The sequence below is a fragment of the Lates calcarifer genome, linkage group LG8, assembly GCF_001640805.2.
Source record: "Lates calcarifer isolate ASB-BC8 linkage group LG8, TLL_Latcal_v3, whole genome shotgun sequence".
Lineage (NCBI taxonomy): Eukaryota > Metazoa > Chordata > Actinopteri > Centropomidae > Lates > Lates calcarifer.
The window spans coordinates 19,413,939-19,558,117 of record NC_066840.1 but is presented as its reverse complement, the minus strand read 5'-3'; the positions used below and the strand labels follow the sequence as shown (position 1 = coordinate 19,558,117).

The 144,179-nt window shown below is 39.0% G+C and overlaps 3 protein-coding genes across 6 annotated transcripts; 2 read left to right on the top strand and 1 right to left on the bottom strand.

The window, feature by feature from the left end:
• Positions 1–39,148: 39,148 nt before the first annotated feature.
• Positions 39,149–48,905, top strand: cxcl14 (chemokine (C-X-C motif) ligand 14). The gene is made up of 4 exons (XM_018693703.2): positions 39,149–39,559; positions 41,574–41,679; positions 45,555–45,668; positions 46,599–48,905. Exons 1-4 carry the CDS (start codon positions 39,496–39,498, stop codon positions 46,612–46,614), a joined length of 300 nt encoding a protein of 99 aa, XP_018549219.1. The 5' UTR covers positions 39,149–39,495; the 3' UTR covers positions 46,615–48,905.
• A 1,349-nt stretch (positions 48,906–50,254) lies between these two features.
• Positions 50,255–122,102, top strand: fam13b (family with sequence similarity 13 member B). The gene is made up of 25 exons (XM_018693702.2): positions 50,255–50,524; positions 67,981–68,133; positions 70,737–70,949; positions 75,700–75,912; positions 77,272–77,449; positions 78,009–78,153; positions 87,387–87,514; positions 102,131–102,175; positions 105,632–105,727; positions 106,190–106,337; positions 107,131–107,144; positions 107,931–108,029; positions 109,050–109,098; positions 109,315–109,438; positions 110,403–110,474; positions 111,138–111,411; positions 111,548–111,689; positions 112,531–112,612; positions 113,339–113,542; positions 114,310–114,524; positions 114,982–115,065; positions 115,155–115,250; positions 115,450–115,823; positions 116,911–117,012; positions 117,288–122,102. Exons 3-25 carry the CDS (start codon positions 70,784–70,786, stop codon positions 117,409–117,411), a joined length of 3,174 nt encoding a protein of 1,057 aa, XP_018549218.1. The 5' UTR covers positions 50,255–50,524; positions 67,981–68,133; positions 70,737–70,783; the 3' UTR covers positions 117,412–122,102.
• Positions 122,103–126,026: 3,924 nt separating this feature from the next.
• Positions 126,027–141,571, bottom strand: klhl3 (kelch-like family member 3). Of its 4 annotated transcripts, none has more exons than XM_018693714.2 (15): positions 141,444–141,571; positions 139,049–139,186; positions 137,624–137,730; positions 137,416–137,537; positions 133,912–134,074; positions 133,464–133,573; positions 131,263–131,379; positions 130,888–131,037; positions 130,635–130,752; positions 129,992–130,189; positions 129,173–129,274; positions 128,948–129,076; positions 128,243–128,383; positions 127,929–128,072; positions 126,027–127,840 (listed from the first exon to the last, which is right to left on the bottom strand). In XM_018693714.2, exons 1-15 carry the CDS (start codon positions 141,491–141,493, stop codon positions 127,812–127,814), a joined length of 1,818 nt encoding a protein of 605 aa, XP_018549230.1. In that variant the 5' UTR covers positions 141,494–141,571; the 3' UTR covers positions 126,027–127,811. The 4 variants fall into 4 exon arrangements, with proteins under 4 accessions (XP_018549230.1, XP_018549229.1, XP_050928477.1 ...); XM_018693713.2 differs by having other exon boundaries at positions 139,049–139,210; positions 141,444–141,561; XM_051072520.1 differs by lacking the exons at positions 137,624–137,730; positions 139,049–139,186; positions 141,444–141,571 and adding an exon at positions 136,450–136,576 and having other exon boundaries at positions 137,416–137,535.
• Positions 141,572–144,179: the final 2,608 nt, after the last annotated feature.

Genomic DNA, 144,179 nt, shown 5'->3' with positions numbered 1-144,179 from the left:
GAATGGATTGATCATTTTTTGTCTTGTCATAGGCTTATAGGAAAAAAAAATATTGCGAGCTGTAGCCTTTAAAAAAGCTCCTCACAGGTAGTTCACTCATAAAAGTTCTCTCTTACTAAAGTTATGTTGACTTGGAGATTGTCAGACTTATATTCATACAGTTTAGATCTTTAGGATATGAAGCAAGTCATCTTTAAAAGCCATTTTTGCTGTTTGGTTGTAAATATGTGTCATTGAAAGACTATAAAGAGTATTTTAGCCTTTACAGAAAGGGTTATAAAGAATAGTTTTCAGCACTGTTTTGCTTAATGCTACCATCACAAGCAGGGCTCTGCAGATTTTGTAGACCAGAGTGAAGAAAGCATAGATTAGTCTGGTAAAGTTGCCTCTGTATTTTTCCCTGAATGCAGTATCTCTCAGTGACTTAAAATCTGTGCGTCTCAATCTCAAGATTCATTAGGAATGGCTCCTAGTAAACAATGTATATTGGTAACTTCAAACTGCTGCCTGTAAGACCATTGCATAATTCTGTATCTGTGCTTTTGATGTGAGAGAGAGTACAGAGCCGCAGCTGAGCCGCGGGGCTTTGGCTCCAGAAGTGTGGCAATTGATTTGGCCCAATGTACAAGGTCAGACTGTGGAATAACAGACACACAGAGAAAGAGAAACAAGAGAGGCACGCAGTGAGAGGAACAGAAAAAGGGACATGACCCACACCAAAAGGTGTTTTTATGGGGTCACAAGTAGACTGAAAAGAAGGTGACAAAAGGTGTAATACATAAGAATAATAATACAGTCATATTTTCCTTCACTTTATTACACCAAGAAAAAAATAACACTTTTACTGTCTCTCTCAGTACAACAGGGAGTCCTCTAGATTTTTTTTTTTTTTTAAAAACACAGACTTCCTTCCCTTCCTACCAGCTCCAAGGATACTGTTATGCAGTTGACCTTTGACCTCCCCGAAGGAGCGTATGTAAAAACGGTCTTTGTTAAGACATGAAGACTGAATGGCATTACAGTAAGTTGGCAGTGGATAATGGAGGCAGGAAACAAGCTGAAACAGAAAAATAGTGTTATAACATGCAGAAAGGTTCCTGTCTTGAACTGAACTAGAGACACTCATATATGGCATGTGTGTTAACATGGCCACCAGGATGTCCCAGGAGGATTTCTTTATGGCAACACGTGGATTGTTTTGCTCTCTCCACGCTCAGAGTGACACATATGAAGGATCAAGAGTGTATTTAGACAAGCCATTCGAACACCTCATGAAAAAAGACCTTTGAAGTACAGTATGTCTGTCATAACCACAAATGTTTGCAGGCATTGAAATGCATTTTTTAGCTATTTCTTCTGGGCAAGTTAAATTCTACATGTTGACTACATCTGTTCACTCTAAATAAGTCTTTGTTTTCAAATAGCTTTAGTCATTCTGAAAAAGAAACAGGATATGTGGAGCTAAGAAGAGGCCTTGAGAGAGTCATAACTGGAAGCAGGAAACAGGAACAGCCTGCGACTGAAATTAACACATAGTCTTGATTGAAAGTACTTTCTTTGACCTAGATTGAGCTGAATTATACTGTGTTCCCATGACACCTGCGTGTGTGTGTGTGTTTTGAAGCATAGAGGACAAGGACTCATGGGGAGACAGGTTGGTAATTTCAGGCTTTGACGAGTGTGAAGTTGGTTGCAGTGTGGGTTGCATCATGTGTGTTCTTATGTGCCTGTAAAGTTGAAGTACATGTACATACATGCACACAGTACATACGTACAGAATACCCACTTTCACTTACACACGTATTCATCCTCTCACAATTGCAAACAGTGTCACACGCACGCACACACACACACACACTGAGTGGGCTGCCATCTGTTCTCACCAGTCAAGCTGTCTTGGCAGCCCCTCAGGCCTGGGACACCATCAATGACTCTCTCTCCCTTTCTCTCTCTCCAGCTCCCTCACACACAGACACACACCAACCATGAACAGACCAACAGACCGAGAGGTCACAATCACTGGCACTTCACTAATAAACTCACTACTCAACCACTCTCCAAAAAAATGGAAAACATCCCTGAGCATCTTTTAACTATTTCAGATCGTGGACTTCTAAATATTTCATCTGTGATTTTAAAAAGATAGATATTGTGTGATACTGTGTGAGTCAGATAATGTTTGCAAATTTTATTTGTTGTATTTTGACAAAACACCCTCATTACAAGTGACAATGAAGCCGTACTTTGAACACATCTGCCCTCCACTATAAAATTGTAGTTTAACTGTGTTAGAAATTATTTTAAAATGCAAGGTGTTAATGTTTGCACGTTTTGTAGCATCTGTGCAACATGTATATTGTACCATGATATATTAAATGCTGCAACAATTAATTTATGTGATAAGTGATATGTTTAACATATTTTAAATTAATATATAAACTAAGTGTAGAATTATTAACCATGATGATATCCTCAGAACGCAGAAGCCATACTGAATCAGGAAATATGTGTATCATGTCTCTGTGTTCAGATTATTGTTGTGAGTTGTGAGCATGAATTCTGACACAAAGTACTGTACCTAACTTACCACCTCAAGCAGTATCTTCACGTCAGGTGACATCTTTCCCTACGTGCCCCACCTTAAACTTTGCTGCACATCTCCCGATGGCATGTCTCACAGTTTGAAAACCTCTCTGATACATTGGTGACCTGCTATACCCTGATTCTTACCCAGTGCATGCTAGGCTAGGCTTCAGCCCGCCTCCACTTGGCACAGGGTAAGCAGGTTAGGCTTAGCCTCCTGTAATAAAGGGAATAGAACTATTTGCCCACCTGTTGTTTTCCCTTTTGTTTAGTTGCAGTAAAGCATGCTTGAGCTGATTTTCCCACAGGCTTCTCACCATCTAAAAGCTTTTACTCTATTTGCTCTGGAGAAATTTCTCTTCCTGTTTTTTTTTCTATCAGCATCAGACAAGTTCCGTGTTAGATTTACAAGTAGAATTTTGTTCCCCATATTTATTTATCAAACATTTGATTTGTCAGACTGATCAAACCCGATGAGATGCTTAGCTGTACTTGGGGACAAGTTGGCTTGTGTTCAGTGTTTTCAGGTTACCCCGCCTAGGGGCATTCAGATATTGTTGTCAGAACAATACAATTGTAATGATGTAAACAAGAATTGTATAGAGAACCGGGTTGCTCCATTTCTTCTGTTTGTCCTTCACAATGATCATAATCCTTGGAAACACCCAACTCTCATTACAGGAGCAATACATGACCTTTAACTTCTTTTGGCAAACACAGGGAAAGAACTTTTCCCACACATGACTCTGCAACATGCAGACTGACAACTCTAATGCTCTGTATTGTCCTGTAATTGGCATGAACAGCAGCATCAAATTTTAATAAAAGAGATGAGCAAGTAAGCTAATTAAAGGCTGAGAACCAACAAAAAAACTCTAATGTCGAGGTTATATATCATGACATAAAACAGGTTCTCACAGCTCTGTTTTTATTTTTGTTACATGAACATAATGCAGACATAAAAGGGGGCTGGGTATCATTCATCATTTACCAAACAAGTTGCTGTAACAAATTTAAGCACAGAAGATGGCGTTGACAGCCACACATGCAGACAACTCCTTTAAAAAAGAATGAGCAGAAAGAGAGTGAGTGAGTGTGTGAGTGCGCGTCTGTAAGAAAGAGAGCGAGAGAGGGAGAGAAATCAAAGAGAAAGCCTGAGTGTTTTTGATGTTATTGTCATATAGAAGAGAGTCCCACGCTCTGTATGATACTCTGCATGAACCCAGGGCTTAACACACACACACACACACACACTCTTATACCCTCTTAGCAAAGTAATGCACGCACAAGCTCAAACACACACTTAACTGCCAGCAGCACACTGAGTTTCAATGGCTAACAGAGTGTTTTGAAGTGTGTTTTTTTGTATTCATGGCAACTCATGTTGACAATGACAAAAGGCTGCAAAAGTGTGACATATGTGATTGATTAGTTGGGCGGGTTCCCACAGATCAAAAACCACCTCAGTGAAAAGGGATTTAATGGAGTGACTCCTTCGTCCCTTCCTTTTCTGTTGATTTCATCATTGTAATTATATTTGCTCCCTCATAAATGTGTTTCAAATTGGTCCATTAACAGTGTTGTTATCTGTCTAAATAAGATTAGGAGACGGGGGGAGAGAGCGATTAATAGTCTGACCAGAGTAATGTTTGTTTTATGTAAAACCACAGGAATTCCTGCAGAATAACCACATGAAAAATGTTATGCCACAGCAAACAAGCTGTCGCTTGTGTAAAAGGTGTGTGTGGACTTTGGGCGCACAGTGGGAAACTGCAGTGACAGTTTGTTCACTGTTAAGTAGATGACTCCTGCCAAATGCAAGTTTTGTTTGGGCGGAGGCACATGAAGACAGCTGACACACTTTTACTTACTTTCCTCCAATATATTTATTGCAGCCTTGCAGTTTTCAGCTGAATTAGAGTTAGAATATTTTCAGACGTGTTTTAGATGTAACTGCCTGACTGATATCTCTGACTTTGATTTACAACTGAACTAGTGCCATTGCCATCTAATAAACAAAGTAGCTTTATTTAATTAGCTCTGTCCAGTGCAGACCTTTGTACTTGAACAACAACAAATCTCCCAATTCCCACCCTACAAACATTACTAATGCATCCCCACCTAAGCAGGTGGAACAACGTCTAGGAATTTAATCTTGATGGACAGTTTCATGGGTGTCAGGTTCAGTGGTTACAGGAAACCCAGTCGCAATATAGAGCAAGCAGACAAAGACACAGGGTGCACTGAACAAAACTGTTTGCTTTTCCATTTCCAAGGTTTGGTTCAGTTTCCTACAAGAATGAGGCAGAAGCACAGAGAAAAGAGACAGAAAGAGCTACAGACACTAAGGGAGAGAAGATTAACCTTGTACCAAAGGGGAAAAAAACCCTGACCTTGAAGCAGGATATTATGGAGGGCAAATATAATGAGGCTCATTTAATCACTGGTTTATTGTGTGTCATGACTAGGCATGGGTCAATTACCAGTTTCAAGGTATGCCGTGGTTTGAAAAAGTCAAGGTTTCAACCCCCCCCTCCAACACATGTTAAATTGACTTGTCAAAAACAAGTTATTTTTGGTCTGTTTGTTTCCTTTGTGTTTTTTTAACAGAAAAGAATTCAGTTCTTTATGTTCTGAGGTTGTTGGGCTGCAGGTTTAGGCGCACTTGTGGGATTTTACATTATTTTATTATTTTAATTTAACATATGCTTTTACTAATGTTCCAAACATGTTGTGTTGTTTAAAAATAAATTATGTTCTTATCAGGCATGTCAAAATAACTCATTTTAGAGCTGTAATTGCAATACTGTGAAAATGTGATATTTAAGGTTATCATATAATCAGAATCTCATTCCGGCCCAAGCCTCATTGTGATAGATATTTTCTACCTGACAGAATGCGCTACCCTATTGTGATAGCTGACAGAATGTGCTACCCTATAGTGATAGATATTCTCCATCTGACACATGCACTAACCTATTGTGATAGCTGACAGAATGCGCTGCCCTACTGTGACACCTGACAGAATGCGCTACCCCATTTTGAGAGATATTTTCTACCTGACAGAATGCACTAACCTATTGTGATACCTAACAGAATGCACTATCCTATTGTGATAGCTGACAGAATGTGCTACCCTAATGTGACTAGGCATGAGTACTGGTTTCAAGGTAAACCGTGATTTGAAATTTCAAACTAACTAATGTTTTCCATCATACTGTTACTGAGATATTAGATATAAAAACATTATCAGCAAAATTAACCATGAAACATTTATCATAACCCCATGTAGCAAACTGTTATGATGAAATGGACACACCAGGATGTAAAACGGAGAAACTTCATAAGGAAAATCAGTCAATTAGGTTCAGAATTCCCCTTACAGAGATGGAAACTATGAAAGAAAAATATCACACAAAAATTGTAAGATTTAGTGGCTAATGAATTGTTAGCATATGGTATTTTTTTTTTTTAAATATATATATATTTTAGTAATTTATTATTTTTACATTTGTTCTTTAAGATTCATGCAAAAGATTCAAGTACAAAATTACAAAAGTCTAATTTAAGAGAAAGAAACCAGTCTATTTTGAAGGGTAAGTATCACGTGTTGAAGTGAAACCCTGCATGTGAGTCTGAAGGTTCAAATTATAACTGTGACAGCATCCTTCATGCAGTGTTTAAAACTATTTTCCTTGATGGATCCCTTAATTCATTGTCTCCCTGTTTCTCACACCCTCCCTCCATCACCATTGTAATGCACATAATAATGATTCCTATCATATAAATCCTCTCTGCCCTTCATGTTATTCTCCATTCCCTCTGTCTCTCTGGTGCATGTGATGGCTTTTCCTCTCCACCCCTTTCTCATTTTCCTGCTCATTCTCCCTTCTATTTCATTTCAGTTTCTCTCCATCTTGTCTCTCTACCCCTCTGTATCTCTTTCGAGAGTGCTCTTTGTGTTTTATATAATCCTCTTTCTGTGGTTGTTTAATCTCCACTTTTAAGAGGCAAGTAGCTGTAGGCCTTTCGATGGCCCTTGGATAACTCCCTATGTCTGTGAATGACTGGAAGTGTGCCTGTGTCTGAGTGTGAAATTTTGCATAAAGAAATGCTCAGTTTTTATTATTCCTTTTGCTCCATGTTGCAGCTGTGTTTCCAGTAATAAAACTAAAATGCAGTTTGTCAGTTTGCAATGTGAGTGACAAGGTCAGAGCCACATCTCCTGCCCCCAGCCCTACAGTGCTCTTCATTTTGTCTTGTTCCCTCTTTTTTTCTCTTACTCCACTGGACTGTGGACCTCCTCAAGGGCAAGAAATACAGAGTGTGTACTGATGGCATCCAGGATTTTATAGGGATTGTAAACTGCCAGACCTTGACCTGTCTGGTGCTGTGTTGTATATGTTTGTGTTCATTTAAAACATTTGATCCATCAAGTGAGCTATCTGTAACTCCTGTTTCCTGATAAATTAGAAAGAGTCTTAGCCAGTGAGTATAAAAATATATTCCTCCTGGATGATAAAAATTTTCCAAATTGACATTTCTCACTAGTGTCAAATTGATTTATAGAACTGACCAGCAGATAAGCCTTTAAATCATGCACGCACCCACACACCCACACACACACACACACACACACACACACACTGGTTGGCAGTGACAAGACTTGTGACAGCTTCAAATTGGTTATTTAATCAGCCAGGTGCATTGGACTGCCTCTCTTTTGTGTGTGTCTGTCTCTGTTACCCTGAATCTGACTGTGATACTGTGTGCTCAGATTTGATTGTGATAGTCATATATAATAATATGAATCATCACAACAAAGAGTATTGTTCAGTTGCACTTAAGTGTAAAGCATTTCACAAAAATTTGAGCAAAAAACACAAAATTTCTCAAAAGAGTAGGTAAGTAGGTTAATAAGTTCGTAAGTATTTTTTTAAACCTTAAGGGCCTCTTTCTTGACTTGACTTGACTTATGACTGTATGTCAAAGTAGTTGCACTGCACTTTCTTATCACCCTTTTATCCCAAAAAGATACAACTATATGTGTTAAATTGTGATGGCTTTGGAGGACTTATCTTTCAGAGTGTGCTTTTCTGTTTTGTGGGTGAAGCTTTATTTTATGGGTCTCATGTTTTCTAGCTAATCCTCTGAACTCTTCTTATAATTTCCTAAAAATTAGCTGGTATTTTGCTGTACATCACTAGGTTATGTCCAGGAAAGGCCTGCACAATTTGGTCATAGTTATAAGGGAAATGAAAAGACAGATCATGTCTGACATGACAAGATGTTGCTTGACAATACACATAACTATGGGTCATTATAGGCTCCTTACATAGACAATCTGTGGGGTTGTTTTTTTATGTGAGGACAGTCTCAATAGGTTATAACACCTCCCTACCACCATAGGCCATATTAATCAATCTACAATTTCAAAAAGTATACATTTTTCTTAGACATGGTGTTTGTTTGTTTTATGAGCATCTGCTCTTGACAAGGCTGACCTCTCACTCTGTCCTCCTTTCTAGACCTCATTACTCTCTCTGTCTACACACAAGCACAAACACACACACACAGCAGAGTCCAGGCTGGGTTTCTGGACCTCATTAGTTTTCCAATTAGCTGCTGTCATCTGTCAACTGTCCCCTTGGTTACTTGGGGCAACCATGACACCACAGCCAATTCTCTGCCCTGATTCATCTCACTGGGAACAGGTGGACTTCCTGTTTGCTTTCCAGGGGAAAGTCAAGATGATTCCTCGCTATGAAAGTTCAAATGTTTGTTTCTCCTAAAGTTAGAGAACATAACATCTAACAGACCGCAGTGTTGTGCTCAGACTTCTGTAGCAAATAATCTGTATACCTTAAAATATGACTGTTCATTCTGAAAAATAATTACATAAAACAACCTGTAAGCTTGTTTTATGAATTCAGTGCCTAGCTTGCTAAACCTTTGGGACAAGGTATTTTAGGTTTGATATTCATTTACAGGCACAGAGTAGATAATTATGTTAAATTTTGATTTAGAAGAACTGTGTGTCAAATAGTCATTCCTCAATAAAAACATGCCCGTTCTACAAATGACTATTTGGTGAAAATTAGGAATAGAATCATGGTCATGGCTAACCATATCTGAAAAGATTGCCACTATGTTGTGAAAACAGTCTCACATCAAGGGAACATCATTTAGTAGCTCCTCTGAAGCTTTTGATCATACACCTGACATTGAGCGACTATAGGACCTCCCTAATATTGTATAGGTTGCCCTTCTGCCAGCGTAACTGCTCTGACCCATCCGGGCATGGACATAGGACCTTCTGTCCTGTGGCGTCTAGCACTGGAACATTGGCAGCGGATCCTTTGGGTCCTGAGGATTGCGGGTTGGGCCTCCATGGAGCTGGTTTGTTCCAGCACATCCCACAGATGCTTTATCATATTGGGATCTGGGGAGTTTGGAGGCTGGATCAATGCCTTGTCCTCTTTGTTATGTTCCTTGAGCCATTTCTGAGTAGTGTCTGTGGTGGTTTCTCAGCAGAACATTGCATTGTAACAAGATGATAAATGGTGTTTAATGTCTTAAAGCGAACTGTCCAGTATGTGCATGTAATTTGAGTAAGTGATTGAGGGTCTACTGAAGTGCGTAATGTTATTTGTTGCTCCATAATCAAGTGTAAAAACTGAAAATACAAAGTGCTAGTAATTGTGTAACACTAAAAATTAAATTCCAACATGGCATTAATAATAAGTTTAAATTTTATTGTGCCACGATTTCAGGAGGAGAAACTTGAAACACAGTTCAAGTGAATGAGCTAACTGAGACATTGACATTAGCCTGAGCTGGAGATTCTGGGACCTAACTACAAGAAAAATACAGATGGCCAACATCACAACAAAACATGGTTGTTAAGGGTGTGTTTGTAAGTGCTGATGCTCATTTTCACACGCCTATGTGAATGTTTGATGATTAATTGGTGGGAATAACTATATTACTGAGGTGTGGCAAACTGTCACAGGCAGACACACACACATAGACATATAGACACATACTCACTCACACATCAGCCATCAAGTTGTTCTATACATATGGTAAATAAACCACACAAACACGTTTGGCTGGCACTGACGGATTTAAGCTACCACTGAGTCATTTTCAGTTGTATATTATTAATGTAACTGTGATGCTATATCATCATTATATCATTTTATTTTCTCTTTTGTCTGTGTTCTATAAATCGTTCACATTGGTTACACTTGGCTGATGAGCTGCTATTGCAGTGAGAAGTTTATTTGGGTAAAAAGGAAAATAAAGCTTAGTAGTGTCAAAACAACACACACTGATTTTACATTCAGGCTTTCATTATTTTTTCTGCTAAACCATGAATGAGTTCTTACTGTATGAAGAACTGTCTCAGTTGTTACTCATCATAGTTTTTTCTGAATATTTTATGACAACTTTAAATATCACTGCTACCCTTGGTGCAACAGGACAAGTATAGGTAAACAAGCTGTATATTTATTGTTGATTTTTCAGTATTGATTTAATCTAATTAGCCTGTTTGGTGTTTTTGGCCACATGCCCTTCTCTAACCTACATGCATACTCAGTGCAAACACAAATTAAATTGCCATTCAGCTCAGGTTTCCCCCTAATTTCTTTTTTTTTTTTTCTTTTGCTGCTCAGATCAAACATGTCATGTTTCTGTCAGTCCAGACACACAGCTGTCCTCTGCATATTTTAAGGCAGTTAAATGCATATCATTCAGCAAAGACAACCTCAGGGGGCTGTATGTGAGAAACTGAACCCTAACTGCTATTTAGTTTATTTTTCTCTGGATGAGTCTGAATAATCTGCTCTGCACACCTGCTGTATAAGCATACATGCAGTGTGAATTTGTTTAGACGTGTTTTCTTCTTTTTAATGATTTTTATGTTTCATTATCTTGATTTCTGTGTATTTTCTGCTTGATTATTCTCAGTTATATATATATATATATGTGTGTGTGTGTGTGTGTGTGTGTGTGTGTGTATGTATGTTGTGTAAATGCATTTTGACTACTGGCCAAGCTTTCAATCATCCAATCAGGGCAAGATGTTGTGACAAAAGGGAATCCCACAGCTTATAATGACATCAAATAGAGCACACTGGTGCTTTGTCATGCTCACTTGGCTAATGCACTTGCATTAGACCAAAGTGGGCAGAAGCCTTCTTTTCTTCATATCTTAATACTTAATCCTTAAAATATCAGATTTTTTTGTGCCTATGTATCAGTTGCACAGTAATTGGAAGGAATATGAAGAGGAGGCGATCCAAGCAGTGATAATAGAAGTTAAAAGCATGAGATGAAATGATAGTTCTCCTCTCTCTCTCTCTCTCTCTCTCACCCCAGGGCAATGCCATCTGGCCCTGCCGCCACTCTACCACCACACACATTATGGATGTATGCTGATTCTTGCATTTATGTGTTCATATTATACTTTATGAGCTAAATCCATCTTCTTCAACATCTCAAAGATGCTTTTATATTCACATTGCCTCAGGTTAGTTTCATTACTGAAAAATGAGTGTAGGTTCTCCTTTTCTTACATAACCAGACAGTATCAAATATTCTTGGCTTAGTTCTCTTTTTCCTTCCCAAACAATACGCATCAAATACAGCATCAAGTGCAGATTTTTTTTTTTTTTTTTTTGCTTCCCTGTTCCCTTCTTGTCTTCCCCTAGCCTGTCCTCTCTTGCTGCCATCGGCTTTGTCTTTAATCACAGAAGCATGTATGTGTATCGCATTACTGTTTCTCTATCAGCACAAAACAGACCTAATTACGTTGCTGTGAGACCACAGTCCAGGCAAGACCTATTGTAGCATGTGTGTGTGTGTGTGTGTATTTGAGCATGGATCTGAACTGTGAAACCAGAGTACATTATTTTGCTCTGTTCCCGTCAGTGATGGAGGACCATGGTTTGGGAGTGTATGTGTGTATGTGGGTGTATTACTGCCCAGTTGGCCACATTCCCAGTGGAGAGGTTGGATAAAGTTATGGCCTCCTCACTAGACCAGGATTAAATAGCTTTCCAATATAATTTCAATGTAAGAACAAAACACAATGTTGGTTTTGTTGACAGGAGCTGTTTCATTGAGGATGCCAAAAACAATAAGTTTAGGGTTCAAGTGACACAGCTCTCTAGTGGCCATAGTAATTATGATGGGAGCAGAGTTGGAAGTAAGGTGGCATTGTTACAGAGTTTGCAAGAGGTCAGGATGAATGGATGAGTCACCAGTTTATTATTGTAACCATGATGATAAATGTCCACTGACCTTAACAAAGTACTAATTTCAACCAAACCCACAATTTTTCTCTAAACGTAACCAGGTTGTTTTTGTGCCTCAACCTATCTGACCTAAACCATAGCATTGTCACAGCCTAAAAGAGTTTCTTTACTACTCTATCTTCTGCTGCCAGAGGGGCACTAAACCAGGACACACTTGTAAGGGTCATATCAGAGGGCAGGTATAAACAACCTGTGTGATCATTCAGGTTAGAGGACTTGCTGATTGTTTATTGGCCCGTTTATTGAATGTTTACTCTTGAAGGACTTGAAGAGCAACAACAGTTTCATGAAGACCCCCTACCCCCCCAATGGTTTTTCTTTGACATCTAAAGAAGGTTAGTCTTGTTACATTTACTCAGCAGGGGAGAGGGTTAGTGTCACATCAAACCACCACCTTTGAAGTTAGATGATGAATTACATAACTACTGCTCTGCCGCTAATAAGTATTTTTATTCCATTAACAGTCGGGCTGTTGTCACTATCAGGAGGGGGATTTGTGACCAAATGATGACACAAATCCTCACGTTTATCTGCACTGCGTCTTTCACGCTATTACTATGTGTTTATTGGGTCCATGTCTGACTGCTTTTATCTTTTGTCTCGTGTATTTTTGCATCTCGTCATTAGTGACGCCAAATCCACCAGGATTTGTAGATGCAGATGAGGAGCTGGGAAAACCAAAGAAATGCTAAAGTGTCATTGAGCTCCTGCTCTGGCGTCTGGCTGCCTTCTCCAGGTTGTTTTCATCCACTTTGGGGAAAGGTCAGGCTCACAGCTCTCGCCCAGTAGAGGAAAAGGTAAAAGGAGAAGGTTTTTATAAGGACCAGCTTTGAAGTTTGCTGATGGATTGCAAAGCTGCTGTCAAGGCTCTGCTGAGAGGTTTCCATTCATTCCAATCTCACAAGCTGACGAATCCACCTACACCCTCATTTGCAATATTTTTTCTAGATTATTTTGCATGTGTAGTCTATTTACATGTGTTCCCTTTGGACGTTCTGTCATTTGGATGGTTTGACCACACACTGTGCCTCCAAGAAAATGCTGATATTTCAAAATGTCAGAGTTCCTGTAATTTTTAACAAACTACCCACTGGGAAAAAAAGTGAAGCACTGATAGTTTATGTGAAAATGCTGCCACCCTCAATAAAGAATGATACATTTCAGATCCTTTGTTTGGCCCCATCACACAACCTTCTCCTCCTCCTGCCTCTTGCTTATCAGAGCTGCTTTCATTCATTTCACAGCAGTTCAGGGTTATTTTGTAGAAGCCATGACAGAGCAGGAGATACTTGCTTGGAGGCTGTTTTTAAACACACTTATTTACAAGGAAGAATATCTTATTACTGATTGCTGGCATGGTAGAATAGACCTCAGACAAACATCCTCCTAGAGAGCAAAGAATTCATTTTAATCCTACAGGAATGTCATCTTCTTATCTGCAGAAGCTTTGATTATTTCAGCCTGTTTGGCAGGTTTGCACTACAACTTCCTGTCGTCACATTTGCCAATTGCCACCTCCCCTCAGTACAGAGTGAATTTTTGTTCTCAAAAACGTACTTTCCAGTTTACAGACACTTGTAATACTCACAATGTTAAAATGTTTAGTTTACCATGTAGAAAATGCTCTCTTCAGAGGAAGAAAAAGATCTTCAGGTGTTGGAGCTGTGTGGTTTTTACTTGACACTTTACTTCAGCCTTCAGGTAACTGCTTGTCCAGCTTGAGCCCATGGCGGCAGAGTTTGGTAGCAAGGATTTAAATTAAAAAAAAAACAAAACATATAGACAAAAAGGAAAAATCATTCATACTCGCATCTGGCTTCACTGGAGTTTGTATTCTCACTTGTTTCTGTGTGTTTATGTGTGTTACTTATGTTTATGACACACCTGTTCTCTAAAATTGTTCCCTAAATAAATCTGGATTGGCATGACTGTCTAGTGATGGTTTGCTTGCACGATATGTTGTACAACAACAGAATCTCTTCCCTGTCTTTGTTTTCACTCATTTTCCCTTCACCTGTATCTGTTTATTCCTACAGTTTTTGTCTCTAGCTGTCTGTTGATTTGCCTGTGTCTATGTCAGTTCATTGCAGTTGTTTTCAACACTGTTAAATCAAGCATTGCTAAAGCAGCGAGCAGAGTGTCAGGTTTGAAAAATCAGTCAGTGGCAGTTTTTGTGCTCAGCCACAACTCTCAAAGAACTTAAGCTTATATTATAGTTTCAGCATTTGCATATCTGCTAATTTTCCCATCTACCTTGTAGTGATAGTGTAATCATTGGCTGGATGATGCTCCCAGGCAACTTTTTTTGAATGAACGAAGTGCTCTTTGCTATATGAACAGCAGCCGTGGAGGTGGTTGAGGTGAATGGCGACCAGACTAGGGTTTGCATCCAGTGCCCTGTTTGTGGTTAGGTTGAGGCAACAAAAGCACTTTGGTTTTCGTTACTTTGGCTTCACTTACTGTCTTCTAACTATAACTATGCACAACATCATCACCCAATAAGACAACACATGTTCGCCACATGTTCTCTGAGTATCTTTGAAACTCACCTTTATAGACTTATTTTATGAAGTTGTTTTTAATTGCCCTTTTTGTCCATTTTATGATTTAACTTGTTTTTCTTCTTTACTTTTTATTAGTCTTTTTTCTTGGCGTTTGTCTAGAATACTGTCAGTATTGTCAGCAGTACAGGTGATACTGTAATGTGGAAAAATCATCCACGACACATCACAGGTTCTTTACTGGCTGAGTGACTGGGTAGACTGAGACAGTCTTAAAAGACAGATGCTCCACATGAGGTAGCAGGAATATAAGCTGAAGCTTAGTCCAATAAGATCCTAATAGAATTTAGAGAACGAGTTATGCAGGCCTGTAAGTCACTTAGACCCAGATGCTTTGAAGCAGGACACCCAGATTCTTGGATAACTTGTTCAAAGACTTTCTGTGGCTGCTTAAAAAACCAGAACAATTGCTGAATAGTCTCTTCAATTCAGATATCACCTCCATCTGATCTAAAAAGCATAAAAGCAACAAGCCTCAGTGCTTCCATTATTCACCCAAACTGGACTCGACAGGCTCAACTGATTTTCTCTGGTCTCTTGTAATTAGTTCACTCTCTTAATACACTGATATATACAAATAATCACCACAGTAAAGGAAAGCTTCATGTTTTTTAAGGTAGTTTTGTCCACATGACAGACTTCAGACATGCAACATTTTGGCTTTTGTCTAAATCAACCAACCTTGACAGTAATTAAACATCCTGTGTCTGTTAATGTGAATGTAAGGGGAGAGTCTATCAGTGCACATTGCATTGTCTGGCGTGTGGCCTTCATAACCCTAATGAAGGACACAATCCGAAATGCACTTTATATTACCAGTGTTGCTGGAGTTAAGACCTCTTCAGACTTTTTTTCCTTCTCCATGCACCTTGGACGAAGGTGAAGTGCTAGAAATCTCTGCGGTGTGTTACCCCTTTTCTCCTCAATAAAGGCAAAATGGTTTAAAGTGAATCTCCAAATATAAGTATTTTACACCTGAAATTGAACAAAATATCATCAATGTAATGAGAAAGGAGATCGTGTCTTAAAAACGGCCTGAAGTAGTGTTGAATTAACTCTAGGTATGGAAACTCAGTACTTTTTTGGCATGAGATGTGAAATGTGTCTGTAGAAAAATGCTGAAAAATGTCAGAAGTTGGCAATGAAGGCCTGGTCAGCTTCACAGTCCTGTCTATTTATTCTTAGGGGTGGACAATTTGTTTAAGAATCTTATCATGAAAATTTCAGTAGTACCAAATTTCAGTATAGTACCATATCAATAGCGATAATTTATCATAGTAAATGTCAAATCATTATACATTTAAAGTTTAAAGGCTGATTGTTGCAGTATGTAATTAACTTTTTTTCCCCCATGATAGTTCTAGTTTTATGGAAAGGCATGCATATATTCTTTAAAGTAAGGGCTGTTGTATTTCAAATGTATTTCAAACAATACCCAGCCTTTTCTGGAATACATTTTCCTGATGGCTCCCTGAGCTTGCCATAACAACACAAATAATTTTTACCAGGTGTACAAATAACTGGTTCTACAAAAGCCTAAAGACAAAACAAAGAACACAAACAAATGAATACAGGAAATGCCACAAAATGAGAACCAAAAAAAGACACCAAATCCCAGATGATCAATTGCATGCCACAGTAACACCAGCCAGCCTTTGGTGGGCACTTTGGTGATCTGAGATGTCATAGATTTTAACATAAAAGCGGACAAGAGAAATGACTGAAAAAGAAAAAGAACTTGTGGAAAAGACAGTAACAAGAACGAATGTCTGGCCAGAAAGAACAAAAAAATTAATAAATAAACTGAGAAAATGACAACAGTATGAAGTGTTAGAGGAGGAATACTGTGTTGATGCCAAGATTCTCTGAGGGAGATAGAGGGGGATACAGGGTACAGGAGAGGACAGGCTCAGCTGAGTGCACGTGAGACTGCGTGTGGTGCTCTTGGGGATGATGAACATGTTTTCAGGCAATAATCTATAAGCTGTGTGTGCAGGCAGGGAAGAGGACCGCGTGAGCATGTGAGCCTGATGATCGTGCACACAAAGCCAGAGTCCTTCTGGAACAGAAGAGAAGCTGATGAATGTGGATGCACGTGAGGTGGACCTTGTGTGTGTGAAAGAGAGGAAAAGATGGAGAAAGGAGAGGAGGAAATTAGAGTCCTGCTCATGCTGGAAGGAAGTGGGGGAGAATAAAACTCACCATGCTCCAAAGATTTATGTATAATATACTGTAGGCACATTGTTGTGTAATGCAGTAGATTTTAATTGAAGGGTTTTCAATTAATTCATTCTATGAATTCTGTGGAAGTGACAGGCTGATGCTCCTCTCTCTGATGTGACCTGGAAAACTTTGAAAAAAAACTTGGACAACTTGGCAACAACAAAACACAGCATAAAGAACAACCTGCTCATGGAAGATATTTAGTGTTGTAACATACCAGGTAATGATATAGTGAATGAGGAGGTGGAGAAAGTATAACCTTCAATCAGTGGTATATGTGTGTGAGTGTAAGACTCCATGGTCTCTTCAGGAAAACTGCCTTAGGAAACAGCACAGTAGATAATTATCTCTTGAAATGTTTGGAAACTTGTAAATAACCCCTGGCACACAAATACGTGCAGGGCAAGTTGCTAAAGCAGCTGGCAGTTCAGAATCATCCTTTGTCATTTGATAACCCAGTGTAGTTGATTTTGTCAGCTTTTTAACTTTTGAAATGATTCAGGCGAGCACAAGGGTATATGGGTTATATCCTGTCTTTCATCTTCAATTTTTACTTTCCCTCTCAAATGTTCTTACATCTCCACCTGCAAAAATAACAAACAGTGCATTTTTGCAAAGTGAAAATCATGTTAATCACTATCATTAACTTCATAATGTTACATTTCCCCACAGACACACTGACTGCTGGGTGGATAGTTTCCATTGTGACACAAACTTCAAAACAAATGTCTCAGTTTCTGTTTGCAGGGGAGATATAAAAACATTGTCTTAGCTTTTTACAAAACATCAAGCAGTGTCTCTCTCTCATACTCAGTCTGACCTCCCCAACATCAGGTTTACATATTCACCATTACTTTATTTTTTAAATTAATCCTGTTTTCCAGGATATTAATATGTCATGCTTGATGAATCCAAGTTATCTCACCAATTATGTTACTTTAATATGAAGACAGTGGACCATGCCTCGAGTAATGGTCATATTTTTCTTCTGTTTTGAGACTGTTTTTAATTTAATCACAAAGATTTTGTGTGCTAAGGGTCACAGAGCTCAGCCATGTTTTTCCAGCCTTTTTACTGATTTGTTTTGCGTGCAGTGGACCAAGCAAGAAACACACAACTAGTAGAGCAATCGTCAACATTCTGGTCTTGGCACTTTCAGAGGAAAAAAACTTCTGACCTCACTGTGCGTTGTTGATGCAGCAAGCTCACCACAATACCAGTAAAGGTTGAGGTCACCGGTAAACCCCGTCTCCCAGAAATTATGTATTACAATGTCAGGGTTAAGTTCAGAGGAACAAAGTGCTACATTTATCTATGACTCCAGACTCCAGACGTCATGGAGGTGGTCATGGTGGTGAGTGTATAGAGCGCAGGACTGGCACATCAGAGACCAGGGCTTGGATTTGACTCTTGTCTGTTGTTAGGTTAAGGCAACTTAAGTGCTTTGGTTAAGGTTAAGGAAAGATTTTGGTTTTAGATAAAGGTTAGTAAGCATCTTTTGTCTCAAATCACACATGACTTTGGCCTTCTCTGATTGGTTAGAGGGGCAAGGTTCACTCAAAAACTTTAGAGGGGAATATTTCCTTAGATGGCATCTCTCCACCTTAGACTATATTTTGGAACAGTTTTAATTTCTGACTATGATCAAATTACTCAAAAATTTCCAGCTGTAATCTTAAATGCAGCAGTTTCAGTCCCGTTCACATCAAACAGTGAAATGTTCTTAAAAATGTGCCTTTATCTGCAGACATTTCAAAAATTAAATACCATGTTGAATAAGAAAAGTACCATGAACTTCAGACATAGATCCCAGACTGTCAGGTATACAGAATACGTGATAGTGAACCATTTTTTCCCTGATACTCTGTTAGGAAATGAAGCCTCAGATCTCATCACTAAGAGGATTACTTGGGAGAAGACGCTGATATCTGGGAATCACTGCTGGGGAATGCACAGTATGCTCATAAATCCCTCTGTCATTCATCACCACAGGGCACGAGATGACTTCAGAATGTGAATTTCCTTGGATCTTTTTCTTATAAATACTGAAATGAAAATGTGGATTTAATAAGACAGCTTAAGGCATGTAAATGTTGCATATAAACCACATTGTTCTGCAAATCATGAAATGTGACTCGACTAAACTGAGCACATGCAACAAGATTAGATGTAGATTATTCCTCTGTTTTCCATACTTGTTCAAAAACTATTTTAGAACACATCTATGAAGCACACCATTGCACCGGGTGATGTGGTCCTTCATTACCATGAACATGGGCCTTGTCCATGAAAACTCTTAAGTTAGAATAGCTTATTTATTGCAATCCCAGTATGTACTCGACAAAACAATAAAATTACAATTATTTAAGCAGAATAACTAATAATTGGTTCTGTATCCATTAATATAACAACTGTTACTATAGTATAGTTTATTACATTAATAGTGCTAAGGTAATCATCATGTAAAATCCAACATAAACTTTGAATTAATGTCATCACGTTTACAATACAAACAACAGTCATCACAGTCTAAAATCACATGGAAGAATAACGCAAGTGAGAATGTGAAATGAACAGCAAAGTAGTCCTCTCCTCATCACTGAGTCCGTCCATGCTGCAGCTCCCTGAGGCAACTCAAAAAAGCACATCAGGTCCCGTCTGGCTCCAGCAGCAGTCCACGGTGGCCTTTCATGGGACAGCAGCCCAGGATAGATCAAGTTGCCTCCTCACTACCTGCTGTCTCCATTCACCTTGTTTTGTCACCCCAGAGGAAGTTGTGGTGTCAGTGAAATTAGGTAGTGATGCATCTAGTGTACCCTCTGTTAGGTTTTGTGATGCTGTGGTGGAACCCATCATGCAGGCAGTCGAAATGCTACAAAAATGTGATTGCACAGAGAAATATGGTGACTGCTGGTCTCTGTGGTGTGCTAATCAAGAATGAATGATGTATGGCTGTATGTGATGCATCAGATCATCAGACTCACCCTGAGTCTTTTCAGCTGCTTAAAAATGCATTTCTTTAACCATTTTTCTGTAGTAGCATGGAAACACAAACATAAAACCCTCGATGCTAGCTGAAAATGAGAGCAGCATGTGAAGAGAAATTTGGAAGTAATCAGCTGTTTAAAGCAAAATCCCATTATGATACTTCATTTTTTGGGAGCATACCCTCATTTTTGCTCCAGTGTCCAAGACTATCACCCTGATCTCATGGCCTCAGTGGGCTGCAGCTGGCCCATATCTCGTATTTTACAGCCCACCCTGCCACAGAACTCTCAAATATGAGAATTCTCTGCAGGGTTTTGTCTAGTTCAGTCAAAACCACATGCTCATGTGGGTTGACTTCCCTCAACTCTCCCCTCTCAGTCAATTCATTGACTGTCTACATGCAAAATATGCTGCAGAGATGATAATAAAGATTAGACGGTGAATGGCTGTACTGCCACGAATCCCACTCAGACTCGGTAAGCAGATAAAAGTGTGTCATGAAAAACTATGCGTGCTGAGTAGGCGTGGACCGATTCTGGAGTACGTCAATCGCTTTAAACAGTCGTTGGGGGGCAAAGAAAAGGACGCTTTGTTCAACGTCAAATTGTTCCCCATCTAGCCAGAAGCCACATAAAAGCGTCAGAGTGACTCAGATTTAACAGAGATTCACATTCAGTCATCACAACTGAATAAGAAAATAACAGAGCCCTGACTCAACACAGGAGTTGAATCTTTTGTACTTCCTTCCCATTCTTCAGACCTTTTATTCTCTTGGTTGCCCTCTCACGACTCACAAACAAACATGACTATGAACGTAAGCAGTGGCCGAAAGTTTAGCATTGTTGTGCATCTAATGCGCAATTCTGTGTCTCATTGTTAGCATTGCTATCTTCACTGCTGCCTACAGTCCTCTATATTCTGTGTGATTCATTCAGCACATCTGCAGAGTGAACCTACAGAGTTCAGCATCAGCATCACGTCATCTTATCAGTATGTCAAACTTTTGTTTAGTTAATGGGGCACAATGAGGGAAAATATGAAATAAACACACATGAGATATCTTCAAACAGGTCAAAGAGAAAATGCAGAATGTGAATAAATGTTTTCTTTTTATACTTCTTTTTATTTTTTTTAAACAGTCTCTGTGAATATGGAATTATTCTGTCTCAAAATACTAGTCTGAAATTGGTTATGAAAGAGGCTTCAGACAAAATCCGCACTGCTACTGTACAACATCTACAGTCTGAATGTGAAACATTCGATCGAAACATGAGGTTTTAATAATAGTGAAGATTTATGAAAGTAAAATTGATTTCATAGAGCAGACCCTAGTGCGTTTTACTTTATTTCTTCCCAAGTCTCAGTTTTGTGTTGGAGTAGTTCAGTAAAGATGGATTACTGTGCAGATTGATAATGACAGTCATGTCTTTTGTGAACTGTGATGATCCCCTGACTTTCCATCTAACACCATTATATGGTCAAAATTTAACTTTGTCCAACACACTGGTTTATCTAGTTTATCTGTCTCCACTTGGTTTTCTTTACAATGAGCATTATTCACACAGAGCTGCTACCGTGGCTGTAGGCCTTACTTTATTATTCCCAAAGGTAGGTTGTCATTCAAACTGTGCAAATATTAATTCCACGTGTTGGAGTTAGCGGTGGATATTATTACTGCTGCTACCTACCCAGTTCTTTTTTTCTGTTTCAGACAAAAAAGTGTTACTAGGGAATGTATAATCCAACACTTCCTGTGAACCAGAGGATACATGTATTTCCCTGGAAAAACTTACCTGACACCGGATTATAACAATGAGGCCAAATGCTCAGTGTTCAGCAGAGAGAGAGTGTGTGTCTGTACACACATCCATCTGTAGTGTGTGGCTGCCATCAGCACTATTAGACCAGTGGACATCTGCCTGGCCCGTGTTTGCAATCCCAAGTAGCCTGAGCCTAACAGCTACATAATGAGGGTGCAAAGCAGCTGGTCTCTGTGTGGATGTGTGAGTGTGTCCTTGCCTTTAAATGTGGACACAAAGTAGTCATTAGGTGTGTTTGTGTGTGTGTGTGTGTGTGTGTGTGTGTGTGTGTTTAGCAGATAGTCAGGACACAAAGCAGCCTTTATAGACAGAACGAAATTGTGCCATTCCCCACTGAGAGGGCTGTCTGAGGACAGGGGTCTGTGTGTGTGTGTGCATGTTGGTGTGCTTGCATGCACTTAAAACATAATGTTGTCACAAACCGGTCATTTGGATGCTGTGTGTGTTTGTGGTCAGTCTCGGTGTATGTTTGTGAGTGTATCTAACTTTATATTAGTGCATCTGTGGTGCTTGTGCATACATTCCTCCTGGGTGCACATGTGTGAATGCGCATGCATCTATGTGTGTCATAGGACTCCGTGTCTCATTCACAAATAGTTTCCACCGCAGGTCAATAGCAGTTGCTTGGATGCTGGTGGAGTTTGTGTGCACATACCCACACAGACACACAGTGTGAGTCTAGGCTGAACGTGGCTGGGTTTTGATGCCAAAGTAAAAAAATCTCAACACAGCAAGTGCTATTGGGATTGTTACGAAAGAAAAGTTGGAAGCAGGAATCTGACTGTACATTTGTTCTGTCTGTACTGTGTGTATGGATGAAAGAGATAGAGAGAGAGGGAGAATGAGAAAGAGACAGTGTTCAAATTCAGCTCCTTGCTCTGGGTCAGTGGGAGGTGAGTGTATGAGTTTCGTCTCTTTTGTGATGACATCCTTCAGCTCCTGCAACTCAGTACCAGTTGACCAAATATCAGGTTCAAATTTCCTTTAAAACTATGCACAAGCATCATCTAAAAAATATATTTATGTACAAATTTTAGCAATTTCTTATCAATTCAGCTCATCACCTTTTACCAGTATTCACCCAAAATACCCAGATTTTTTGAACATGGCGGAGCAGCTTAGAATGATTTACACCCCGTTATACTCCAGTATAAACAGAAGAAATAATAACAATACAACTACATGCATGTGTCTAGAGCCATTTTCACATATTAACTTGGGACCATGTCTGGACCTGAGTCTCTGGATGCAGCACACAATCGAAGATTGTCCATGTGAGATGCATTCTCACTGACTGGAAAAACCCTCTTTGGTTTAGGCAAGGGATAGCACCTGAGTAGCACACAGACTTTATACTAGGGAGCTGGCAGGGTAAGTCTGTTTCATTTCTGGTTCAACTGATTTGGACATTTGCGTTCACACATACAGCTCCTCTGGGTAATGTTTTGAAAAGTTCAGGATTGCAATGCATGTGTAAGTAAGGCAGCTTAGGACCGCAACGGACTATTAATCGGAGCAAGAAAAGGAGCAAATCCTCAGAACTGAATCCTCGCATTTGGAATATTTGCTTGAAAGAATTATTAAAATGATGAATCAATCATGAAAATAGTTGATGATTAATTTTCTTTTGCTCAACTAATCAATTAATTGACTAATCATTGCAGCTCTATGTGTCAGTGTGTGTATGTTGGCTATGCATGCGCATTAATATTGCAGTGTATCAGGTTGGGGATGTGGTGTGATACAAGAGTGAGACACTACGTCACAAAACGGCCTGTCACCACTAGCTGGCAGAGCAAACAGGATTGGGTAAAGTTACTCTTTTTACTTTTTTAAAATATTAAAAATACCTATTAATCCAAACTGAAAATAATGACCCTATTTACTGACAAGAAATCTGGCTGATAGAAGGAGACGTTACTGGAACGGACTCCTCATAGAGTGAAGTTAGACCAGTCAACATTACTCCCTCCTTTGTGTGTCCTGCTTTCCTGGCCCATGTGAACCAGTTCATTCATGTCAGTGTGTGTTTCTGTGAGCGCAAGCAGGTGAATGACTGTTAGCTCGTGTGTTGATGAAAACAGATCCTCTAGCTGCGTCTTTTATCTGTCAGTGCAGGTTGTAGCTGCAGCTTAGTAGCATCATTTTCCTTTGTAGGCTGTGACGCTCTGTCTCCTGGATTTCAGAGTTGAACTTTTGAGTAGCTGGATGACGGAGTTAATCACTTGTTTCCATGAGAGTGGAGAAGCTATCTTCGGCCTTATCACGAATAATAGGAAGACTCAGGTGTCAGTGTGTGTACTTGCATCTTTCCATGAGCGAGTCTACTTACCTGTATACACATGATTTGTCTGCTGTGTTTGTGTGTGTATGTCACACGTGTGTTTAACAGACCTTGGGTGACATCATTCTGTGGGTGAAGTGTGACTCATATACCTTAAGGTCACTGTGGTCAGAGTTAATTGGCACAAACTGGTAAATAATTAACCAGTCTCATCAATAGCTAATGAACATAATGCAAAACTGCCGGATGTCCCACAGAACTTAAACATCTAGAATGGGCGTTCGGATCAGAGACTTTCTGTGGCACATGTTAGTAAAATAGACATAAAAATGATTTTATATATTTCCTATCTCAAAAATGGACTTTCCTCACTTGTCACCTAAGTATGGAATTTGACTCTTCTGCTTACAGTCAGTTGTAATCGAGAAAGATCATAAAATGCCATTGAAATCCCCAGAGGACCTTGAGTTAAGATTTTCTGTCAAATTTCTGTCTCTAGGGTAAAGAATAAACTCCCATCTTCTATTAAAATCTTATTTCAGTCTTAGCGAAGTTGTTGTAATTTGTCTAAATCAAACCTATAATTCAAGTTGTCCACCTTTTCATTAGTTAACATTTTACTTGTTGAACACACATTGTGTCTGTTTTGTTTTCTCATCCTTTTTTGGTGAAACAAAGTCATCAACATTAACAGTAATGTAATCAGATTCTGTGTCAGAGTTTGTAAACACCTTTATGGTCGTGTATTCTCCAAATAGAGCTCATATATCAAGATATCACATATTTACTTCTGCAGTAGATTACCCAATTACAATGCACCTTCAGTGCATCAGAGTCAGAAAGAGCACACTCTATTCATTCAGTGTCCACGTCCTCATCTGTGCCAACACCACATATATCCTCAAGCGTCACAATGAGTGGCCTTTCTGTGTGTGACATCTCAGAGCTATCCCTTTACATGACACGTGAATTATTCAGGAGTCCGGTCACGTTTCCATGGGTGTGCACCTCGTCTCGTGCCAGCATTAGCTTGGTGACCTATATCATGTTCTCAGCCTTTATGTTTACATGTACAGCCTAGACTGAAAATAAATCTGTCACTGTTGTTCACCGACCACAGATGAGATCATGTTGGATCTTTTGGATATTTTGTCTCTTATTCTTACGTTGTAACATGTATATAATGTGTATTCTCATATTATCTGCGACCTCTTGATTGCCTTGGTTTTCACTGAATGACAGGCAGCTCAGAGCACCTTTGTTCACTTCTTTAAAGTCAGAAAAGTATCAAATAGTTGGAAATTACATTTCCATGATGACACCTGTCTTTTCAGCTTAACTCTGAGCTCTGCGCTCTTGTGAGTTGTGTGCTGGTAAAAGCAGTCAGGAATGCTGAAGTTTTCAGGTGAAGTCAGTGAATGACAGTGGTTAATCCATCCAGAAGCTCCATAATTACTGTACACATACAGACTGTCGAAGGACATCATCTGATCTGTCTGTTTTCTTCGAGAAGTCTTAACTTTGAGAAGTCTAACTGAGAAGTCTAACTTATTTGAACAAAAAAATTGCCAGTTGAGTGAAGTTGTTTAAAATATATGTTGCTCATTCTCATTTAGCAGTTTTCTTGTGGTAGTAACTAAAAACACTCTAAAGCAATGGTTTGATATTTTTGCAAATGCACTGTTTTGCTTTCTGTCTAGAGTTGGATATTTCTTGGCCAGGCCACAGTGACTTTCTGGACAGGCTATTCCTGGCTTACACTAAACCAAGAAGTCCTAAACAAAGCCTGTACTTCATGTGTTAATTTTTGAGCTTGAGGTGTAATTAGGTGCAATTTGTTACCTTCAGGCAGAGACAGACTGGCTGCTCCCCTTGCAAACTTGAACTTTGAAATGTGTAGTGTGGTTTAAGGGATTTAATTTCAGGTTAATTTCTCAACTTAATTTATTAATTAACTTTCTGCTGATTAAAAGTGACCTTGAAAATCATTTTGTAATTGGAAAACATACACATTAAGATCTTGTTTGATTTGTAGATTGAAGTTGTCACTTATTTGCCTTTCTTGGAAACAACTTAAATGCTGACTGGTCAGTCTTCAAATATGTTTAGTCGACTGCAGCGAACATTTGGAGGAACAGTTTGTTAACATACCCTTTTTCTTTTCACACTGCTGCAGTTTTCTCACTGTTTATGTCAAAGCATTCACAGATGCACTGTGATGTTTCACTGAGAGCATTTTTTTGCAGCTTATGACATTCAAGCCCCTCTAACAAAAGCAAGAAGATACTCCAGGTCATTTTAAATATCCTAAGTACCTAACGTTGATGTCCACCAATGCTGAGCCAAATACTTTTGAGGCCCTGAAGATAATACAACCAATGTCACTGAAAAAGGTATTTTAAAAGCTGTTCATACATATTAAGTATTTTATCACACCAAAAGACAAAATATTGTTTGGCAGTTAGTCACCACTGATGAATGGTAATGTAATGTTTGTAAAATACATTACCCAGCGTTGAAAGAAATCAATCTACGTTTTTTCCCTTGAAGAAATGTTTATGGAAACACCTAGTTGCTCAGGGATGATACATGACCTTTTTATTAAGTGTCATCAAGGAAGCTGACACAGCTGCTGTTCTGACATTTCACCGTGTGACAAGCACCTCCTGGTTATTACTCAGTGACTCACAGAGAAAACATAAAATAATTTTGTTTAATTTTATATGGTTGGAATTACCTCATGAAAATGACTCTAATCAGCAATAATCAGTGTGTTTTGGTGAATCAGAGAACAAGCTTTGGCCAAAGTTGGATACGAACATTGCAAGCAGTTGTTACTAGAAAGGGAAAAAAACCTGACAATGAAAACAGCACAGATAGAAGTATGTTTGAACTGGCCACAAGACCGTACTGATTTAGGTCATTTTGATGATTGGAAAAACAAGAAGGTAATAATGAACTGTGGTGATGAGGGCAGCTGAATATTGTTAGTGATAGTTCACAGTGTTCAACTTGGGCCAAACTGAAGCTACACCTTCTCTGTTGAAACTGAAGGTGGATATAGAAGTTGGTAGAGCCAGTATTCTGAAGGAAGGAGAAAAGAGAAGAAGTATTTCTGTTTTATTATCAATATCAGGGTATGCTTGTAGTGAAGTTTGTACATGTAATAAACTAGTGTCTTTTTATGCACTAAGAAGAGAAGACAGAACAAACCAATTGGAAAATGACACTCGAGGTCAGATGTATGTCTCTTCTATGACAGATACACACAGACATACATGGACCCAAATTAATTCTTAAGACACTCCATTGTTCATCTTGGAAAATGCTGTAAAGGATATTTCTGAATGTTCTTCATTATGATTATACCTATGTTTTAGTTTTAGTTTTTCACCTTTATTGTGAAAATCTAGAGGCAGGTCTTTATACTGTTGTAATACCTACTGGGCACCAGTAGAGGTTAATAAAAGCCATCAATCACTAAACCCCCCTTTACAGTGTTCTTATATGACAAACAGGCATGATGAACCAAACAAGGCAGATAAAAAAGAGAAAAGCAGCTGAAAGGGGGAACATTTCCAGTGTGGCAGCTCTGTAGCTTCATTAGCATCAGCTGCTGTTTATTCAGAGAAGAGTTGGACAGTATAGTGAGCATTGTTAATCTCATGACACATGCAATCTGGATTACCGCTGTTTTCCACTCTGGTTTCAGCCATTGAAATTTTTAGGTCATGTTCTCCCTGCCTCTATTTCTTATCTGTGTCTTTGGCCATTTACCTCAATGTAGATCTCCCATTTTCTCCCTTTCACTATGCATATCTTTTCCTCAGCTTAGTAAAGATAGTCCAGTTTGAAAAACATGCCTTTTTTTTCATCCAAAATCAGATGAGAAGATTTTATTGTGCATCAAGTAAGAACATATTTTCTACAAAGAAAACAGCAGCTCTTCTTTAAAAGGGAAACAAATAAATGTATAAACGTCTGTTTTGTATGGTCTTTTATTCTGGAAATCCAACGTTTTTTGTGTATTTATATATAGTAGTGTTCAAAAAGTTAGGATCTTAGGTTGTTTATCAAGAAATGCATGCAACACCTGATGTTTATAGTTGGTAGACAAGAAAGAAAAAAGGGAAACTGGTGTCATAACTGTCACTGTATCTAGGTTTTAGAGATATCATAAACTAGAATCTCTCAAAGCCTACAATCAAAGTCAAACATATTTTCACACGTAGCAACACATCTTACTTACAAAAGATAGTAAAAACACAAAACACTTTTTTCCCCACATTTTTGACATGAAATGTCTTGTCCATGTGTTTTGTTGAGCAACAAGGCTCATGTTGGCACAGCACAGGTTTCTGAATCTCACTGAGCTTTTTTTTTTATTGCACAGGGAACAAATGGAGAACATCTTTTATACATCTGTTCACTGAAATCCTCCATCTGACTTGGCAACAACAAGAGATGATCTGGAGGGGGAGAGATGAGGAGAAGGAACACACAGGGAGGCAGAGGAAATAAGAGGTAAAGAAAAAGTAAGTGTGGATACTGAAAAGACAGATAAACATAGACTGATATATACTAGATTTGAAGTGTTTCAAGTGGATTTTTATGCAGAGCTTTATCTATGTCATTTATATGGTATTCATGTCTTTAACTGTGTGGTTACTCTCAGGCTGACAATCAGCCATTATCCTCTCAATTGCTAAAAGATCTGTTATAAACTACTAAAACTTGTTTTAATATTATTGGAGTAGTGTTTTACATGTTATGGCTAAAACTGTTGTCTTGAGACTGTTGTATATAATATATATAAAACTGAATTTACTGGACAACAGACAGACATCCTCCACCCCCCTACAGCTCTTTTTTTTTTCTTGCTTTTCATTTAAAATAGAATTGCACAAAGTAATGCACTCTGTCTCTTCTTTGGTCAACACTGAGGACACATTAATGAAATTGTCACCTGACAAATCAGACCAGGGAGCTTTGTATTGGCGTTCAGTGTGAGCTCCACATTGTGGCCTGTCAGTTGACCCATACAGTATGAGCAGAGAAATTATGGGTTCTGGTCGTGCAGAAAAACATGTAGTCTGAGTTCACACAACGTTCAAGATCAGTAGAATTGCACAGTGTGTGCGTAGCTTCAATTACTTTGATCTTGTCACTGAGCAACCAGAACAGCAGAGAAGTTGCTGTCGTAGACACTTTTGCTTTTAGCTCTTCAGATCCCAAACATCATTGTTTCTCAAAGCAGGCGAGTAGACAGTGAGGCAGCACTATCAACTAAAACAATCATGGCAGGTACTGAGTCAGGAAACACAACACTGTGTAGTTTGTATTCTCTATTTTTTTGAGGCAGAAAGGGTCATCTTCTGCAACTCTTGAGTAACAGGCAGTATAAATAAAAACAACATTTCAGCTGTAGTTGTGTTTACAGCTCAATATAATCAAAACTCCTGGGCAAGTTATGACAGTTCTTGTGGGCTGTACTTTCTCACAAACACAGACTGTGTTTCCACCTGCGATCAGATCACATTCATATACCATATTATATCATATCAATACAGGTTGTCTGTTTATACTTGTTTTACCTTTTCCAAATACCTTTGAGATAATTATAATACCAGAGCTGGTTGCACTAAGATACACTTTGATTAAGGTGTAGGGTTAATAAGGAAGTGCGCTGATTTAACACATTGCAGTGTGTAAAACTGACAGGAATAACACTCATGGGGAGTGCTAATCAGCTTGTGAAAACAGCTGTCTAATCTGTTGCTCGGCAGGAGGTTTGTCAAGTCTGAGAAAACAACCCCAGTCATGTCATCAGGGTTATCTCAGCTGTTTAGTACATGCCATACTGTGTCCAGTGAAAGAAGTCCAGTTGCCTCCAACTCTAGCACTTGATGTTATACAGGGGGTTAGGTGTTGGAGAGTGCCTCTGCATAATGTGAAAAACAGTTGTCTAAAGCCTTTGTAGCTCCAGAGGGAAGCTGTGCGAAATTTGAAAAATTGCCTCAGGTGATGTCACAACACGCCAAAATCTCTTACCAAACTGTCACTGGTCAAGTTTCACTGTAGGTACCAGGTTTTGACAAGGAAGAAAATGTTTGGAGTTAGAGTGAAGTTCTGCTGCCTTAATGGCTGTTGTCTCTTAACCAATTCAATAGACCATACTGAACTTGAGCTCCATGATCAGATGACTTGGATACAGGCCACAATTGTACAGTTCTTTTAAGTTCATGAACTATCACTCTTCTGCTACATCACAGCTCAGGATAAATCATTTTTCTGTTTTGATCTAGGGTCTAAGACTTGTTGCATGTATTCATTTGTCTTGTTTGTTGGAAGTCCCTCTGGAAATTTTGCGAGTCCTGACAGAAACCTGGAAAACATCAAGCCTGACTAGAGTCCAAACCAGCTACAAGCCAAGAGATGAAATATGACTGTTTGGGGTTTATTAAATAATGACTGGGATAGTAACACCAAATCATTCTGAATATTGCTGAGGTTCACTCCTCTATATGCTATGTTTGTCTGGGCTACACACAAACTCATCACCTTTGCACACAATTACAGTTTGCTGAAACACATATGCAGACTGTGGGTCAAATAGAAACATGATGACATATTTCCTGTTCTCCTTCTCTTGTCATGTGTGACAATGCCTTTTGTTTGATTGTGTTGTCAGACTCTTTGTCTGGTGGTCAAGATGGCCATACTGCCATGACATGGAGATCCCCTGACTTTTAATGCGGTGTTGCTGTGAGGTGAAAACAGGGGTCTAACACCTTGGAATTTGCTGTGGATATTCAGGGTTTCCAGGGGATCAATCCCAATGTGAACCCCTGACCTTTTCACTACAACAAAATACACGCTTTGAATTTTTAGCTTGCTACTGACAAGGTAGCCTGGATCCTGACTTTTGAATCATACCCCACATCAGATTTGTTCAGTGATTCAGTTATCTTTGGTATTGTCACCAAACCCTACCAGTCACAGCTGGGTAGGTAGGATAAAGAATGGGGATGTCCTCTTCCTTTTCCAGAGCAAGAAATAAGACACATACACATCCAAGAAAAATAGTGACAAAAATGGATTAAATCATCTCACTTATTTTTTTGTGAGTGGCCTGACAGAAATATGAACTCTTAAATCAGAATATTTCAGCAGGGAGAATATGTCACCATATCGGTTAGGGCAAAACAAATTAAAATAACCCCCCAAACCCAGACAGAAATCGACATAGTGTCAGGGTTATTTAATAAAGTGGAATGAAATGGCATTTCAGGCGACTGGTAAGGATCTATACATGTATACATAACAAAATCAATCCCCCTCTCTCACCAAACATTCGGGTTGTGATAAACATTTAGAGCCTCTTGATGCCACTAGGAAGAACTTTATACTGTGTTTTGCAATTTAATATACAAATTTAATTTAAAGGTCATCTTAAAAAAGAATCTTTAAAAACCATTTATATTTATTAATGATGCTATGCAAACTTTTTTTCCTCCCTCTTCTCGGTTTTTATATACTGTTCTTATATTATTATGTGAATTTCCATGCCCTGCTATCTGTGTGCCATGTAACCTAGATTTGAGTGGAATGAACTGTCAGTTTTTAGAATCAGCCTTAATGTGGTGTAAAAAAAATTACATAACATCAACATAAGCCAGGATCACTGTCATGAAATACCTCAAAATAGGACGTGGTCTGGGAATGAACATATGCTGCTTTCATGGTGGATTTAATTGCAGTCAGAGTCAGAGTGTGATGGTTTGGTTGGTTTTTTCCTGTTGACCTAACATCCCTGTCATGAGGGACCTCTAAACATATTTACACACTTGCAGAAATGTGAGTGTGTAAAGGTGTCTCTGAGAATTGTTGCGTAACAGGATTTGCCATCATCTACTGTATACAGTTAGGAAGAGATTTAGAGATAGTTCAACATTTTGCAAAAATACACCTTGTCACTTCCTTGCTTAACGTCAGGTGACAGTTTTTGTATGGATTGAACTGTATACTGTAATGTGTCCATTAGTGAGATTCAAATCTTACCCTCCCTCCAGTCTGTATGTTAAGCTAAGCTAACTGCTTGCTGGCTGTAGCTTCATGTTTAAATGACAGACATGAGAGCAGTCCTCTTGTCTAACTCTTAGCAACGAAGTGAATAAGCGCTTTCCCCAAAATGTCAAACAAGTCCTTTAACTGACTGATGATTGATTACACATTCAATTCATTTTACATTTCTGTGCTTTATTTTCTTTTGCACTCTCACATTCTCATCTTTTCATTCTCACATTTTCTTTTCATTCTTACTGTTACCCAATTTTACTCCTTACTTTCATTCCACTCTGTTGAGTTTTATGCAGACTACAGACTTTACACCTGAACTGTGTTCACGGAATATAATTAACCAGTTTTATACATTTTTGGTGTTCAACTCAGTTGAGTATCACTGAGCTTACAATCCCCTCAGCATTTCATACTATTTTTATTTTTTCTTTGTTTCTGCTAAGTCTCACCATGGTGAGCTCTCATGTACTTTCTGTTCTGTGGATATAATGTGCACTCACATACTTTTCTACAGAGATATATGTCAAAACAGATCGACACTGCATCTCTCTGCTAAGCACTAATGGCATGTCTGTTTATGTGCTAACTGACATGGATATAAGGGATTTCAAGTAGGAATCTCTACACACACACACACACACACACAAGCTGTCTCTGTCTTTCTATCTCCAGCTATGCAAATCCAAACAAGCTACAACTGATGGTGTGTTTGTCTTCTCTGTTCTTAGGTCATTTTATGTCACTGCACAAGAATAACCTGTGTATAACATTCACTCAGACTCAGGGCTGTATAAGGAATGATAGTCTCTCTCAGTTTGGAGTCTACGTGAACATTACTTCAACAAAAGAATTTTATTTTGAGAGTATCTATGGTGTGATCTGTGTATTTGTTAAATAAATAAACCAGGCCTCACAGAGGACTGATCTGGATTTAGTTTAGATTTCCACATTATTTTGAATGCTAATCTTTTATTATTTGAAAGTCTAGATCCATGTAGGTCTAAAGTATTTCATTAATGTAGTAGTGTGCTGAAAAACAGTATGCAACGTGAACTATAGAGGCTGCACAATTGCATATCATGTCAGTGCAAACACATGTATATTCAACAGATGGGAATTCACCCTAGCTGGGGTAAATTTAGCAGAAGATGCAGTTGCGCAAGTTTAAAGTAGTTCAACATTTGAGGAAGAGCATGAAAATAACAAAAAGTGGCATTTCTGGGAAGTTCTGAGATCAGACTGAGGCTGAACTGTCAAACGCTGCACAGACACGTACTGCACACATGTAGGAGTGGAGGAGGAGAAAAGTTCCTTCAGTCTAAACATACTGTTTTATGCCCATATAACAGCAATTATGAAATAAACTATATGTATTATAGTTTTTACAATTTTAAAGAAAATCAAGGGGCAAAAACAAAAACATGACCTAAATTGTTTATGTGAAATAAAAACAAAAGGAGGGAAAATCGCACCCTGCAGAAAAAAAACAACCTCCCATCCTGCCACTGCTATTTAGCCTGATGGCTGTAAACTTATGAAAACGTGATGTGAACATGACAGTTAAAACAGCAATTACATCTCTGCCCAGGGCAGTCAGCCTCACCCTCCACCCCAACTCATTCACCTGAGAGGAATTACCCTCACACACCTGCCTGTCTCTTTGCTTGTCTGCACCTTTTTTGCATGCCTCTTTGTCTGTCTGTCCATTTATCTGTCTCTCTGCGTTCTGCTAAGCAGCTCAAAATCGATCTCACACAGAACGTTAGCCACATTTTAATATCTATGGAATTAATGGTGGCAAGTTGCATTTACACTTCTTTGTCCACTGGTTTATTCATGGCTTCTGGAATAATCTGTTGCAGGGAAGCAAAATAACAGCAACTGCTTAGCCTCCCATTATCACCAGTAGTTACTTCCCAGCACCCAAACACCTGTCTATGTGTCTGTATGCAGTGTCCCTACATGCCTGCATTACCAAAGACACAGACACCATCATAATTTCATGCAATTACCTTGACCACCTGCCTACCTGTCTGTCTACATGTTTGTCTACCAGGCTAACCTGTGTGCATGCAAATCTCCCATGTTGTCTTTCTCTCACAACTTTTATGTCTTTGGACTGTGGCAGGAAACAAGAGCACCTGAGGAAAACCTAGTCAAACTCAGGGAGAGCAGGCAAATGAGAAGAATGCAAAGTATAATCTAAAGATGTAAAGCTTCCAGCTGACAACAACAGCACTTTTCCAAAGGCTGATACACAGATTGACATTTTATTCTTAGAGCTTTGTATCAATATATTAAAAGACTGTTTGATTTAAAAACATTTCATAATAATTTAGCTGACTGGAGAAATTGACACTCCTAACCACACAGAGGACAGACAATAGAAACATATTAATAACAGGTGTCCACACCCTGAGCTTCAGATCTCAATGTCCTCAGACAGGAAATCCAACTTTAATGAAAACAGAATAATTATTTTATGAGAGCTATTCTTCTGACTTAACCAACAAAACAAAGACAATATTTGATGCCGGTAACTGTTCAATTTAAAACTCTTCAGCTACTATCCTCAAATATTTAATTATTTAATGTCCGTGAGAAAGAGTTCTTAGATATTCAGAGATTTTTAGAAGTCTTAGTTCAATTTTGCTACATTGTCTTAACATATGCAAAGTCCAGCTGTTTGTCTTAGTAGCTGTATTGACCAGTCTGGGATTTTCTACACAGTTTATGTTTATTCCTTTAATCATGTTACTTTGATATAAAAAGCAAATTATGTGATTTATTTTAATCTGTTGTGGAATACAGATCAGTACCTAATGAAAACATCATCATTAATATGACTGAAATTCTGACCACAGATTCCAGTTCATTTTTACATCAGAAAGTTTTACATCATTTTTACATCAGAAAGTATCAAAGTTTTCAAGTGATGCATGTCTGTTTCAGAACACTGTGTGCTACCAGGTCAGATTTTTTTAAAAATTAGAGGAAATCTGTTGGATTGTTTTCTGGCACAGGGAGCAGGCGCTGCTCCTCCAGTGAAAGAGACCATGGTTTTCATGTTTCTGTCAGTTACAGAAAAATCACATCTATCATCTTCAGCAAACCTTTGGCTAAAGTCCTCACAGTACACTGATATGTACAAGCTGACTGTTATCTCAGCTATAATCTTATATATTCACACTAATTATAACACCTGGTTTCAAATGCATTTTCTGACCCCCAAGCAATTATAGTTGCAAGCAGTGACCGTTTACCCACTGATGGGTGTAATCAACCCTGAAAAGTTTTCATGTATTTTAGTTGCAGACTGCAGTCTGTATTTAAATATCGACCCACTCAGTCTGGCTCCCAACACACAGCATTCACAAACCTATGTTCTGTCTCTCTGCCTCTCTCTCCTTTTCTCTCTGTCTCCTCTCACACTCTTACCACATATCATCCCAAACTAAACAGCCCCAGCACACTTCAGACAGCCTCTGCCATGTTTGCCTTTGGGGTAAACTGTACAATTTCCATGTGAATTTGGTCTACACTTTCACTGTTGCCAAGTCCACTAAAAGCCATTAGGCACCGTGCAGGTTAGCTCACCAGGACAAATGGAGTTTACAGTCTGGCAAGCAGTCGAGTTTTGTGTAACTAGATGTAGTAATTTTTATGATGAGGTCAGGTTGGAAGAATTGGAGAGTGTGTCCAAAACAGCTGTCTTATTTGATCAGTTAAAGGAAAAATCTTTTCATTAGGCCAATTGTCAGAGTATGAGGTTTGTTTTTCTTTTTAAAAATGACTGTGATCTTTTCAAATTCACAGTGGTGCCTCAGGCTGACAAAAGTACACAGTATGTCTTTGTTATATTGATCAGTTAACCAGCATGCTCAAAGCACAGCTTCATAGTGCAACAATACATCCAACTGTTGTAAAGATATTTCACTAAAAGACATAAATATCAACTTTATGGTAGCACTAGAGGTTAAATCAGTGGATCACCAAGTGGATAGATTTCACCATATTGGGACCATTAATGTCTGTACAAAATGATATGGCAATCCATCCAGCAACTGTTGAGCTACTCTGGACTAAATACTGAAAAACAAAATCCACTTTTCTATAGCTTAGAGTGTTAAATAAAATCTAGTTTAATGTCAGTTCAAAGGAACACATTTGGAACATGGACTGGTGTAGAAGATGAAGTTCAAAAACAAACAGAACAGCTGCTTCAGGACTTCCTAGATTTCATTACCTTTGTTTGAGAAATTGGCACCAATTTCTTGGTAGCACCTGTTTATCATTTTGGTGCAAGTCAGCTAATTATATTGTCTGTCGTCATGTCCTCAGTTTAGTTCTGGTTAGTGGTCATAAAATAGAAATATAATCTTTGACTGATAAAGACTGACAAATTATGTCATTTTCATCATTTCAAGTCAGATTCCTTTTGGCTAAAATCATCTGTTCTCCTATCACTGCCTTCAATTTCTTTCTTTCCTTTGGTATTCACTGAAGCTAAAGTGATCTAATGGATAAAGACAACAGATGTCCGACTGATTATCAGTCACTACAGCTGAAGACTGGAACAGGCAGCTCACCCATGTCTTTTATCCTGAGATCAAAAAGACTTGAGATGGGTTCACACAGCATCAGTGTCCTGCAGGGGTCATGTACATCTTAATCCGTCACAGTTCCCTGTAAACGATAACTGGCATTATGTCTTACTGTTGTTCATGACAACAGGGACCAAAGGAGGGATTGCCAAAAGATTTATATGTCTCTCTGTATATGGCCCAGACTTAAGGGTTTTCTAGGTTCAGGCAGAAACCAAGATTTGTGGCTTCATGGGGCTAAATCTCAGATCTCTTGTTCCTGTTTAAAGCCAGCAGCTGAATTCAGAATCATCTCTGCCCTGAGGTGACATTAAGGTAGATTCATGGTTGATTTGCTCACTGTTCAGGCTGCACATACTGTACATGTAAACTGTGAAGTCACACATTTTTCAGGTGAATGCTTGCACTCCTATAGATACAAACACACAAATATGGACTCACATGAACAAACTGCGTACACACACACACACACACACACACAAACCCAGGTCCATGAGACAGACATTTCAAGGCCGCTGGTTTGAGTGATGACAGAAGCTGATTGCATCAGTGTTCAGGGCAAGGAGGTGAACACAAACGCACATGCACACACAAATCCCTCTTGATGCAGGATGGTGATGAAGGCTGTTCAATCCTGTGGTCAGAGCGTCCCAGGTGGGAGGGGGTAGACCTTCTTCTCAGGGCTATCTCTTACAGGCCAAAGGTTCAGGTTGATGGCATCCCCAGATACAATGGCTGCATTTATTCATATGCAGAGGACAGAATAGAAGAGCTTAAACCTCTGCATACACAGAAATAATGTCATGGCTGAATTCTAATGATTTGAAATGAACTGATGTACAAAAATGATGGAGTGTGACACAAACCAGTTCACCAAAACTACAGCATAATTAAAACAAGGTGAACTGAATTAACATAAAACGCAAAGTAAAAATGTTGTATTATGTGACACAAACCTTTCTCATGCTCTTGATAGCTCATTAAAAGGGGTTTATATGCATCAATCAATAAGTTTGACTGACTTTTATAATAATGTGTCAGTGACAGTTTGAAAACAATGTGTCCGTGTGAAATGGGTCACAGCATGTTTCAGCTCATCGTCTAACTGTCCAGTCTGAAACTTAACTGTTCATTCATTCACTGCATAGTGTCATTTTCATGCCAAATCAGGCATCTGTTTTCAGCTAAAAAGCTCTAAAGGCCCGCTGTGCACCACATGCTCAGATGTTTGTCTAGATTTTTATTGCAGTTGTAACAATATGTCCCACTAGTGACACAATTGCATGCCATTTTGTTGGAGGTGCAAATAAATATAATAGGAGGTGCTTTTTTACTTCTTAGAGGGATAAGTGGTGTTAAGCTACATGAGCTGACCAATAACAAGTCTGTAATGCCCTTAGATACCTGGGGCTGCACATATTCCACAGTGAGTGAATCTAAGTGTCTATTCTTCACTGAAAGGCGGTGGGTAACTCCCTGAACCCCACTTGCGATTGGGATTGGGGATTGCAGTTATTTTCCCTGACTGAGGATTTCTCAGTAAACACAGGTCGTAAGTTCCTGTTGATTAAGTCCCTGGCCTTTGTACACACTGCCCATGGCTACTACCTATTAGATAGTTTAGTGAGGCCTTTGGAATGGCCCCAAAGTTTGATGCTGCCTGTACAAGGCCACACAACTAGTTAGCTTGCTGGAGCCTTTGTTATTGGACTCAACTAGACAATTTGCCCCACCAACTAAGAACAGCCATGCACTACCACCACCACCCCACCCCCCACTGAATCATGAAAGAGCAATCAGTCTGTCAGTCTTTTCCATACTTTCCTAATAATAATAATTGAAGCTCCCAGCCTCATGTCTCATGTGCTGGTGGTTCTACACGACTTCACCACGGTTATGCACAGGCATGGCAATATTCCAGAGTGATGACCAATCCATCTGGCATTCTCATCGCCCATAAATGCGGACGGGTCCATCGACCATCGACCATCATATTCTCTGACCGCCAGAGGGAAACCAATCAAACTTTCTAACTTTTACATTTCTGTATAAAACCCCGTCGACTCACGCAACCGCACACACAGAAGTTACTGTCCAGAAACTCATAGAGATGCCTCTCTGTTGTTGAAACTTTCAACCGTTCTACGCTTAACCCTGTTTGGCGTTGCCTTTTCAACCCTGGGACGTGTTAGGTAATGGAGTGTGTGTAAATTACGGTTTTCATCAACAGAGATTTACAAGGTCCTGAAAGCCAGAGAAACTTTTGTTTTTCTTTTTTTTTTTTTTTTTTTGTAAGCAAATACGTGGACTCACTTGAAACAGCACGTACAAAACTACAATACAGAATCTCATAGAAATACTTGGATTCCGTTGTTGCAACGTTGAAATGTCTTCCACTTTAATTCTGCCTTTCCTCTGACGCTTATCTACACCCTCAAAGTTTTCTGTCAGATTTTGATCAGGTCAGAAGCCTGACATGAAGTAGTCACCAGAGTCTATCACAGCAGACGTCATTCCACCCTCATTTTCCTGGACAATATGTGTATTTTGTGTTTTTCCATCCCTCCCTCCCTTCCCCACGTTCTCCACTTTTCCCTCGCAGGCCACAAGTGTTTGATTCGTTGTCTGGCCGTGCATATTAATGAGAGGGGGACAGCGGGCTGCTTTTTAAAAGAGCTGCCTGCCTGCCTCTACACAGCAAGCGAGAGAGAGAGAGAGAAACCCACACGAGTGATTGGAGATTCATCCAAGCGCTCAGGACGCACTGACGGAGTTGCACAATCAGCGCTCCAAAGGGACTCCAAAAAGCAGAAAACCCTCAGCGCTCCTTTAGTTCTGCCATCCAACACTCACTGCAAGTGGATATTATTTGCACTTCGAAGATTTTTTTTTCGAGACTTTTTTGTTCTTTCTATTTTTGTGCGTTTACTCTAAGAAACCGTTTGGAGAGCTCGGATTTTGAGAAGCTAGATTTAAAAAAAAAAAATCCATTCTATCCATTCTAATCCAATCTATTTTATTTGTGAAGACATGCATCGGTGCACAGCGGTGTTACTCCTTTTAGTGGTGGCCTTGTACTTCCTGAACGCAGAAGGTAAATTGAAATACGTTTGTTCATCTTTTGTTGAATTAGTCGTTAGTTTGTTGTTTTGCTTTGCACTGAGGCCATGTAAGCAGATCTGGAGAGGATGTAACTGAAAAACAAACAATAGGTGGAGACATATATGTTTTTGACTCCTCATTTGATTTCTTATGTGTAAAAGGAGGGAAGTGTAGGGAACAGTTAAGCGCAAAATCAGTCTTGCCTATCCAAAAGTGTGTGTGAACCATGCGTGAAGTTGCTGTCAAAGGTCCGCAAATGTCCAGCACAAGTTAGGTAAACAACTCAGCTCTAAGTGTTTCAGTAATGCCTTTGCGTGCTCACAAAATTACTTTATATTGACATCACCAGTGTGACACCTGCTGCATGCACTTTGTTCATTACCTAATTTTATCCACGAACACGGAGAATTTCCTAAAGCTAGATTTCGCTGATGAATACAGCTATGGGGTGTGAAAATCTGATCTCATCGCGAGTCTTAATTTGGCATTCTCAAGCGTTTTCGCTCCCCGAACACCACTCTGGGATTCTGTGTGGCTGGCAAGACAACTGAAGCTCACCATATGTAGCTGAAATAATTTAAAGCCAATATTCATGGAGCCATGTGGCAAGGGGGTGGGGAACTGGTGAGAACTGATGGGAATAAATGCCTTTTTTCCCCCCTAATATCTGCAGTGGATGGCCTTGTTTCTGCAACTGTCAAGTTTTGGGGGAAAAGTAGATGTCTGTTTTAATGAGGAGCATTAGTGATATTTGTCAACTTTCTGAGAAATGTCTCAGTTATATTTGCTGGCATACCATCATTTGTTTTGGCCAGAATGAGGGGAAACCAGCACTCATCAACTTACACTCAAAACATTGGAAAGTTTTCTTTTTCATCATATGAAACCAAAATGATTGATTATCATCAGATAGATGGAAGAAAATGGAAGTAAACAAGTACTTAAATTTAGAAAGTAGATCCCATCTCCCTCTCTCTAAACTGTGTGGAATGTTGGAGTTGTTTTCCCCCATTAAACAGTTCCGATGATATACATGGATATACTAACCTCAGTGTTTCCCTAGTTTTATTGGCCTTTGTTGTCCAGTGTGTCTGTGCTGAGTGCTGGCACCACTGTGGGGCTTGTGACAGATTTAGAGGCAGGCGGTCAGGACAGATAGCACGTGATGGATGAAGGAAACCTTGTACTATCCAGGTCATCACCTCCCAATACAGATATACAACCCAGAAAAAATAATTTCCTCTGCCTTTATTCAGCAGCACACAATAACAACACTGAACCTAGAGAAGATGTTTGATAGAAACAAGTAAATGTAGACAGATACTTAAGAAGTGAGATTGTGTGTAACTGCAGTTGAACACTTGCTTGCTTGCCTCCCTGTGCTCATAATGCAATAATTTTTAAAACAACAAGTATTACATGAAAGCAGCAAGTGCATAAAAAGTGGATTTCCCACTGGCTGCAGGACAGTTGAAGCCACAGGTTCTCCTTGACTGACTTGAATTCCTTTGATTTTTTTTAAATTCACAAATCATCAGAGCTGCTTTGGATTTACCAGCAAGTCAAATAATTTCATTGTGCAGCTGTGCAGTGAACAATAGCTTTAGAAGATGCAAAAGCTGAACATGTTTATATGTGATGCATGAATCCAGTAACACTGTTTGTTAGATGTGAAGCTGTAGCAGTGAGGTACCAGACTGAAATCCTGGCACAAGTAATCCTCCTCGTCAGTGTGTAATTTAAAGATAAACCGGGGATTTAATGATGATTGAGAGCCAATTTGTTGTCAAATCACAAAGGATTAACTTTCCTATCAGTCTGCTGGAAGAAATTATGACACTAACTTTAATAACCCGTCACATAATTTAGTTTCCAGATGGTCAGTTTCCATTATATCACTGCTCCTTTTAAATCTCCCAAGCTACAACTTCATTATGGTACTGCTATATGAAAATACAATGACTAACGACAGTTTGATTACACCCATGTGTTTCATTTCTCCACAGCCTACAAGTGCAGGTGCACCAGAAAAGGACCAAAGATCAGATACAAGGATGTACAGAAGCTGGAGATCAAACCCAAACACCCATACTGCCAAGAGAAGATGATATTGTGAGTCAGACTTTTTTAGTTTCTCTCAGTCTCTCTCATTTTTCTCCATCTATCATGCTTCCTTGTATCTCTCCTCATCAGCTTGTTTTCTCCACCTTATCTTCCTCATCCTTTGTATTCTTTTTTTAAACTTTTCACGTTCCTGCTTTTCTTCTTCTTCTTCTCCTTCTTCTTTTTGTCCCCCAGTTCTTTTCTCCGTCTATCTCCCTGCATGCACTACAAATAAGTTGTATTCGTGCTTGCTCGACACCCAGATATACAGTTGTAACTGTGCTACGACTGTACTCCAAAATACCATAAAAATATCTGGCAGCTTTACAGGCATTATCAAAACATTCAGTCGTCCGTGCTTAAAGCACTTAGGAGGATTTACAGTGTGATGATGAAGTGATGATTTAATTACACCCCACAGCCAGGAGGTAAGGATGATTTATCAGTTGGAACGGTTGGGAGGTAAAAAGGCACAGCTTTCCAGAACTTTCAAGTACTTTCTACTTGACAGTCTGATGGGAGATTAAGCTTTATTTCCACACGTTTGACAATAAATTAAAGCATTATTGCTGCATTATCATACATTCAAATATTCTATGTGTAACACCTTAGATAATATACAGTGCATCTTTGTATGTAAACAGTGTATGTTCACCTGTCATCCCAAAAATGAATCTCTGTTTTTTGGACAGGTTGTTACACCCCTGCCTAAAGCTTTAGGTCTGCAACTGAGTATTTGATCCTCCCACTCTGCCATCTGACCTTTGGCCCATTAAATCACAGCCTGAGCAGACACACAGTTATTATGTTCAATCTAAGCTATCATGGAATGCAGCATGAATCTCTCTGATGATAACTAGGCCTCCTCTACTAAAGAGATCCAAACAGACTTGAAGTAACCTGTGGCGCTCAGACAGACACTCCAGTCCTAAATAAATAAACTGGTGTATACATTATGTACTATGTGTTTTATGTATGAGTTCAAGTGTTGGGGTTCACTTCTCCCGCAGAGCTCGAAATGTGAGATGTTATTTCTGTGTGGAATTTATTTGAAGTTTCATGTCAGAGATACATGAAGGGACAACAGATGGGAATGTTATGTCAGCCCTCCCTAGTGCCAGTTTTTAAGTCATAAACTCTGCTGCCACCTGCTGGCAAAGTACAATATGACACAGGGAACACAACCTGGAACAGCAGCAAGCAACTAAGAAAACAGATTGTGTGGATGTGACATGAATAAATCTGTTTACACAGCCTCAGTCCTTTTTGGGGACAAATAATTCCATAATGTAAATCATTAATCGTATTCTTTATGATTAGTTATTAATCAGATTGAGATTTTTTTGGCAGTACAGTGGTGAAATTTCCTGTCCATTTATTTTTAGATGTTTATTCTAGTCTTTACAAAATGTCTCAACATATGAATTGGTAATGAAAAGAAACCATTAGTTGCAGCTCTAATATTGATACAGATGCCATTTTAAAAGTCATTAAAAGAATAACAATACATGTCTTTGTGTGTGTGTGTGTTGATCAGTGGGTGTAGTGTGTAGTGTGTGTGTGTGTGTGTGTGTGTGTGTGTGTGTGTGTGTGTGTGTGTGTGTGTGTGTGTGTGTGCCCCCCTCAAAAAAAAAAACTGAAAAGCCCTGAGAAGTACTAGATTTGATTTGGTCTTTGTTGACCCACAGGTCTATGGTGTGTGTTACTTGCCTCGTAGCTATTATTTAAGGCTGCTCTATTAGCATGAGATGGGGGCCACCAGCTGCTAGTGCCCAATGAAAAATGAGTCTCAGTGGGCTCCGGAAAGCCACAGAAAGAAAGAGAGCAGGAGAGAAATGAGTGAGAGAGTCCCCCCTCTGGCCTTTGTTGTGGCCGTTTGGCTTATGGCGCTCAGTTTGGCATTCTGGGCGACCACTCCTAACCACAAACACACACAAACTCAGAGTCCCCGAAACGTCCCTTTTCTTTCTTTATTTCCTTCTGTTTTCTCCATATCCTCTATATTTCATTTTTAAATTTACACATTTTATCTTACTCTTTCTCTTTTATGATATTTCTCCTCTTCTTATTCTTGTCACTCATTATGTTTGTTATTGGTGCTCTTTATCTTCATCATTCTTTCTGTCTTTTTCTCACATGTCTTTTGAGGGCATATTCAGATCTTATACTTAAGTAGGAGTAGTAATACCACATTATAAAAACGCTGTAGCTAAAGGTACTTCAGACTGTATTATGCAGGAAACCTAATTTTGAGTATTAAATTATCATCACTGATATGTTAACATGTAAGAAGCATTTAATGTTGTAGAGGGTATAACTCATTTTTAGCTGCATTCTATACTTTTTGCCAGTTTAATATAATAATCATAACAATCATCATAATATTTCGTGCTTTAAATCTGCAAAGCAACTAGTAGTCGCAGGTGACAAATAAATGTAGTAGTGGAGAAGCAAAAGTAGAAAAACGTGGATAAACTTAGGTGAAGTACATTTGACTTCTATCGCTTCTTCCTTTTTTCTTTTATCCTTTTGCCCTTCCATTCTTCTTTCAGCTCTCTCATAGTGTCTCTCCTCCTGCTGAGCTCATGAAACATTTTGTGAACCATATGAGCTTTTAGAGCCAGTGGCAGCACTTCAGCTGCCCAGGTGAATGATAATGAGGAGGAACTAAAGCCCAGATTAACACAGTAATTAGGTAAAATTTCACCCCTGCTAAGCAACCATGAATAAGCATTACGGGTGCGTTTATTACAGCCTTGCTGATATGAGACTGTTGGCATGCATGCATACAAAAGCGCTTTCATGTTCTATCTATCAAACACACACTCAGAGCTCAGTTCTTCCATGACAAAGCATGTAGAGCTACCCAACTAAACCTCAATAGCCAAACAAAGTGACAACTGAATGGGCAGTAAAACGGATGCAAAAGCCTTTAATCTAATCCACACAACTACTGAATGCAACATTTTTATCGAGAATCAAGCCTTTTCTCTTCCAGTCAACTCATTGAACATTCATGGTTTGTTGAGCCTTTGAGTGTGTCACTGGATGGAGAGGCCCCATGGCACGGTGGGTGTTTTTTCCCACATTTCTCTTGTTTGGCCTGAATATGCCACATGCAGGCAGACTGTCTCTACCGTTGCCTTAAGCAGAGGGTTACAGACAGAGCAACTGATTCAATGAGCTTAGATGTCACATTTTTAAGTGGCACCTCCATAATATTGCCTCATTGCCAAGAAGCTGGGCGCCCAGTGGAAGCTGATCTTTTGAATCATGAGGGCATTTAACTGTGGAAATGTTATTGAGGGCAGCAAAGAATAGCAGCTAAAATTTGGGGCAAAAACATGTCAACCATGTGACAACTTGACCAGTTTCTATTCAGATGACTCAGACTGGCTGTCAGATGGTTTGAAATAGTCCAAATCTGCATTTTTCCTCTATTCAGCTCCACTGAATTTAAAAATAACCCACTGTTGAAGTTAGCATGGCTGTCTAAATCTCCAAACATCTTGTTGGCATGTGATTGCACAAGGAGTCTATTTTTTCCTGACAAAACACTGCTTCAAAAATTACAATATAATGTAATATGCAGATTCTGGAATATTTTAGCTGCCCTTTCTGTTGTCTGGGAGAAAACTCGTACACATTTTTCTGTCTAACTGATTTATTCCCCTACAATCTTAAATTAAACTCACATGGAGGTGCAAAATATTACATTATTTGCACAACTCTTCTCCAATATACTATGCTTTTCTTGCCAAATGTTTTCAACTACCATGCCAACATCAGGCTGCTGAAGGCAGAATATTTTGGTGATTACATTAGACGTTCTGGGTTTATTAACAACTTTCTTTTTCTTGTTTCTTCTCTGCTCCCCTCTTCAGCGTGACGATGGAGAACGTGTCCCGGTTCAAAGGCCAGGAGTACTGTCTTCACCCCAAACTTCAGAGCACCAAGAACCTGGTTAAATGGTTCCGCATCTGGAAGGACAAGCACAGGTGATGATCTCAGATCATAATCTTTTCCAATTTTATCACAGCAATAAGCCACAGCACAAAGACTGGAAATAAGAGGAAATAGCTAGCCTGGCTGTCCAAAGGTAACAAAATCTGCCTGCCAGCAACTCTTAACCCTCACGTTGTCCTCTGGGTCAAAGTGACCCGGTGGCCGACAATGTGCCTTTGTGTGTGTGTGTGTGTGTGTGTGTGTGTGTAGTAGTAGTAGAATTTGTTGTTGTGCATGACATTCGTGATTCTGAAGAATTTTTTTGAATAATAGTAAGAAGAAAAAAGTATACGGAATACGAAGGGCAACAGGAGGGTTAAGATCAATAATCAACATATTATTGATATATTTGTTCAATCTGTTGAAAAAAGTGAAGTGTAAAAATGACATTTTGCCATATTAAGAACCAAACCTAAAATGCTCATAACTGATGATTGCATACATCCGCGCACACATCCACACATACCCTTTCATGTACCAACCTCTGTTATCACTGGCTCTAACTTGTAAATCGTGTCCAGTGGCTTTTCTGTGATGCTTTATTGATTCGTATTGTTGAAACCCATCCTCCCACCTTCTCTTTGCCACAAGGAGGTCAGAGGTCATGGTTAATCACAGACAAAAGCCCTGTGGAGAAAGCAGGGATGCAGTATTTTGCTTAGTACACAGGCAAATTTCCACAGGAACTCTGTGGGTTACAGAGTGGTTAAACCTGCACCCTTCCACTTACATCCACAAGGTCAACAAATTCAATACAAGAAACATTTGATCTCTATTTGCTCAGGGACTAAAGGAAAACACACGGTGGAGGTAGTAAATGATCCTGGAAGAAAAATCTAATGTGAAGGCAGCTGAAGGAGTGAGTCTGAACAAATGTTTGAAATCACAGCAAAATTAACTCTTATTTCTTCTTTCTTCCTCAGGGTGTATGAAGCTTAAAACATTGGCTACCCAGCACACATGGATCAAGTGAGATTTAAAAAAAAAAAAAAAAAAGACAACACCATCACAAGGACTGTTTTTATGAAGTACAAGATGTAATCTACAGTCAAATAGTACTTCTCCCTCCTCTGCCTGAGATCTGTCAAACGCATTAAGAGATATCTTTAGTTCGTATATAAGCTGGTGGGCTCATTTTAGTTGGCCATCAATGTAGTTACAGTCACTCACCACTCCAGTCTTTACAACTGTAGTTATACTTGTCAAATAGTGGATGAGACACCACCATTTTTGTTCAAACAGTTGTAGGTTTGTACAGATATGATTTAAAGGGACTTCTCTTTTGCTTTGGGTTTTAGGCTTCTTTCAAAATGAAGAATGTGTCATTCTCAAGAAATGAGCAAACCTTCCTTTGACAAATACAGTGTAGGTGTTTCTGTTGTTAAGATTTTCACTGCTCTGTATTCAATATGACAGGTAGGATATTTGTACAATGCCAACCTTTAGGATCTGGTTACCTGTGTTTAAGAGGTCGTAGTGCAAATGCAACAGAAAAGGTTCTCAAGAATCTGATTCTCTGAATGTGTATAGGAGAGGCAGTGGTTACATATAATCCAGAAGTTTCTATTGTTCTGTCAGATAGAGGAGATCTACCACTGTGTGTGTGTTTATCAGGTCCATGACTAGTCATATGTGTCAAACAAACACACCACTCTGCAGCATACATTTTGTAAAATACTATCTCACTAAACCTGCAGGGTGCAGTTTCAATAGATATTAAAGAATACAAATAGTTGATATGTGCCATTGCTACATATATTACAGTCTGTGCATTAGAGTTTGTGACGAAACTTGATTATTAAAAACACTAAGAAAGCAAGACTGTCTGCAGTTTACATAAAAAAGGTCTGTTAAGGTCTCTTTAAACAAACGTGCAATGGAGCAATATCTCATAAAAACTCCCTACACAACCAATATAATGAATTATGGTAGCATCCTTAAATGATAACACTGGTGATATTTTATTTTCATTAATGTGAACCAATATCCCACAAAAATATCCAAATCAACAATGTTTTACACCATCTCGTCTCTTTACGCTATCAGTCCCAAACTCAATCATTCCCACTGAAGATGTAAACCTTTAAAAACAGATCAGAAATAAATACTTTAACACTTAAAAAAGGTTAAATAACAGCTTGGCACTGTTATTTTCAGCTAGCATAGCTCAAACAGGAGTAAAGTATTTGCTTGGGATTTTCAGCTGTGGATTTATACACATTTGGTTCTTTAGTGTTGACGGTAGCACAGTGATAACTCCAAATGAGCTACAATGTCCATTTTCATAATAATAAAGAACCATATCAGCTAGTGCAACAGTGATATCACTGATATGTTTTTTATACTGGTTTCTGGACAACAATTGTGATCTGTAGCACAAAGGAATGAACTATATCAGCTATTTGGATACACAGACAATACTTGCTAGTAGGATCAATTCATTGGTGGTTTGGTTTTTTTCATGGGATTTGTTTACAGTAAGAAAAATACAGGATACTATCAAACTCATCCTTTAAACCAGGCTATAGACTGTGTTATTATGTTATTAAAATAAGCAATGGACCAGTGCACGTGGTTCCAAAATTTGGCCTTTTTTTATCCCTGAAAAATAATAATTTGGCGGAAAACTTAATCCATTGTTCACATATAAAACAACACTTAATGATTATATACAGCATATATTTGAATATATGACAGGCTTTTCATTTGTACTGCTAATGATCATTTCACTGTCTCCTACAGACCTATGTGGGTGATGATTGCTCTTTTATGATCTCTCCTCTTGTAGATCTCCTGAACAATACTGTCAGTTGTGTTATTATTTTGTATGCTGTGGATACACTTTGTAATAATGACTGTTGGGTGTTGTTTTGTTGCCACCAAACAGAATACACACACAAATATATCTGCATATATACAAAAACACCACATTTTATTTACCTTTTGAAGAATGTGCATTACTCTTGTTTTATATCTTATATATAAATATATATAAAGAAAAGTTTTGTAAATGGACCAGCATAGCCTATATGTTAGTGAGAATGAATTCACCTTAAGACTTTATAGTGTCATGTTTATTGTATTACTGCATTATAGTTGTTTTCGCTTTTGTTTATTTAAATCTTGGTTTGGTAACAGATATTTGGAGGGTGAGTGTTTGGACTGGCCCACCAAACACACAGTTAGATGTTCCACTGAGTATAAAACAATAAACACAGCAATAAAGTGTCTATAGAGCAGCTCATGTTTGCTTTCAATTCAGTGAAATAATTGTTGTAAACTGAAACAAAGGGCAAAACTGTGTTGTAGCAGATGAGTAAATGGGAAGGAAGACAAAGAGAGCCCCCTAAAACTAAAGTGCTGTGAGGCAAGCAGTCCACCAGGTGGTGGTATGTACCAGCTGACTCATATCAGGCCAACCGTATGAGACAGTAATACAATGGACATATACATACATCCGCTCATATATTGAAATAATATAGATGAAATTAGTCACTCTTAACACATAAACATTTCTATGGAATTGTATGAGAGGTTAACATCTGTGCTGCAACATACAAATTTATTAAATCCGAATTACAAACTGGTACACACCTGATATTGGTGTCACAAATAATATTAAAACTCATATGAAGGGAGAAAGAAAATGGGATAGGATAAGAACACAGAAGAAAATGAATCTCAGTGCTGATGCTTGTACTACATACAAATATACAAATGTACATAAGGCTCAAGGGTAAAACGCCCCTGTGAAGAATAGTCAGATTGTTAGATTGTTTAAATAGAAAACACAGGTTAGTGGACTCTTTGTATATAGTCATACTGTGACAAGGGCCATTAAAGTCAGTCAATTAATGAATTACATTTAAATAAGCAAACTACCTACAGTTAATTAGTTTGTTATTCTGTCATGCAGATATATGTGGCCAGCCTGCCCACTTGAATATAACAAACTTTGCCCTCTTTCCCACTGTTTCATGATTGTAATCAAATAAAAGACATAACTTAAGGGGATATAAGTACTTTTGTAGAGGCATAGAATATCTGAATAAAATCATAATACACACACACAAGAGAATTTCACAGAGAACAAATAAAAAGCAGCTGAAGTAGCGAGTTCCTTATAATAATTAATCTAGAAGAATTAATCAGAAATTAAGGACATTTTATTAAATGGTGTAGCCCTTAAATCATCATATAATGAATGAAACATGAAAAGGAAATGAAAATGATGAAAATCCCCAGTTTCACCTTAATCACATAGCAATCAAGGTCTTTTCTTTCAGTGGAGACCAGTAAACTAATTCCTGCTCTGCTTCACATGCGACAAACAGACAGTAAAACTGAAACAGATACTGATAATGAGATATAATGTGGGTATAAAAAGTGTGATGGGAGCAAATAAACTCTTGTGACAGCGAAAGTCAGTTGGTTAAACCGTTATCAATGGAGATCAACGCCATCAACAATTATCTGTCTGCATATTTTGAGTTTCGTGTCCCTGTCTGTCTGCTGTCTGCAAGGCGGGGTCAGTATTTGGCAGCTGTCCTCCGCTGTGTTCACAGTGAAAGAGGCGGGGTCAGTATTTGGCAGGTTCGTCCCTGGAGGGTGTGTGTGTATGTGTGTGTTAGACTCGCTAAGCAACGACCTGCGAACGGGCATCCGAGCAAAAAAAAAAGGAGAAAATCAGGAACCACATTATTTTCGAGTGTCTTTGCAATGTTCCCGACGATATCGCTACACCGCCTGCTTTGATCTCGTCGAAGTTGCCGTCTCTCCAGACGTCGGCTACACAGCAGAAATAAGAAATTAATGCATCTTGCTCCGCGTTCCTGTTTGTTTTGACCTGGTAAGGTAACTGCTTCCCCGGAGCGACTGATTAGCTTCTCCTGCTAACAGCGCTTCCTCTGGTTCACTCAGCATCTTTTAGTAGCTAATGCTAGCTAGCTAAGCTAACTGTGCCAGACGCTTTGTGTTGTCTGTTTAATTATTTTTTGCCCACAGGTGGTTTATGAGTTTATCCGCCGTGTTCGTATCGTTATTTAGAGGGTAATATTCAAGTGCACAGCGGGTGTTAAAGAGCCGTTTGTGCCATTTTTTGTGTTCAATTGGGAGCTAACGGCTAACGGCTAGCTCCATCACATCTGTGGCTCTTCCGCAGGCGCAGCAAGCTAACTCGGAGACAGAAAAAGAAAGCTGCCATAAATAATTAAATATTTGTGATGGGGTTTTTTTTTGGGATGTCCTAAGCAAACTGAACAATGCCTCCTGCTTTGAGTCATGCACACATTTGATAGCTGTTTGTTTTATTGTTTTTACTAAGTAGGTGTGTGTGTCTTATTGCTTCTTCTTGAAGAATGTGAGAGATGCGATGGACAATTCAGAACCACCTGGATTTGACGGTAATTGTCCACAACAGTGTTGAGAAACGTACATCCTGTTCTACTGGTATCTGGAGTTTTCTGTTGAACTGTAGCCGGTAGTTTCGTTTTCTGGTATGACTGTTGCTGGAAAGCTTCATCGTCTACACTGATTCTCTGTGCTCGGTTATAGTGAAGTGTATGTGCTGGAATGTTCTGGTGTTTTGTGGCACAGCGATCACTGTCATGAAACTACTTTGGCTGCGGCTGATGAATAGAATTTTTTTTATGTGTATGTAATAATAGATTCAGCTACATCGTTTTGAGGATGTGAAGGCTGACTCTATCTCTGGGCTCTCTGAAATCCTTTGCCATATTGCATAATCATATACAGCCATTGCCCTGAATTAGAACGGATTGCTCAGTTGAGTTTTATTAGTCATGTGTAGGTTAACACAGGTCTCTCCATATGGTGTGCTGTAGGCATATGTGAAGGAACTGATGTGTGTTACAAATGCATGCTGCAGGACATTGCTGTGTACACTCAAACACTGAGTTAGTATGAATAAAAATAAATCCTTATGTAAATTTCTGGTAAGTTGCATGCAAAGTTAGTGTTTGTAGAGCTCAAATGATTAACTGTTAACAGAACATTAATCAGCATCTATCCTGATAATGGTTAATCATTCTCTGCATAAATACCAAACAGATGTCACTGGTAGAGCTGCAACTAACTTTTATTTCTAGAGTATGAGGATTTGCTATATTTGTTTGTTTTTTTTTGGTTCTGGACTGTTTTCAGACATTACTTTGGTTTTTCAGTACTTTTTGACACTACACAGACTTAACATTTAATTGGTTTATCAGGAAATTAGGTGGGAGATTAATCTTATGAAAATAATTTGTTAGTTGGAGTTCTAATCAACTCAGATTTAGCATGACAGAAACAGTTTTAAAAGCAATATGAACTTGCTAGAACTGCTAGACATAAAATAAAAAACAGGAACACAAAACCTGTGTTATGTATTTGAGCATATGTCAGAGCATCCCTTAGATAAGTGTATTCAAGACTGACATAAATAAAGTTGTGTATTTACGGTACACAAAACTAGTCCAGCTAGTTACTTGGAGCCACACAAGGCTCCGTTGCTTCTGTGCTATGTGCTGACTTGATGAGTTTTGAGTTTTGAGTTTGTGAAATACAACAGTATGCTAATATACAGGTGGAAAGTAAGATTCAAAGGTATACCGCTTATTGTGAAGAATGGTTTCTTTTGCTCAGTATTGCAGTGTGTTTAAGTTTCTTCATTATCTTGACAACAACAACAAATTTAATCTGCAGAATACACATGATCTATGATCTTATCTGCAGGGGCTTGTGCAAAATATGTCCTATAGCTCAGTAAAGTTTAACCTGTTTGTAAAACAGCCAGGTTATTGAGTAAGAGACAGCAGATATGTCTATAGACAGACTAGAGTAAAGGTTAACTTTGCTGTGGTGCTGATGTTAGAAAACCGTAAAACTGTTGTCGAGTCAGCTGCTGTAATACACTTTAGATTGATACTGTCAACTTTACACTCCACAGCCAGTATTGATGCCCTGTGCTTGAACAAATGCAGTCTAACGCAACAGTCCTACCATAAATCCATAAAAAAAGATAATGAGGATTATAATGTAAAATTTAGGTTGGAATGGTTTCAGTGAGGTGTTGATTGAACTTCATGGTCATTGGCTGCAGGCCATATAATACAGAAGTTTGGAGAAGGCTACAGTTTGTGGTGGTGTGTTGCATATTTCTGAGATGCATTTCTAATATTTTTTCATTAAGGGGTAGTCAACAACCGCAGTTTCTGAAATGACCATACTCATGAATGCAGGGCTTTTGTATTACAATGCATTAGTTCTAGCTAGGTGTAGTGCTGAAATTTTGAATGAGTTTAATATTTTCTTGAATAGTCAATCATTTTACCTATCAAATGTCAGAAAATAGTGAAAAATAAATATCACATTATCACATACACCATACACCACATGATGAAACCGGCAGTAAGGAAAATGATCCCAGTGAGAGTGAGTAGGCAACAGAGACAAATGACATTGTTGCATCAGCTTACACACCAAAAGCACACAGAAAAATATTAGTTTAAAGTATAAAGAAGAGAATTGGGACTATTTGGCAGTTTTGCTTATAGAGTTAATTTCACACCTCTGGCTAGTTTAGTTATTACAGATTAACTGGCTCACCTGAGTCCCCAAACCAGGTCTTAGAAGACTGTTACAACTCTAAAATATCATGTTAATGTCATTCATCTAAGAAAATCTTATTGTGAATGTTGAGACCACCCAGTATTAACGAAATGTGTAGGCATACATTGGGCCATTTTAAGTGGTTATTCTCATTAAGTTCACCTAAGCTGAACCTACAGCCCTTTATGTGAAGAATCTCACGTAAGCACATACCAACAGTATCAAAACTCTCTAGCCTCCTGTGGTGTGAGATAAGACTGCGTATGTAAGATGACCCATAGTTTTTATATGGAAGGAAAACATGGGCGCACACAGCAGTCACAGCTGTGTTATAACCGCACAGCTGCCTGCAGTGTGGGATTGTTGTAGCCCGGTCAGTGAGTGGTTGTTTGAGACACTGTGGACTGGGGCCAAGCTAAACCGAATGTGGTCCAAATCTCCCTAAAGCTGGACCCACACTGCCAAAAATTCACCAGATTTAATGTGACTAATCCCAGTCTGCTTAATATGTTCACACCTGTATGAAAAATATGTTCTACTTGCTTTTTTAAATCAATATTTAGCTATTGTGTCTTTCTGGAGTAAGATAGAGTAATCACCAGAATCAAAAGATGGCATTTATAGCCTGCAGCGATTTCAAGGAGTAATCAAAGCAGTGCAATAGATATCTCTGTATTTAATAAGAAGCTGTGGAGAGCTTTGTCTCCTGGCGTACATTAAGCCAAAAAGGTCTGAAGGCAGTTTCACACAGAGTGACACTGACCTGGCCCAAAGACTGTGTAAATAGAGACAGTCCATTAGGTGGCTGAAGTAACAAAAGGCTTCTACAGAAAAAAAAATCTTATATTCATGTATTTTTTCATCTTTTCCAGGAACATCAAAGAAAAAACACACAATGGCAGTTTTTCTTATCCTGGTGTAAAAAATATTGTCATCCAACATTTGGATATCCATTAAAAAAACAGAAAATCAAAGCTGAAGATGGCTTTGAACACTTCACTGTGGTAGTTCTAAATGCTCATAAATCATACCATTGTCAGCTCTATGAAAGAGAATTTCACAAATGGCTACCCAAGCTCAAAACCTTTTAGTTGAAACCAAAACTTGCAGAGGTGAAGACATTTCAGTATTTACCACTGAAAGTATTGTGTTTACCAAAACATCTTCTAGGTTCCCAAAAGGTATCTATTCAGCAATTTGTTCTAATGACAGTTCTGTGTTTTGGCTACATTTTGCTCAGTTGACTATGTTTTTGTGGTTAATCCAGACCATGGTATAGTAATGATGGTGATGATGTATACAGTGTGATTTTTAGAGACCTGCCAAGCCAGTAAAGCTGTCACTATATAATTTCTGTCAAGAAATTGTCATTTGTTATTAGCTAGGTATTTGGAAAGACATGCTCTTAATTTTGCTGTAGGTACCACATAGAATTATGTAGTGTTTATTAAACCTATATGTTGCTGAATACATTTTTTGTACCATACCCTATTAAACAGTGACTGAAGAAGAAGGCCACAACTTGAGTATGGAGAAGGGGCACTTGGAGGAATCCTGTGCAGAGCAGCTGGTTGGGTTGAAGTAATCTGGGGGTGACAGCATGTTCTCAGCAGGTCTAAAACCAGTGCTCTAACTGTCCAGCATCTGCTCAAAGTGTCAAGCCACAAGAGAGACTGCTCAGTCATGAAAGCCACATAACATTAAATACAGGATGACAAACTACCATAGCCTGCATTTGTAACCTGTGGTACCATTTTTTACACCAGTTTACACCAGAGCACCTTTGCCTTACATTAAGTCAGTAGTTTTCTACCTGACACTATTTTAAAACTAATGTGTGATCGGAAAGCCCTATGAGCAAAGGTTTATTTATAGTGATACATGGAAGAAAACATAAAACAAGTTCTGACATTTACAAACCTGTAACCGAATGCATGTTTTGTACATTTAACTTACAAATGAAAAAACATTTTTTTTACAAATCCCTTTTCGATTCAGCTATATTTAAATTCTGTTTCATAGATTTCAGAGGCGAAATTCAGGTCAGTCTTGCTCACCTGGTTTTAGGTAGACCAATGTTCTGCATCAATTAATTTGACTCTGTCCTTTGAGTTGAGAGTTCTTGGCTTGAGCTTGGCAGTAATGTTGCGTGGCTTGGATCGGAAGGTAAAGTAATAAAGTCTGTTACCTGGCATCAGACCCAGTGTCCAAAACCAGTCAATATTGCTCTGGAGCCATTTGGGTCACATTAGACAGAGAGTCATTGCTTACCTAGATGAATTACAATAAGATAGTGCCTTCCTGGAGCTATGCTCAATTGGTCATCTCTGGCTACTGGGTAGAACTGAATTTTAATAGAATACAAGGGCATTTAAATTTCTTTTCATATTGACACATTTGGGGCAAATGATCTGGGGTAAATGTTACAGCTTACATAGGTTTAATCTGATCACAATTTTATTTGCAGCATGAAAAACAACTGTTTTGATAATTGGTTAATAGTTTTGTCATTTTTCATATCATTAGGCTTTAAAGACACCATTTTTTAAACATTTTATAGAATAAAGTTGCAGCCCTAGTGTCCAATACAGTCATGTCTTTAGTAGGATTGGTTTAAGGATATTTTTCTGATATTGATATGTTATCATATTTTTACAATATGACTCTGCTTGAAGTTCACAAATGATAGTATTTGATTATTGCCAAGCTCAAGTATTTAGTCAGCATTACACTTACAACCTACAATGTTTGTGAATTCAGCATCCTATTTCTATTGGTCTCTCATTAAACTTGGAAAAATGTATTTCCTCTTTCACCATGTGATTTCCACTGGCGTACATGGACAACCACATGCCACTAAAAACACCAGGAATAGCTTCAGCTTAGTGGCTACCATAAACATGGACTTTTACTGACATATTTTGCTGCTTCTGTCCTCAGTTGAGACATGGTGAAAGAGAGAAGGAAATTTAACAAAGGCACCTTAAACAGAAAACCTACTCTGGTGCGTGTTCCTCACATGACGCTGACTCCGATAGATCTAGAGCTGTTGTTTAAGGTGCATGTGGAAAAGACACATTTGACTCTTGGCCACAGCTGCAACTGAACAGCGTAAATGTTGTAATGCATAGATTTGTAGGCTTAAAACACATTCATGCACTGTACAGCCTAAAGACTTTCCATGAATTTCCATGAATACATTTCTACATTTTAAAATATTTAACAAAAACTTCAAAAGGGGTAAATGTAAGTAAAGGAAGGCAACAAAAAGCTGTCACTTCCTGTACGCTTAGTGAGACAGTCCTTCGAACTGCACCGTCAATGTGCTTGGTCACTGTTTGCATGCTCTTCTGCCTGCTCATTTGTCAATGTACTCTCACAGCTGGTGTTTTGATCTATTGTTTACACACAGGCGTGCACACACAGATGGAAATGACAAGACTCGTACTATCCTGTGTAAGCTATTTGTTCTGTGTTAGCCGAATCTCATTCAGCCCTTGTATAATAGAGCAAAGACTGTTTATTCAATGATATTTAACAACAGGCTTGGGAGTTCCTCATTGATTCACTGAAGTCTCACTTCCTCATTGCACTGCCACTGCTTTCATAGAGCTGTCAGGCATGTGCTGTGAAGATTATGAAGGCAACAGATGGAGAGGGATCTCTTTTTTAATGCAGCAAAGACAGAAGGCATTCTGGCTGGTATTTTAGTGTGCAGTGGTCTGGAAATTTCAGTATAAGACACAACAAGAGGGAGAGGTGATACAGATCAATATTAAATCAATAAAGCTCAATGTCATTGTCTCAGACTAGGCCCTGCTAAGGTTGGGATCACACTCAAACCATGATGCTCTGATGCTACTGCGAATTAGAGTTCTGTGTACTGTTAATCACAGTGAAAATGATTTTATGCTCAGCAAGGAATAAAGAGACATTTAATGTCACAGTCAAACCTTGTTAGAATATTGTTACTTCTTTACTATGTCAAATCAAGTCTGCCTGACACAGGGGGTGTAACAATTCTGAAACCAAGACCCAAACCATGATACAAATGTCCACAATCTTGTATTGCCATGTGCCACAACAAAATAGTGACACACCCCCTCTCCCATGCCCTCACCTATGGTAAAAGTCAGGCTAGTTTGACTGGCTTAAGATGAATAAAAACTCTGAGCCTGCAAACTTCCCAGGCAAATGATTTTATTTATTTCTTCCACCACAAATTTATGTGTAATACATCAGTGTCATCCCAAACTGAGTCTTAAAAATGATGATAACACAGTCTTTATGCAACACATGGATGGAACAAAATGTTATGGAATGAAGCCCTGACTTACTGTTTAATGTTCATGTTCACTCTTAATTGACTAGTTGTCATTTGTCAAAAAGATTATAGAGGGATACTCATGATAGCAGAGCTGCACTGGGTGTAAATTCCCTTATACTGTGTTGCATATCAACATTGGTAATGAAGTGGTATTCACACTTTGAAATTGGTTTGGTTAGTTCAAGGCCAAACACTGTTAGAAAGTGTTGTTGTTGTGAAGGCCTCATGAAAATAAAGTGTTTAGCCAGAGTTTTCGTAAAGGATTTTATGTGAAGAGTTGTGATCAAAAGCGTTTTTTGTTTTTTTGTTTGTTTGTTTGTTTTTTTTAGTATTCAGAAAATATTTGGAAAGTTGAATTGTTTGAAGAATCAATAGGAAGATTAGGAAGATTAAAATAAAACTCGACAGAAAGAAGAAGAACCTGTATGACTCTTCACCCAGATGGCAACCAAGCAAACTTTATGCAAATGTCCTGAACAAACTGCTGCTTTTCCCCCACTCCCACAGTTGCCAACACAGAGCTGCACTTGTGTTTCCACTGTAGGCGTTCAAGCTTTCTGCAGTGTCACAGTCCCTCAGGCTGGCAAAGAATGGATCTTATTGTACCCTTAACAGCACTTGTATGTCATGTCAGCCCTTATATTAAATGTAGTGGAGAGTTACACAAAGGTTGGAGCAGACTGTGATAACCTGGAGTATAGTGAAGCAGGCTTAAGACCAGAAGATCAGTGGTTCAGGGGAAACTCCCTCCTCCTTCAGCAGATGCTATTAAGGAGGTCACTTAACCCTGGCAGTGCATAGTAGCAGTTAACCATTAGCTGCAGAAGGCTTTGGTTTTACTGGAGTGGAACCGTAGAGTATGCATATGAAATGTGATGTTGCCGGATAGAGTGTAGGTAGCCTGGCAGTTTGTTTCATAGAAGAATATACAGTAAGAGAGACTACAACAACAGATTAATTTCATTATGGACTAATACACTGATTACTTTCTTGAATAATTGTTCGGTCAGTTAATAATTGTAATGATTGTCAATTAATTGTGGATCGACTAATTGTTTTGCAGCTCTCCAACAAATATGGAAGTCTGGACTGGTCTCAGTTTCAAAGAAAATCCTGTTGAAAGGATGACGCAATAGATAGACAACTTTTCTCAATCCTTTATTGTTTTTGCCTTTGAACTTACACCTTTTTGTGTAAAGATGAATCTTTCTAAAAATAAATATTATTTTTGTTGCACAGTCTCTACACCCGTAACATTAATATAGGGAAGATTCTGCTAGTTTGGTCAGGGTAAAAGATAACAAGGCCTGAAAAAGCCCATGTCCCCTGAAGACATGTGCTTATTAATTTATCACTGACAGGGCTCAGGCTGGGAGGAGCAGCTAAACTAGGCTAGGACAGAGAGATGCTGTTACTGATTCAAGGGCAAACACTGGCTTCACTGCCTCTTTTTTACCTCACTACTCTTTTTTTCCCTGTCAGTTCCTTTCTCCCCGCTGCTTTTTCTCTTATAATCTTCCTCTGCCATTCTCTTTCTGATGCTCTTTTATTCTCCATAACGCTGCCCCTACTCCTTTATTCCTCCATCCACCTGCATCCTTGCCTCCCAGCCCGACTTGACCTGCTGATGCCTGCGCGAAACAAAACCATAATTTCAAAAAACAAATACCGCCAGAGAAAGGCTGGCAGGTATCAAAAACCTTTGGATAATGGATAATTTGATGCACTAAAATTAAGACTTTGTAACATTAAATTAAACATTTGTTGAGCAGTAATTCATAGTTTTATTCTGCATACTTACTCCTGACCTGCAGTTACTTCATTTTCTGTTACTGACTGATAGAATTAATACTAATCGTGCCTGAATATTACAGAATTACTTCCTTGAAGTAATTAGCATAAAGATAGAAATAGCTGTTGTAACTGAGTAGAAGAGCAGTAGTAGTAGATACCTTGTAAATTTCCCCATTGTGGGACTAATAAAAAAAAAAAATATCTTATGTGGACATATTTCAAATTTAGACTGTTGAACACCATGTTGTTTTATCTCTGGCAATGACTTGTTTGCATCTTTTTCTCTCAAATTATGTATTTTAGGGGGAAAAAGGTAATTCAAGATTACAAATTCATAAATTGATTGATCAGATTATTAATGCAAGCTGACAAAATACGTTTTAGTGTATGAATTATTACATTCCTGCCCAGCTCACCAATATCTCTCTCTGTCTGCTTACCCCCTCATCAGAAATGAGTTTTTTAGATAGTAAATGCAACTGACAATAAGCAAATGAGACAGCACTGATGACATAACATGTATCTGAGTGCTTTTTGGAAACAGAACAGATAGACAGGCAAATGAACAGATTACATGGAAAGTAGAAGTCATGCTAAATAAACAATAATGTGTATATCCAACCCCAGTTGTGTACAGGTGCAGGGCAAAACCTTTATGTCTTACTGTCCTCTCTTCAGGACATGTTGTGTTTCCTCTGTGCATAGCATATTGACATGGGTAAGATTTTGTATCATGGGAGCGTGTCATTTTTTCAGCCTGTCTTTGGGAGCATGTTTTAGGTCAACTTTTGCAACACCTAACCTTGGGGTTTGTAAGGTGTGTGTATCTGCCTATGTGTTTGTGGGTTTTAATAAGAGGTAGACTACATTTCCTTCCTGTGTAATGGCATGCTGTAGACCACAGACCTTCACTTGCAAGCATTTTATTCTTAGAAATCCCATCCCCCATCTGTCAGTGTTTTGTAAACACACAGAGTGATACACTAGTGTATAGTGTAGGTGTGCTGCTATAAACACTCAGGGCAACATAAAACATTAGCTTCATTTCAAACGGCTTATTCAGACTTCCTGTTATACAGGTTATTGCAAAACGGTTAAACATCATGGAAGCCTAACAGGCCTAATCTAAGAAAATTAACACAATTTCCACCAGGTGACATATTATGAGTAGAATAAATGAATAAATAGGTCTCAACATAAAAGCCTCAAGCTAATCAGTGACATACTTGCTCTCTCCTATCAAGACTCCTGGAAGCTTTCAAAATTTTTCTCCAGGAGCATTTTAAAGTCAGTATTTTTGAGTTCCTCATCATGTGTCACAGTGGCTTGGCTGCCTGTCAGAGGAGATGATACAGGCCACGGTCCGTTTCTGCTGTAAAGATGTCGGGAGAGGCTTTGAACTGCTTTTTGTTCGTCATGAATTTATTTCTTTCTTGGCAGCAAAATACGTCACACGAGCTTTTCAGAACTCCTGCAGTTTTAAGTGGGCCAGCAAAACATTTTTTGGGATGATTGACTCTAAAAGACAGTATAATGGTCTTGAGGATACTCACTAGCCTACCAACAATAACTCATAATCTAACATATATTCACTGTAGGAGTTGGTGTTACACATTCAAAATGATTATCCGATGTATCATATTGTCATTGTCTGGTCCTTGAATATATTATGACCCTTGCTTTTTAAATTGTAATTAGAGAAAAAAAATGGTCTTATGGTTGGGGTCAGTAAAGTAGCCTGTATATATTTGCCATGTATAAAGCTGCAGCAGGTGTTTAATTGATTAATCTGCAGGTTTTTGAAACCCGACTAATGGTTTCAGTTCCATTCTCTGGTTTCAGATAAATGTGATGATTTGCTGTTTTTCTTTGTCGTATATGATTGGATATCTCAAGGTTTTAGACAGCAGGTTGGACAAAACCAGGGAAGTGAAGATACCGGTATGGGCTTGGAGAAATCGAAGTGTTTTTCACTATTTTTTTTAGTAAGGTGCAGTCCTTATCTGGCACTTTTTCTCTTGGTAGGCACATTTGTATTTGTTTGTTGGTTATTTAACCAGGTGAGCCATGAAAAGTATGTATCTGACAGGATGTCTCTAAAACCCATGACAGGAACTGCTGCGTTAAAAAGGACGTGTGTGATATGTCGTTTTTCATCCACTTGTGACACAGCAGATAAGGATTTAAGTCACATGTTCAGTGATTGATGGGAGAGATTTGTATGTTTCCCTCTGTGCTCAAGCCACTTACACATCTACACACCTTGTCATTATGTGTGTGGGTTTTTTTTTTTATGGGTGTGTGCATATTTGAATGTGACAAGTCATGCTCACAACACAGAGTACCAGGAAGTTACATGTTGCGTCAGGGTCACGAGATCTGTGTGAAGAATGGTTCTGATAATTCGAAATAGTACACATATGCAGAAAATGCCAGCTATTCAGTCACTCCCTGATGGTTTTATGGAGATGTAGGTCAGAGGGCAGAGTTCACCAGGTTCCTGTATTACTCAGAGGTATTTTTCTGCTTGTTTTACCTTTTAAGACTTTAAATAAACAGACTCATCAGCCGAAAGACCAGAGTTTCCTTTGTGACCAAACAATTTTTTTTTTGGGGTGTAAACTTGTGCAGCTGATATAATCAAACTGGCTTCATTCTCTTTTGTCATTGTTTTTTTTTTTTTAAACCCCTGTGGTTTGTAGGCTTTGACAAAGGAATCTGATCAATTTTAACATCTGAAGAGGATTCCTGCTGCCTGACCTTTCTGCCTCACTTTCTACTTCACTGATTTTGGCTGACCATGACGGTTTGGCCAGTGATGATATACTATGCAGAATTTAACTGCTTTGATCTCTTTTATTTTTGGAATTTAACAACATGATGCAAGTTGGAGGAAATTTGCTGATTTATTTATAACCTCTTTCATATTTCATCTTCTTTTTGGTCATGCACTTTGTGTTGATGGAACTGAGGCTCTCGGCAGATCACAGATTAATCGTAACAGGGTTTTTATTCTCGTATGTGTTACATATAAAATTGTCCTTATGAAATATGAACATCCTCTTCTATTTGTTGCTGCTTTTTGCTTACAATGGTCATTTCAATTATTAATATTTAATATATCAAGAAAAGAGATCTTTCAAGTGGAACTTGTATTCAGGACATCAGAGCTTGTTGTTTCATTTCATTGTCTTTCCTAAACATTTTCAGGTTGGTATTGACTGTTTATTCTGTTGCTGTGTGTTGGGCTAAAAGTCTCCTTAAAGCATACTTTATAAGGTCAAACAGTATTGTAGATCTAAAACCTGTGGCCTTTCTGTTAAAGGCCATCTCCTTTAACTGCTGCCACCCTGTAGACTGCTGGTCAGGCTAAATGTGTGCAGGTGCTTTTAAAAACTAACTGAAATCTGATATACAGTTGGCTTATTTAAATTTACTGCTGCCACTATGGTAGAGCCAACATTTAAAATTTATTGTGAATCAAGATAGGTACAGATTTCTGAATAGGCCTGTTAATGTTCCCTTTCATCCACATTTTTAACTGTATCTTTGTCCCCTATGTCTCTTAAAGGTCGAAGAACTTTATTTTTGAAAAGTAAAAGTACAACTTGTTTTGGAGTCCAAGAGATGATGAAATAGGATCACAATACTAATTTGTAACTTTGAAGGCACTATGCCACCAGGTGGATTACAAAGTAATCTTTCGAAAATATGCACTTGTATGTAATTGGCTAACAAAGTGCCTTCTCATTGTAATTAGTCTGAACGTAGCTTTATGCTGTCTTATTCTTTAACTATGTCTCCCTTTGTGTACTATTGTACTCTGTGTTGTTCTCATATTCCCTGCTGTCCCTTTTCCTTCTGGTCCTCGAGTTTTCATTCATGTTTTCTTTACTTTTCTCGTTCCCCGTCTTAACTTTCTCTGTTTTCCCTCCCAACAATGCTCCTCATTGTTGAGCAGGACATTGTCGGGCATGATATCTGGGATTAAGACGCACAGACAGACAGAAGGAAACACAGACACAGCCATTCTAGACTGTTCCATTACCGACCAAATCCTCACTACAGAGGCCTTTAAGGGTCAGTTTTCGTGTCAGACGAGGCACTGGTTTGGGAACATTAGGTTCACTAATCTCCGGGTGTCATTGTCCTCATCTGTCTGATAAAGCTCAGATGTGTTGAGCCGTACAGCAGCAGGGACACCCTTGCTTAAAAGGTGTATGCGCTGTGGTACTTGTGCCACTTAAGAACTCAAATTGTTGAGAGTAATAATCATTATGCAGTCTGGTTTGTTTTACCTTGTTTGTTCCAATCATCAGGGCCCTGACCTAATACAAGAATTTTGGCTCCAATAGCAGGATTTTCTCTAGCTTTTAAAGAGGCTTACACCCTAGCAGCGCCAGTTCAGTTGGTTTTGGAAAGAATAGAGGCTAAAGAATGCCTTTTACAGGACTCTGCAATCTTTGTGAGCAAACATAACACTCCTAAATCCCAGGTTTACTGATATTAAGTAAAGGAAAAAACCTGAAAATTAAGTTGGATTTTTCTAGCCAGCAGCAAATACAAAGCACTGGAGCTGAATTAGAGTTCAGTAAGAGTGAAAAACAATATCATAATGATAAAAATGAAGCTATAAGTTACATTCATTATTTTCTAGTCCAGTTGAAGGTGAATCATCCCCCCAAAAAAGCTCTGGTCATTACCATGCTGATTAAATACTGTGATGCTGTGACTCGGTTTAAGTGAAAGCTTCCTCCATGTTGGCAGAACGGGGACTTTCCTGCCTACTCCTGCCATATTGTGTGTTGCAATGAGTCACACAGCGTTATAGGTTGAATTTGAACAAACCTAAACTTTATGGAAGGAAAACCTCACAAAGTAGCTTGTAGCAGGTGTAAGCAAAGACAAGCTTACTCTGACTCTTACTTTTGATTTGGCCAAAATAATGAGGAGGAGAGCCGGCCAGGGCCATTTAAGGCAGTTCACCTTGATTCTGCCTGAGCTTTAGAAAGATTAAATGACTTTCTCTCTGTCTTTCTCTCTCTGTTTTTTGTTCCTTGTAGCTCTGGCTGCAGCGTTACACTAACACTGATGGGGCTTCAGTCCTCTACGGAGCTATCCATTATAAAGATGTATGAATTTAGAAGCCTTGGATGCATGAAGCTGCATGGAACATGTAACACATTACATAACCATTATACCAATGTAATGTAATCTAAAAAACAGTTGGCTATAAATGTCTGACTGCCCCTTTATGATTTTCCTGATAAAATAACCTGTTTTAAAGAGCATTTGGAACAGAATGAGATCTGCTGACAGCTAGAGGAACATAGCTTCCACTAAAGTTGTAACTCTGAATCAGCACTGTCCCACAAAACCAGTAATAACATTTAGTGTACTTAAAAGGTCATGGCAAGGATTTAGGTTTAATATTAACCAAAAAAAGTTAAAAGCTGAAGTTAATTTTAGTGTAAGGGCTTAGTCAGTCCATCTGTCACGAGTGTGGATTTCACTCTCGTTCATTTTCATTAAAACGAATAGTTAATGATTCAGCTTCTTGCTTTTCCTTCGTACCTAAAATGGTTAAAATGTTTGAGGCATTGCATAGACTGCAGGTTTGGGTGTTTACAGCTTTCATACTATGGCACCGTGTTTTATTTCCATGTAGTAGTTACCAGAACAGTTTTAAAAAGTGCTTGTTATTGGCTAGAATTTAATCTGATCCATTACTTACTCCAAATTAGCTGATTGAACATTGTTTGAGGAGCCTTGGGTACTGGTATGACTCAGTGATCTAATTCTCTCTATAAAGTTAGATTCTTCTAACAGGTTAGAGCAAAGTTTCCTTTGAAAATACTGAGCAGGGGAAGTTAAGGAACAAATCATTTCTTAGCTCAATGTGTTTCCTAAGTGTTGAGTCTGCTCATCTCTACTCCTCTGCTCCTCTTGACGTAGAGGTGATGCAGACAGCCTAAGTAGGTCGGATGGCTTGTGTAACATGCAACAGAATGAATGAAAGGGTAAAGGAAAAAGAGGGAGTAACAGGGACAGAGTGTATTCTGGCAGAAAAGCAAAAATGAGAGAATGTTCAGGAAATAGACCAAATTAATAATTGATTAATAATTTGTGTTGCAGAAATGGCCTAAAAAGGCTAAAACATTATGTCATTATTGTTAACATGGATGAAATGGACATTTTTAAATTAAAACAGTAATTTAGACAAGTCACTCTTGGAAAAAATGTGCTCAGATTTGCATTGAACAGTACAAACTGATGTGTCATTGAGCATTATTAAGCACTGTGTTTTTGGACAAATGTGAAATCAAAATACTGTAGATGGAATAGGAAATGGATAGCATTTCTGACTATCCCCCTATTGAAACCAAATCTGTTTGAATCCCTTATCATATGTATAAATGATATATTAAAAAAGGAAAAGGAAATTGGAGTTGACAGTGATGTAACACAAAAAAACACATTTAATTTTTAGCACTCTACATTTTTAAATTACTTAAGATAAAAATGACCTGATATTTAGGAATTAAACTGAACTAATTTCATGTCTCTAGCAAATTTATTTTTCTATCTTCCTCCGTCGCCTTCAGTTTCTGTTGCATTGTCCATCTCTTGTATTTTTCAGTGTCCTCCTGGCTCCTCTCAAAAGTAGAACTGTGTTGTTAATATTTTACCACATATTCCCACATAGACCTGCAAAGTCGACAGGGACAGCCTCAAAGGACAGTTTCTCTCTTCATGCACACTTGGACACACAAACTAACACAAATCCACCCTTTGTATCTCACATACACTATTATCACACACACAGACATATTCACAAACACACATGAGTGCTCATACTGGTTAGTTAAGTTGTTTTTGTCTCAGATGTCTTGTCTGCTTTGAGCATCAGCCTCATTTTCACTCTTGACAGCTTCATTAACCACACACACACATTCACATGTATAGCAACGTTAAGACATGTATGCACACACTCTCATGCAATGAAGTGGTAGAAATTAACAAGCACACACGCCTACATACTCAGTGACAGTTTACCTCACATGGACATGCACAGACAAGTAGGGAACACACGCACGCACACACACACACACACACACACACACACACACACTAACACACAGCTTTCTAGCCTATCCTGTGTTAGTTTAATTACTGTGTTCAGTCCTCCAGCTGACTCTTGGACAACCTGACTTCTCAAGCCTTGAAGTAAGAAGATGGGATTAGAGAGGAAGCAAGGGATAGAAATAAAAGGGGAAAGAAGAAGGATGCAAAATGAAGGTGAAAAGAGGCATAGAAATGAGACAGAAAGATGGGAGGGGGAGTGCAGAAAAAAACAGGAGAAATTTAGTTCTTTAGCACCTAAAATGCTAAATTAGAAGATAAGAGCCAATGTTTGTGAATGTAACTGGCTTTAGCTTTTCTGAACTTCCCAAAGGAGACACTTAAACATGAAAAGGCAACACATTTGGTTTGATTCTTATACAAATTTTAGGCTGACGTAATGTTGTGTGTCCCTGTCAGGTTGTTTTCCTGTGGTCAGTCACTGTTGGACCAGCTACTGAATCATGTTTTACTATAACTATGTGATGTCAGAATAAAAAGGTTGAATTCACATGATTTTCTTTGTAGTTACATCATTTGCCCATGTTTTGTGTTACACTGGGCGCCTGCATCCGATTTGTGAAAAAAGTTTTTTGCATGTGGTTTAGTAAGCATTTGTTCAGTTCATTGCATTAATTCCTTGTGTTGCAGTTGCTTCTAATTAACCACTTTGACTATGGGTTAGCTGAATGTTGTCCTTGTGTCTGTAACTGTTATAAGAAAGAGGCAAAAGCAGTCTTTTTGCATTAATGTTTTAACATTATTAATTTTAATTCTATTAGATTAATGTGAATCCCATTTGTGTAATTGTATATTTAAAAGCATTCACTGCAGTGGTATGTAAGAAGTTTAGTTTCCTGAGATCTGGCATTCAAACAGCATGGCCTGTACTGTAGCGTCTTCTTTCCTGGACGTTCTATTGACATTTGATTTTCTGTAAGTAGCTGCTCAAATAGCCTGTCAGCTATTCTGTTGTCCAAGCTGGAGGAAAGTTTCTGAGTGACTTTTGTGTGAAAGAAGTGAACTTGCTGGTATGCCCAGATGGTGTGGAAGTAATTATCTGTGGTGCCCACATTATACTGCAGCTAATGTTTGCGTTGGCATGACCCATTTCATATATTTTATGTTGATGTAAGTTGTAAAGTTTGTATCACTGCTCAATGCAAAGGTAACATGCAACTCGTCTTGTGCATAATATTTGTCCTAGCAAACATTTGACAACAGGTTATGAGAACAGCAAATTTAAAAGCTCTACACAGTGTGTAGCTTTAGACACTTTTGCATTATATTATAATAGAAAGTTGCAAATTAGATATTTATCAACATACATTGTTACCTAACACATTCTTTCTTTTTCTCTCTCTTCAACTCTGTCTCCGCCCTCACCCATTTCTTTTCTCTGACTTTTTCTTTATTCCTCCCTCCTCTTTACTTTCCTCTCTGTCTTTCCTCAGTGTAGCTACAAGGGAATCCTGCAAGAGGGATTAGCGGTCCGTCAATGAGGAACTACCGGCTCATCTTCTGCCACAACCTGAAGCAGCCATAGATGGTTCAGTGGTTCACTGGCCAGGGGAGGAGAGGATAGGACACACTTTCACTGCTACACGGTGAGTACACACACACTGCTGTTAATGTAATCTGGGTTAATCTATTCTATGACACATGCTAGGTCATTTATCTTAAGATGTCACCACCACACTGTTGGCCTTTATGAACAGCAAAACATCGCAGTTGATGTTGATCAGATGGCATCTGATCATCTTGTGTGCTTAAATAGTACAGACTAAGGCATACAGAGAGCACATGATCTTGACAACAAAACAGCCTAGAATTTCATTTTGTCCTTTGGCTAACTCAGATAATTAACATTAATAAGCTACAAGTTACCTTAGGAGCCACTGTTATTGCAGCCACTAAAATCAAGAGACACTGGCTAAAAAAAAATCTCTTCTTAAAACCTGAAATGAGAATCGCCACCAGCAACACACTCAGTACATCCATGGCCTCTTAACACTAAACTCAGCACATTAGTTCTCCCATGGTTGTGCAAAACACTCCACAAGCTGATCAACTGAACATAAACACATCTCCAAAATAAACCATACCTGCACGCTGATGTAGACAACTATCCTACTAAAATCTAATGTGAAAAAAAATCCTTACTATCTGACATGTCTTGTCATGACATGTTCTGTAACAAGCTGACCATAAATATGACAACAAACTGGTTTTAAACTGGTTATTAGAGATTGAGAGGAGGAGTAAACAACTGACTACTGCAAACAAGTAAAGCTTGGTTTTTAGCAGAAAAATCCAGTCCAATAGCCTTTTATTACACTGTGTGTGTTTGTCTGTCTGTCTCTGTGTGTGTTTTTGTGTCTGTTATTATAATCTTACTTTTGAAAAAAAAAAGTAATGTTTTGACTTTGAAACTGAAATTAGGAAAAAAAAACATTTATAAGATATCACAGGTCAGTGTACCTAAAATGCATTCCTGTTGTTATTATGGTAACAATTGAATATCTTTGTAGATCAGTGCCTTTTAAAATATACTGTAGGGCGAATTGAATTGAAACAAACTCAGACGAAATTTTCTGATAAACATTTGGTGATGTTCCTCCTCCCTCGATGAGTGGACTGGACACCATCTGCCACTGTTTGCATTCAGATTACTCACCAACCGACCATCGTCAAAGTCAAACTTGGAAAAGACATGTTTGTTTCTTGCTTCCCTTTGCTTGTTTTGCATAGATTGTCATTCCATTTTTAGACTCAGCCACTGACAGCCTCTCCTTTGCATGGGAACTAAGAAGTGATGATAACACAGGCCATGACAAATGCTGGAGGAATGGGGAATAAATTTAATGATAATGACCTTTAAATCATGATTATGTAACAGACAACTGGACAAGTGTAAAAAAAAAAGACATTCGCCCACACTGAATCATGTTTATGTAATTCAAAACAATCCCCCATGGGAACAAGTAGTTATAAGTCTTTGATGCTACACTCCTTTATAGAGGGGGGGGAGCCAGGTGTGCTACTTTAGCATAGACTGGACACCTGCTTCACACTCTCTGTCTGACAGCCGCACCACCTTTATCTAAACCTTAAACATGTCCCTCTCTTCATCTTCCTCTCCTCCAATTTCTTAATCATTTTTTCTTAAAACCTGAGGCCATATTTTGCAAAATAACTTTGACCACCTAGGATCCCTAGGATACATACATGTATGTTTTTGGTCCAGACTCACAATTTTTTAACTGGGGAGGCCACTGAAGTATAGTGAACTCGTTGTCATGTTCATGAAACCATTTTGAGACCGATTTTACTTTGTGACATGGTGCATTATCATGCTGGACATTGTGGACATCATTGTGGACACAAAAGGATGCACATGCAACAATACTTGGCAACAAAACAATACTTATCAGCTGTGGTAAATTCTGACCCTGCCAGCTGAGTGCATCAGCAGAAATCCAGATTGAACAAACCAGGCTACATTTTTCTGGTCTTCTAGTCCTGTCCAGTGTTGGTGAACATGTTCCCACTGCAGCTTTAGTGATGTGGTCCTCTGTTGTTTAGCTCATCTGCCTCAGGGTTGTGCATTCTGAGATGCTTTTCTGCTTGCGTAATTTGTAAAGACTAAAGAGTTACCATAACTGTTCTGTCAGCTCGAACCAGTCTGGCCATTCTTCTCTGACCTCTCAACAACAAGGAATTTCCATCTGCAGAACTGGATGTTTTATTTACTCACGCTCTCTTCCTCCTCCTCCACTTGTTCTTCTTTCTCCTAAAGTAAAAAAGTGTAAATGCATCTGCAGGTCACTGTCCTATTGTTGCTGCCTTTTCTTCCCTTTCCCCTCCCACTCCTCCTCCTCCTCCCCCTCTTCTATCTCAGCTAGATGACAGAAGGGGAGGTTCACAAACTTGTAACAATGAGTAAAACCAACCACTCCTATACATTAGAGGGTTTTATTTGTTTGTGAACAGCAGAGGTAGAGAGTTGGCTGGTGCACCTTAATCTTTGTTTTTGTCATCTCCTTGGATGTCGCTATCCATCTTGATGATTGTGTTTTCTCTGCTTTTTGGATTGCAGCGTGAGTGAAGCTGAAAATTCATGTTTTATGCTTGACTGCATTCTTCACAAGCGCTCTTATTTTGTAAATCCTCCAATCTCACTCTTTTTTCTGCTTTTCTTTCTCCGAAGACGTGAGGTCTTGGCGGGTTTGTGGTGAGGAGGAGGAGGAGGAGGCCATGAGGAAGAGCGTGTCTCTGTTGCCAGGCAATGAGGGCGGGAGCTCAGCCAGCACCACACGGGTATTTGGCGTTCCATTGGAGGAGGTGTCACGCACACACACAATCAGTGGCCACGAGGTTCCTGCACTGGTGAAACACATTGTCGACTACATTGAGGAGCACGGTGAGTGATGGACACACACACATACAGTGCATACACACAGTACAAAATATATATAACCATTCATTAATATGCTTTTTTCTCTCACTTGTGCAAACAATCTTTGTTTTAATCTGTCACGACCATAACATCAGGATTCACAAATCTAAAATATCTGGGTATCAGTCATTGTTGATGAGGCTAATGCAACAATTTCAGTACATTTAAATGTCTTACAAATCAATAAAATGGGTGCTTTAATGCAGCATATTCATGACTCATACACACCCACATATTTATGGTGATGCATTTGTTTGTAGTTATTTGGCTAAATGTGTTTGAGTCTATTGAGTTTTATAATCGTCCTCTTTGCTGCATTTTAAACATAACCGATGAATCATTAATAAAGGAAGTATCGTGTTCTAATGGAAAATGGTAACTGAATAACATACTTTACTGTAGCAGAAAATATACATTAATTCATGGTGATTGAAACACCATTTTTGTTTGATTTACTTATTCACATTCATGGTTTAACAAGGCATCTGTATATTGACTAGTTTCTTTTCTCTCAAGAGGCTAACAGTAACCTGTATTTACCCTTAGTTTAACTTACTGAATAATATTAACACAGATTGTGTTTCATGAAATTAGAGCTATAGTGGCATTTCACAAGACTTAAAATTGAAAATTGAAATTACAAAACAGGAATAAAAGTGCTGCTCCTGATTTCAACCTACTGCTGTTGCACCTTTGTGCATTTATAGTTTCAATTCCACTATTTGTGGCCCACTCATCATTTTCGAGTGCATACTCAGTTACATCTGATTGCCCTCTATGATGTTTCAGTCTCCCAAATTCACACTGCTGCTGTTGACCTGCCATGACTGCTCTTGCATCACGATAAACTAAAATATGTTGTTAGTGGAGATCCTGTTTATGTGATAAGATGAACTCTGAATGCCCCAGCAGACAGCTCTATGGTCCACTTCCACCTTCATTACATAACCCTTCTGTCAACTGCAGATCCACTTGTGAAAACAAAAGAGCTTAACAGTGGAGCAAGGAACCTACCAAAGCATTGGCCCTGGACCTTTCCTAGCCACCCACCCCCACCCTGAAATATTTCTCTTCACGCCTCACAGAGTGGGAATGTCAGTCTTATGTCATTTTCTTTATAAGTGCAGGTTAGTGGTTTCAGACGTCTTGCTCTGAGGGATGAGAGGGATAAAAATGGTGATTTGACTAGATCACCAGCCAAATTTGAGCTTTAGAAACTAGCAAACCAGATCCAGAGTTTATCTGCATTTGGCTGGTAATGGTACTGACAACATAACACTGTGAGTTTTGTAGTGTTGCATAGCTTATATAGCTCTTACCCAGACACTGACCCAGTCAATCCTCTTTGTGCAAAAAATTTGAGTCATTTATATTAGTTTAACTTGTTTCACCAAATGTCATTATCTCTGGTCTGAATTACTGTAGATCTCATATTAGAAAAAAATGCATAGCACATAGAGATCCATTTGTAAAACTGATTTACTTTCTGTCTCACAGTGGAAGCAATAGCTATAAAAATGCCCCCCATAAAATACAGGAAAATTATGAAAAGTCAATAAATGATTTGCAGGAATTACTAAATAAAGGGAGGCATGCTAAAGATCAATATGTAATTAATGTTCAGATTTAAAGCTTACAAGGTAGGTCAACTGGACCCTGGACAAACGGGACATTATTGTATTGTTTAGAAAGTAATACAAGTGCGTTGTATATGCATTTGGTCCCAAGGTTGTGAAAACTAATCAATGCATCAAGAAAGGACTTCGAACACTTATCTACAGTGACAAGTTAACAAAAGAAAAAGCTTCCCTTTCTAATTTACTCTTTGAGTCTGCCATTGTGCAGTGAGCGCTGTCAGTCACAAAAAAAGACATTTTCTTGTAAAACCTGTCAAGTCACTGGAGGGTTTTTTTTAACTTGGAAGGTGGCTTTGCCTCAAGTCCCCTCAAGTGACCAGTGAAGCAGGTTGGTGGTTTGTTTGACCTGGAGGCTGCTCAACCATGAGGTTATGTAATAAGTCTTTAATCCTCCTAGGCTCTGCTGGTGCATTAATTAGAGCGGTGCTGCCAGTCCAGAAGTTATTCAGCCAGTGAAAAGGCCTTAATCTCTCTTAGTTAATTTGTGTGTGATGCTTGAGGTTTTTAGTAGAAAATATGAGGGAAAAAGTAATTTGAAGTATTACAGACATGGAAAATTGAAAGTTGTGTCAGACCAAAGCCGTGGCATCTGTGACAGATTAAATTCCCTACACTGTTTGAACAGGGACCGAATGCTTTGGCAGGTATTTCGTTGTGTTACATCACTGATCACACACTGCATGACATTGTGATGTGAAAAGGTATTCTATTTGTCACTGATTGACTGCAGTTATGTCGTTATAGTCACAAGTGTAATCCTGGTGTCACTATTTGCTGTTCCGCATGTAGGCTAGTCCCACAGGACTCCTGGGGAACAGTTGGACTAAAACATTGTGTTATCTGTTGTGTTAACGGATGAGAAATTAGGGAGTGAACAGGATTTAGGAGGTGTCACCAGGCAGTCACAACATTACCACATCTTGAAGCATTGCTTATTGTGTTTATACCACCCAGATTGCTTATTGTGTTTATACCACCCAGATTCTTTAGGTAGTCATTGTGACAAGTAATTACTGACAGTGTGACAGGATTAGCAACAAGTGACAGCACTGGGTTGGAATGGAGAGAAAACAACCTAAAACAAATCAACCTAGTCCTGTTTAAAGTGTCAGTATGCTTCAAACAAAGAGCTTGTCAGCATAGGAAAAAATTCTTTAAACTTTCCAAAAACAAGAATTTGACAAGCACACTACCCTCACACAGTAATTTTATGCAGACCATTAATTCTCAAGCTGTTTTTTTCTTTCTTCACGCAACTGCCTCCATTATTTTTTGTTTTTTTGAACAACCAAGTGCAACACTGTGAAAGCCTTTGAGGAGAACTTTGAAATTGTGTTTTGTTGTGCCCTTTTGTACAGTTCATTGCATCTCACTCTTTCTATTACAGCGGGGTTTTGCTCAACCTTTGAGTGTGGCCTTTTGGAACAGGTGTAATATTTTTTCTTTTAGGCACTCAAGGGACAAACTTGTTTGTTTGTTGAAACATACCAAACCCTTTAGGCTCTACTGGTCATCTGTTTTACTCTACAACTCAAAATATAACCAAACAGGCCAATCTGCATTTTTACAGCCACTGTTTTTACTTTGCAGCCTAGCAGATTTTGCCCTTGCTACAGAAAACATTTCCTACCAATGCAGAAGAAGCATTAATGTGACAACACATTATTCAATATAAACCTAACTTTATTCAAGGCAAACGGCTTGTTATGCAAAGGAGGATAAAGGTGATAATTAAAAAATGTTATAGAACTGGTTCAAGCCCTGGCATGACTTACTGATGCCATTGGTTTATCCTATTCATCACAAACACTCAGTGATGTTGTCACATTTGGGAATAATGGGAATCATGTGGTCATGCTTCTATTTTTTCATACAGATAACGGAGGAGCCCGCATACGCATATGCATCTGTTGTCTGCATCTGTGTACACACACTGACACACAGCTCCTTGTACTTCTGTTCTCACACTGACCTTATGTAAGCAGTGCACAAGTGCAGAGTCTGGATCGTTCTGCATCTGCATTTCTAGATCAAAAACGTTATAACAACAAAAGTAATAAGATCCATTACTGTTTCAGAGATTCTTCTAAACGTTACAAGGAAATGCAGCTGCCTGTTGCCCAAAGTTGGAGAACTCAGCTGGTTTATCCTCTGCAGCCTTCATTTTCCCACAATCTCTTACATGTCAGAGTCGTTTATTTCCCTGAGTCCAAGTAATTTTTACTCCCAAGTTTAGAAATATCATATGGCTCTGTTGTATTCACCATGTTAATATTTACCATTAATTTGTGTATATTTGCCAGGTGTTCATCATAATCCAAAATGAAATGTCAGAGTTCCTGCTGTATCTGATATCATAATAAAACACTCCATGGCCATAGGAGGGCAAATTCCTGGTGATAGACCTGGTGACAAACAAAATGATGATGAGCGACTGAATGCATCATTAGTTTTTCACTCTAATTGGTAAAGGCATTTGGGAGGAAAGCTCAGGTCCGGCCAGGCCAGCAGGTTTTATGAGGCAGCATCAATCAGAGGATCCAGTCCCTGTATTTTCACTCAGCTAATGACTACATTTATATATGCACAAATGTGTCCAGGACAAGCACAGAAAAATGTTGCAAAGTGCCTTTAATTTTCTTGTTTCTCAAGGCATTTTCTTAGCAGCGAGCAGTTGCCTGGTATTAATGTTAAACCCCAGCTACAACCAAACCTTCTACTTAGAGATTAAAAGATAAATGCAGGTGGCTTGTTAACAAAGCAGGGCTTTGATGAGGTTATCTTCCCAGTGATGATGTGAATCACTTTGGTACATTAATGTCAGTTTACAGAAAACATTCAGATGCAGACTCCAGTTCTGTGCTCATCAGATGTTATAAAAATTTCAAAAACCATACTCATTCACAGCTTTGGTAGTTAACATACAAAGATGCTGACTCAATGACCAAACCAAGCACAGAATATATTAAAATATAGACAATATATAATAACCAGTACATCTTTATTTAGGGTAACTAAGTCAGTAGTCCAAATATTAATAAATGACCAACAGTAATTATTCCTCTATGTGTCATCAGGTCATCTGGACCTGGAGGGGCTCTTCCTGGTTAATGGCAACGCAGAGCGTGTGGATTGGCTGCGTCAGCGCTACGACAGCGGTGAGGAGGTGGAGCTAGAGAAGGAGGCTGACCTGGCATCAGCAGTCAGTTTGCTCCGACTCTTCCTGCAGGAGCTTCCTGAGCCCGTTATACCAACAGAGATACAGGGGCACATACTACAGCTACACCAAGGTGTGTGACAGGGACTTCTTATACACTTTTCTTCACTCACTCACCCCACCATCTTTCTCTTTTTTCTTTTCTCTTTTTATCCATTCTCTCTCTCTCTTTTTGGAGGTTATTTTGTACATTTATCTTTATCAACCCTTTTGTACTTTTTTCTCTTCCTCCTGAAACCGAGTGTGGAGCTTGATGGTTTTGGTGGTCAAATGTACTGTAAGTGCCTAAGCTTGTGTAATATCAAGGCACAAAAAGAGAGGCGACCATAGTTATGAAACACACACTATTGTCAGCCATTTCTGGATTTCTTCCAAGTTGATTTTACATTTTGTTAACCTGTTATGACTGTGGCCATGGAGGCAGATGTTGGTTATCTTAGCTGTGAATACAAAGTGCAGTGGTCAGATTACTAAATGAAGCATAAACTGGCTAAAACAAACTCTTTTCAAGTATCTGAATAGCGTGTGTGTTTGTATGTCTGCGATTTTGAAGTTCAGTTACTGTCCTTGACCCTGTCCTTGTCTTTGCTTTATACTATCCATCTCTTTTACTCTGCTGTCTCAGGTTGCGTTAATTCTATCTCCCTGTTGCTCAGACCGGCCTTTTTGCAAATTTTGGAAAAGCAAGGAAAACATAATTATATTAATTGCTGGTTATTGGAATATATCATTAATATATCATTAATTGTACTGACCACAATCAGAGAATTGTCAAAAAAGGAGCTGTATAGCAACATTAAGTGCAGCATGTATAAAGTGCACCAGTTCTAAATTAAGAGATGGAATTATATAGTTTTAATGGACAATGTCATATTATGCCTACCAATCTCCCACTTTCACATTGGTGCTGTTCCCTTTTTGGGTCTCCTTTTTGCCCTGTCCTCTTTTGCATCTGTCTCTATCAGAGATAATCTACTCTAATCCCCTTGTCATGATGATGGCTGTCATGCAGATTACAGCAGTAGGGATGTTTTTACAGGCTCTCCATGTCATGTCATTCATCGCTCATTCTATTACATTCTGCACTACATAAAGGATTACAAAATCCATTTCCTCTTTCAGTTCATTTCACCTTTCTCTGAGTCTTAACTGTGTCTGCATACTTTCTCTAAATAACAGTTGTAAAGGTCATGAAGGAACACAAAGAACTTGATAACCCACAATTCACTCCAGAGTATCTCCAAGTACTTTAATGAAAAGGAGCTGTATAGCAACATTGAGTGCAGCATGTATAAAGTGCACCAGTTCTATTGGCGATTATAAACTAGTAAAAAATGCAGTAAAAAATAATTACAGTAATAACTGTGAGTAAGAGATGTTGACTGCAGTCACACGTGATCATAACCAGAGGTCTATTTTTAAACATCCCCAGATTACAGCAATGAAGAGGAACTGTGCAGAAACTTGAAGTACCTGCTGCAGCAGCTTCCTCAGCTGAACTACGGCCTGCTGCGTTTCCTGTGCCGCTTCCTGGCAAGTGTGGCATCACTTCAGCAGGAGAGCTGGAACGTTGGGGCGCTGGCCGCCGTCTTCGGACCAGACATCTTCCAGTAAGATACCTGTGCAGGGCCGTCTGATGATTGATATTAACATGGTCATTGTACTAATATAATAATTTATCTGAAGTGTCAGGTCATGTGAGCTAAGGGTAAGATCCAGACAGGTTGTTATGTTTTTTGTATTGTTTGCATCCATATTTTTGCATGTAAAGTTGTCACATACAGGATTAAAACAAGGGTATACGTTTGAAATAAACCACTCTAGTGCAAATTGGTCTATATCCTCGAATCTCATCAGAAAGGGGGAACAGGAGAATAGCGTTACATGTGACACTGCGACTAATGAAAGCACAGATTGAAGTGACAGCTGCACAGCCATGCTCTCTTTATTTTATTCTGATCATTGAGGAGCCATGTGTTGGGAAAATATAGAATTTGACACATTTTTGCCATGATCCAGATTGACAAGATTTACATGTGTTTGGACATACGCATAAACATACACACTGAAGCACTTTCTCATAAATTTATTCAGCTACTGGAATTATTTAACATCCCCTGGGAAGCATTGCACAGCCAACACAACTCTTCTCTCATCTTCCATCTGCAGTCTATCAACAGAAGGAGAGGACCTTCGGGACCAGGAGTCTGTGAGCAGAGTCCTGGCAGAGCTGTTAGACAACCAGGAGGGCCTGTTTGACTCAGAGGACGATGATGTCTCCACTACCAACGACTACAGCTCCATTAATGAACAGGTACTGTTTATCTCCTCTTTCAAACTGCTACATCCTCTCTCTCCATCTGTTTTATCCTGTAAATTACTATGTGGTTGTATATCTGGTAAAATAGTGCACACTTACACAATTTAAGCTTATGTTTTTGTCTTTTAACTGAATTAAACATAGAGGTTGGCCTTTTTTAAACTTACACCTTATTTTAGTATTTGGTCTCTCTGACCTACAAATCCACTTTTCCCTCCTGCTGTAATGGTTCAGTTTCTCCTTTGGGATTAAAAAAGTTTATTTGTTTACCCCTCCATCCACCCAAGGAGGACTTTGTAGTTATACCCCCCCCCAAGCAAACCATAATCTAGACATTGTTGGAAGGCTTTTTGCTCAATATTAGAAAAAAACAGTTATGAATACATTAATACACTGTCAACATTCCTAACAGAGAAGTAATTCATGAAAATCCTCTTTGTCTTCTTCTCTTGGTCTTTTTTTCTTCCTCAAATAGTAGAATGTGGCATTTAACTCTGCCAGGATCAGGGATGAAATTCCTTCTGGGCTGACATGCAGGGAAAACAGACAAATCCTTCTACAAAAAGTGAAAGATGAAAATTTTGGCCTTTAGACTGTTAACAATACACAGCAAACTCACAACTGCTTTGTGGTAAAAGACCGGTTTAAGAGTTTTACCAGAGAGAGATGTATGATAAAGCTCTGCAATGTGGTGTAAAAAGTTCTTAGATCTCTTCGAATTGACAGATGAATCAGTAGTGTTACTGAACTGATCATTTGGTCTGTGAATTTGTTAAACTTCAGATTTTTTAGACCACCATTAAAGGATCAGTCTTTTTTAGTGTACATATTGACAGAGACTATCCTACCTTGAAACAAAAATCTGTTTCAGTAAAACAAAACACAGTGACTTCATCCAGATTGAGAATTATCGGTTAGCTACAGAGGGTCAGACAGAACTTTTGTTGTATAGGAAGGTAAGTAATGTTGTTGAGTTGTACTCAGGTCCCCTAGCTATTGTTGTACAGTACATAGTTTTACTGAACAGAAATGTCTTCTGTCAGCAAAATATTTTTTAAGAAGAATCTAGCCAAACCCCACCCAAACACACAGAGCACTGAATAAACTCTTTGTCTTTGTCCACCTACTCATTCCAGTTGTTGTCTTACACCTACGTGGTACACACAGATCATGACTGGCAGACTAAAGAAACTCAAAGGCATTTCCCCCGTCACCCAGCAGCACCTCGCCATCAGGCCAACAGAACAAAGAGTGGCATAGTTAACATTTAACTTTACCATGGCCTGATTACATTGTATTATTATATGATAACATATGCACAAACATAACAATTACAAGATAACTCTTGATCCGGTATCTCATGTTGCCTTTCTACTGTAATTCCTGTCACATTTAAGATTGTCTTAACATTGTTCAACACAGCAGGGACGCTGTAATGATAACATGTAAATGTTGAAGTAAAAGGGTATAGTCATTGTGAAAGTGTGGTCAGAAAAAGAGAAACTGTAGTATCTACAAATGGTCAACTATTCCAAAACTTATTACTGTCTGCTTTATTCCTTCTACACTAATTCCCCCCTTTTTATACCTTTTTATACAATTTTGATCTATTTAATCTATTTCGGTTTGTTCTTTACTGCACTACTGCTTTAATTTTGCTTTCTTTGTCATTATGAATCCTTAGTGTCATTATCTATCATATCCTTCCTTTATTTGTGAAAAAATCTTAGCCCTTACAAAAGCTCTGGCTTGTAAAAGAAAGCTAAATAGATTGAAATTGAGCTCAGTACAACAATAAGCTGAAGTAGAAATTTCTTCCATGCAACTCATTGAATTTCATTTTTTATTTTCCAAATTGAATTTCCTGATGTTTCTCGGTTTTTCCCCTCTGTCTCACATTGTAAATTTTATTGGCTGGCCTGTCAGATGAATGAAAATATAACATTACCCAGAGACAGAATGAGGGAAGGAGAAGAAGAAGAAGAAGAAGAAGCAGACAGAGCGGGTGATAAAAATCTGTAAAGACAAATCATCTGTGCAGCAATCTCAGTGTCTTATGTAAGAGAGAGGGCAAAAAAAGTGGGTGGTTTAGAGAGGCTAGAGAGAGAGAAAGCAGATAGTAAGATGGGGCAGAAATGGTGAGAGTGCAGAGAGGAGAGGAAGACAAAAATGAAGGCAGAGATGGCGAGGGAGGGAAGGGATAAGAAAAGAAGCTGCCGATGATGTAACCGTGCAACTCACACCTGCAGCCCCTGCGCTTCACTGGGGATGGCTCTCTGTGTGAACAAATGTGTATGAAGGGGATTATCTCCCACACACACACATGCTTCATGCTTCGAGTTAAATCTCAAATCAGGCTTAAGAGTAAGTTAAAAAAAATGCCTTACAGAGGTCAGAACAATTCAAATAAACTCCAGAGAAAATTGACAAATATAATAAGAAGTGACAATGTAAAGGATGGGAACGTAGCTTAACAGAGAGTCCCATGAAGGATGGAGGAAGTGAGAAATAAGAAGACAGTTGCTGTTTTGTGGCATGTTTGGGCATAACTTTGAAACCTAATGAGACTAGCATGGATCAGTGAACAATGTGAAGTGCCAAGCTGGATTTTGGCTTGTTTGTTCGCAAAAGGAGAGTCAGTGGAATTATTGTTTAGGTGAGAGCGGAGCTGTGCTGCGGCTTGTTGTTGTTGCTATGATGATACCAGTGGGTGTGTTTGTTCTGATTCAGAGCCTGAAAAAGCTTTTCACTGCTGGGGTATCTGGACAGAGCAGAGAAAAATACCTAAAATTTGAAAAATCATGTACTTATTTGTTTTAGATAAGAATATAATCTCTGCACATTCAGTGCTGAGATAGCCCATGATGTTTTTGGACAAGCTTGGCACAGGGGCTGGACTGTCAGAGAGGAAGTCTTGAGTCCTCAGCACTCATTTTCTTTGTTTGCACTCCAGGCAGAAAACACATCACAGTTATCATCACCCACATCCTGTAGCATTATGAAGCAACATGTTCTCTTTTGAATTATACCTCTTACAAAATGTAGCTACAGTACAAGTGTGTAGTGAACATGAAAAATGAGCAGACTGTCCTGTCTTAAAAAGGTATTATCATTATGTTTTGGGGCTGCTGTTGGCTTGGCTGGAGAGAAAACAAAACATTGGCTTGTAGGCTTGATTTGATTTGGCCACTGAATCTGTGCTTCTTAAGCCCCTCTCAGACGTGCACCTCGTTACATAAATGTGATGACAATTTTACATGTCAGTCTCATATCTGACTCAGAACCTAGCAGTCATTTTTACGTAAAAGTAACAACTGTAATATTAGTTTGGAAGTTTTCTGTGGAACTTCCAGGATGCATTAATCTGAGGTCTGAAAGCCATTGTATTAATGTATAGACACAGAAGCGCAAGGTGAAATATGAAATTAAATGCATGCTGAATGTCGAGCATGACACTGTACACATAGCATGTCAGCAATTAGGAATTAACAGAAATAAACTGGATTTATTGCGAGAATAGGATTAGTGTCCCTTGTGCTCACAGTGGTCATTAATTAAGGGTTCAACTGCAAGAAAAGTGCAAAAAAGGCTTTAAAACGCATCGTTTTTCTTAATTCAGTTCATTGCTTTTCAACTCACCCCTGTTTATTGTTCCTCTCATACACCAGGTGCCAAGTTTCGCACAGGCATGTGGCTCTTTCTGTAAATGTCCTGTCATGTCTGAATAAAGCCATAAGAAACGTTTATGTACTCGCCACCTGCGTCTGAATGACCAAAAGCCATCACTTTAATAGAGACAAAGCCAACAATGTTATTTACTTCATGTCTGAAAATGGCTTTAGTGACAGCTTCACTAGCCTGCTGACGTAGTGTTGTCTGCTTTCTGTGGTCTGTCTGATTAATTCATTAATTAATCTCTTAATGAAAGCCTTATTTTTCCAGGGCTGTTAGTTTAACCTTAGCAGATAAATGAATCAGGATGTGCCCCATTACCATTGGCCTGTGCCAACTTAGTCAAGTGCTTCTGGAGCTGAGCCATGTTACAGGAGCCACAGCAAATGTATAACTGCACTCTGGACTATGGACATTAATTAAAACTGGGTGAATGGACTAATGTTACAAATACCAGAGGATGTCACAGTGTTCAGCAGCAGAACATATAGGTTGGAGTATATAGATTTACATAATCCGGTGTCACAGTGAGAAGCTGTTGAGCAATAACCTATTTAAATTGGATTTATCCAAGAAGAGATGAATTGAGGGCCGCTGGACCTGGTTATAGGTAGTTCAAGTATCTACAACCAGGTCTTCTTGGATAACCATGACCTAGAACATTGAGAAACTTCATTGACATGGAGCTATTTAAGGAGGAGGTTATAGCCTAGTTTGACAGCTGGGGGGATGTATGATATCTCTATAAGGGGACATATGAACACACCCTAGCACACACGTTTTTTCTTCAGCAAATACACAGTTAGACTGTTGATGTGTTTACTTTGATTGCATGTTATGAGTAGTCAGAGAGAATATGTATGTTTGTAAATCAGCTGCTAACACATTTGGAGCTTAGGATGAAAGCTACATCACACAGCCCACTCACTGCAGGAACGTTAGGCCAGAGGACTTATTTCCAGTGGTACTGCTGCAAGTAAACAGTACACAGTCACACAGACAAGGATGAGCAAGAAAACACTGAGAGGAGAAGGAATTGAGCAATTTGGAACTTTACACAAGAGCTTTTTTTAGTCCTCAAATTATACCACTTGAATACTAAAACGCTCATTTTGATGACAGAATATTCCTCAAGTAACACTCATGTAGATGCCTTGCTGTTTTTGCAAGTACCCTGTAGTTTAAAACATGATGTCTCCTCAAGCTCAAAAACAAGACATGTGAACAGGATCAGATTGTTCTCTCTCATCGATGAACAGCCTGGTATTTTTATTCAGTCCTCATGTTTGTTATTTAAGCAGGCTTTTTCAATGACATCGCTCCATCAGCCAGACACAGTATGTCTGGATAATTGACATCTTAATTAGCAGATGTGATTGTCAGTAAGTGGTTGATGGCAGGCTGATTGACTGATAACTAAAAGGTTTTGCTCTGAAACATAGATTTAATATAATATTGACACAGGCTTATGATGCATAAACTACAGCAGGTCAACTTATCTGCATCAGCCTGTACTTCCATAGTCCTTTCTGTCAGTGAAAAACATTTTTTATCACAGGTGATTAGATTGTAAAACTGGCAATGCTTTTCCTGTTTTTTCCATTTTGCACAGAATTGGGCCACAAGACCTCAGCCAAGGAAATACAAAATTGAATCCACCAACTATACATACAAAACTCTTGAATAGTCATTCGTCAACATTCAGATGATTCTCAAACATAGTAGCAGTCAAAAGATGAATGAAAAAAAATCCATTTTGAAATATTCAACATTAGCTTCCTCTCTACAATTAGAGAAATCTACAAGTCCTCACTGAAAATGTTTAAAGTGAGAACAAACAGTTTGTCTTATTCTTGTTTTTCCCTTATTCAGTTGTGGTCAAACCTGTATAAACCAGTAACTTGTATTGTTGTGAAGTGGTACACTATATTGATGTTGCTTGAACTCATAGCAGAATGAATGCGGTCTACAAAAGAGCCTTGAAAACCGCAGATTTAGGTCACAGTAATGTCAGTCCCAGTCAGTTGTCATTGTTCTGTGTTCTTGGCCCACTAACAGTTCAGCAGCCAAACAAATGATGCCACTGAAGCTTGTTGTTTTCTCCGTTTTCCATCCCTAGACTCTGGACTAGACCCTTAAACCAGAGCCAAGGTCGCAACCTTTTGTTCCAGGGCATTTTCTGTCCTGTCTTTTTCACCCACTCTGGCACACACATACACACATACCATGCAGAGATGTGTCAAACATGTACAAGCACACTGGCACTTGATAACTAAAATGCCTGCATAATACACAGAAACACAGAGCAACTTCTTTTTTAAAAAACTCACTGATTTGTGACTTAATGTGATTAACATTTTCCACAGTCTTAAGTAAGGGGATAATATTTCCAGTCTCATGAATGACCATTCCAGGTCATCCTGACAGGAGATTTAACAAACTCTTATCCTTAATATTCTTACGTCACCTCAAAGGCTTTCTGATAACTTACCCAGCAGAGCCTTGATCATATTCCCGGCTCTGTTCATGCAATTTGAATGAATGCCTGTAGTTCAGGGGGCAGTTATACATTCATGTTTCATTGTTCATTATGTCGGACAGAATATGCTCTTTATATAGTTCAAGGTTATATTCATGGTATCGTTCATTCATATTACAGGTGAATAGCGATGAATGGATTTAAATGATGATAATGTAGATCAGATCCTGCAGATTTTTATTTTGGCTATTTAATCTAGAACAGTTTTACACACAAAGAACACTGAAAGTTAGAAACTGTTGATTAAATGTTTGTATGCCTATTATAAATGCTAAATGTGGGGCTTAAAATGTTACTAGGGAGCTGTTTAAATATATAAATATAAAACACTAGGATGAGTTAATAAAGCAGAACTGGAGTGCAGTTTTGTTTTTTTTTGTTCATGTACACTAAATGAAAAAGGACTGTGTGAGGTGGGTAACGAGGTTGTGGTGATTAATCATTGTCATCTTTTCCATATCATTTATGAATTTCGTTAACATTTTACAGACACCTACGCTCAAAGATTTGTTTTGCTCAGCAGCACACCAACACAAAGAACATTTTCTCTGCTAAGTCGAACATTGAGAAGCTTTTTAATGTTCTGGTCAAATAGAAAAAGATACGAAATAGGACACACACACACACACAAACACACACATGGAGGAGTCCTGTGAGTCATCCTCCCTGATCTGCACATGTGACGATGCAAGAATTCCCTGACAGCCAATCATAGCTCTTGGAAAAGGGATGTTTCCATAGCGACGACTCAGTGACAGCAGCAGATGGGGCTGCTGTGGAGGAAAGTGGAGAAGAAAGGCAAATGAAAAAGGGGTAGAATAGGGTAGAGGGGAGGAGAGGATAAACAGAGTGACATGGAAAGGGGAAAAAAAGAGTCTCTTGTTAACAAATCTGGTGCATGACCTTTTCACCCATGCAGGGTTTTTCCCAGTTAACTTTAAACTGGTACTCAGTGCATGAGGCAGCACATGACAAAGCTTTTGTCATGAGTTTATGGTATGGTAAGGTAGTTTCTGCTGGTGATACTACAAAACAAATAACACAAACATTTGAAAAAGTCTCATAGGAGCTATTTATCATTGGTAAACTACAGCTCAAGGATTTCTGTTTGTGAGACTTGTTCACTTGCTGTCAGCTATCTGTATTATGATGAGTTATTTCCGTCTACATATTTCCTCTCCTCCCTTCCTCTCTCCTGCATTTACCTCTCATTCCCTTCTCTCCGTCCCTTCTTCCCATGCTCTTTTACGGTCAGAAATAAATAACAAATCACATCAAATCAAATAACAATGCACTATGGGTCTCTTGTATTATTTATCATGATTTATGTTAATATTAGATATTTAATATATATAATAATATATAAAAAAAAAAAATATATAATATAATATAATATATAATTCAGTCATGTTCCCATTTGTAAAGAAAAAGAAACTATATCAGCTCCTACTAATGTTGTCTTTATGTCATCAATAATTCTTTTCTGATGGTTTATTTCATCATCTTTTTACAAAGTTTTTACTGTCAATGCAGAAATTCATTTTAGACATTTGCTAGCTGTCTTTTCTCAATATGCTAAATGTTTTTCACAAAAACATTTTATATTATTATATCATAGGGGAAAATGTCTGTTAAGATTCTCAGTCAAACAGGTCACGGTTATCCAAAAAGGGTTGAATTGAGTCAAGTCAATTTATTATATAGGCATTCACAGAATTATCGAGCTGTAGGCAGCTGTACCTGGTTGTAGCTACTTGGAGACGGTTTATAGGACAAGGCTGCCTTGAATATTAGTCATGGCATAATTGTAATATCTGTAATATCAATTTTTAATTTTACATCCAGCAGTAAAATGGTTTTGTCAGTGTATCATGGTTGGTCTACCTTGCCTATTACGTAATTTGTAATATGATTTTCATGTACGGGGACATTGCTAAGTCAACATGAAAATGATACAGTATATCACTAAGCCCTACTCTGACCCTTCCATTGCTCCCTCTTCTCTTTCTCACCCACTCTTCACCCTCACCCCTTCATCTCTCCTTTCAAGAAAGTGTTATTTTGTAATTCCTCCTGCTCTCTCCTTTCCACTGTATCTGTGGTGCTAATGTGTTACTCATTAGCTACATCTATATTTAAATGTCTTGTGGAACAAACTGTAATGTCTTGTTCCTATCTTGCACACACGTGTGCACATGATAGGATATTTGTATGTGCAATAACAGAGTATCAACAAATTTCTCTGAATCTATTTAGCCAGAAATATTTTCTAATCATTTCTTCTCAAGACACTAAAAATTCTCAACTAAACTAAATAGATTTTTTTTTATTATGATGATATTGATGTAGCATAGTAATGTTACATAATCCCTGCAAATGTAAAAGGTCAGCATCAATTGCCAAAGGCTTTCTAGATGGACCCTTATCTCAGAAATCTCCTCAGTAAAGGAATTTTGGTACCAAATTAGTAAAGTAAATCTTTATAATAACCATGACCTTTTGGGTGTGTGATCACCTTACTCTTGTTAATTCTTGGAATAAAAACCTGGAATAAAAACTATTGTTCCCTCCTCTGAAGTTTCTTCTGAGACTGTTAAATGTCATTATGAATGAGGGGCTCATAAATTTCTAAAATATGCTTCTAATCCTGTGCTTATCAGACATTCTCTTCACCTAAAGCATTAAAAAGTCCTCCTTGTAGTTTTTCTAACCAGTGAAATGAATTTTTACAGTCAGAATGTAAGTGATTACAGAGAATATATTCAAGGATGTTTATTTTATTGCAGTGTTTAAAGTTGGATAAAGTGACATGAAAGTCATTTTACATTGTTTCTCCAAATTCATATTGCAAAATTCTGGCAGCAATCCCCCAAAAATGCCCCTAAAGAAATCCATGTGTAGTAACTGTGGCCATGACATTCGGTCCTATAAGGGTTGGACGGTTTTTGGTTTTTCATCTCAACAAAGACATTTTCAGTTCTAACCTTTTGTGTCCTTTTTATGTTTCTGTCTTCAGATCACAGAGCTGTTGGATGATGACAAGTGTGAGGCAGAATGTGAAGAGCTGCCTCAGGACGGGGAGGAGGGTCCTGCCTCCTCCGACTCACCACAACACACCCACGCTGATGACAGCCCTGCAGCCAGGTGAGATATAACTACTGTGTTTTATATTTTTAATTAGATAATCGTTTTAAAAAATCTTGAGTGATTTCAAAATGGGACTGAGAGGGAGGTATGACATGGGACAAAGGTCCCAGACTGGATTTAGAAACCAGGACATTTCAATTATACAGTATTTACCGACCTTTCAAGCCCATCATTTATTTGGTTGCTTAGTTATCAGCTGCTCTGCATAGAGTGTTTTACTAAGCTTTTCTTTGTTGTATAATAGACTTGCAATTTAGGATAACAACCCAACACTGTCTTATGCCATTCATCTCTAACACTTTCAGTTGCTAAACTCAGGGCTCTGACCACAAAGTATATTTTTCCATAATGTTTCCTACCATATCTAATGATGCACAGGAACTAAATAACTGAAAGATGATGGTTGTTTTCAGACATTCATCACAGTTACACCATATCATTACATCATGATAAAAACAGTTTCCAGTTGGTTACACTTAAAGATGCAGGAGGTTGTGTGATGGCCTGTTGATGATCATTAGCTGGAAAACCAACCAGAAGACAAATACCTGACACACACATGCAGACACTCACGTACACAGGATGAAGCGTCTCCATCCAGATTGAAAGACCAGAGTTCAATCCCCCTGCAGGAACATGGTGATCTTCTCTAGTTCTTCTGATCTGCTGATCTCCTTTAAGTTAATTACAGAGTGCTACACCCAGACTACTGTATATAGACACTTACACCATGCACTCTTAGTCTCTCTTAATCTTTTTTCAAGGTTTTTTTAGGTTAGTCCTGTTTTAATCAAACTATTATATTATGTCTTCAGTTCAGAGTACAGAACAACACAGTATTTTGACTATGTCTTCAATCAGAGGTGTGCTGTGCAGATAAACTCATGTCAGCACAGAACACAAAGTAAGCAAGTAAAGGTTTACTCTCTAAAAAGTTTAAAAAGTTCTTCATAATTAACTCCTTTAGTACAGATAATAGGCAGGACAGTAACAAACACAAGTAAGTAACAACTGATTAACAAAACATTCAACTCTAACAAAAGATCACAACATCAGCTAAGGAATGCAAGTGAATATAAGTTTGAATAGAAAGTTTTTATGGAATAATAGTGAAAGGTAAAATATTTCATAATTTAGGGGCAAAAGCAGACAACCAGAAATCACTTAAGGCAGAGTTATCATTTATATAGCAAATGGCTTTGTTATTTCCCAAATGAACAATTCATTTTATGTGATAATAATCTCAGCTTAGTGTGGTAGATTTACTGTTTAACATTTGAATGCAGAATGTTCTTTTCATCATTTGAATTAGCAGGGATAGCTGTCTCCAGATTCCACAGTCATTTATGTCCTATTTTACAGCTTTACAACACTACTATTGTGACATTATTGCCCTTTTTATCTTACCAGAGACTATTTTATGTGTTCAATTTGTTTTAATTACTCTCCAGTGTCAGTTGTGTTTGAAGCACACAGTATGAGTCAAACTGCAGTTTTTCTATCTCAACATTGACCTAAGCTGCATGGGTTTCTATGCTTTATCCAGAAAAACAAATTTCATCTGTAGAGGAATATTGTCTTGATGTGGAGACTTCAGTCAGTCTTAATGTGCTCAGATAGAAAATGAAACAAATTTTCTCAAATTTTACCTCAGGGACCATTTGTGCAGTCTGTGTTGTTTCCCCCAAATAGCCAAAATGTGCCAACTATGCAAAAATTAGAAATAAGCTAGCTAGACACATTGACTGATCTCAGAACTCAACAGGATCTCCAATTATTTCTGTTTATTTCCCTTCACTCTCTCTCATTTTCCTCTCTTCTCTCCTTATGTTCATAAAGCAGATTCAAGTTGAAACATTTTCAACTCACACAGACGTGTTTTTGCACCGCTTCTGAAATTTGCCACATGTTCTGTCACATGCTTAGATCTTGAGTCACAGTTGTGTAAACCAGGACATTAGTGTGCAGTGTGTGTGCTGCATTGCACCATTTGCTCAGTAGCCCGCTACCTGTTAGATAAAGACAGAGTTGTAAAGTGGTGTATGATAATAAATCAGGCCGCTCTGATTCCTTACAACACACACTGGGCTCTGCCTTCCTGTGTGTGTGTATCAGGGCCATGCTGCCCACTAGTCTTGTCCTACTGGCCTTTAAGATGATTACAGAGAGTAATCCATAATCCACATACACACTCTATACAGTTGCTTACACTACACACACCCATGCTCACTTTACTTAAACTATACAATGCACACACTGTGACACTCAGTGTAACACAAAGGTATATGCAAAAGTTGGCCTCGTTGTTGACTCAAGACAACATTTTAACATTTGCATGTGTCATCTGTGTATGGATTTTGCATCTTTGGTATCTAAGTGGTTTGTTTGTGGAACAACACCAAAGGATACCTCTTTGTGTGTCTCTATTTGTGTGTGTTTGTGGTACTGAACAAGGGTTTTAGGTGGCAGCTGTTGTACCATGGTGCTCAGACCACACGCAAAGCTTTAATCATTATAAATGAAGATAGAGGAGGGCTACATTCAACAAATTATTTAAAATAAATTATGCTGGCCAGACAGTTTTGATCTTTAAGTCCTACGTGATTGTTTTAGTTGGTATTAATTCTCTTTTAGCCCTAGGCTAGCTTGCAGCCCTCATCCCTGTGACCCAGTCTAACCTCAGTGTCTGGTCGGGGGGGATTATTGCTGTATTTGTAGGCTCTGGTGTTGAAAGACTACACCATAAAGCCATTTATGTTGACCTAGAACTTTCCAGAATACATCTGTTTAAATTGCAAAAAATATCAGCATTTTTCAAGCCACCCATGCATATAGTGAGAGTCTTGTTGCTTCCTGACACAAAATTAAAGAAAATGTATCAATTCTCTATTTTATGTGAAAGTCTCTGAGGCCTACACAAACTACCATGACAATCAATTGTTTTACAATTGCATTTGTAGAACATTTGTGCCAGTAATGGATTACTGTTAAGATCACCTGACCAAGCAAAACAGGACTGGATTTAAGTTTATTATTTGTTCCAGATTATGACCAAGATTTTGGGGAGTTTTATTAAACAAAACTCATTACTGACTGTACTTATGACTGATAATATTCCTTTCTTGTTGTCATGTTTTTTAATTTATATTTTGATTCTTGGAAATCAGAATGATTATTGCCAGGCACCGTGGCATCTATATCACAGACCTGTATTATGGGCACTAAGCCTTCATGTAGCTAACTATCCATAACTGGTAACATGTGTATCAAATAGAGAAAGGTTAATGAAATTTAAAGGAGATAAACCAGCAGACAACTTCACTGTTTCAGCAAATATATGCATTAGTAACAGTAACTAGTTTCCGGAGGTGTCTGTCATTTCCTTATGGCTGGCTTCCTTATTCCTTATGGCAGGTCCCCCAAGTAGAATGACATGCATGTCAAATTGGACCTGCAGCCCAAAAATAAGACATTTTGGTCTCTTAGCATAAGGAAATGTCACATCTGTTCATTTTATGAAACATTTTCCAGACCTGCTGTTTTAAAATACCATTTCGCTACATGCATCTCAGTTTGCTATCACTTTCATTTATTCTCCTATTGTATTGCTGACCTTCACTGTCTCACAATGTTGCTTTTTAGATCATAGCCTTAAGTATGTCTTGAGGGTTCTGGTGAGTCAGAATACATATGTATTTCTAAGGTGAGCTCACTGTTCTATGTGTTTATCAGCCATTCTTTGACACATAATTGGTTTGTGACAGCTCAGAAATAGAGAGAAAGTTCCCGTCTAGTGACTCAACATTAACTGTGGCTGAGTTGTTTGTCTAGCACTTGACAGACAGGGAAGTCTGTCCTCCGTGGCTGTTGCAGTGTTCCCTTAATAGACTCTGACAGCCAACAAACACACACACATACACATACACCTTACATGCTGACAGCCTCTGCTCATTTCAAAACTATAAATAATCACTGGTATTTCTCTTCTGATCTCTCTTCTTCCTTCGTCACTACTTCCCTCCCTCTCCAACTCTGCTTATATTCTCTCTGTGTATGGAAAGTATTTTTGATGAGGCTGCTGAATAATCCTGGCAGACTGGGGAAGAGGGCTCTTGGGATGCACTTCTGGCCCCAGTGAGGAGGAGAAGGGCAGGACGGGAGGGACGGATTAATGGAAGGAACTGAGAATCAGAGGGCAGAGAAGGCCGTGAGGGAGCATGGAGAGGGTGGGAGAACTGGAAAGTGTCCTTACTTGTGAGCGATTTATTGATTTTTGTCAGTCTGAGTGAGATGCAATGTCAGACTTCAAGATGGAAAAGGTCAAGCCAGAAGATAATGTTTAAACACATTATAAAACACTTGTTCTCAATTTGCCTCCATTCCTGTTTGTCATTCTTCTAACCGTAGCAACTATCCCACCATCCTGGCGTGACTGTCATACGTTCAGTCTCATGTTGCAAATAACCAGCTTTGTACCTCTTAAAGGTCCTCTCAGTGCATTGACAATGGTCTCCTCTAGGTCAGGTACATTTGCTTTATTCATGGTGGACACATAAACTCAGTATACTGCAAAGGTGCCTTCAGGCTGTGTAACAAAAACAATCATGTAAGTTTATGGCATGTCACACTGTGACGAGCTGAGTGATGTGATGAGTCTAACAAAATCCTGGTCGCAGTCCGCATCAGACTGTACAATATCAGTTTAAAGCATGTGAGACTGTGACGAATGTGTGATGAATTGTAGCACTAAATGTAAATAGAAAATATTAGAGCAGAGGAATGTCATCAGCAATAGTGCTGACACTTGTCATGTCAATAAACCCCAAAAGAAGAAGGGTGTATGCATGCTTGTTTTTGTTTTTTGTTTTTTCTCCCACTAAACTAAGTGCCACAGCAGACACAGCATCAATGCATGTCATATTGGTTGCTAAAGCTCCAAATCAGTTACTGGTGAACATATCTCAAAGTGCAATCTGTGTCCACTTGGTCACTGAAGCGGGGGTGATTATCAGTAGCACTTCTTTTGTGTTGAAATGAAACACAACTCTCGCAACAGTCTTTGCTAGGCTTTCCAGCACTGTCCTGCTACTGTTTGTGGGGCATGTTGGTGATATAAGCCTGTGCTACACTTTGCCTCTGCACTATACTCTCTTGTGGTGACACAGTTAATGTCGCTGATGTCCTGTACCGTATGTGTCTCAGTGTTGACCCTCTATTTTTGGTGTTCCTGTAGTGTTGTAGGCGAGTGCAGCAGGGCCCTGCCCTGTTCTATACTATGCATATCCATGACAAGTGCATGTTGAACGTCATATGTCTGCTTGACCTATACATAGATATAGGTCAGTACAGGAGTATCAGCGGTGTGCTTTTGGTGTTTCGACCTAGTTCATAGATGGATCACAAACAACTATTTCCTCTCAGACTGACACCAAAGGAAACAAGATTTGCACACAATCTGCTTCACCAAGTTTTTAGTTTTTCTACTTTCTATTCTGTTCTGTAGTCTAAGTAGGAAGTGATTAATCAAAATTTATAATCACAATGTGAAATATTTTCTGAACTCTATGCAAAAGAGTACAGTCTTGTGAAATATCCCAAAGCTTGCAGCAGTGGTTTTAAATATAATGGGATTTTGGTTGATTCTTGGTTGTCCTTTGGTGGCTATCCTTGAATACACCTACAGGAAGAGGTTTGTAAACAGTCCTTGCTGATATTATAGCATATATGTATGTCTTCACTGTACTGTACATTACTACAATGGAATGCATTTTATACAAACAAACCATTTAACTTGATACATAACCTCTCAAGCGAGCTACGTGTATCACTGTATGGCCCAAAAAAAACATTCATTCTTATGTATTCATATGTGACATATACATTTTTCTAACCCTTGGACTCAGAAGTTAATGTTTAAGTAGAACTCCTCCCTCTTTGTCCCTCAGTTTGTCTTACTTTATGCCCTGCTTTTCCTCCTACCCTCACCCCTCTCTTCCTGATTGTGATGAGGTCTGGGTCCAAGCACTGGGCACACTGTGTAATATGATATACTAAGTGACCTAGATAGCACCACTTTCCTGTGTGTGCTATAAACTCTCACCCTCAGTTCTGGTACAGCTGCCTGCTCTGGCTTTCTAAGGAGCACTCACGTTAGTAAATCATCACGGAAAAATATTTCCTTTGATTATCGCACCACATGCTGTGGCTGAAGTCTTTTTGTCTCAGCACCCTGCCACTGTATTTGCTTTGTGTTGATTGTAGAAGATAAAGTTCAAGTTTTAGATTAGAGTTTGGCAGAACCAACAGGCAGGGTGAATTAACACCAAACTGTAGCCAGAGCAGTGTTAATGATTTGTGACCAAAGTTTCATAACATTTATTCTTTCTTACCTTGAGGAATTTCTGGAATGTCAGAGCTTAGACAGGAAACATAATATGGTTTAAAATTAAACTCTTTCAGGAAATCTGGGACTGTTGAGATATTTTACAAATCAGTCACTTTCAAACGTACAATGTTCAGAGCCACTTCTGAGAACTGTGTCTCACTATAGACATAATACATTGTCTGGATGTACCTTACAGTTCTGTACCCTACAGATCTTTCAAAGACAAAAGAACAGCATGTTATCCTGCTCTCGCTGTGGCCCCTGATCAGAGAAGTGCTTCCAAGAATCTAAAATACAAATTTTGTAAGTGTAGTGATTTGTCTTGGTATGTGTTGTTTAAACAAGAGCCACATTGTCCTGAATCGAAGAATCGCTAAATCTTGCTGAGGGCAAGAGCCATTGTGTGGTTATTGTCCTTGTGTATAATATTGACTTTAGCTCAGCATTTCTTTCCATTTCTGATGTATGTTCTTAATTTCTTTTCCTCAGCATGATGATCTATGATTCTTGAATTTAGGTTGTAGCTACAGACGCTGTTTTAGTGGGCGCCATGCCACCAAGCCTCTCAGGCTGAGATGCTTTAACTGCAAGAACTATACAAATCTTGTCTATTGTTCTCTGTGCTGAGATGCCAAACTCCTCTACAAGCCATTATGTGCATCTAAAAATGACTTTCTGTCATCAAATTGGTTTGAGTAGATGCTTTGACTTTAGCTTATAGCTGCAGTGAAAAGGTTCATTTATTTTTGATTGGAACTAAAGCAGTCAGTCATTCTTAGTGTCTTTGTCAATAGACTTTGTCCAATTGCTTCTCTTGGAACCTCAGATATTGTATAATAATAAAGTATAATTTATTTTTGAAGCATTTTTCTTTGAAGCAACATTCAGTTTTCAATCAAAGATAAGATAAAAACCCATTTTTGTTAGTCTTCCCTTTTTTAGTGCTTGGTAATAGCTTGTGTACTCTCCAGTAGGACAATTTTTCCTGAATTTGATTTCAAAGAAGTTGATCTGATGTCTGGTCCTATCGGAAATGCACTGGTTGATACATAGAAGCATTTTGAGGACAAAGAGGAACAACTCAGTTTCCTTGTGAGTGATGTGTGAGTGTTACCCTCATACCCCGCTCCTTCACTTTTATTCTCTCTACAGTTAGCTTGTTATGACTCATTCTCACCCCTTTTCGGTCAGTAATGTATTACATATCTTTTATGCTTTTGATAGGCTCCTGTTACAAAAGACTCATGGGGGTGATATAAAAGACACAGGTGTGTGTGTGTGTGTGTGTGTGTGTGTGTCTGTGTTTTGCTGTACTAATATGCACCTTGTGTGTGTGTGTGTACACACCATTACACAGCCCACTGGGTCGGCTGTAATAACTGCTGAGTTTATAGTCACCACTGAGTGGACCACAGAAATCAAACTGCCCTCCCACTTTCTGCCTCAGGATTGGCTCACAGAACTCATTCCCTCTTTGTGATTGGCTCCCAACTTCAGCCCCTCCTCTCCCATTGGTCCTCCTGGGGTTGTTGCCTGGTTACATCAGAAGCTCATATATTTTAGCAGGGCTCTGGATGTTTACTGCAGCACTTTTACAGACAGAGTGCAGAGTGAGACAACCTCACTCACACACACACACACGCACGCACCCACACACACATTTCACAGACTCACACACACTCATTCAAGAACACACACACACACACACATTTAGAGGACACCACAGAATGCACCCAGGCGATACCCTGGCTCTGCTGCTAGATCTGCTGGTGCTGACGCTGACTCCTCAAAGTGCTCAACTGGGATAACCTACACCCTGGATCCAAGGCTGACCTGCCGACCTAACAGATACAGAAACGAGACGAAATCTGAACAGGAGAGACTGAGAGTTCAGACAGAACAAGCTAAACAGCTGGATAGTGCTCCGACAGGAGATGTGTCAAGTTGTTAACAGGAAAAAAGAAGAAAGAGGCAGAAATCGTGCAGAGTTCGGCTAAAAGTCAGGCTGACTTCTCTGCTGGATGTTCGAAAAATAAAAAACAGACTGGACTTGAGTAACCTGCGTGTTAGCTTGCTGACTGCACAGTGCAAAAAAGGAAGAAGATACACAAGAGAAAAACTGACAGAAACATCCTACCAGACATAAAGAGACAGCCTTCACGCTGACAGCACCTACAGGCTGGATCCACTGACATAAAAAAAAAAACAAACAAGAAGGACAGATCACAGTGAGAGAAAACACAGCTGGAAAAATGAGAATGGCCTGTGACATTCTGCTGCAGAGGTAAACATCAGGGGTTATGTAACTACTTTAGTCTGACTGGAATAAATGATTGGATGGATGAATGAATGGTTGGAGATGAAAGCAATATTTGGTTGGATGATAGATGAATGAATGAACGTAGGGAGAAAGAAGTGCATGGAAAAAAGGGCAACAAATCGGATGAATGACGTAGGGTGATCAGAATTAAAAAAAAAAGGAAAGCTAGAAGAATGGATTAATTTGTGAATGGTGGAATGAATTAGGGAAAACCTTAATGCTGAGAGATTTAAAGCCTTGAGGTTGGATTATGTGTCTTGCTCTTGCTTTGTTGCCCGGGCAAGATGAAAGAAAGGAGAGAGACAAGAGAAGGTCTGTTTTTTTTTTCTTTCACAGAAACAGAAATGAAGCAGGAGTAGATGAAGAGAAAGGGGTCATGGAATTAACTTAACGGCTGATATTATGCAATCTAAGTATAAAGGAAGCAAGGGGGAGAATGTGTCAACATTTTGATGCACAGAGGGGAAGAAAAAAAACAGTCACCCCCTTTAGATAAGCATTTTCTCAAAGTAAAGGCTTCATTAATCAAACCCACCTTTTTAATATATCTTACAAATGCACCATCTGGCAAGTTGGTGCATTCATAATTGGAAAAAATCACTTATTTCACAGTTTCTGTCTATTCTTGACATTACTGAGCATCAAAGTACCTCTTAGAAGCTCTTAGAAATGAATTTAAAAACTATTAAAATATGTGTCAGTTAGAGAAGTGGTGAGAGAAAAGATGTATGATTTCCATTTTTGTTTCTGCCATGGTGAATCTGGAATGGTGCTGTAACAGCTGGCCAATTAATGGATTAGTTGTCTAACAGAAAAGTAATCAGCAACAATTTTAGTCACGTGCTTTATGAAGAAAAAATGTCATCAATTTGCAGTTTATCATATGTAATGATATTCTTGTTTTCTGTGTTTTATATGATGGCTGTTGACAACTGACAGAAAATGAATTGGCAGCTATTTTGATAGTTAATTGTTAAATACAAAACCTTCTGTGGTTCCCCCTTTGGCTGCTCAAATGAGAGGATTTTCTCATGGTTAAGTATTATATATGATAGTAGGTCAAGTATTGTATTGTTGGTCGGACAAAACAAGACATTTGAAAGTGCCACTTAGCCGCTTTGGCACTTTCAAATTTCTGGGAAATGATAATGAGTGTTCTTTTACTTTATTCTGACATTATACAGACAAAACAATTAATCCATCACTTGAAAAAACAATCAGATTAACCAATTACGGCTGAGCATTTAACAAATAAAATAATGATTCACTGATTAATTGTTAATGAAAATAACTCTAGTTGCAGCTCTAATCTGGACTTTGTTGTGGGAATGTTTGTAACTTTTATCACTCTGACAGGAACTTAATGTGATGCCAGAGAGTAATATCTTCTGCACGCACATTGTTTGTTGGTATAGCTCATCCAATGATGCACATACTCATCCCATGCTGGAAAATAAAAGACTTTTAGTGCAAGCTATCAGCAGTCTTGCATCATCTCCTCATGACTCTGCAAGAGGAATGACGAATTATAGAGGGCTAGAGGAGGTAGAGAAGGGGCTGAAGGGCCGCAAGATTTGTTGAGTCACCTAAACAAAACAGATCATTAATCTCTGAAGACCAAATGTCTGTGGGATAATTAAGAGAGAACAAATTAACTATTGCTGCATCGGTCATTTATAGTTCTAAGTGCAAAGCAGCTGAAACAAACAAATGAGCAGTAACTAGGCAGAAACCTAAACATGGATCTTAAATGCTTGTGGATGGTTTGAATGCAAACATCTGCTCTAAGAGTCTGTGAGAGTGTCTTGGCCCTGACATGAAAGACTATAAATGTTTACTGTTTCAGAAGCAGCCAGAAGAGCTGTTTATGACTGTAAGATGATGCTTATGCTTTTGTGTGTGTGTGTTAGTGTGTGTGTGTTTCTGTGAACTGCAGTGGTTTTCTTTGTGTGGTAGGTGTGTGTTGTGTGTGTGTGTGTGTGTGTGTGTGTGTGTGTGTGTGTGTGTGTGTGTGTGCGCTTACAGAAACAAAGTGTGTGTATGTTTGATGTAGTTGCAAGCCAGAGCAGTGAAATATCTTCTTGTGCAGGCTGGTGTATATGTGTGGTAGGATTGTGTGTGTGTGTGTGTGTGTGTGTGTGTGTGTGAGTGGTGTGTGGTGTGAGAGAGAGAGAGAGAGAGAGGAGAGAGAGAGAGAGAGAGCAGATGCATAGACTGCAGTGGTCTATGCCTCCCATCTAGAACAGAGCAGAGTCAGGTTTGCTGACAACAGCACCTCTGTCGAATCACAACTAACCTCAAACTCACCTTACACACACTCTCATGAACACACTCCTTAATGCATACACTTTGTGTTTCTGTGTCCTTTATATCAAGCCATCAGAATAATGGTTGTATGTAACGTAAGGACACCCTTGATTAGTCTTTTTTCTCTTTACTGTCAGCAGCGAGAACACAAAGTTTCTCTGCTGTCTTTTTATTTTGTGCCTTTAGTGCAGCAGACAAAACCAGAGTCACTCTGAGTGACTCTGTTTAGTCATTTGGTCAGCTGAGACAAGGCCACTGAAACACAGCATAGCATTTACTCTTAGCTGTGTCAAACTGATACTCTTGCCCTATATTTGTGGTTTCCAAACAGTAAAACCATCTGTTTAGGTCAGTTGTTGTCATGTATTAACAGAGAGATCACAGCCAATGTAGTTTCTAAGAAACCAGTGTTTCTAAGTTCTTTTGTCTGATAATACACAAAGGTCATCTGGACAGACAAATGTTAGATTATAGGATAAAACAAAATATGGTATTCATTATGTGTGCAGTAAAACAGTTCCATTTAGGTATTCAGTAGTCGCTGATGGTTTTATTATATTCATATAGTTATTAAGCAGTTTTCAAAACAGGATCATAAAAATTATTGTATTGTATTCAATGAATGAGCAGATGACGTTTTTTTATGTTATCAGTTATTTTATTTACATTTTTTCTATTGAAAGTCACAAGTGCATTATTCAGCCCTCAGGTGACGCTCAGAGATTTTTACTGTTGTGATCATGCTGAGAGATCTGGTTAGGAGACAGCAGATTAGCCTGGAGTGATCTGAGCAAATCTGGCAAGCATTTTACTCTGCCACTCACCTTAGATGCCTTTTGGACATAGCTGATAAAGAAGTTAGTGAAGTCAAAATAGCAAATTAATAATGACTAATGTGTTTTTATCTTATTTTATATAAAAAGTAAATCAAGTTAGAAGGTAGTCATAGCAGTTTGATAGTATGGGAGCAGGTTAAATGTGGCATCTATCATCAGCCAGTCATTGCTGGCTGAATGAAACTTTGACCATTTGTTAGCAGCTGTGACACTATCAAAAACTAAGTAGCTGTCTACTTTGGTCACTATTAAAGGTCTCACAGAACTTCTGCCAACACACTGCTAGCTAAAGGTGTGACTCCCTAAGACGTTATCAAGGTCTTATATCTGTCTTTGGCTACCACTGCCGCTGTGCCTGTGGGGCAGGAACTGATCTAATCTGACCTACTTGGACAACCAAAGCCTCTATTTACCAACTAGTGCTTCTGTGGCACTCATGTACATGTGGCAGCCTCAGGCCAGAAACTACAGCAGAAATAAATCAATTCTTAACCTTAAAGTGTCCTAAAATCGCTTGGAGAGACACCCTTTTTTTATATTGTAGCTACTGTTAGCTACGATATAATGGCATAATGGGCCTTATTAAAATTACCAGTCTTTATTGATCTTAAGTTTATGTGTTAATATATTTCACAGTTTTTAGAAGGAAAAAAAAAACAGAATGTTAAAAGCTAATTAATGTTGACCTCTTCAAAAGCTCTCTCTAATACATCAGGGACCCAGAGTTCTTCATGATCTTGTTTGCACTTCGTGGTGTTCTAGCCAGGGAAGAAATACCCTGAAGTGCTCTATAAAGGGTGTTATGTATGCTTCCTTTAGGGCTCAATTGGAGCTGATAGAAATGTTATCTTTGCTGCTTAGGGAGCTTGAGGAAGGCAGAAACACCCCAAAGGGCCCAACTACGGCTTCAGTCCTGAGGGGCAAAATGGTGTAAGATCAGATATTATCTTTGCTACTTAAGGCCCATTGAGGTTATGTAACGTCCTTGAGGGTCCTATCAAGGATCTATTGTTAGTGATGCAGCCACCCAGCATGGTCCCTCAGGGTACAACTCAGCAGAAGAGCCTGCTGTCAGATGTTATCTGTGCTTTCGAAGGGACAGTCTCTGCGGTAGAGAGCCTGCAGGGTGTGTTGTTGTGCAAAGGGCAGTTTTCCATGTTGATGAACAGTAAAAGAAAGGAGAGGAGAACCTCAGATGATAAAGGATCTAATAGACAGACAAAATACTGTAGATGCTACAGCAACTAACTATAGCAACGTGTTTATAAGTTACTGTATCTGTTTTCACATTTCATAACTCCTCTTAGATCCACTGTTTTTTGGCAACATTTTGGCAGACCCACTGTTTGATCCCTGTAACATCAGCAAATCTGTTTCTCTTTATGTCTGTCTTCCCCTCACACAAACATGGATGATCAAGGTAACAGTGTCAGAAAGGGAATGTGAGATGTTTGCTACATTCAAAGTCAGTAGGAAGAGAGGGAAGGCAGAGGAGAGGAGATGGCAGAGGAAAGAAACATGAGGGAGGAATATAGAGAAGGGAGACCTTTAGAAAAAGATGATGATATGAATATGAAAAAAAGATTTTAGTGCAAAGGGTGATGGTGTTGAATGAAAGATGGCATAAAGGAGGAAGATTGGTCAAAGAAGTAGATAAATAATCAATAAGGTGATAAGTAAATGGAGAAAAAAAGCTGAAAATAACAGGAGAGTGTTTATGTAGTGATCAAACTGCATTGAAATAAATAAAAAATTATGTGAGGAGGACAAAAAGTTGAAAAACAAGAAACAGAAAGATGGTAAGAAAAGCAAGAAATAAGAAGGAATTAGGAAAAAAGATGGATAAAGATGGAGAGCATTATCATTTCCTATCTGCCATTAATAATTCAGTCTCTATCGATCTACCTGAAGACATCTTGCTGCATTAGGAGTGTGTGTGTGTCTGTATGTGTCGTTGTGTTAAAGAGCCAGGACACATATATACACATAAAGCTTGCATAACCTCAGCTGCTGTTTTTCAAATGAGATGAGTTTGACCACACACACACACACAAGCTCACAGCATATATGCACTTGGGCATAATCTGAATGACCTTGTGGGGTGTTATATAAATCTGCAGTCCTGGCGTGCCTGTCACTGTTTGTGAGGCCAGCGGCAGTCTGCTGAATAAAGGGGCACATTTTTGCCACCTTTTTTCATACACACAAACTCTCTGTCTCTCTCTCTCACTCACACACACACACACACACACAAATATACACACCACCACTTCCTTGCTTACAGAGGAACATCGAAGAACAAATATGACATGACACACACCCTTCTATCTGATCAGCGGGGTTTAGTAGAGCTCTGTAGCCTAAATAACAATCTGCCCACCCAGAGTGGCGCCACTGACTGAAACTGTGTGTGTGTACATGTGTGTGTGTGTTGCATTTCTTGAGATTGTCATTTGGCACAAGATGTCTTAGATTGGGAGACAACTGCAGCAAGAACATAAACTCATGACTGTAAATGTTTATTTCACTCTTTTTCACCTCTGCTACTCAGTGCTTGATCTGTGCTTTGTCTCTCTAACACATAAGATACACTGATGAATTCATGGTTAACATCGTTATTGTCATTCTCCTTCCCTGTTTTGGCTCTCGCTGCCTAACACCCACACCCTCCAAGGTCGTTTCATGTCAGTATGGGAAGGGAGTCGAGGAGTACATGATGTTCTAACCATGTTGTTCTTTCCCCCTCTCTCTCTCTTTCTCTACAGCTCCCACCTCTCCCCTATATCCATCCTGCCTGCTGACTCTGCTGAGTAAGTCCACACACACACACACACACACACACACACACACACACACACACTCCAGTAATTTTATCCACTCATGGTAACATATATAGACATCTCTTTATGTACACACACTCATACACACACAGAAAATTCTAGCTACCCCAGAAACCCATGTCTGACAAATAATTTTTGTGCAACTAATGGGAAAAAATCTCAACACAAGCAGTTATATACTGAGATTTTTATTAAGAGAATAACAGAAAAACTGAGACTTAGGTTAGCTTAAGTGTGAAGAGAGGGAGATAAAATAACGGGAAGTGCAGGCAGCAGTGAGAAAAGTTGAGTTAAGAGAAAGGTAAGGGAGGAGGTAATAAGGAGGAAAGCTGACCTTGTGTTTTGATTATTTGACTTTTAAAGCGTTTTGCATGGCTTTGTGCTTTCACAGCCCCAAGGACATGAACTCAGCAATCACATGACTTTCAGGCCTCCATTGCATGGCATGCAAACAGATTAAAATCATTTTCCATGGGTGCTGTACATTGATATGAGTTAACTGACCTGAAGGCCCAAGAGAGTATTTCAGTGCTGAGAAATAACACAAAAACTGTTAGTCAGTAGTCTAATGCATCAGTAACAAAAAAGAACAAAATGGCTGCAAATGGTCTTAACAAAATACACACATATCCATTTTCACCATTTGCTTGACTGATTATTTTACCAATGGTTTCAGCCTACTGGCATATCATATCTCCTTCAAGGTGGCTTTCTACATATTTTTCAATATGCTAGGAATAGTCTGTTTGGGTTATCTTTGCATGTTTACAGAATGAATATTTATTGATCAGACTTCATCTAGATAAACAAACAAGCAGCATGAAATTCCAAGCAGACAATTAGATAAACAGTGTAGAGCTAAAATAATTAGTCAGTCAGCTGACAAGAAAATAATTTTTAACTATTTTGAGATTCAGTTATTTTTTTCAAGCAAAATTGAAAATATGTTAAACATTGTCTGGTTTTAACTCTTAAAATCAAAGGATTTGCAGCTTTTCTTTGTCATATATAATCATAAACTCAATATCTTTGGGTTTAATACTAATCTTCCTAGTATTCCTAGTATTGAAAAACATGTTGCTTGAGTTTCATTCACCAGATGGTTGACTGTCATCTAGGTGTCATGTAAGTACATTAACTGTTTGCAGAAGTGCATTAGATAGCTGCAAAGACCATGGTTGCCTAGGCAGTCTTGTGTTCCTGAGTGTAATTAATGTCCTCACTTTCCTCTGGCTACTAGGATGTGTTCAAAAGGACTGTCCTCTGCTGGGAGACATGGAAGGAAATTTAGACGTTAGCAAAACACACGGTGCTTCTCTGGGCAATGTGTGAGCGTTTTGTATGAGTAAGTGTGTGTGAGTGTGTGTGATGGATAGTTATTGTTAGAGCAGCTTCTTGCAGAGAGAGGCAGAGTTGCTGCTGCAAGTGAAAGTGGCCATGTGGCCCAGGGAATTTTGTGCACAAAGGTGTGTGTTTGGCTGATATACCCACAACTCACACACATTTATTTGACCTGAGCCCAGCACCTTTATGAGTTTTCACCTTAAATGGACATAGCTGTGAAACCCAAACACAGTTATTTTCCAGCTCCAAGTCTTCCATTTAAAATTATGACCTTTGTTGGTGACTATATGACTATATAGTGGCATAGAGCCAATTTAATTTAAGAGTAGAGGTGTTATGTAATATAAATGTACAGGGGGAAAAAAGTTTAGGGTACATACTGTAGATTAAACCAGAGGAAGAGATGAAGTACTTTCCATAAGGAGAGCAGTTGGTGTAGAGGAGTTGGAGAGAGCTGGGAGTTTTCCCAGTCAATGTTTTTTCTTTGTCCTCAGCCTCTACTGCTGTCTAAGCTGGAGGAGAGACAAAGCTATCAGCCTGCAAGAAGCCAGAGTAACTGATGAAGAAATACACGATGATCACACACACACACACACACGATCCAGTAAATAAAGCAAGCTAAATAAAATCTTACTGGAGCCTGTGGCACAACCGTTGCATGTCATTGTAGCAGAGGTCAGTGTGGTGAGTGTGACTGCTGCTGTTACCTTTTATAGGCTGTAACGTCCTGTCCTCTCTCTTCCCCAGCTTTAGTTTAAGCATTATTAATCTTTTTAGAAAAGGGCCAGGTTATTGACTTAATAAGGACTGGTTAAAAAGGCCTGACTGGAAAAGAAACCATTTCAGAGATTACTTTGGTTGATACATTATTAACCTTTACTAAATGTCTCACGCTGTATAAACCTCAATGCCGGATATATTCCTGTATATGGAAACGGAGCTAAACACATCAGTTTGTCATTTATAGCTACAGCCATTTGTCTGTTAATTAGTAAGCAGGAGTGTTTCTATCCATTAATAGAGGTTGATGACAGCTAGGATTATGTGAGGAAGATTACATGTGCTTACAGAGATGAAGGTTTTAGCCTGCACATCATTACTGTGTGTGGCCAAACCTCACTCTGAAATTATAGATCTTAATTAAATGAGTGAATGATCCACTAAGCTTATCACTAAGCACTATAACTGAAAAGGAGAGCACATAAACTTATCTCATGTATAGACAATTCACCACACAGTGAATGCAAGGTTGTATCATAGGTTGTACACTCTACATCACTGGTGCTTGAATCATGGTTCTAGTTGTTACTTAACAGAAGAAGTAGTTTTACCATTTGAAACTGCAGTGGTTTTTATCAACCAGCCTCATGGATGCAGGCACCCAAAATGAGTCCAAAACAAAAGTTGACTTTGTAGGTTGTAAGGTTATGTGGATTTACTGGGATATTTTTACTGGCACTGCAATTGAGTCCCACCACTACTGAACAAACACACAGAACATGGTCACAGGATCTCATCCAAAGCAGTAAAGGTAAATCTTTAGTTTTTGGTCCTGTGTAGACAAAATCATTGGTAAACTGAGCTGTGACACTTTATCCTCATTACAGCTGAACTAAACTCATTCCAGTGGGGCAAACATGGACTCCATTGCTACTCATTATGAAACATGGTTTTAACTACAGTTGAACAGTAACTAAAGCTAAAATGAGTGGGGGTCATTGGACAGTATACAACAGACTTTATTTATGTATTTCTTTTTAAAAGGGGTATATACTATAATAATCATAAATGTTACCATTTAATCTATTATTCCAGAGTTTCCTTAAATACACACAGTAATGGAACATGACTTAACAAACTAAGCCAACAGGACACATAATCCAAAGTTGCACAAGGTGTGTTTAAGTTTTCAAAAAAACCTGTTAGCCTCCATGTTTGTTTGTACAGAAACTAGAAAACATCACAAACATGTGATACCTAATATGCTTTTTAGTCAAAACATAACTCATCTTCAAACACCACACATATAAAAAGAATGTAAATGCACATAGCAATCTCTGTGTATTTTTGTGTTTTTCCCAGGATAATTCAGCGAACCATCAGGGCTGCAGTGGAGCAGCACTTCTTTGAGCTGAAAACCTCCATCGACCAAGACCTCAGCAACTACGACAGCGAGGGGTGAGAGTGCAAGCACACACACAAATTTCTTTCATACCTTTGGCAAAACTTTGTAGTTGCACCTGCTGGTAGAAACATGCGTTACACAGATTCCTTAGCGGCTGAAAGTGGCATCAAATGACTTTAAAGTAACATATTTGACATAGTGAACATTGTGCACAGGAGCACAAAGCCAACCGGACAGCTCAGGTTGCCAGTAAACATGTTGGCACCAGTGATGTTAATAAGCAAACTGTACAGGCTGTGGAGAGCAGCTGTTCAGTGGTCAGTCACCTCCAAGACAAAACAAGATGTCGAAGAGTGTTTGTTGGCTTCCAAGATCGAGGAGATATGATACCATAAAGGTTTTACACCATTAACTAAAATAGCCTTCTCCTAGCCCACATAGCAGAGTTATTAGTTTGTATTTTAAATTTAAGTGCTTTCATTATTTCATTAACTTCTCTTAATGTTGTTTTCCAGGGTGAGTCCCAGTGAGCCTGCAGATGAGGGTTGCCAAGGAGACGATGAACAACAAACAGACCCTGAGGACAGTCCCTGTGACACAGAAGGGGAGACCCCACTCACGCAGACTGAGCAACACATACAACAAAGCCAGACGGACACACAGGTTTGTGGAGGACACAGAAACACACACATGCACTTAAATTGATCCACCTGCATATACACAAACATAGCTTGCATCCTGCTACACATCAGGCATGCACACACCCAACAAAACAGCACACAGTCACCCATGTTTCACACACATACTAAATGTAACAATGGCAAAAGCATAAATGTATTCCCTATGTACAGTAATTGAAAGCAAAAACATTTGAAAACACACACACACACCATGGAGAGTTCCCCCGAAAGACACACACAATGCACAGACCCAGGCCAGTTGCTGTGTGGGCTGGCAGCATATTTCCCATAACTAACCTCCTTCCTGTCTCAGTGTGTCGGTTCATTCCAAGGCCGAATGTTTGATACTATCAGCACAGTCCATCTTTGTTCTGCTCTGATTGCTACAATAGCTACAATTCTACCAGGGCAGCAAACAGAGACAGCAACAGGCCTGTCGTACAAATACACGCACTCAGATACACACAGATCATCAGTGAATACTTCTAACATATAGTCATGAGAGAATGGCAAAAGGTTCAGTATGAAAGAGGTGTAAAGTGGGTCTGCCATATCCACTTTTTGTAACTTTATGAAATCAGTCTTTTTGTTTTGTATTGTCTTGTCATGGAGATCCTGGAGGAACATTAGGGCAATTGTACTGCCTCTTGTCTTTTTCAGTGAGCATCACATGCATTTTTAGTAAGTCTTATAACAGTAGAAATCAAAATGTCTCTATTCTACTACACCCCCTGAGCCTTAGTGTCTCTTCTCCCATGAACCATTTTGGCATCCAGACAGCAGGAGAGAGGTGAGGGGCAGCAGTCAACATGGCTGTCAGAGTGAAATGTGTCCTGGGACTGATGAGAAACCTGTCAGTAATCTGGGTCCAGTTCCTTAAATAAATCAGTGAAAATGACAGCAGCACATGAACACCAAACTACAAAACACACACCATTTACTTTCTTTCCACAACCATGTAAAGACATGTGCTATGTGTACACTAGCTCATACATTCACACTGACATGTATATTACTTCCACAGCATCATGTGATAACTGCCTCTTCATTAAGACTGCTGATGTTTAGGACCTTAAATCTTACACCAATCATTCTGAAACTGTCCAGTTTTGGGGAACGTTATAGGTTGGGTAGATGATAAATGGTAAAACCCCTTCACCATGACTTCAGGATGTTTTTCTCTCATTGGAGCCTTGCACTGCAAAAAGGGAGAGATTAGCCAGTTAATAGTGAGACTAACGCGCAGTATGCATTTTTGTAGAAATGACCTTGACATTGCTTCCTGTGTAATTTATGGCTTTAAGTGTCATCTTGTGGGGCAATTTATTTGTACTCACAACAAAACACAAAAACCCTGTGTTGCTAATACTCAGAGGAAGTGAAACGTAATGGTGTGTGTGTGTAATTTCTAAGAATAGGAATGCACCTGTTTATGTTAAGAGTCCCAGTTTATCATAGTTTCTATTTTTGCCCAGTCACGTCTGTTGCTCTGCTCTGCCAGTTTTGTTTAACTCTTCATTTTCATTCATAAGAACAAGAAAATTTCTATTAATTTCTTGCTGCTGCTTTCTCCCAGGATTCACTTGACTCTGGCGCCACCCTGGAGGAGAGCCTTGGGAATGGACCTGGATGCAGAGGCTGTCAGAGATGCTGAGAACAACATCAACACTGCCAGGTGAGCTACCAGATCTTCTAGTTTGCTCTATGAATTTGGTTTTACCTCAAATCAACAAATAACAAGCAAATTTATCAGAATTAATTTAGAAGATCAAGGGAAGATTTGGACAAAGTTAGATGGACTTTCTTCTTTCCCAGAGAGTGAAAATCTTTGTCTTTAACATGTTCAAACAAGAGGCAGCGATGTTGTCATGCACTGATCACTTGACACCTCACGTTTGTAAATCACTTCAACACGCCGTCTTGGCCAGAGCTCGTTTTTTACGCTGCATCTGAATGTAACACATCACACTCACACTGCATGCTTGTGTAGTTAACACCTCATGCGTCATACTGTGTCAGGCCTCGGGCTTGTGATTAGCATAGATAATGCTACTGCGTTTGATTTTAAGATGCAGTGTTTAAACTGGTTCCGGCAGCTAGTGCTTTAAAACTGTTTCACACCTATTTAGGGAGAATGGCCTAAAGTTAATAAGCAGGATAAAATGATTGATCAATCATTGACACAGCAGCTTTGTGAGTTTTCCCACGAGAATTCATTCATAATGCGGAAAAGCTTTTATTTGTGTGACTTCAGTGTGACTTTTCCTCAGCTCTTGTTAAGATCTTCCACAGATGCACTTTCAGGAAGACTCCTAATAACACTGAAAGATTTTGACTGAAACACTTTAGGATCTCCAAATTATCATTGTTTAATTGTTCTGGGGAGAGTTGGATCAAAAATGGTTTTGATTTGTACACAAAGCCAAAGTTGTTCAGGCGACTGAGGTGACCTCTCTTGCTTTTAACAAGTGTGTGCGCTGGGAAGACTCTTATCTTGATTCATTTACAGAGAAATAAACAACTCAGTTTTAGATATCTGAGCAAAAATATTGAGAAAAAAAGGAATGTCCCAATAGAAAAAAACACAATCTGGGAAAATACAAAGCTCCAGATTAATTAATGTGTAAATATTTTTGGTAGAATTTGGGAGTATTTCATTCACTACTTTTAGTCATGATTATTGTCTTGATTTCAGGCAGGACAATCAACTCTGTGACACTATGGAGCAAACTGACATTAGCTGTGTAAGTATCAATACATGGAAATGTATAACAATGTCTATGTCTATGATGTAAAAACATTTAGCAAAATATTACCTCAAATTTATGCTGTACCATCTGTCTACTTACTGCACTTTCCTCCATTTTTCCTTCTTTTGTTCCTTTCTAATTAATTTCTGTCCATTCCATCCCTGATTTGTGTATTTAATCCCCCCCCCCCCTCTCTATCTCCCCCTTCAGGACTCGGGTTCATGCCGCTGTGATCAGAACGCCAACACCAGCGAGACCAACAGGAACCACCTGTCTCCATGCCAACCAAACTCTGGCCATAACCTCCAGCTCTTCCCTGACAACCAGTGGGAAGGTAGTAATCTCCTCATCTCTCCATTCTCCAGAAAAACAAAGAAATACAAAGTACAAATTATTTTAAGACATTTTGAGATAAAATGTCAAGTAATTGAAATTGTATTAGAGAAAGCACAGGTCCTTCTCATGGTTTCACATAGCCCTAAAACTTTTGGTCAGCCCAAGAGGCTTAAATACCCTCAGTATATTTAGGAGAATTTTTCTAATAACAGACTATTAGTTGATTAATCTGTTGTTCAGCTATTCTAATAATTGCAAAATTGTGTAGAGATTTTTAAGCAGAAATGGTAAATGTTCCCCAGCTCAAACTTCTCATATGTGAGAATTTGATGCTATTCTTTGTCATAGACAATATTAAAATGAATATTTCTGTATTTTTGACCATTGGTTGGAAAAAAAATTCTCACATTTTAGAAACTAAATGATTCAGTTTCAATTAATCAAGAAAATAATCAGCACATGACACAGTAATGAAAATATGTAGTTGCAGCCTTATTTACAAAATTTACTTTTAGGCTTTTTTTAATTAGAAAATGAATGAACTAAAAAATAAAATTAATATCTGCGCCTTGAAGCTGCATTTAACAATTATTTTCTCAATTCAATAGTTGAAGTGTTTGCTTCATAAAATGTCTGAACAAAGTATTTAAAAAAAAGAAATGACGTCACAATTTTCCAGAGCCCAATGTGACATCTTCAAATTGCTTTTTTTTTGTATTAGATTGTGACATTTTTGACAAATAATTTTGTTGACATTGACAAAAATTTCTCCATATGTTTGTTGAATATCTAGTGTGACTGAGCACACATGCAGTCATGCTGAATGAATGTTGGTGAGTGAAGTTTGTTAGGAATGATTGACCTCACTGGTCCTCTTCTCTGCTGCCTCTCTCCCTGTCCCTCCTTTCCTCTTCCTCCTCATTCCCTTCTTCCTCCTTCCTGTCCTCCTTCCATCCAAACAGCGTCCCCCCCCTCCCATCTCCACCTCCCTCCCATAGACTTCTCATGTATGCATCTCCAAAAAGAAGGCCAAGGTGAGTAATTTCATGTCTACCCAACCACCTACCAGTCTACCCATCCTTCCTCTCATCCTCTTTCACTGATTTTTTTTTCTTTTTAAATAATGGCAGCTGCTTGCTGGTTTGAACACAGTATGGGAAACTTAATTAACACATTCCCACAGTTTTAAATTTGCTTGTGTGATACTAATGATGAATAAATCTCCTGCATGTAAAACACTCTTGCTTCCATCAGATTTGATAAGACGGCTGGTTTTACTTTGTCTCTTTGCTCTTCCCTCTGGCTGCAGGGTCACTGGGCAGACTGATCAGGACACATGTCCTCCCTGACTACACTTTTTCCTCTGACTCTGCTTATCACCTCTGTCTTGTTATCTTTCTGACACCCCCCCCCCTCCTCTCCTCCTTTTTTTTCCCCTCGACTCAGCTCATTAGCATAGCGCTGACAATCTATGAGTGACTCAGCAGGGCACTGAAGAAGAAAATTAATTTGTTGTTGAATGTATCAGCTCAAAAGCCCCCTTCCAGGCAGCTTTTGTGTGTGTCTTGATATGTACACCACCTACTACACTCTCGATAGTCAGGCATTTCATTAGACTTTTCTCTCCCTCCTTCCCTCACCTCTGTTGACTTGCTCTGACTCCCTCTTCTCTCTCATTTCTCTTCTCCTCGCTCCAGACCCCGTCCCAGCTTACAAATCCTGGCAGGATGACAACGAGAGCGGAGAGGCGCAGCTCTCCCCGCTGGCTGGTCGCATGGTTCCTCTCCCCCTGCTGCCCTTAGAGGAGGATGGTGACGATGAAGAGGGGGAGAGGGCTCAGGATGTCTCCCCCTCCTCCTCCCGCTCCCACCCTCACCTTCTGGCTCGACGCTTCCTTGACTTTGGAGCGCACAGTGCCCAACGCTTCCTCCAGCAGGACCCAGACGCCACCTCACCCACCAAAGCACAGAGGTACGATGAAGCAGGGACATCCAGCAGTGCTACCACAGTCTGTTCATGGACTTAAAGTATATAATCAAACCTACATTGACTTTTTTTTGCTGGTCTACTGTGGATAGTTTATTCATACCTGTGTATCACTATTCAGGCCGCGGCGAGCGTCGTTTGGCTCCAAGGAGGCGATGAGAGGAGGAGATTCAGTGACCCACCAACTCACCAAGAAACTACAACATCTGAAGAAGAAAATCAAACAGTTTGAGGAGCAGTTTGAAAAGGAGAGGAACTATAAGGTAAAAACATTAATTGAAGTAACTGTAGAAAAGGAGAATCAGCAAAATGGTTAAAAAATTTGATGGTAAGTATTATTTTGAATAAGGAAAAGCCTGACTGAAACAACCAAAAAATCCTGCATACTGTCAATCATTTGTACTTTATTTAGGGCATTTCAGTCCCTTACCATTGATCCTTCTCCTCCTGCTCCTCCTTCATCCTCATAGTTGACTCCTCTCTTTCTTTCTCTCCCCTTCCCTGTCCTCCTCCCTTCATATATGATGGTCTGAGGACCTGAATGTGGGGGACACAGTCAGAGTTTGTGCTCAGCCGCACCTGTGTGTTTTGAATTTCAGGAACTATGTATTAATAATAAATATAACTTACATTGGTTTATTGTAAACAGTGCCCGGGGACTAGAGACCCTGAGTGACTACTACGAGCTGATGGAAAAATAGAAACCGCAACTTATGAGGCCAGCAATATAGATTTATTCACTTTGTCTTTAAATTAATTGGCTGACATGAGGTATTTTCAAATACTGGCAGTGTCAGTGTTCAGGTTTGGAGCCATTTGTTTTAAATTAGTGACAGACGTTAACAAGCTTAATACATTATTTTCTGCTTGTACACACAAACAATCAGCCTTTGAAGTAGCTGGAAACCTCTGAGGTTGATCTATATCGAATTTCCTACACAGTGCGAAATGTCTGATAAATTAAGATTTTGGGTTGTGAAGTCTTTCTGTGTAAAAATGTCAGCTGCCTAAATTACTTTTGTAAATCCTCCAGTACTGCCCTGACCTTTTCGACTAAATACCAATTCTTGCACTGTGCTCTGTCTCCTCCTCCTCTCCCCTCAGCCCTCTCATGGAGACAAGGCAGCTAACCCCAAAGTCCTCAAATGGATGACCGACCTCACCAAGATCCGCAGGCAGATTAAAGGTAGAACCATTTGCTCTTTGTCCTTTAAACGTGTGTATGTGTATATGTGTGTCTGTGTGTGTGTGTCAGGTTTAGAGTGTCTGTGTGCCATCCTGTTCCATGCTGGACAGCTTGACCCTCCCCACTCCTAACCTTTGTAACACCGCATGTATGCTGGTTTAACGCACATAAGCAGACACGCACATGTCAGGGATTGACATGGCTCTCACATGCGTGGCTCCCACCCTCCAATGTGCTGGTGCGTCCTTGTGAACCCACATTCATTACCTGCTGGGTGAATTCAGTAAGGTGAAACTGTGGCAAATGAATTGGAAACATTTTCAAATAACCTTCTATTTGATCAGTAAAAGTCAAAAATTTCACCCTTTGGTAAACTGCTGCTCATTCTTATTAACTGATCCTAAATACAGCTACTAAAAGAGAGTAAATTGGTGGAATGTAATGTATTAAATCTGATAAATATGAATCCATTTCTACTCTGCAGTTTCTCTCCATTGTTTCACCGTACAGAACAAACCCCATGACACTCGTCCACACCTCCTCTCTGTGAGGTGACGGCTCTCCTTTTTGGAGAACGCAGTGGCCGAAACATTTCTCTCTCTGTTTCAAATCAAAATTGAAAAACAACAATAACGCGATCACCCGCTCTCCACTTTCCTCCCTCCTCCTCCTCCTCTTTTCGCCCAACGACCGATTGATTGATTGATTGACTGATCGGCCAACCAGGACGCCAGCACCACCTTTTACCCAGAAGCACGCTGAGGCACCAGGCTTTGCTCCATTCACACAGACGCCACCATGCTCCCTCCTCCCCTTCCTCCTCATCCTCCTCCTCCTCCTCCTCCTCCTCTATCTGCTCACCTCCCCATCACACACTCACCCCCCCACTCCACCCCTACTCAGGCCTGAGCTCTAGACCGTTTCACCTCAGTAAGTACCAACCCCTTCAGTAAGTAGACATTACATACACTACAGACAGTCACAATGAGGCGGCATTGTGAGAGCATCTTGCTTCTTTGTTTTGGTGTATTTCCTGTTGAAACAGCATGTTGGCACGGGATATTTAACCAGAGGTATCTGTCTAAAATGTGATGGAAAGTGAGGAAGATCAAGGTTTTAATTTGAGAATAAAAACAATATATTTTATGTGTTAAACAGACATGTTCAGATACTGACTATTTTTTGACAAAATGTAGAAAATACAGTTTTTTAACTTAGTTGTGACATAAAACTTATCCTAGTAAATCCTAGCTGCCTATGATTTTGCTAACTGCAAGTAATTGCATTAGTTTGTAATCAACAGCACTATGTCTCTGTCTGTAACCATCAGATTGTCCCAGGGTCTTCATTTTTTTAAACAATTTTACAGTCAGACAAAGTTTTAAAAAAGAAGCACAGTTAAAGGGTTTTTGCTTGCTGTATTTGGGCTTTTACTTGGTGTGGTGGTGTGTGTTTTTGTTCAGGGGATATGTGTGTTGCCTATGCATGCTTGTCTTTCTCCTCATATTGTGATTAGCTCACTTTAACCACCACAGCTGTCTGTTAAACTCCTGCATGTCTGATTGTCCAGTCAGTGATGTTTTATTTATATGTATTTTATTTAAGACTTATGGTTTTCTCCCCTCTTTACCCTCTCTATGCCCTCCCCTTTCTTTTCCTTCATCTCCCTCCTCATCACCTTATCCCTCCATCCTCAGATGCCAAACACCGCGCAGAGAGTGAGCTCGGCCCCCAGACTCGTCCTCGGAGCAACACCTTGCCCAAGAGCTTTGGCTCCACCCTGGATCAAGGCGCCTACGATGCAGCAGCGGAGGTCAAAGGTCCACGTCCCACCAGGGAGGAAACGCTGGAGCTCATCCAGCGCAGGGTCAAAGGGAAGAGGCAGGAGGATGGCTGGCCTGATGACATCAAGGTGAGTGGCAGATACTTTTACCAGGGACTGGATCAGGACTCATGCTTAAGGCCCTTGCACACCCACTGGTGTTTTCAGATACTCCAGTTAGACCTTTGCTCAGGATAGAGCCACTACACAGCAGAAATTAATGGAAAAAATACATGTATTTTTCTTATGCTATTGTAACACAAAGCAAAATTCTAAGTTAGATGATCCCACACAATATTACACTTGAATTTTTTGGCAGGCAACATTTAGACACAGTGGAATAGTGGAAATTGCTGTTTTTAACACTTTGACTTGTTTGTATTACATAATTTCTCATTTCAATGAGGCACACGGCAGATCACAGCTGTGCAGTATTACATTAACATCTGCCACTTGCACAAGGCACTGAAATAGAAAGTCAATTTACTGACTAAATGTCTTATATGTCATGTTACATGATTAACTGGGTATCTTTCTGTCTCTGTAGAAGATGACAAAGGAGCAGTTGTCCTGCGAGAAGACAGTCCTGCAGAAGAACCTGCTGCACTATGAAGGCCTGCATGGTCGACCGGTTAGTTACCAACATCACAAGTCCTGATCAGATTTCACTTCATCAAAACATAATTTCAATTTTTTTTAAACCAGTTCCTTCATCCTCAGGTGACCAGAGAGGAGCGTCTGGTGGTGAAGCCTCTCTATGATCGCTACAGACTGGTCAAACAGATGCTCACCAGAGTCAGCATCACACCTATCACAGTAAGTACAAATAAAAGTAACAATTTGGGAAGTCGTTCTTCCGATTCCGGTGTGTAGAGTTAAGAAAAACATGACTGAATGTAAGAAAAACATGGACAGTACAAAGACTCTGTGTTGTATTTTAAACAAGTTGATGGCTGTTTCCAGTATTACAGTGGGATATCCCCACCACCACCACCACCCTCTCTCTCTTCCCCAGGTGTCCCCCTCCAGTAAGAGGCGGAGTCAGACCCTCCAGCCAATCATAGAGGGTGAAACTGCCCATTTCTGGGAGGAGATCAAAGAGGAGGACGAGGACGAGCGGAAAACCGGCGGAGAAGAGGAAGACGAGAGGGATGAGGAGAGGGACGAGGAGGAAGAAGAGGAGGAGGAGGAGGGAGAGAGCAGCGGTGGGGAGATGCAGAGCTCCGAGGTCATCATGGCCGTCGACCTTGTGACCCAGACCGACAGGCAAGTGAGGAGCCAGAACCAGCCCGACAGGCAGAGCGACTGTCCAATGAGAGCCAAGCTGGAGGAGGGATCGGGGAGGCTAGCGCTGGACCTGCGACTCTCCAGCTCCAACGCCTCGTCCATGTAAGAAAAAAAACAACCAAAAACACACACACACACACACGCACTTGTTAGTCTCAGTCACTTTACGTAGACTTAAATTCATTTTCTGGAGACTTACTGGAACCACTACTTGCCCAACTCCAAACCTAATCCTAACCTTAACTACCACAGCTTGTTTGGTTGGATACCAGCAAATTCCCCCTTAAGTATCAGTCCCTATGCTAATCCAGAAAGCTAATTTTGTGTTTACTTTCATTCACTCAGAGACAAGCATTTGAAATGATGTTACAATCAGCAGCCTTGTGCTTCTTGCGCTAATACACATTGTTTTGAGTCATGGTCCCCAAATCTTGCTGGAATTAACAGAAATGTGAGTGAAAAATTGAAAGATTGTTTTTAAGGCAAAAATGCCAGCGAGTAATCTTTAAAAAAATGCCCAAATAACAGATGTGGATATGGTAAAGTTACCATGGTGACTGCTATTTAAGAGATTATTTCTGGCAGAGATGTCTGTTTATTCCTGTGGGCGTTAGGTGATTGACAGCAAGCAGAGCCTAACACAATGCACACAGTATGCAGCCGAGGCACAACTTTAAAAAAGGATAAAAGGGATAAAAAGCCTTTGTGTTAACTGTGATTAATTATCTAGTTTGGACAGTTCTGTGTGCCTTTTTTTCCACAATAATTAATCAGCTTTTCTAATCGTGGGAGTTCAAAACGCTCTGATTTGCTTCAACTTTGCAGACACCAGCAGGACTAATGTGAGACAAGAGGAAAGCACAGGTTTTATCTGCCAAGTGTGTAAATCTGTATAACGTGTCACTGAGCTCACAGCTGAAGTTAACACAGACACACATCTTTAATCTCCTCCATCAGCTCAGCAGTTTGTACATCCAGGTCTATTACCTGGACTAGATCACGATGGCTGATCCCTCACACCAGCACAGTTCACTTCCTGTTCTCCTTTCTTCTCTGGACTCAATTCTTTATTTATGGGTCAAGATCCAAGTGCTTCCTGTAGGGGGGAATTAATCTCATGTCTCCCAGCCCTAAAACTCCATTCTTACGTTACAATATGGATTAAAGTGTGCATCTCATCATCTTCTAGGCCAGAGCTGCTGGAACAGCTGTGGAAGGCCAGAGCAGAGAAGAAGAAACTGAGGAAGACCATCAAAGAGTTTGAGGAAGATTTCTATCAGCATAATGGAAGGTAGGTGGGAGGGAGATGCTCATCACACCATAGCCTCTTTTATTTAGCCTGTTCAAGGCCATTATTGTTCTGTTCTAGGATCAGGGCGTCCAAAGCAAGATGTTGAAGACTTGGAAAGATAAATTCAAAATTCATGCCTGATGATAATTTGTGTTCCTGATGCCTCATCTGCCTCTGTGAAAATACTGCTTCCTCTGAGTGGCTCCTCAGGGACCATTAGAGAGCTTCAGCAGGACATGAAAGCTAACTCTCCTTTTTTATCTCCTCTGTTGTAGAAATGTTCAGAAGGAGGACCGGGTGCCGATGCTAGAGGAGTACAGAGAGTACAAGAGGATCAAGGCCAAACTCCGCCTCCTGGAAGTTCTCATCAGTAAACAGGATTCCTCCAAATCCATCTAGACCCGCCCTCCTCTGCTATCAGCGCACACATCAGCCGTCATCACTGCTGCGAGGCCCCGCCCAGGATGTCCATCAGTCTGTCAGACATCACCACACCTGGGGAGGGTTTAACAAACACTCCAGCCAACAACAGTAACCACATCAGGACAAGTCGAGATTCTCAGTCAGAAATCATCATCACTGCTGCAGTCATGTCATGGAGAAAACAAAATTTAGAATGACTAGCTGGTTCAGAGTTACAGTAAACTTTGGAAAATTGAACTTTGACAATCTCAAAATGCCATCATACTACTTTTGTGGTCACACTGGTCTTAGTTACAGGCCTTCCTGAAAGCAGGAAACTTTCCAGTAACATACTGAGGGACTGATCTGTACTTTGGCTGCAGGAACCAAGGTAAAGTTTTGGTTCTTGGGTCACTGTTTCTGCTTACAGAAAGTCCCTGAGTTTGTAGTTTCTGATCACTATTCAACCCTCACACATTGCAACTGTTTCTTTATGGCGTCCATTCAGACTGCAACCAAACACTGGTTGTTGGTAGTATCAGTATTAGAACGAGGGAGGAAACTTTCTTCCTGACCAGTCAATAAAAAGTAATTAGTAAACAAAACATTGAAAAACAAACTTTCAAATGCTTTTTAATACTTTGTCAGTCTAATTCGCCAAATCTTTCCGAGTCTTGTGGCAAAAAAGTAAAGACGAATGTGCTATAATCACTTTTAACTGCTTAACTGAGTTACTTTGTGGTGCTCATTTGGCCGAGCACTATTAGAGAGCACTATGTTTGATTCATAACACATAACACATAACAGCAAACAAGCACTGAAAAGTTTGTATTTTTAACATTTTGATCACAAAGTCACTCCAGACTGTCAACTTTGGTTGATTTAAATGAATATATCATTCTCTACATGCAACTATGGCTGTATAAATCTGTCTTTTGCCAAATTTCAGTTTAACTTTTAATCTTAAATGTGACAGAAAGACGAGCATATTTACAGGAATTTTCACGTGACATGACTGCAGCAGCAGCAGCAGTCAAACTTCAGTCCTGTCAGCCACAGCCGATCTCTGCTGCCTCATCTGACATCATATCATCTAAAACATGGCCGCAGTTTAAAAACACGGAGAAAAATGAATCGTCACTGTGTTCGTCTTCATCATCATCATTATCATCACACTGACTTGACATAAGACTTTGCACTTCTTGTCTTCTCATGTCTCATTTCCTCATCTTCTGAGGAAAGGAAACATTCAGACTTTTTTTTTTAATTTCAGGAACTTTTCTGTTATCAATCTTTGTTCTTCATATTTTTTTTCCTTCATGTTGAGGAATCTTATCGGACAGCTCGAGGACTGGCATTTTAGACAGCTCTTCACTCAAGACACGCATTCGTTTGTTTGTTTGTTTGGGACGTTGTTCGGTGTATAAAGTCCCTCTTTCGCCTTGCATCAGGGAGTCACGATTTCTTGAACCTGCCTCCTTGGCGTGAGGTGATCTGATTATTTTATCCTGACAGTAGAACTTAATCTAACATCTTCACATCCTGGATGCTTCTGACTGATTTTAAAGTTAATTCACAAGGTTTAAAAACAAGTTTGTGCGTGTTATTGTACACATACGTGTTTGTTTGAGAGTCACTGCTGTTCACGTTGAGTGAAAAACAATATCTGTTGTATTCCAAGGGAAAATGAAAAAAATAATTGTATTAACTCCCAGTGTGACCTTGGAGCTGTTGTGAAAGACTTTTTCTCATTTTCTTTTTCATTTATTTCTATTCTTCAGCATTTTCTCCTACTTTTTATTTCTATTGTAGCAACATTTGTCATGAGGACGTACAGCAGGTTGGCATACAGGGGTGTTAAATAACTCAGAATTTAGTTTACTATAAATCTCTGATAAGAAATCACTGCTTTTAAGTTGTCATAAACTCTGACGTCTGAGTTTTGAAGTCATATGCTTGTGATTTTTATATTTCTGACATCACCTAAAGGCAGCAATAGACTGAAGATGTTCATAGGAAACAGAGTCTGATTCAGATTAGGAGATTTTATGATGTAGATGGATACAGTTGTTGCAGAAATCATTTGGAAAATTCTCTTCTAGTTGTGGTGGTTGTTGACAATTTCTTTTTGTTTGTTTTTCAGTTTGAGTGTTCACATGTTCAGTTTGCTGCACAGAGATATGGCAGGTTCAGGGGGATTATGGGTGATAAACACCAAGGAGAGGAGCCAGTATCTGTTCCTCTCTGAAACCAAAAGCATGTTGGTTATAGGTGAAGGTAGTCCAATCCAGTTTCCTGAGGGGAGAGCACAGTAAGCAGTTGCTGTGCAGCCACTGTCGAAAAACTCCAGAGATCTGACTGTAGCTTTAAAGGCTGTTTTATATTGATGAGGCACCAACACTGCCAGCACGTAGTCAGTGCTGAAGGTCTGATTAGCACATTAGCATCACATCTGCAAAAAAAGAGAAGAAAGTAAACACAAGAACAACCTCAGCTGTGTGTCTGTCCTTGGTCAAATCTGCAGTTATAATGAAGTTTCATTTCCTGCTGGCAGGTAAAATGAGGACAGGTGAGGAGAGAAGTCCACTTTGAGGTTTGATGCATGCCAACAAGTTTGTCCTCTTCATTTTTCTTCTACTTAGAGGCTATGTTGTCTTGTGTGAGATCAGATTCAAGATGAAGAAAGAAAACGCTGAATTTTGGCTTTATCTGGTAAAGTTAGTGAACTGGCTGTTGTAGGAGGTGAAGTTCTATTATCAGAACATCAGTAGCTGGTTAATTGTATTAATTGTGGGATATTGTAGCCATTAAAGGCAGATAAGACAAAAGAAAATGTGCTTTTCTTAGTGTATCGATGTACATTTACCTGCCAGAATCAAAGTTAACTGCAGTCTTTTGTCTGTCAGTGGACAGCAGATGTGACGGTTTGAAATCAAAGTTTTGAATGAGACTACAAGTTGAACTTTTTGTGTTTGTGAACAAAGTGAGGGAGGGTGCAGTGTGTGGTAAAGGAGGTTGTTTGATGTAAAAAGATGTTATTTGCACAGCATTCACGGAATGCAGCCCTTTTGTGTTTTTTTCATTTGTATTTCTAAAAATGAAGCACTACTTCTATACAAATATAAATATATACTGTACATAAAAAACACCCGAAGGAATGAATGTCAGAAATGTTTAAATTATTTCAAACATTACGTTTGGCCCCCTTTGGTTCATCATATTTGTGATGCCTTGAGAATGTGTTTTTTTTTTAATCATAAATATTACTATTACCATCATAACAATTATTTTGTGTGATAATGACGATAATAATAATCCTTTTGTATCTACTCACTAACTGTAAAACCAGCTGTAGAAATTAGTCTGGCACTGTGTGTGGCTAATCAAACATGAACTTGCTCCGTTTTCTGATTTATTTTGTCGCTCTGTGTAATATAAGCTAAAATAGAAGCAGTACTGTAGTGAGCTTGCATGGCAAACAAGAACATAATAGTACAAAAAACATGATGTATTGTTTCTGTTATTTGTGCCATGAAGCAGCAGCAATAATAAAACTTTGCGTGGAGGTTTTACAGTATGGGGTCATTGGTAATGATGGGTTGGATTGACTGTGTGTGAATATTTGAGGTACAATTTCTCTTTTTTTTTTTTTTTGAGTCTAGTTTAACTGTTTTCAGCCAGACACACACTGCTTAAATGTTGTGTTTTTACCACTGTTGTCAGCATAATGTTCATGTTGGCGCTGCTGAAAAACCAAAATATGAATAAATCTGTTGAACACAAAGGTGAACAGGGATTGAAAAGCCAATGACAGATGTGTCGCATCTGAAAACATTCCAGTTTTTATCATCATTTAAAAAGTGGAAAGAATACATCGTAGGTCTCTGAAGGGCTTTTCTTCAAGTTTTTTTTCTTTACGTTTTTTTGAGTGTGAAAAGGTGAGCAGTTGATTTATTTGGCGCCTCCGTTTTCTTAAAAGTTTTTGTTTTACATTGTGCCTGCAACAGAGTGGTAAAATGTTCACATGTGGTTCACACATTGTAAACTGTAAATGTATTCTGTCTCTGTCAGTGTACAGTATGTTTCATCATACAGTTACCTACCCAACAACATGCATGGTTGTTTTACACACCTGGGATTCACAGCAAGAAGTCACTGTCAAAGACGTCTCACAGGTCAGTCTCCTCCTGGAAAAAATGATCAGTTTTTTTGGTCAAAAAATTTAAATATACATCTTACATTTCTGTAAAGGGATTTTTGAGTAAGTAGAGGCCTTAAATTCTAAAGAACAGTTTGTCTTTTTCTAATAGACTTGTTCAAGAAAGGTGGAAAATTAGCTGAGCTGAGGAAACAGAATAATGCTGTCAGTGTTTAGATTTCTGTTCTATTCACAGACTCCAGTTACTATTGAATTTATGTGCTTCACAACATCTTTGACACTGAGTTTTACTGTTAATTCCTTTGACCAGAGAGGATTTCAGGCGGGACAGATTGTAAACTGTTCCCTCCTTCTTCCTCCAGGTGATCTGTGTTCTATCACATCAATATATTGTATGTATCTGTAAATGTTTTCATACTTTGTGAATGCTCTTTTTCTGTTATTTCTTCATTAACAACAAAGGATGAGAAAATACAATCAGTAACAAACATTTACACATGAAAATAAAATTTACAAGCTTGCCACATCAGTTCTCCTCCTTCTTGAATCAAATAAACCCAAGTAAACTGTAAACAGGCGTAGCATGCTCTGCCAACCAACCCTGTATAAATGGAGGTTAAATAAATTACAGCTACAAAAATCAATCAATCAACAGATTGTGAATTTCCTCCTGGGGATAGATACAGTCTTAGAGAAATAATGACATCTTAATCTATTTGTTGATTATATTTTGTATCATTAATCTGAGTCTGCAAAGAGTAATAAGTTCGAGATTTGTTTCAACTGTAGTGGAGAAGTATGAAGTATAAAGTAGAGTAGTTCACAATAGAGAAGTGTTTAGTTCTGCATGTAGAATGACTACTCTTAAGTTTTTAGGTCTCCCATCTCCAGGAGCTGTGTGTTTGTATTTGACTGTGACTAAGGCGTCCCTGACATGGGCACCTAAGGTGGATGGATGATAACACAATGGGCTCTTGGTGATCTGTTTAAATCCCTGTTTATATTTGTTTTCACTATACTGATATTTTGCATCTCCATAATTTTGTCTTCCATCCTGGCCATTTTAAGTCCATTTATGGTGGTTTACCATGTCGTTGTCATCAGTTTGTGTCTATTTGTGGTGATTTCATATTATTTTGCGTCTGGCTGTTTTACACCTGGATTTTGTCCTCGATTTTATTTGCAGCTTGCATCTCTTTGCAGTTACTCTGCAAACATTTTACTGCTCTTTTGTAATGTGCTCCATCTTGGTCATTTTAAATCAGTTTGGCAGATTATCATGTTAATGTGATCATGTTGTGTCTGCGGTGGAAATGCATCGTTTTGCGTTTATCGCTGGCTGTTTTACATCTATTACATTTCTCGCTATATTTCCTCCAGGTGTCATCACTTCGTCCACAATCACAAGTTCTTTGAGACCAGGACAGAGGCCTCCAGGTAATTCACAAACAGCTTTACATCAGCTGTCCAACACAGAGCACTGACATTAAATTGCTTATCAGAAGAGTGTAGTAATAGAAGTAATCTGCTATATAAAAATTATGTATAGGTAATCTGTATTAATGGAAGTAATCTAAAAGTAATTAGCAATATCAGAAGTAAGATGTAATAGTCAAAGTAATCTGTTACTATATGTAGTTTGCAACAGTAAAAGTTATCTGTAAATTTAGAAGTAATATGTAATAAGAAACGTAATATGCAATGGTAAAAGTAATCTAATATTACAGGGAACCGTAAAAGTCATCTGTAATATAAAAGCAATGCAGAAGTAATAGTAATCCAAAATAGAAGTAAAAACGTCACGTTATAGTGAGGTGTCAAAAATGTCAGAAAATGTCATAGTATACTTGGGTGTCAAAAATGGTTAAAAAAAAAGTCATAGTATAGTAAGGCATCAAAAATAGGGAATAGACGACTACCTACTTTTGCACATCTCTGCGAAACATGGACGTCTCTCTCATCTTTGACAACGCCTCTCTGATCATGGACGACGTCTTGGCGATCGTGGATGATGTTTTGGATGAAGTGGTGACACCTGGAGGAAATCAAAGAGAAACATACATACATAGATAAATATTCAATATTACAGCTGAACCAGAACAGAACAAAATATTTTTATGCCATGACATTTTTGATGTCTTACTTTAACGTAACATTTTTTCTTCTATTTTGGATTACTATTACTTCTGCGTTGCTTTCATATTACAGATGACTTTTACAGTTACCTCTAATATTAGATGACTTTTATCCTTACATATTAGTTTTCTTGTCACATATTACTTCTAAATTTACAGATTTTTACTTTACAGAACTTTTATTGTTACAAACTACATCTAGTAGCAGATTACTTTTACTATTACATCTTACTTATGATATTGCTAATTACGTTTACATTACTTCTATTAAGATAGATTACTTATACATTATTTTTATATAGCTTCTCTGATATACTGAATACTGAACATAAACAATTTAATGTCAGTGCTCTGTGTTGGACAGTTGATGTAAAGCTGTTTGTGAATTGAAAATAAAAAACAAGGGCCACCATATTGCCAGGAGGGTGAAAGAAATGAAATATTAAGGATAGAAAACATGATTACTTCTTCAACAATAATAAACTCCTGAATTAAACAGATTCACAGCTTTCTTGCAGGATATTAAAATGTTATGTTCATGTTTGCATCCTTAACTGTAAACAGTACACAGACACAAAAAGCAAAACATTTGGTATAACTTTTGGAGTGGGTCAGTTTTGTAATCAACATTATCATAGTAAAATGGTTAATTAAACAGCTGCTCACTGCATGCTCAACCCACAAAATAACACCACCCATATACCTATCCATCCATCCTTCTGCTTCCACTTGTAAAAACACCTTGCTGTGTATCTGTCCACAGTGAAGAGAAGATAAATTATTGACAGAGGAAGTGTTGAGTCAAAATAAAAAATCAGTCTCTGTTGTGCTGCTGCAGGAAAATCCGTGTTCATTTGTACATTTTTCCATTCCACCCAAAACAGGAAAAGGAAGTCCATTTTATACAAAACATCCTAAAGCACTAAATGCATAAAATTACAATTTCTGTAACATTTTTTGTAAAGAAAGCTGTTTAGTATTTGTGTTCTTCATTAAAATTATTAATTCAGTCAGAAAATGTCCAAATCATCTGTAAAAACAGCTCACAAGCTTAAACTATTAAGTCCAACCATCACAGACCACATGATCGCACAATATCAACTGTTTAGTTCATTGTTTATAATATTAAAAATATAAACATCTGTACTTAGTGAGAACATCATTCATCTGAAAATGTCAGGGAACATACCACTTGACAAAACAGCCTCGCCTCATGGTCCACTTAGTGGCTGTTCTGGAGCTTTCAATGAGGTCCTCACCAGTTGAGGTTGATGTGAATGTCAATATCAACAGCTCCACATTAACTGAGGAAAGTCTACTGGTTAATGAGAGATGCAGTCTATGAGTGGTCAAGTCAAGCTGTTTCCATGGAAAATAATGGATTTTAAATATTAGACACTGCTATTTTTGGATGTTTTAGCTTATCTACATCAAACTGCATATAGTTAACCACAGTCTATAGTTTTAAATGTGTTAAGACTAAAAAAATGCTTTTTTCCTATGGTCCAGAGGATCACTGGCTTCCATTTTATTCTGAACATTTGCATTTTAAAGAGTGTCTTCATCATGAGCAGGGGTGTAATCATTTTAACACCAAGACCAAAACTGTGATACCAACAGTGCACAATATAGCGTTGCAGAGATGTAACCACAATACCAATCCCTCCTGCTGCCACCACTAATGTAACAAAATTATTTTTTTATTTTAAAAATTAACACTATGATGCATGTAAATCACAAAATTGTTATTCTTTTTTAAGTTAGGGCAAGTTGTATGTGAATGCATTTGACCAAATTTATTGTCTTCCAACTGCGTGTGTCATGACTATTTTGGTCCAATCATGAGTGATCAGTGATCACACCTGCGGTACAAGGTAGTCTAGTTTAAATAGCTGAAGATGAATAATAACCCTGAGACTGAAACCACCACCTCCCTCTGACCACTGCCCCAAAATCCAAGACAAGAACTGAACCATTGATTTACACCCCTAATCATGAAGCATATCCAAATGTTACCTTATTATAAAGCTCTCACTAATAATGTGTGCTCCAGACCTCAGCACTCCAGATCCTGTCCCAGTTGTCCTGTCTGTTGAGGCAGAAGTATGAGCTCCGAAATCCACACATGGAGAGATTTCCTCAAAAGAAAAAACTGGAATATTCAGTGATGGATCACTTACATTATCTTGAGCAAATATTTTATACTGAAATCATATGAAATGAAACTGACACTAGCAACTTCCTGGAAGACATGAAAACACAATCATGATTTGTTACATGGATGGAGCTAATGTAGCAAACATTCAAAAACAACAGTACAGGATTTTAAGTATTTTATATACTTCTTTGTCAAAGGGCTTTGAAATGACAGCAGGTTGTGTCCAGTTTCTCCATGGTTTCTAGAAGATTGTAGACAGAAATGAAAGGTTGTCTGAGAAAACCTTTCATCAAACAGCTTCAAAAAATCTCTTTTCTTCATAGAATCGAAGCTATGGCACCGGTCAGTCAGCTAAATAACTACATTTAAAATATACCCTCTGTCATTTGTGAGTAGAGCACAAGTGTATAACATTATTAGGATGAGAAAATGAAATGAGAACCTCACTTTGATATGAATAAATGCTATGTAATCAATTGAACCAAAACAATAAATAAAAAATCTTTTACATTACCATTTTACAGCTGAATTTCTACAGTGCATTTTGACACACTCCCTTAGACAATGAACAGAAATAATGAATCATTTCAGTTTGTTACTAAGCAATAAAAAAATCTCCAGCATTATTCTGACTCTGATCACTATAACTGGCACATTTTTTAAAATAACTTCTGATGAAATTATTGGCCTTTAAGTGTTGAGTTTAAATGCTCCCATGAGTAAGATCAATAACGGAGACAGCCTGACAGCAGGTCAGTGATCCAGTTGGTCAGTCAGAACAACGGGCAGAAATCCGACCGACCAATCAGTGAGTCAGCCGGCCAGCCAGCCCGCCGGTCTGTTTCAGTCAGTGCAAGTGTTCAGTGCATCAGTAGTGCGTTGACAAAGAATCAGCTCAACTGGCTGGGGTCTGAAGCCACATAAGTGCTTTTCAACCTGTTTGAAAACAATCTCAAAAATATTAAATATGATACTTAATTTGCATATAAGATGTTTTCAACATTCTCTAAATCGTCTTGCAGCTCTCTACGTCTTTCAGTTGAGAACAAATACTCTCTGGCAACTGTGGCCCTCTGCTAACAGCACAGCAGCTCTCTGCAGAAGCTGGTTTTCCATTTAGTTCAACAGCTGGAGCTGCTGACAGTGAGCACAGGAATCAATCAACTTGGTACATTTCTCATAATCCAGGTAAGCAAATAGTTGCCATAAGCTGATTCGTATTCATTATTTTTATTTTTTTTTTTTTTTAAAAAGGGCAAATTTTGAATTATGCTCCTTCAACAGCCAATCACAGGCCTGCCCTGATTATTGCAGTGACACCATTAACACTGTGAGCAGAGTGGGCCTGAAATTTAGTAGGTTTGTGCTGTCAGTTGATTGAGTTGATGTCTCAGCTGGTGTTGTAAAGTATTCAGTTCCCTAGGTTAGATGCAGTCCACCTTTACACCATTCAGCATCTACACCACTTCACTCCACTTCCTCCACTTCTGTTTGGCCCATTGATGTCAGTTCCTCCCTGACAACGAGTCTTTCCAACATCAGCAACTGAGCGAGCCGTTACGTCAGCTGATACAGCTGCTTCTTATGTGCTTGGCATTTGAAAATCTTACTAAGACAGAGTTCTTATGAGCCTGCTCTCCTGTGGCTATTGCTTCTTATCCAGTGCGACAGTGTCCTTAAAAAGTCAGGATCTCACAGGGCTGTACAGGAAATGGCTTGGAGATAGCAACAAAATCAGGTTGTGGGTTAGCGCCAAACCACCCTCCCCCTCGCCAAGATTCATCTGTGATTGTGTCAGCTGAGGATCTGAGAGCGTCCCATCCATTTGGACAGTGTTTATCGCAGGCGTTACTTCTCTATTTGACTGACGAGCTTCGGACGTCATCGTGAGTCTATCTCTGAAACTGACTGCCAAGGCATAGCTGATGCTGTGGGATGCATGCGGTCATAATGGCTTGTCAATCACTGCAACTCCTGAGGGAGTGAGAACATGACAGACAGTGAGACAGAGAGAAACAGCTACACACAGGTAAAATGTGAAGACCCTGTCATGTTATATTACCAGCATAGCTGCGTCCGTTGCTCATGTTGGTGGGAATGAGGCTCCACTTGTCTGTGGCTGGGTTGTAAAACTCTACGGAGGAGAGGTTACAGGACCCGTCGTCTCCTCCAATCACATACAGCAGTCCGTTAATGGCACAGACACCTTGAGGAGGGAGTTAAACATTTACCATCATTGCTTGATCCTTATACATTTAAAAAACCTAGACTGAATCTGTTTCTAGTAATTAAAATTATAATCTTGCCAGTTATAAAGGAGGAGAAAGTGAAAAATAAAGTATGTTTTAATGAATAGGTGTGAGTGTGTGATCTGACCTGCATTTCGTCTGCACATGTTCATGTCACAGACCAGTCTCCAGGTGTTGGTCTGTGGGTCGTAAACCTCGACACTCTTTCTCACTAGAGGTCCGTCGTGTCCTCCTGCCGCATACAGCTGACCGCCCAACACACCCACACCTGGACCAAAAAAAAAAAAAAAAAAAAGAATTGATTGGTTTTAAATGTTTGATGTCACTACAAAAAAGTGCTCAGCCTTTTACTTTTTACAGCAGTTTCCTTTCAGTTGATGAGGTGACCAAAGGTCTTTTACTCAGTTATAGACATAGTGCAACTGTGACATTTTACACTGCTCAATTCATTCTGTAGAGTCATTCTCTATAAATTCCTCTGCTTCTTTGAAGCGATCTAAATGGATTTCCAGCATAGAGAACGGAGTGTTTATTGTGACAGCACTGCACTGAATTATAACAGATGTGTTGTTTTGCAGGTTATTGTTTGTTTGTGCAATTGCAGATAAAATCCACTGGATGGTGCTGTTGCTCCAGAGAAAACTGTTGGCAAAAGCATAATACTGCATGTTTTACTACAATATAATATAAACTAAGCTTTGTAAACCTGTGTATCTTCTATGAAACTTCTTTAGGTAGAAGAGGCATGGTTTGCTGCTTTTATGTACTGTAATGTATGTAGAGTAGGGTTAGGTATAGTGTGTGTGTGTGTGTGTGGTGTGTGTGTGTGTACCTGCTCCACTGCGCCGTGTGCTCATGTCAGCTACATAGCACCACTGATCAGTAACAGGGTCGTACTCTTCCACTGTACTGAGACACTGACGGGATGCTCCATCGTAACCTCCTACTGCATACAACTTACCTACAGACACACACAGACATCATCATTAAAATCAACATTTGAATGTTTTATTTTAACTGAAATGCATAACCCAGGTCACACACACTTTATTCTTACCATCAACCACCCCTACACCCACACTGCTGCGTCGGGTGTTCATGGAGGCTACATACAGCCACTCATTGGTTTTATAATTGTAGGCTTCTACTGTCGACAAACCTGGACGAGAGAGAGAGGGATACAGAGAGACAAAAGAGAAAAGAACAAAAAGGCAAACAAATTAGTGAACAACATAGGTTAGAAAAAGATCAGTCTGTGGGTGTTAACAATTTGCATTAATTTGGTAGATGTGTTAAGAAAAGAGAGTAAAATGGCTGTACTAGACAGTTGTGCTACTGCAAGCAGTTATATCTGCTCATCCTAAGGTAATAATACGGTAATCAAGAGAGGAATCAACCAGATTATGATGCTAAATCTGAAAAGAAAGTAAGAAAATTTATGTTAATGAGGTGGACAAGGAAACTAAATCAGCAAGTCTTTCTCTCTACCTGCCCCATATTTACTGCTCTCATGTTCATCTCCATTTCATTTTTTCCAGATATTTCATAACAGAATTTTAACATTTTTAGCCAACTGTCTTCCTGCAGCTAAACCATATCAGAGCAGACCATAAAAACTCATTCACATTACATTGTTTCCCCAACAATCTATGTCATAGTAAGGCTTTTTTCAGCTCAGCTGCTTTAACAGATCATGCAAGCAAAGCCTGAACAGTTTTTTTTGTGTTGCTGCGATGGTGATTTCCAGATATGCACAGTAACTGTTGATCAAAAGTGGACAAACACCATAAAGCATTAACTAACTACTAATAACTATTTTAGCCACACTTGTGCAACCCTGTGATGTGTGTGATAGAAAGTGTGTGTAAATTTGTACCTATGCTTCCGTTAAAGCCCCCCACAGCATACAGTAAATCCCCCAACACAGCAGCTCCCAGTGTACTGCGTCTCTCCTGCATACTCGCTACCGCACTCCACTGGTCTCTCACTCCATCATAGACGTCCACCGTCCGCTCTCGCAGTGAACTGTTGAACCCCCCGACTGCATACACACGACCTGCCATAGAAACAACACCTGGGAAAGAAGAGAGAATGAAATCAATAATTAAAAAAACTGAAGGTTATAAAAATGAATTAAAACAGATTATTGGAGTGATTCTATTGTTGAATTATCATGCCTGTGCTAGTGGTTTTGGAGGTGTTACCCCATTAACAGACTGCATACATGTTACATTGCTGCTAAAGCCAACCTAAATTTTTTAATTTATTTTTTACTCTTCAGGCAGTTAATAGTTTCAGTTCATTTCACAACAACATGACAGAGACTTCAATTAACTGTGTGAAGCAAAATTTTTACTGAGATTGTGTCAGCTGATGTGTTGATTCAGCTCTGTGGAGGAGGAATTCAGTGTTGTCGTAAGTGGTATATTTCAGTTACTGTGTCACTAAACTGCAAAATCACAGTAGAATAGCTGCATATAACCTTAAAACACAGTCATGCACAAGATAGATAATCTGACCTGCTCGACAGCGTCTTGAAGGAAGGTCAGCTACTTGGTACCAACGGTCTTCCTGGAAGTCATAACACTCCACGCTGCGGATTGCCTTGGGAGCCTGACCACCGACTACAATCATCACCTGTACATGCACATGCAGAGTTAAGGCTAGACAGCTGAATCACTTAGGTGTGCTTACAAAAGAAAATAATCAGTAATTGATACTGCAAGTTTACTTTCAGCGAGAATCATGTGAGATGTATGTGTTTTTCTTCACCTTGGGGATGCTGATAGGTGTTCTTGGTCGGGTTCTGTCAGTCTTGATGAGGTGCCGCTGGTCTGCTGGCAGCAGATGATACTTCATTGCCTCTATAAGAAAATCTTTACAGGTGTTGTTGTTCTTTATCAAAGCCTCCTCCTCCACAATCTGAAACAGAGACACATTTCAGCCAAATTTTACCTTTATTTACAAAAAACTCTGTAATTGATACATTCAACATCTGATGTCACTCAAAGCCTTCACAGTCAAAGGGCTTAGTTTAATGTTTTATGTGAGCAACATGCACAATAACGCAGTGGGCCAGTGTGAGGTGGAAAAGCAAAAAGGTGAAGAATTTAGAGAAAGCAGAACAGAATAGAGAATCTTTTTTACCTGTACCAGGTAATCCCTGGACAGTAGTGGAAGTCTGACATGCTCCATCAGTTTGGGCATGTACTCCAGACGAGCCGGCTTATCGTGCTTGATCCAAGCTATCATAGCCTCAAACACCTGGGAGAGAGACGGAGAGCAGAGTTAGAGAGCAGTGAGGCAGAGAATATATACACACAGAGACAAAGACACTGAGAGAGGATGAATTGTTAAAATGTATTCACATTGCTAATCCCTAGTCATTTTTTTGAGCTAGAAATAAAGTGACTTGTAAATATTAGTACTCGTCTTTTTTTAAGCAAATTTTTGTGTGAAAATATTGGTTTCTTTGGGATGGGAGACCAAAATGGAGAGGAAATTATTTAAATTTTACACTTGGACTGAACAGATGTCCTCATTGTGGGCATTGCACATGACATGCCTCGCAAGCTAAACGATTTCACCCAGTGTTAGTGTGAAATGCATTATTCAAGCTGTGGATACTGTGTTCTTTCATAGTGAAAGACCAAAATGGATTGTTTGTACTTCACTCCCAGCAGGATGTCAGCACACTGAGGGTAGCAGACCTTTGTTTTACACCGTTTTCTATCCAATACAGACTTTGGTAAAGACACCACACCCTGTCAGTAATCTATTGCTTCAAATTCACTGATTTACACACATTCACACATGATCATTTCCTGTTCCACTAAGCTGACTGAGTGCTGCTCCTGTTTTTCACAAAGGAACATTAACAATCCTAGTTGAGGAGAAAGAGGGTCATTACGCAACGAGTACCCAGACTTTCTCCTCTTCCTGGGTGCGAACTAGCCCTCTAAAATCAAAACAGTAACCTTCTACCACCATACAGCATAGGCTACTTCCAGTTTAAAGTTGCACAGGCCACAACACATTATGTAGTTCTGTGTGTTGCAGAAAACACACAGAAGTTTCTGTTGACCATACCACAACCTTTGTGGCTGACTTCACATAATACCATACAAACTGTAATTAAGACCACCTGAGTGGGGAAAAAAAACCACATCAGCTTCATAGTTGAAATTTTGAGTAGGAAATATCAGAACATTCTGTCAGCTAAGATTTCTCCCACACTCACTACAGATGTGTCTGACTGAGGTAACTGATTGTGTCTCCAGATGAAGCCGGTTTGATACTTCATGGACAGTATGACAGTGCCTGGCTCCCTCTGTGTCTCTGTCTGACTGAACCAGCAGTCACCTTAACTGCTGCTGCTGCCTCTGACAGCAGGATGACACACAGATGCCTCCTCAGACTCCTCCTGTTGACGGGCTAGCAGCAGACACAGATGCCATCCTCTAGAATATGTCTGCTGGCCGATGTCATCTAATCAGACACAGTGAGCATGATGAGGACCTGTCCTCAGTACAGTGAACTTTCTCAGCTCCCACTAGAGTCAGGATTTTCAGAGGCGACACATCAAGTCCAGGTGATGAGCAGGTTTGGTCAGTTCATGCTTTTTCTTCTTCTTCATAACAACTTATCCAAAAATAAGAGAGATATATCATTCACCCTCCTGCACATGTTGCCTCAGTTTAGCTGCCCCACACCATACTCCTGTACATAACTCTGATGTTTTACCTTAAAATGAGATTTTATTGTCTTTATTCATCACTGGAGATGGGAAAATACCAAATTTCAAAACAGGCAGAGAAAGTAAAAGCTGGCATCTCTGCCATAGCGCAGTTATGAAATCCTACTCCACCACAGTGTGTCTCTTCTGTGCTGCCAGCCGGGCACTAGAGCTGAGAGTATTGGAGCAGACAACAGACACAAGCTGCACTGTCTGCTGCTGTGTTGCCCTCAGTTGTTCGTCACCCATCTCTTCTTCCATCAGTTAATTTTGTGGTTTGGTCATTTTAAGACTTGGTTTAGAGCTTGTCTCACTGTTGCTCCTTCATTGCTCTTTGTACTCTGAGGCAGCTAAAAAAAGGTGCAATGAGTCGACTAACAAACCGCATGATGACTTGGGGACTTCTTGATGCATTGACTTTCAGAGGACAGTCCTAGCTCTTCCTATACTCAGGAATTCTTAAAAGTCATCAGTAATTATTTCTGTTTTTGTTATTTTGTGTTCCTGGAAAATCCTTTATGAACCAATTCTCACATATCTTTTCACCCACAAAGAAACAGACAAACTTTGATTAAATAGTTGAAGTGTGTGTGTCTGTGTTGTGCTGTATGACCTTCTCCTCTGTGGAGACTGTGAGTTTATCACTGGAGATGAGGCTGCACACTTGCTGCAGAGTAAGGCCGAGAAACTCCTCACCCTGCACCACCTCTGTGAAATGCTGCTCTGAGAGACACAAATGTGCAGGGTTACACACACAACACAAACTAAATATTTTACCTATTAAGCTGTGTGACATTCAAATACAATACAAAAATCTGTCAGAGCTAAAACGTTAACATGTTTCTGCTGAGAAGATGCCTCTGGTGTCCTTTTCAGTATTTAACAATATCACTTTCAACATGACATCTCTGGACATGTAGCAGTTTTACAAAGATTTCAATATTTTTCAGGGCTGGTGAAACAAAGTGTTACATAAAAGTAGCACCACCCACCACACCACACACACACACACAGTGGCAAAGATGACTCAGGATTTGTGGTGTGAAGAGCGAGAGGCTTACCAGCATATGCGTGGGCCTGGTTGAGAAGCTGTGTGCATGTGTGCAGGTCAGCAAAGGCTCTGATGCCCAGACAGTTGGTGGGGTGAAGCTGAGACTGTAGGAACTCGCAGCAAACCTGACGAACATCCATCAGCTGGAGTAGACTCGCTGCTGGCAGCAGAACCTAGAAATGGGACACACACAAAGTCAATTTAAAACTCCAACTGGATTTTATTGGAAAAAGATGTCGAAAATCTATACTCTAGGTCCTATCACATATTTTAAAATGTCAAAAGTGTTTAAAAATAAAACAGTGGAGCAAAGTTGAATACCACACACAGTCAAAGATTTGGGAACATTTGGTGGCAGGAAGTCAGTTAGATGTTTACACATGCAACCATTCTCCCTGTTAATAACTCCTTTATTTCAACAGTCAGATAATTTATTCAGGAACAACATGAACACTTCAGTCTTGGAGTCAGAAAGCAGCTCTTGATGGCCCATATGTTTGCAAATAGAGCTATTCATATGATAAGGCTATGGTGTATTTCCGTTATTGGGTCATTATGAGGCAAGGAAATGGAGGCGGAGTTGGACCTCATGTCAAGTGATAGATAGGCTTTGTTTTCTGTAAACAAAAACCGCTTAATCACTCAGACTCAGAGACCAACAGAATTAATTGCCACCTGTGGTTTGCAGAGGCTGTTGTTCAGCAGAGTTACATTTTGTGGTTTTCAGCTGCATGTCTTTTAACCACAATTTGTAAGCTTCCCCATGTGGCAAGTACGTCACTCAATAAAAAGACCTCAAGTGAGAGTGAGAGAGTAAACTGATATGTGTTTGCACTGCCAAATTAAATACTCGTACAACAGCCCCTGAGGATGCATCACGTTTGATTTTGTTGGCCACACACAAATATAATATTGACATTATTATATGATACTAGATATTGTCTGAGATTGATCACTGTAACATTGGAATAGACCTTAAATCTATATCTTCTTGGTCTCAAATGTTGCAATGGTCAGTCCTAAATGCTGCCAATTATATCAACATGTATCCATGAAGGTATTTGTCAGAGGGATTTTTCTGTCTGTATTGCTCAGCCCTGCAGTCATCCTAAGTCTGTTAGCAAGACAAGCAGGCAGTGCACTGTTGAAACTGTGATGCTACCAGACAAAGCTATCCTTTGATACATCTCTACACATTAGCTTAACTAGGTCAGTGAGACCATCCCAGTCTGCCTTTACACCTCTCTGTCTGCACACTCACTCATCCTCTGAGTGTGTATTGTTACTGTCCCCTCTGTTTTCTAGCCGCCCTGAAGCCTTATGTTTCCTAAAAGGGAGCATCAGGCCCCCTGGAGCTATGCTTATAACAGCTGTGACACACACGCACGCACACACACACACACACACACACACAGACAGGATTGAGGGTAGCACAGGCAACACATGCACTCTCTAGGCACTTTATTAGAAACAACACATTAACACTGGGTAGGGACTTCCTTTGCTCTCAAAGCAGCCTCAGTTCTTTGAGGCATGGATTCCACAAAATGTTGGAAAAATTCTTTTTAGGTCCATGTTGACATGAGTGCATCACATAATTTCTACGTATTTGTCAGCTGTACATACTGCAAATCTCCTGTTCTAATGGATTCTGTTGGACTGTCATCTGCATGCCTCATCAGAAATCCAGATTCATTGGACCAGGCAATGTTTGTTCAGTCTTCACCTGTCCAGTTTTGGTGAACCTCTGTTCTTGGCTGACAGGAGTGGTACCCAACATTGTTTTCTGCTGTTGTTTTAGCCCATCCCCTTTAAGATTCAACACATTGTGCGCTCTGAGATGATTTTCTGCTCACCACAGTTATCTGAGTTAGTGACTGTCGTCCTTTCTGTCAGCTCCAACCAGCCTGGCCATTCCCCCCCGACCTCTCTCAACAACAAGGCATTTCCGTCCACAGAGCTGCTGCTCACTGGATGTTTTCACACCATTCTCAGTACACTCTAGAGACTACTGTGTGTGAAAATCCCTGGATATCAGCAAGACTCAAAGTCACTGAGATCACATTTTCCTAAATCGGATGTTTGATGTGAACATTAACTGAAGCTCATGACCAGAAGCTATACAATATTATGCACTGTACTGCTGCTACCTGATTGGCAAACTGGATAGCTGTATGAATAAGCAGGTGCACAGGTGCTCCTAATGAAGTGCTCAGTGAATGTATGTTCAGTTTGAAGAAATGAAAAGCATAAGCAATCTTTTACTGAATATTAGCCCCTAGTCAAAACACACACGTCACACATTTACAAGTGAGCCAATCAGGCAGGCACGCCGCTAACAGTGGGAGGATTTCCTGCCTCTCTCCATGCACACTTCCTGTGCTAATAATCAGAGGAAGTATCCAGCCTGCAGCTTGATCCTGGTGCATTTATTCAACCCCGCAGCAGGGCCATGCAGTTACCAAGAGTAAATGCCACAGAGATAAACAAGACCTCAATCCTGTGCTTTCACAGCAAACTATAGCTCGCAACCATTACCAGCTCTTACATCCCTGGTAGTAAACATCTTCTCCTCAGGCAGGTTGATTTTGGCCACTCTGAACTTTAACTGAAAGAACTGAAGCAATCAGGCCTTCAGGGACGACTTCCCTTGTAACAGGAAAAAACTGTGACATCTATAAAACCAAGAGTAAAAACAACATTTTACCAGCCAGCTTTGTTACTTTTTTTGGTTACATTTTTGTCTTACTTTTGTTGCATTCTTTTATCGAAAAGTCCATTACACACAGACAATAACTAGATATTCAAGCAAATTTTCTCAGTGTATTCATTATGAATTAACTGTAACAAACGAGGGTTAAAAACAGAACTTATCAGGAATCTTCACTGACATTTCTGAATATAAAGACAGCTTCCCTCTTATGATGCCTGTAGGGTTGTTTGCCATTTTTTCAGTTCCAACTTGTTATTTTCCTGACTTCCATTCAAACAAGTGAGCAAAAACAAAGTTCCGCACATAGAAAAAGGTCAAGACAACGGCAGTGAGACATTTCCCTCTCAACAACAAGGAAGTTTTGTAACTGTGTGACTAATGCTGTGAGCCCAGATCTTTTTGCTGGGCTGCTTTGATTTAATCACCCACACTGTAAAACAGCGACGAAAATGAACTACACTAGTATTCAGAAATGCTGGTCCCCAGGCAGCGGCAACATCTTCAGAACTGAATACTGCAACATTGAGAGCAGAGGACAGGAAGAGCTGAAAGGGCTACATAGACATTAGCGAACAAAAAGGCTTGCAGGGTATAGAGGGAAAAGAGGCTGATAATCTCTAAGCTAATTTCTCTTACTGCTGCTGATACATGATACAGAAATTAGGTTAAAAACAAGGTAAAGGCCACCATAACAGAGGAAAAAACTGAGAAAAAGACCAAGTAAAAACAGGAAAACTTTTTTGCACTCCCTTCCTCTTTCCTCCTCCCTCTTCATAAACACCCTAATACACACACTCTCACCTGGACGTTGTCCTCTGTGACCTCAATCTCAGCAGTGTAGATGTAGTCCACCAGTTTTCTTAGGGTCTGACCATCCACCTCTCTGATCTCCACCTGGTGAGCCTTGCTCTCACTCATATCACCTGGACACAGAGAAACACACACAGTTAAACACGTAACAGTGCACACATCAGGTATGATGTGAGGAAAACGTATAGTATACATCTACCTGTGAACATGGCACAGAAGTAGGGGCTACAGGACGCAAGGACCACCCTGTGAGCTGGCACTTCAACGCTTCCTGCAATCAGCTGGACATCACACAGCATCTTTTTACTGAGGGATGAAGTAACAGAGAGAGAGAAAGAAAGTTTAAATCTGTTCATGTTTGTGATAATGTTGTGTAAAAATAAATATGCATGCAGGAGCCAGAAAAAGAGTGCATCCTTGAAGACAAGTATGGGTAGAACGGCTGCCAGAAAATGTGTCACTTTAGGTGTTAATTACCAGGGATGTGCTTAAAAATATCCTGTACAATACATGGATTTGTTCCAGTTGGGAGCTTTATTTTTCAGTATCACTCTCAGACAAGACTGGCATACAAATTTTAACCTGACTTGCTTGACTTGATGTATCATCTTACCCTGTTCTCTTTCTAACAAGGACCATTATGAAAGTAAGCTTTTTGTTTTATTTTTGGGCTGGAACTAATTAATATTTTCATTATCGATAAAGTCAATTATTTTTAAGATTAATCTATAAAATGTTGGAGAACTGTGGAAAAAAAGACCATCCTAGTTTCCTAGAGTCCAAGTTGATGTCTTCAAATGACCAACAGTCTAAAACCAAACATATTCAGTTTACAATGAAACAAAACAGAGAAAAGCAGCAAAACTTCATAGTGAAGAAGGTGAATCTAGAGAATAATTCACATTTCACAATATTTTCTTGAAAATGGCTATAACAATTAAAAATTGTGTTTTAATCATCATCAGCATAATGGTATGTGAGGTCTGAGTGGCTGAAGTATTTATCTATCTACAATATCTACCACATGGTCGCTGCTATCAACTATCAACATATAAGCTTCAGTACATTGCATGTGATGTTTTTAAGCATTTAAGAGAGAGATTTAAGAGTACCATAATAAAACCAAGGGAGCAGGAATTTTTCCAGGTCAGAAAGCCAGAATCAAAATGCAGCATCTTGTTCTGAGGCAGCTTTGCTCTGTGGTCTGTTCAGGCAGACAAAGTGTGATCCCTTTGATCTCTTCTGAAAAGGATTTCTGCTTGTGGAAAACTTTGATATCGGCACAAAATGGTCTTGAGGAAGCACTTACTTTTTGACTTTGGTGGACAGACACTAAAACACGATACTTATCAGTGAGATGTTCCAGATAGCTGGAAGGTAGGAGATTTTTTTGAGGTGTACTTCTCTCTTAAAAAATGAATTAGTTCCTCTTCAGGCAGAAGAATTCACTGCTGCACTGACATTTCAGACAAACCAGGTGAACCAAGGATGAATCTTATGTTAATACATTATTTCTGACTTACAAAGCAGGCTACAGCCTCTTCCCTTGCCCACTGAAAATGGCTGACCACAGTGAAATGGCCATTATGTACAACAGAGACAAACACCACTGTCAAAAACACACCTCCTCAGGTCGTTCATCAGCTGGAAAGCTTTCCTCATGTGCGTTTGGTTGAAGGTGTGCATCCCTCCATTCACTGTGTCCTCCTCCGAGTCTGTGGTGGTGCAGTTTGGGCGTGGTGAGGCCGGTGTGGCCACCAGACTGGTAAGACATGAGAGGCAGTGTCTGGATCATTGGAGATAGACGGTGACCCAACAGTTAGACAGACTACTTCATGGTTCATCTCTAGGGTTTTTAAAAGATGGTGGGACAAGGACAATAAACTGGAACTAACGAAGCCTCCACAACCTAAACACAAGCAGTGGTTAGATGAGGTTGTGTTGTGCTATACTACAGAAAAGACAGTGTGGTAAATGTACACTGGATATGAGAGGCTGTCTCTTCTCACTGACCCATCCTCCTTTAATAATCCTTAGTTCTTCATGGTAATCTGCTTTGGTTGTCATGGAACTCAGATGCTGCTGTAGAGTCTGCACAGTACGTACTTTAAAATAAGGATTTTATACATCCTTTGAAGACAGATTTTTCTATGTTAAAGATTATAGCAGGAAGATGGAGGTCTCCCATCTGCCCCTCTCAAGTTAAAAGGTAGAGCTGCATAGCTCATGTCTAGGGCTGCAACTAACAATTATTTTACAATTTATCTGATTATCATTTTCTTGAGTAATTGATTAGGTCTATATATTATGTCCATCACAGTTTTCCAGAGCCATAGGTGATGTGTTCATATGTCTAGTTATGTCCAGCCAATAGCTTAAAACAATGACATTTAGTTTACTATCGTAAAAGACTAAGAAAAGCAGTAGATATTCAATTTTGGGAAGCAAAAACCAGCCTAAAAAATGTAAACAATTAAAAGATTATCAGAAATACTACAGATTAATTTTCTGTCTATTTATGAATCAATTCAATTCTATTTATCTGTTTTGGGGGGGGTGGAGAAGCACTTAATCAAAAAGCTTATAAATCAAATGAGGACAAATTGGGCCAAGTGTGATGGAGACGGCACATTAACCGTTGGAAATGTTCAACAAATTTGAGATCCTGATTTCGGTGAGGCTTTTTCTCCATGATACATACAAGGTTGGAAAATACAACTGAGAGAACAACAGCAACAGAGACCCTGAGATTTCTCTGTACTGTACCAATACATCTATCCCTTTGATAGTTGTAATGGGCAACCTTGGGAAAAATTGTAAAATAATTAGCAGGACCAAATCATGGTAATGTTGGACTGATGCAGTGAACAGTGTGATAGAGAATTTTAATTTGTCAAGTTAGTTTATTTAGAAAAAAACAGACAGGGACCCACAGATCTAACACATTGGATTTATATTGACCTTCATAAGTAAATCACCGTATCATCTATGACCAATGATCACTCCATATCAATATATAACATATTTCTATCCTTCGTTATTATTTACTTATTTGTTGGCAATATGAATAATATATCACCAGCCTTGTCTTTTAAGCACTCGTCAGATAAATACACAAAAGAAAGGAGGAAAAACATAAATATTTCCTGGTACCCAGTGTTTTATAAAGCATGTTGCCCACACAAAAGAAAATCTGCGGAGTAATCCTAACTCTGAACAATACTTTTATCAATATGTAAATTAAGTTGAGTCAAACTTTTAACCAAAGGTGCTCTGCACTGAGCTGGGAGCAGGTGGCAGGAGGAAAACAGAAACTAGAAAACATGACAATCAGCCAGAATTGATCTGACGGGACATTAGCTTGGTTTAAAGTTTCACAGTGTTTATTTGAAAATACCTGACGGTGCATGTGCTACACTGTATGTTATCTGGACTTTCATTGTGACTCATCTTTTGTCTATGAAAACAGTTTGAGCAAATAATGATGCAGCATTTACAAGTCATGGGAATGTTGTGTTAAAGTCAGGACACAACAGCACAGCAGTACTTAATAACACTGAACAGCTTGTCTTTTTGTGTCCAAAAATCTTTGGCAGAAATGGTGTTTGTATTGAGTTTGTTGTGCGTCAAGTTGTCAGCTTTGCTAGCTCTTAGCATTTGCTAATCATTTAACTAACATAAGCTTATGATAGCTGCCGTTAACTGCCATAAATCACCGACCATCGTGTCTTGGAAGCCAGTATACATTTAGTTCACTGTCTATAAGCAACGACCTGATGGCGGCCCCCTAATGTTAACTTGGACTTTGGTTTTCAGCAGCCAACGATGCTAAGCTAACTTACCGAAGCTAACTAGTCAACAAGGCTAGCTTGGGTTCGCGTGCTGGGAAAGTGCTCTTTTGACTGTCCGTGCTAGATTTATGATCAATGGACCATGTGGCCTAAAATGTTGTCCAACAGATGTACAAGCAGCGTGAATCACAGATTTACTAAATAATCCGCACCACTGAGCCAACTCACCCCAACGACACACCGTCCATCCTCCCGGAGCCAGAGACCACAGCAGGCATGAGCGCTGCACACAGATCCTGTATTACGGAGAGGACTCACTCCGTCGTTTAAAAAAAGGCACGGACATACGTAGCTTCGTACCCCGGTATGACTCACGTTGTGGGAAAAAAGATATTTATTATATTTATTTATTATCTATCATGATGTATCATCACTCTTATATTTACAGAAAGATATTCAGTTTTTAGTGATTTGATCTCAATTAAATTTCTGTCCATCGACTAAATTTAATTCTTTTAGCTCTAAAAGTAAACATACCATCTTTGAACCACCAGGCATGAGATAAGATGATGGGTTAATCTACATGTAAAGGCAACAGCATCGTAAATATTCATAGAAGAGGAAGCATTCTTTGTTGTTACACGGAAAATGCCTGTAAGAGGATGCGGTTCAGTTGCCACATATTTGCTTTCCCAAACTGACAATATAATAATTTTACAGCCTAATGTTTTTTGTTTGGTTTGGTTTAATTTTTAGCTATTAATCTTAACAGCAAGATACAAATATATAGCCACTCTTCTGTGACAGTTTCAGGCTGTCCTTGACCTGGCTGAATTACCAACTGGGAACTACTGCTGAGGTTCTCTGTATGTCAGTGGGATTTGATAATTTGAATATTTGTTAATTTATTTTGTGGGATTTGTACCATTAAAGTATAACATTAACAGTTATTTGTTCATTCTGTGTCCCTATTCTGTTCATTCTGTTCATGCCCTCTGCAGGGAGTACACATAATGCATAATCCTAATGAAGTTTTATTTAATCAGTTTCAAGCATTAAGTTTTACTTCAGCAAATGTGATTGCTTTGTAATGTTAATTTGGAGGCAACAGAGGGCATCCAGAGTAGTAAGTCGAGGGTCAGTGCACCCCAACAGGTGAATCTTGGAACAGCTACCAAAACCTGGTCTCAGCTGCATCAGTGTGATTTGATAAAGCAATGAAAACATAGACAATATAATATTTATATTTATTTCCCTTGTCTTGGAATTTTTGTCTTCATTGGCTAGAAGGACCAATAAAGTGAATCATGTCAGTCCAGTTCTTGGATGTTTGTGCTGGGTTCCCGCATGTCAAATTATTTACTTTAAAGAATAATTTCTGATCTGCTGCCAGATTATGAACTGTCCACACCTCTCAGATCAGGGACAGGTCTACTCACTCTCTTTGAATTAAGCCTCAACTGCAATTTCTTAAATAAAATTTCAGCTTGTTTTTGTGATCCTCAACTGTATTTCACTCTTTTAAAATCCTTTTAGTGTCATTTTATACTGGCTTGTCTTTCTTTTGTACGATGTGTTGTCTTTTTTGTCTTGTGTGCAGCACATTGAATTATCATGTTGTTTTAAAGGTGCTTGGCTTGCCTTTAAAGTCAATCATTACATTAATTCTGAGACAGAGTGATGGCATACTGCAGCAGAAATTTACTTGCTTACAGAATATTGATATCCAGATACTTTGGTACCCAGAATTAGGGTCAGAGTGGTACCTCATATGTTTTTCTTCCTCTCTGCCAAGTCTCCGCTTGCCAATGTACCCCACTGTTTCACATAAACACAATCAGTCAAGCAGGTTTACTCATAAAATCAGTCTCTCCTAAAAGACAGTGTATTGATAACACATTTTTGGACTATAATTTCATTCATGGTCTAGAGCTATTCATCCCAGCAACACGCTATTAGAAGAAAGATGACACATAATGTGGTGATTCCAGGGGGAGTTATGAATCAAGTGAGCGACGTTTTCTTAAAATAGACACTGGATCCTCTCAAGAAAAATGATGTAACTGGCGGCCAACTGGCCGCATGTGTGGGTTAATGAAGGCGAACAAACCCCGATTTTCTGGAAGAACCCGTCTTCAGTTTAAAACTGAAAATGCAGAGTTGTGTTTCACATAGACTGAAACAAGATTACAAAATGAAACTGAACGACACTTACACAATAACACGATTACTGGCAGAATATGGATACTTTCCTTCAACATCCAAGGAAAAAGGTTCATATAAATGTAATTTTAATCATTGACAGGCACCTCGCAATTTGTCAAACAATCATCACACATCAAAATAAATATCAAAAATCATATTTCATCATTCATTAATGTGAGAAACGGTTAATTAAATAGGATTTCAATCAAATCAGAACATTTGCTTATTGTATTGAAGGTTTCCATATAATTCTACAAAAAAAGAGGGAAAAAATTGCAATCTCACACCTGAAATAGTTCAAAAATAGTGCTTTCTGTGATGCACACAATCAGACTCTTATACCTCCGCGTCCAATGTATTAAGCTTTGCCGGTATAAAATGGCCGATGGATTGGAAATGCAGGAATTCACAGGAAATACTCCCTCCTGGTGGCAGCTTTCTGAACTCAATTCCCAAGATTACAAAAGGCTGATGAAAAGCACCAAACCGCAGCTGTCACACCGCTGATTTTAATACACTATCTGCGGAAATGTTAACCCACACGGTTTGAATCAAGACTGCGAGATTAGATAGATTTTTCAAAACATTAAAAACTTTAATAAAAGCAGAATAAAACATAGGGGCGAACTGAACACCATGGATTTCAAAACAGTTTTAATCTAAACAAAAGCCTGTAATGGGACGGGAGAAGTGGAAAAAAAAAAATTACAGTTAACAAAACAGTCCGTGACATTTCTCCAAAAATACTTTGTCACGAAA

Excerpts from the sequence above, each read along its gene's own strand:
- cxcl14 (XM_018693703.2), top strand. The coding sequence starts at position 39,496 with ATGCATCGGTGCACAGCGGTGTTACTCCTTTTAGTGGTGGCCTTGTAC. Across the intron at positions 39,560-41,573 it reads GTACTTCCTGAACGCAGAAG|CCTACAAGTGCAGGTGCACC; the intron begins GTAAATTGAAAT and ends ATTTCTCCACAG. Across the intron at positions 41,680-45,554 it reads TGCCAAGAGAAGATGATATT|CGTGACGATGGAGAACGTGT; the intron begins GTGAGTCAGACT and ends TCCCCTCTTCAG.
- fam13b (XM_018693702.2), top strand. The coding sequence starts at position 70,784 with ATGAGGAAGAGCGTGTCTCTGTTGCCAGGCAATGAGGGCGGGAGCTCA. Across the intron at positions 105,728-106,189 it reads AGCAACTACGACAGCGAGGG|GGTGAGTCCCAGTGAGCCTG; the intron begins GTGAGAGTGCAA and ends GTTGTTTTCCAG. Across the intron at positions 109,099-109,314 it reads AGCAAACTGACATTAGCTGT|GACTCGGGTTCATGCCGCTG; the intron begins GTAAGTATCAAT and ends CTCCCCCTTCAG.
- klhl3 (XM_018693713.2), bottom strand. The coding sequence starts at position 141,493 with ATGCCTGCTGTGGTCTCTGGCTCCGGGAGGATGGACGGTGTGTCGTTG. Across the intron at positions 133,574-133,911 it reads CCAGGCCCACGCATATGCTG|AGCAGCATTTCACAGAGGTG; the intron begins GTAAGCCTCTCG and ends TGTGTCTCTCAG. Across the intron at positions 128,384-128,947 it reads CACACGGCGCAGTGGAGCAG|GTGTGGGTGTGTTGGGCGGT; the intron begins GTACACACACAC and ends TTTTTGGTCCAG.